Source organism: Pelodiscus sinensis, chromosome 24, assembly GCF_049634645.1.
Source record: "Pelodiscus sinensis isolate JC-2024 chromosome 24, ASM4963464v1, whole genome shotgun sequence".
NCBI lineage: Eukaryota > Metazoa > Chordata > Testudines > Trionychidae > Pelodiscus > Pelodiscus sinensis.
In genome coordinates this window covers 16,869,437-17,009,981 of record NC_134734.1, presented here as the reverse complement: position 1 = coordinate 17,009,981, position 140,545 = coordinate 16,869,437, and the positions used below count along the sequence as shown (strand labels likewise).

Here is a 140,545-nt window from a genome sequence, read left to right as displayed (position 1 = left end):
TTGCAAGGCAGGGAATAACAATTACAATGACTCTTGTCCCCCTGCTCTGCCTCCCTTATCTTCCTTCCCCTCTGTGCCCCTCTCCCTCTGATTTTCCTTCCATTTCCCCCATTCCCTCCAACTAAACCCCTTCCCCCCGCAAATAGCAGAACTCTCCTGATGTTTTCCCTCTGCTGGTGTGTTCTCTACCCCTTTCCTCCTACCCTGTGTCGCATCCATTTTGGTTGTAAGCCCTCCTAGACAAAGACGGTGGTTACGTCTACACTGGAACCCTTTCCCGGAAATGCTTAAAACGGAACAGTTTTCAGTTATAAGTATTTCCGGAAAAAGCGCGTCTACATTGGCAGGATGCTTTTCCAGAAAAGCACTTTTTCCGGAAAAGTGTCCCTGGCCAATGTAGACGTGCTTTTCCGCAAAAAAGCCCCGATTGTCATTTTCGCGATCAGGGCTTTTTTGCGGAAAAGACTACTGTGCTGTCTACACTGGCCCTTTTCCAGAACAGTTTTTCCGGAAAAGGACTTTTGCCCGAACGGGAGCAACATAGTTTTTCCAGAAAAACACTGACAATTTTACAGTAGATCGTCAGTGCTTTTCCGGAAATTCAAGGGGCCAGTGTAGACAGCTGGCAAGTTATTCCGGAAAAGCGGCTGCTTTTCCGGAATAAGTAGCCCAGTGTAGACACAGCCGGTCTGTATAGGGGCTAGCATGAGGGGGGAGAGGCTGTATGCCAGCTGGGCCTGGGAAATTTTAATTATCTGAGGTTAAGTGGAATTTAACCACAGGGCCCCATTCTTTGCTGGTCTTTAGATAGTACCATCACAATAATTAATGAGAAGTAACAGCCATGTGTACATATGCGCACACATACACACACTCTCTTTATCTCTCAGAGGCAGCGTGACTTAGTGCATCGAGCAATGGGGTGGGCCTCATGAGATCCAGGCGCTCGTCCTGGCTCCGACATTCTCCCACTGGATGCCTTTGGGCGGGTCTCCTACTCCAACAGCCTCTGTTGCCATTCTTGCATAATAGGTGTTCATCTAAATCAGTACTGAGTGGGTGAGAAATGCTACCACATCCGATTAATGCAGCCTAATCTGTGGACCTTGTCTTTATTAGGGATGTAAAATCTTGTATAATTAGTTAACCGGTTAAATGTGATGTTTAACCAGTTAACTGATTAATGGGGGGGGGAGGCAAGTGGAGGGCTGCTCTGGCCGGCTGGAGTAGCCCCCACCTGCAGAGGGCCTCACTGGGTTGGTGGAACCCCCTGACCATGGCAGGTGGGGGGTTCCAGCCCCCACCAGTTAACCAGAACTGGTAAGTCTTACCCATTAAGGGTGAGGCTTATTGCTTCACAGGTTCACTGGTTAACCATTCACATCCCTAGTCTACACCTAAATAATTTCTACGTTGCTCAGAGCTGTCAAAAAATTTACATCCTAAGCACTGTTCCCTCTAATCTTTTCCATCCATGTGAGGATTTTTTCCCCATCTATGTGCAGAATAATTGTATATGCACCAAGCTACATGAGAATGTGCACCACCAGTAGCAAAAAGCCCTAGCTGTGTTCACCGAGAACACTGATCCTGAGCATCATGATTCAGGTGTCATTAACTCCCAACTATCAACTAGGTCAGGGAAACAATTCCTCTGTGGCCCTTGCTGTCCCATCCTGGAGAGGTGAATTAACTGGAGTGGCAGAAATAAACCCTTCAGTGGATGTAAGAAGCATCTATGCTACGTCTACACGATCGCTGTGCTGCTGTAGTTTAGACAGAACCTTGGTGACACCAGTGTAAATCAAGAGCAACTCTCCTTGAGTCCAGTGGAGTTACTCCCAGCCCTTGTAGGAATCAGTGTAATTTACACCTATTGATATCACCAGAGCAGAGTTGTGAGACTGCACCTGTCAGTGTTTGTATGGTGCTCAGATACAAAGGCCCACGGACGGGGGGGGGGGGGCTAAAGGGGCAACTGTCCTGGCACCTGGCAATTCAAAAGGACCTAGGGGCCTCAGTGGCCAGAGTCCTGGGCCCTTTAAATCCTTTCCAGAGCTCCAAGTGGTGCCCTCTGAGCAAAGCTGGCTGCTCTAGCCCTGCCCCTTCCATGTGAAGCCACGCCCCTTCCACCATAAGCCACGCCCTTTCATCTTAAGCCCCACCCCTTCCGAGAGCATGGAGCCAACCCCCCGTCTTGCCCAAGGGACTGGCAATTCCATCAGCCCTCCTGCAGATACGAGTGTTGTGAGGCTTAGGGCTTGATTCACCTTTCATTCGCCCTGGTGCAGAGATCTATATTCCACAGCCCATTACAAGACCACACAAAACCCCCAGCGAAGAGCAAGGTCCCAGTAGCGTAAACAGCTACGCACAGTGAGAGTGACAGTCCCCGCCTCCAAGAGTTTGCAGTCGAAATGGACACATCAGGATCTCCTGCCCTATTTTACAGCTGGGGAGCTGAGAGATGACCCCATATCACTCACCAAGTCCGGAGCAAACCAAAGATTCTGATTCCAGGTATTCTGAGTCCCTAGCCCTGTGCTCAAGGCCTGGTCTACACTGAAAAATTAAATCACTCCAGCTACAGGCTTGTGAAAAGTACAGGCCAGGAACACTGTAGTCACCTGCGGCGACAGAACTACTCTCGTCAACACAGGAAGCATTTGAACTACAGCAGCAATGCCGAACTAGAGGAATCAAGTTTATCTTAGAGGTGATAGTCTGACTGGCTCGCAGCAGGACAGCATCTATGGGGTGACCTAGTGAAAAGACACTGTTGATTGTGGGTGGGCTGTGACTGAATCTACGTGGTAACCTGAGAGTACCCCAGTTCCAGACTGAGCCCCCAACCTGAGGGAGAGCATATCTTTGCCCACCTCTGTTTCCTCATGCACCTCTTGTCTCTTGCTGCATCTAGACTACATTCCTCTTTCGAAAGAGGAATCTAAATGCAGGAAATCGAAAATGCAAATGAAGCGCAGATTTACAAATCTTGCGCTTCATTTGCATAATTGCATCCAATTGCTTTTTCAGAAAAAGTTTTTTAGAAAAAAAAGCAGTCTAGACATGGTTCTTTCATTAAAAAAAAACCCTTTTTCAAAAGAACCCTGTAAACCTCATTTTTCAGGATTAAGGATTTTTTCGAAAAAGGGTTGGTTTTTTTTCATCTAGATTGCTTTTTTTTTTAAGTTTTTCGAAAAAGTGATCTGACGCAATTATGCAAATGAAGCGCAGGATTTGTAAATCGGCACTTCATTTGCATTTTCGATTGCCTTCATTTACATTCCTCTTTCGAAAGAGGAATGTAGTCTAGACGCACCTGCATGGTGCATTGAAAAGTGTACTCGAACAACATGCCTATCGTTTTCATTTTTTAATTTCCTGAGCAGGGTTCTGTCCAGAAGCATGGGATCCGTCCTGAGAGGGTTGCAAGGCCTGCGGCAACTCCCCCCACAGTGCCCCAGATGTGGGTCCCAGGGCAACATCCTCTGCAGGCCCGCCCTTGCTCCACTCCTTCCCCAAACCCCACCCCTGCTCTGCCTCTTTTCCCCCTCCCCCAAGCAGCGCGGGCTGGGATATTAAGAGGGCACCACCAACAGGGGGTCACTTCCCCCACACTTGCCACGTGACAGTGGGAGCCGGAACAACCCAGCAGCCTGCTCAACCCTTCTGCACTACCCTCTCCTGGCTCTGCTGCTCCCCTCCTCTCTGCGGTGGCAAGAAGCAGAGCATCATGGGACCTCGCGCTTTGCTTCCCACCACCTGCATTGTGTGTGTGTGTGTGTGTGTGTGTGTGTGTGTGTGAGGGCAATCCCTTCTTCCGCCCTGCGCCAGGACCCATAATCACCTGAGTCCCTCCCATCCATAGGGCGGTTGGGACATCCACCGTGGGGCCCCCAAAAGTGCAGGGCCTGGGGCAGCCTCCCAGATTCATCCTATGCAAAGAGCCATAGCAGAGCAAGACGGGATGAGTGGCACTGTTCTGCCTTAAGGAGCAGCCGGTCTTGTTTCTCCCTGGTTTGGGGGGTATCTTATGTTATCGTTGTGGATTCATTACAGTAAAGCAGCCTGGGGTTGCAGCTTTCGAGGAAGAGAATTTTATGTTTTGATCTATCTTCTTCATCTTTGGTGGGGACACCACAGCTTGCAAGCACTTAGGGGCAGAGACTGCATCCGGACCTGCAGAGTGCAAAGCTTTTGCGGATTTCTAGGTGCTCCTGCAATACAAAGAAAGAAGAAACGGCTTCACCTCCGCAGAGTGAAACTTTTCAGTGCCCATTTTGCCCCATCATATTGAAAGACATCCAAACCATCCATCAACCGGAGTCTTTCGCCTAATCCGTGGCAAAATTGATATGCCCATCCAATGCCCGTTGCTTGAATCATCAGGAGAGATGGGGGGGAGGGACATTTTGTTCCCTGGAGCCCTGCGTTCCCCTTAAATTATCCTGCCACATATTGTCGAACTCGGTGCTATTTTTAGTCCTTGCTTGTTTAATTATTGAGAAAGATTTTGAAGGCTCTATTAAAGCTTAGGAGTTGATGACAGGCGCACCCAGGCAATTCTTTTCCCCCTGCACCGCTGCTTTGTGGGAAGAGGCTGGCAGCCACCACAGACACGGCAGGGGAGGCAGTGTGGCGTGCTGACTGAGCTCTGGGGCTAGGACACGGACCTGGCTTCTATTCCCAGCTCTGCCACTCCAGGGTCTCCAAGCCTGAGCCTGCAGACTCTTAAATCTCTGAGTACCTTTTCTTTCGCACCCTTTCCTTGTACAAGACAGCATAGCCTAGTGACTAAAACGCCAGTGTGAGAGTCTGGAAATGGGTGTTCTGACCTGCTGGATGTCTGTGCCTCAGTTTCCCTCATCTGTACAACAGGGAGTCATTTTATTGCCCTCCTTTGCAAAGTGCTTTGAGGTCTAGGAAGGAAAAAAACAGCTTAGTTATGGATGTTTTATGTGACTAAAGTTAGTCAACGGACCAGTGTTTGAAGGATCAACCCTGGCCTAGAAGCTGCCCTGGGCAGGGGCCATAGGTCAGGGTGAAGGGATCTACAAGCCCCGCAATGAATCGTGGTGGGGAAGAGAGCAATATTGGGCTAGGGAGACCCCACCCCACAAAGAGCACAAGACACATCCCAGGGGAGGAGCCGTTTAAAGGGACACTGATAGCCCAGGAGAAGGAGGGGCTTGGATTCCCTTCCCTTCTTTGGGAGGTCAAAGCCCTAAGAGAGATTGATGGATGGACTCAGGATGCCAGGAAGTCCTGTCTGCTAAGCAGTGACCATTCCACAAATGAGCTGCTCCAAGCTGGAAGGAAGGAAGTGACCTAGGGAAACATAATTTGTGGTTGCTCATACTTTGCGGCAACTGGGCTGGGCACTTTGATGAACCTGTAGGGTTTGGACTTGGTGGGGTGGCTGGCTCCCCTTATATTGCTTGCTATCCATGCTCTATATTGACCATGCTCTGGAGGAACCATTGCAGCATGGGAGGGTGACTGAAGCTGCAGCTAGCATCTTCTCAGGGATGACTAGAGTGACAGAACATGGAAGGCCATGATATGATCACTAGGCCAGATGGTCATCAGACCTTCCTGCTACAGCCAGATTCTGAACTCATTTACACTAGTGTAAATCTGGCATGCTTTCATTAGAGTCTGAGGCCTGATACTCAGTCACACTCAGGCTTCTTTGTACTGTTCTGGCAGTGTGAATGGGCCTGAGAATCAACCCTGTACAGGCGCCTGTCAGGTGTGGAGTTGGTATAAGGCTACGTCTACACTGCAGGCTTCTTGCGCAAGAGTGTGTCCACACTGCAAAAGTGCATCAGAAAACTGATGCACTTTTGCGCTAGAGAGCATCCAGACTGCATGGACGCTCTCTTGCAAGAAAGCTCTGATTGCCATTCACAGAATGGCCACCAGGGCACCTGTGCTTGTTTTGATGGGCTGTTTTTGCGCAAAAAACCTCCTGCTGCCCGTCCACACACAACTTTTTGTGCAATAACGCTTGTGCAAAAAGGAGTTAGTCCTCATAGAAAGAGGAATACCTACCCTGCAAAAACTCCTCTGTTCTGTTGATTCACTGTAAATGTTCTTGCGCAAAAACGCGCTTGAGGTGTGGACGCTCCATGAGTTTTTGCACAAAAACTCTGCAGTGTAGACATAGCCTAAGAGATCAGGACCTATTATACTCCCAGCTTTTGGTGGAGGGGGAGGATTGGAGGAAGTGGATGGAACACACTGTCCTGTGGGTATTCTTTGCTTCCTATGGGGAGCAGAATGTAACTTAAACTGTGGCTGGAAAGGGCTCCACGTAAAGATGGCATCAAGTCATTTGAACACCCAAATCAGACACCTGGAGTGACTCCAGTTTTACACCCCTATAACCAAGATTAGAATGTGATCCCACATCCTTATTTGCTCTCTAAGATCCCATCTACACCTATGGTTCCCTATAGAAATGTTAAATGCTACATCTGTGTCCTGTTGTGCATGAAACAGCAGAACTAAGTTCTGAGCCGCATCGGCGCATTGCTACAGCTAACCTGATTTATACCCACTGATCACCTGGCCCGCTGCTCAGGAGCTTTTAACTCCATTTTTCCCCTCCTGCATTTCTCGCTGAACAGTGACCTGATTTTCAGCTCATGGCAGGTTTTGAAAAACCAGTTTCTTCCATGTTTCCACACACACTCACGGAGCCAGCGTTTTCAGCCCAGCCTTTGTTTTAGATTAAATGGGTGCTGTCACACAGAAGTCTAGTCAGGTAAAAAAAAAAAAAAAAAGAGCAACTTCTTTAGCTGCTGTAAATCAGCATGCTTTATTGACTTCAACGGAGTGACATGGATAGACACCAGTGGGGGATCTGGCCCTGTACATGATTGCAGGGACTACACACCTGCCCCCGACCAATTTTTTGCGTCTGAACAATCACAAATGTCCTGTCTCATTCTTAGTGTCTCTTTGTCCCTTGGGTGTGTGGGACCCACACAAACAGCCCCAGCAATTAACTACCTGGGAGAAAGAGTGAAACTGACAAGAAACAAGTGCTGTCATGCATCACCTGGGAAGAACTAAAGTCCAAGTGCTGAGTGGGCTGCATTTTCACCCCTTTTCTCTGTTGGGGCCCTCAGTATGAACTTCCCCCCTCCGCCGAACAAGCTGACATCACTCACCCACTGAAAGGGCAAGAGTTAAGACCAGGCTAGACTGCTCAGACACACCAGCTAAGTTGGGCTGCTGGACAGCTCCTTACGGAACCATTGCAAGCCACACATATCAGAGCAACCCTGGGGCTGCTCTAGCTTACTCTGAGGACCAAGCAGGGGCCTCCTGAACTGAGGCAGACTCCAATTTTGGGAGGTGCAATGATAATGGAAACCCATCTTTGCCCTGCATTCTCTGCAACTGCAGATGGACCCCTTCATCACCATCTAGACCTAGGTGTCTGGGGCCCACTCCCATCTCCTTTCCCAATGTAAAAGAGCAGGCATGCCCCTGAAATGGGCCGCTCTGTGTCTGTTGAGCAAGGATGAGTCCAGGATGGGAAGGGGGGGAAGACAGATGGGGCTCTGATATTCTGGAACTAGTGAGACGGGGGGGCTGTACGCTCCCAGCCCTTGCTCCTTAACACCCTGACAAGCTTATAACTATTTCATTTGTTACACTGTGAACCTTTTTAAATTAATGAACATAAGGTTGTCACAGTTGCCGTGGCGACGACATGTTGCCTCGGCAACGGCAGCGATGCAGAGCCTGCAGAGTGTAATAAGGGGTCACGTTAGCAAGTGCTGAGAGAGAGAGAGAGAGGTGGGGGGAAGGAGTTGGATCCCACCCACAGCCCAAGCCACCCACGAGGTAAATGGCATCTGGTTGGGGCCTGTGAATTGCTGGCTGCCTCCCACCCTGAGTGTGAAACCTTAGGAAAAGATGCCCCTCCCTTCCCCCCAGATTCCAGCTTTCTGCCTCTGGGGTCAGCTGATGAGTTTATGCATCCACAGAGTTTAAAGTTTATCCATCTCCTTGCAGTGGAGATGCAGACACTTAAGACTTCATGGCTGCTCAGAACTCCAGGCCTCCTCCTTCTAAAGCACAGGATTCTGGGAGAATCACCAATGGCTATATAGGGTCTTTGACACATACCTGAATTGTTCTGGTTCCATCCAGTAGAGGGCAGCGGTCACATTTTTTTTTCTTTTTATAAAACACTCCCATCAAACGTTCGGCCCAACACAGCTGAAGCTTTCAACACTGCGTATCACAAAGGCTGTCAGAGTAGCTGACTCTTCGTAGCCCATCAGAAAAGCAGCTGCAGAAATCTCCTCTCAGAGCAGAGTCACGGAGCAAGTGTGTCTCTGGACACTTGGCACCCCTGTAGCAACTTCAGTGCAAGGATTATACAGTGTTTCCCGGACACAAATTAATTGATCCCAGGAGGTGGAGATCATTACAACCTAGACCAGTGGTTTTCAAAGTGGAGGTCATGAGCCAGGATTTGGGGGTGGAATGTCAGGCGCTGGGTCTCGATGCTGCAGGGGGATCAGGTGAGCAGTGGGGGAGCTAAGGCAGTTCCCTGCCTGTCCTGGCACCGCAGACTGCTCTGCACCTCACAAGCAGCTGGCAGCAGGTCCAGCTCGTAGGTAGGCGGGGGGAAAAGTGCATAGGTCTCCGCGCACTGCCCCTGCCCTGAACACTAGCTCCGCACTCCAATTGGCTAGGAACCTGCTACCAGCTGCTTCTGGGGCACAGCATGGTCTGCGGTACCAGGAGAGGCTGGAAGCTGCCTTATCCCACACCACTGACCAGGAGCCCTTCCTGAGTCAGCTCTGCCCCAAAACCAGAGCCCCCTCCTACAGCCCAAAGCTCCCATCCTCAGCCCCACCTTGGAGTCCAGCTATGGATTTGGGATTAGAATCCTGGCTCCCAGTCCCCTGCTCTAACCACTAGATCCCACCGTCCCTGAGCAGAGAACAAGAATGCTTGAGTCCCAGTGCCTTGTTCTACAAATTTCAACTCCCTTCCTGGGCTGAGAACAGAACCCAGGCATCCTAATTCCTATTCCCAGCCCTGTCTGAAAGAGGGACAGACGTCTCCTGCTCTCAGTCCCAATGGTCTGCAGAGCCTTGAAGACACAGTCATAGCCACCACTCTCTTTAGATGTATTTCTACATATTTCTTTTTCTCTGTCCTGGTGACTCACTGGAAGGAAGGAGTTGGGGGAGGGGAGGGGGGGGAGGAAACAAGACCAGCTTAACACATCTGTAGACTCACAGGAATTAGACATGGGAAGGGGCCTTCCAGGAGCATCATCTCCCAGTGGGCAGGATGGCCTGTGACTAATGGAACCGTTTGGCACAGTTTGCTGAAAAGTTTCCATTCAGTTCTGCAGCTCTTTGATCTAATTCCCTTCCTCACCTGTACTCCAGAAGCAGCCAGGGTCCCTCCCCTCCCGTCCATCCCGCCCCCCCGGTACTAAGTGCTGTACAGATACACAGGGATCTACCAAATTCACAGTCCATTTTGGTCAATTTCACGGTCATAGGATTTTAAAAATGGTAAATGTCTTGAGTTGAGACATTTCAGTCTGAGATGTCACGGTGTTGTCATGGTTGGGGGTCTGACCCACAAAGGAGCTGTGTGAGGGTTGCATGGTTATTGGAGGAGGCTGACTGTGTGTTGTGTGAAGAAATACTTCCTTTTGATTGTTTTAAACCTGCTACCTATTCATTTCATTTGGAGACCCCTATACTTATGTAATGGGAACAAGTAAATAACTTTTCCTTATTCATTTTCTCCACGCCTGTCATGATTCTATAGACCTCTATCATATTCGCCCTTAGTTGTCTCTTGTCCAAGCTGAAAAGTTCCATCTCACCCCTATTGTGATGCCAGAACCTGAGGAGGGGAGGTTATCAGATGAGCTGTTCTGAGATCTTTATGGGAGGGAAGCAGTTGCAAACCCTCTGACCAAAGGCCCTACAGATCTGCATTGCAGCGTGAGAAACCATGGGGCAGTGTTGGATCCACTGAGGACCACTACGTGGGTGGAATGCCCACTTACTGGCAAGTGCCAGAGCATGTGATGGGAGGAGGGGGGGGACTGATAGCAAAGAGCCATCATGAGATAGGCGTGGGAGGGTGATGTGATGTCAGAGGCAGGAAGGGGGATCTGGTATGAGCATGGAACAAAGCAAAGCAGCCCCTTCCTGAGCTCCCTGACCTGGGGGAAGAGCAAGGAAGGAAGAGGTCTCTGAAGTCCTGATATTCCAGTCCCCGCCCCCCACCACCGCCAGTTAAGGGTGGGGTTACAACCCGGCCTGTGCTCTGGGGAACAGGTCTAGCCCCTCCTGCCTCTCGCAGAGCCTGGGGCTCCTTGAGGGGAAGAATGAGGGTGTGCTGGAGAAACGGGGTGGGGCGAGGCAAGTTTCGGGGTGGGGGGAGTTCTCTGGCTCCTGGGAAAGGAATATTGGATCAGGGACTCCCAGAGCCACACACCCCCATCAGTGAGGTCTGTCCTTGTTCCCTCGGGATGTCCGGGGGGGGGGGGTACCACCACTGGGGAGTAGAGAGGGATTTGGGCCTCCCTGGCCCATTGAATCCTTTATGCCAGCAAGGAGGATGGAGGATTTTGCAGGATGGACACCTGTCCACTAGGGAGCAGCTTGTGCCTTTACTGGGAGGCTGTGGAGGCCAGTTCAGTCCCTGGCATAGGGCAGGGCAGCTCCAGGTGACACCCCAAAGGCCCTTTGCAGTGGTACAGGGCTGCCCAGCTACACCCCATCCCACTGCCACCCTTCTGCATCCTGCCTCACCTCCAGCCATCACAGGCAGAGCCTGCTCCGTGCCAGAGGTGGCCCAATGGGTAGGATGCTCACCTAAGGCTTGAGGGACCTATATTCAAGTCCTTGCTCTGCCACAGACTCCCTTTGTAACTTTGTATTCTTGGTGTCTCCATGCCTCAGTTTCCCCATCTGTGATGGAGGGGGTAAACGCATTGCCCTATCCCAGAGGAGGGAAGGGAATATAATTACATTAAAGACTGTGAGGTTCTCTGGTTATACAAGCCCTGTAAGTACCTAAAATAGAGCAGGATTGTTCCGGTCTCCATGGCAACCGTGCATCGGGCCTGTATAATAAGAGACCCGCCAAATGGCAGATTTGAACATGCAATAGAAGAGACTGTGGCGCGTGGCTGGCCGCATGACGCTCCCCAACCTCCAGCAGGGCTGGCTTTTCCTTTTTGTTCCATGTATTGCTTAAAGCTTCCGCTTCTAGACTCAAGGGATGATGCGAGACGCTCCGGTTTCCTTTAAAAAATAAATTCCGAGACCCAGACTTTCAAACCTTTGAGGAGCCAGGCCCAAATTTCTAGCTGAGCAGCCTGGCTTACAAACCCTCAAAATCCAGAAGGGTAAATAAATGCATTTCCAGCCATTATTTGTTCTTTTACAAAAATCTGTTGGGATTTCGGGGGGACCCACCGCACGGGTTTGGAACGCATGTGGCTGGAAGTGCTCCATCTCTCCAACTCCTCACAGTGCAAAATTTGTTAGCTCCTGGAGTTAACTCGAAGAGGAGCCATCGGAGACCCACACATGTGTTGAACCTGAGTTGTGTGCTGGGTTTCATAACCATGCGCATGGTCAGTGCTTCAGGGCAGCAGATCGGTCAGACCTCTCCCAGCCCTGCAGCCTGTCAGGGGAATATCCCAATGTTAGTATTTTCCTCAGATCTCTTTTCACTGAAATATGAAGAGCAATTAAAAATGATACCACAGAAGCCCATATTGTCGATCAGGGCCGGAGTGCCACTCCATGCGGCTCTAAAGGCCGGGGGGTGCTACATTCTCAGTGGTGCTAAAGGCTGACTACTCTCAATCCACCCCTTCTGGGGTGGGGTGCAGAGCCAGTTCCCCCCTCCCACACACACACTTTTAAAAAAGAGCTCTCCCATTTTTTTAACTGTCCGTATGGGCAAGTGATCGAGGAGTAGAGGAGCGAACAGGGGGTGGGGTCTTGGGAGGTGCAGAGGTGGGGCCTCAGGGGAATGGGAGGGGCAGGACCACGGGAGTGGTATGGCATGAGGGACTGGGGCCACGATTCGGGCTCCCGTGGCCTCCCCACTTTTAGGGTGCATCCACCGCTCCTGACTCCACAGAAGCCAATGCATGAGGGCTGGCCTACAATGAAAACTTACATCAGCCTCGCTAGCTCTTTCAGAGGTGTGACCCTTGAGCAGTGTGATGAAGCTGACCTTCCCCCTGGTATACACAGCACTTGAAGGAAGAATTCCTCCATTAACCTCTCCAGGAGATGAATTAACTACAATGACAGGCAAGCCCTACCCATGGGGCGCAGCTACAGTGCAAGTCCTACTATTGTGTTTTAAGTGTAGACAGGGTCTGAGCCTCCCCTCATGGTGGTTACCTCAGCTGTAACTCTGCTGAAGACAATGGAGTGCTGCTGGTGTGAGATCGGAATTGGTTCCTGCTATTCCCCACTGAGCCCGTCATTTCAAAGTGTTTCCTGATTTTCTTTCCACCTACAGAATGTGCTGATGGGATGAAAGACATCAGACCCTTTGTAGTTGTCTCAACACGGGGCAGGTTCCTTGTCAAGAGGGACCTGGGAGATGAAGCCTTTCAAGGTGACCAAGCTCAAATTCAGTCCCTGAGAATCACTGGATTTGGGGTAGATTTGTGACCCCTGTTCCCATGGTAATGAAGTATCTTACCCTCCCTAAGGGATCTGGGTTGCACAAGACTGGTAGCTAATGCTGTGGATGGGAAACTAAGGGTTTTCAGCATGCTCTGAGGTGCGTTACTTTGAAATCTGTGGGAGTCAGGCAAATCTCTTAGGACAGGATTCATCAAGGTAACTAGGTGCCTAAGGCCACCTAGGAAATCCAACGAGTAGTCCTGTAGAACCTTAGAAACTATATAGTATCATGTGCTTTTATGGGCAAAACCCACTTCATCAGCTGAGCTGGAAAGGAATAACAGAAACCCAGAATTTATAACAGAAAAAGAAAGGGGGGAAAAGGAACCTGTCCATTGTAGGATTGGTGCTAATGATGAAAATTAGGTGGGCTAGAAGTGTCCCATACTTAGCTTTTGATGTAAAAATGAGGTGTTAAATGCAGGGAAAGCTGGCTTTATAATGCAACATCCAGTTAATGTCTTCATTCAAGCCCAGGGAAACAGTGTCAAATGTTCAGATGAATGTCAATTCTGCACTCTCTCTCCCTCTGCAGCTGGCTGGTGAAATTCCTTTGTAGAAGAATGGCTATTTTAAAATCCATGACTGAGGCTATGTCTACACTACAGGATTTTTATGCAAAAACGGCCATTTTGGGGCAAAAACCCGCGGAGTGTCTACACCTCAAGCGCGTTTTTACGCAAGTAAGTTTACAGTAAATGAAAAAAACAGAGGGAGTTTTGCGGTGTAGGTATTCCTCTTTCTATGAGGAATAACTCCTTTTTGCGCAAGAGTTCTTGCACAAAAAGGTGTGTGTGGATGGGCAACAGGGAGTTTTTGTGCAAAAAGAGCCAATCGAAAGAAGCACAGGCTATCTTTCGAGAGCGTTTCTATGCAGTCTGGATGTTCTCTTGCGCAAAAGCGCATTGCTTTTGCGATGCACTTTTGTAGTGTACACGCTCTTGCACAAGAAGTTTTTGCGGAAGATCTCTTCCGTAAAACGCTTCTTGCGCAAGAAGCCTGCAGTGTAGACGTAGCCTGAGTGTCCAGGGAGATTAAAATGTTCTCCAACAGGTTGATGTGTGTTTCTATTTCTGATGTCTGGCTTGTGTCCCTTTCTCCTTTGTCGTAGAGCCTGTCCAGTTTGGCCAACATACATGAGAGAGGGGCATTGTTGGCACTTGAAATCCAAGGCAGAGCACAGAATTAAACCTCGTTCCCCAGAATGATAGGCTAGCATCCTAACCACTGGCCTTCTCTGCTTCTTTGGACACAAGAGATCTTTCAGGAGGCTTTCCCCAGAGGATGGACTTCAACAGCATCCCTCCCCCTGCCACAGCTGGTCCTCTGTCTCAGAAGAGAAGCTGGAGACAAGAATTCTCCCTTCCCTGGAAGAGGCAGGATGAGATGCTGCATGTGTGTACATGTATGTGGAAGTTTTACGCTGGCACTGCCCAGGCCAGGCTGGTCAGTGGAGAAAGCAGAACCCTATGCTTCCAGTCGGGGTCCTTTCAGACATGCAAAGCCTACTCGGAAAGTTAAATCACATTTTTTAGTGTTTGCATAAGCCCTCGCAGCACAACCGGCCGGTTCACGCCAGGAACGGGGCAAAATCAACTCCCCCGCAGCTCTGTGTGGTGTAAGCAGCTGACTGGCAGGCAGCGAAGGCTGCTCTTGTTACACTGCAGGGCGTTTGGTGACAGCTCAAGCTGATTGTCTTGAAGGCCGCCCCGTGTGCTGTCAGCATCGCTTCTGTCTCGCTGCAGCGCAAAGCTCCCTGAGCGAGAGACAGGGACACAAGCGACTGGCTCTGCTATAGGCCCTATCATGTGAAGAAGCAGCCTACATTGCTCCCTGCCTGGAGTGTGGAGAGGCAGTGTTATCCAGTGGTTATAGCACTTGACTAAGAATCAAGAGTCCTGCTTGCCAATCTCTCACCTATGCCACTGACCTACTGGGTGACCTTGGGCAAGTCACCTCTTCTCTCATCTTTCTGCTTACAATATAAGCTCTTTGGAAACCTCTGTCTTACCACATACAGCACCTAGCACACGAAGGCCTTAATTTGCCCTGGGCCTGAGGTGCAACTGCAATGCAAATAAATAAGGAACAATGGAGCTGTTTTGCCCCAGTGAGGCTTATGTCCTACCTGAAGGGGGTAATTACACCTCTGCCAACCCACTGTACTTAGACAGAGCCACAGGCGGTGCATGAAAGAGCCCTGTGCTGCTTCCTCTACTTGGAAATCAGGCATTGCTATGTGAAAGCTCCTGGTGGCATAAGCAGGAGAATCTTTGGAGGGTCAGTGCGCCAGAGGGAATTATAACTGTTGGGCCAGATCCTTAGCTGCAGGGAGAGTGACGGAGCAGATCTCAATGCATATCAGTGTCTTCATCCGCATTTTGCAAAGAGGGAAACTGAGGCATGGAGTGGGGAAGTGGTTTGCCTGAGGGCGCACAGCAGGTTCGTGGCAGAACCAGGAACAGAGCCCTCACCTCCAGATGTCCCATGTAGGGCAATATCCATTAGGCAATTCTTCCTCCCCAACATATAAGGATCACACTTCTTGTTCTTACATAGCACCTTCCACCCAGGGATCGCAGGCAGTTAGAGGCCAGGTGTTATAATCTTTCCTGTATCTTATGTTGCTAGTCTGAATGTACCTTTATTTAGATTTACGGAGAACAAGAAAGACCAAAAGTGAAGTCTGCAGGGAGAACAAGAGAGGGCACAATGTGCACATCTCCTCTTTAAGACCCTGCAGCTGAACAAGTGAGCAGCTGCATCAGCAGACAGGTAGTTTCCAGAAGGATGTATGGCAGAAGTGGGCTGAGAAAGGTTATCGTATAAGGCTGTCAATTGACCTGCATTAACACCTGTGATTAATGCAGGACAGGATTCATGCGTTAATTTTTGTAAACGTGTTAATCACAGGCATTAATGCTACGCTGCCCCTTTGAAGTGCCGCTCCAGAGCATCAAAGGGGCAGCGCAAGTGGAGCCAGGGATCAGCTGTACTGCCCAGCTGATCCCCGGCTCTGCTTTGCAAAGCCCCTTTGAAGTGCCACTCCGGCTGCTAAGGCACTGCCCTTTGGAAACGCCACCGCAGCACTTCCAAGAGGCAGTGCTGCATGGAGCTGTGGCATTTCAAAGGGGAGGCCCTCAATCGCGATTACATTTTTTAATCACACGATTAATCGCGATTACATTTTTTAATCGCTTGACAGCCATATTGTGGTTTCGTAACCTTGGTGCTCATTAGGCCTCAGCTGAAGTATTGTGTCCAGTTCTGGGCACCCCATTTCAAGAAAGATGTGGAGAAACTGGAGAAGGTCCAGAGAAGAGCAACAAAAATGATGAAAGATCTAGAAAATATGATGTATGAGAGAAGACTGAAAGAATTGGGCTTGTTTAGTTTAGAAAAGAGACGACAGAAAGGGTACATGATAGCAGGGTGTTACAAGGAGAAGGGAGAAAAATTGTTCTCCTTGACCTCTGATGATAGGACAAGAAGCAATGGGCTTAAACTGCAACAAGGGAGGTTAATGTTGGACAGTAGGAAAATCCGTGCCAATCTAGACGCTCTTTTCCACAAATGCTTTTAACGGAAAAACGTTTCTGTTAAAAGTATTTCCGCAAAATCATGCCAGTCTAGACGCAGCCCTGGAGTATATGACTAATCCTATCTCCAGCCTAACCACGTGATGAGACAAGCGCTGAAGCCTGCAAAAGAGAAACAGATTTGTCATTTGAAGCCCAATCACTGTTTAAAAATGCTCCCGTATCAATGTCCCTCTCAAAGGGCCCAATCCTGTGAAGAGCTGAGCTTCTGGCATGCCTGAGAATCAGAGAGGCAGTGTTGTCCAGGGGTTAGTACACTAGCCCAAGAATCAGGCTACCTGGTTTTCATGCACAGCAAAGCAGCATCTTAGAAAGGAGCTCAGTGACATTCCAATGTCCTGCAATCGTTCCCCTTTGCCTGGAGAAGGGAGCAGCACGTAGCTCCAGTCCTTACCATACTTGGTAAGACGTAGCTTATCTTTCCGAGGGGTCATTTCCAAGGCCTGATATTTGACCTGACAGCGAAACCACAAGTTCCCCTCCGATGGCACCCAAGTCAGCATCATGTGCCAGGATGTTGCTGTGCTTCTGTCCCTTTGCTTGCCTGTCGTCTTTTGTGAACAGAGCAAAAACCACAAAGAGCCACGGCCCAGCTCAGCACTCAATGTGAAGCCTCTGCTGGAAACTTAAAAAAAAAAGACCCATGGTGGAGCAGAGAAAGCCAGGCCGGTCTAAGACAGCACCAGCCAAAGCCGATCGAATAGCAATCTATCCCCCAACATTGCAGGAAGCACTGACCACATCTCTGCTTCAGCCCTGCTGTGTCACTTGGACTTGGCACTGTTTACAGCTCATTGTTATGGCTGGTTTCATGGTAGCCCCCGGAGCATGCAGGAGCCAAGACCCTCTGTGCTGGGTTCTGTGTAAACCCACAGAGAGACACTCCCCTGCTCTGGGGAACATACAGTATAAATAGATATGACCCTGTATTACAGTATTGCCAAGCTGTCATCTGCTATATATTTGAGAGAGTCTGTGCGTGTCCATCTCTGAGTCCGCTTGTTCAAGAACTCCTCCTAACCAGAAGCTTCAGGGGGTAGCCGAGTTAGTCTATACAAATGACTGGAGTCATCTGAAGAAGTGGGAGGTGCCCACGAAAGCTCATGACACCATCTACATGTTTTGTTAGACTATAAAGTGCTACCAGACCATTGGTTGGTTTTTTAAGTTTATCCTCCTAACCAGTAAGAGCTAGGACCACCAAATTCAATATGTGGCTTCCTCTTATCTTATCTTAAAGCAGGGTTTGTTTGTGCCAGGACAATGGGATGTGCCTGGAATGGAATTGCTTCTCATAAAATGGAAAGGGAGGGGTTTGGTAGGAGGGACAGTTATACTGTAGAATGACCATAGGCAGGCAGCAAGGGGCCAGAGACGGGCATGGGGACAGCTATGATCCCATTGGGCCAGCAGGAGGCAGAGTTGGCAAAAGGGACAGTTCTCTACTATATATTTGAGAGACTTTGTCTGTTTGTGTGTCTGTTGGACCCAAGCATTGCTGGGTAAATCTTATAATGAATTTAATGTTATTTCTTGTTTGTATTATCAGAGGAGCCTCAATCATGGGCCAGGACCATAGGATTCTAGGTGCTGTACAAACACAGAACATAAAAATGAGCCTTCCCACCAAAGTACAAAAAAAATCTAAGTATAAGTCCTGTGGCTAAAAGCCCTAGGGCGCTATGTCTACACTCACAGCTTCTTGCGTGATAAATATGCAAATGAGGCTAAGCGTGGAATATCGCCGAGCCTCATTTGCATACCTAGTGAGCTGCCATTTTTGCAGAAGAGGCTCTTGCATGAGAAGGAGCTGTCTACACTGCCCCTTCTTGCGCAAGAAAACCCCTCTTGCACATGCCGTTATTCCTGAAAATAATTGGCGTGACGGCATTGTGCAAGAGGGGTTTTCTTGCGCAAGAAGGGGCAGTGCAGACAGCTCCTTCTGGCGCAAGAGCCTCTTCTGCAAAATGGCGGCTCATTAGGTATGCAAACGAGGCTCGGTGATATTCCACGCTTAGCCTCATTTGCATATTTCTCGTGCAAGAAGCTGTGAGTGTAGACATAGCCCTAGAGATTACAAAGCTCACTATTGATACCCGTAGGTGAAGAGGGAGAAGACTGATCCAAAATGGTTCCATAGGGAAGGAGCTCTCTGCTGCCATCTGTTGGCGAACCAGAGGAAACCACAGAAAGGAACAGGCCTCATTTGCATGCCAGTTTTATGGTACTGTACTTCGGGGACATTTGGGTCAAAATACTTTTATATTTTGAGTGTGGTGAGAATAAAACATTTTTGTCACTGTTGGGAAATGAAAGAGCAAGAGAAATGCACCAAGTATGTCTGGAGGGAAGGGGTCACCCTGACTCTCTATGATCTGCCTTGGGTGAGTAGCAGAGCCCAGATGGCGTGGGGGTCAAGGGTTATAGAGAGTAGTAGCTGATCTGTCTTTGAGAAATTAATGTAGTAGCTACAGATGGTATCGGTTTTAAGGTATATTAAGCTGCAGCCTGAGGGATCGTGGTGAAGATTTCCCTTCCTGGTACCAGAGGTATGATTGCTTCAGCTGAGACTAGTGGAAGAGCTCCTGAGTCTGAAATGATGCCTTTTTTTGGACTCTCATGGCTATGTCTACACTGGTGGGTTCTTGCTCAAGAACCCACAGAGTGTCCATGCAGATTGCCTACTCTTGCGCAAGAAGATTTACAGTATGGTGTCAAAAGAGAGGGCTTCTTGCACAAGAGCTACGCTCTTTTCTAACAGGTGTAAGCCCTCTTGTACAAGAGGGCAGTGTGGACGCACAGCAGGGGCTTCTTGCACAAGAAAGCCCTATGGCTAAAATGGCCATCAGAGCTTTCTTGCCAAGAGAGCATCCACACTGCCATAGATGCTCTTGCGCAAATGGCAGTGTGGATGTGTTCTTGTGCAAGAGTTCTTGCGCAGGAACCCGCCAGTGTAGACATAGCCTCAGTTCCATGTTGTAATTTATGCTGCTTCTAGAACCCAGGGTTATGTCTACACTGGCAGATTCTTATGCAAGAACACGTCCACACTGCCATGTGCTTTTGCTTAAGAGCATCCATGGCAGTGTGGATGCTCTCTTGCTCAAGAAAGCTCTGATGGCCATTTTAGTCATAGGGCTTTCTTGTGCAAGAAGCCCCTGCCATGTGTCTACACTGCCCTCTTGCGCAAGAGGGCTTACACTTGTTAGAAAAGAGCGTAGCTCTTGCGCAAGAAGCCCTCTCTTTCGATGCCGTATTGTAAATCTTCTTGCTCAAGAATCCGCCAGTGCAGACATAGCCTCAGTTCCCTGTTGTAATTTATGCTCCTTCTAGAACCCAGGGCTATGTCAACACTGCAGGCTTCTTGCACAAAAACTGTTTTGTGCAAGAGTTCTTGTGCAAAAAGTCTTCCACAAGTGTGTCCACACTACCACATACTTTTGTGGAAGAGATATGCTTTTGTGCAAGAGTGTCCATGGCAGTGTGGACGCTCTCTTGCACAAGAAAGCTCTAATGGCCATTTTAGCCATAGGGGTTTCTTGCACAAGAAATTCATGTTGCCTGTCTACACTGCCTTCTTCTGGAAGAGCTCTTGCGCAAGAGGGCTTATTCCTCGGGGGTAGAGAAATCATTCTTCTGGAAGAAGCCCTATGTTCCGGCACTATACCGTAAATTTACTTGCACAAGAACACACGTGCAGTGTAGATGCTCTGCAAGTATTTGCATATGAACAGCTGTTCTTGCACAAAAAGCCTGCAGTGTAGACATAGCCCAGGAGTCTTCACAGGACATCTAACCACTAGAATCAAGGCAGCTTGACTCCCAGGCTTATATATTAACCATTAGGCCATGATAACTCCCAGTTGTTATCTTTCAAAGCTACTATCTCTTCTTGTCCTTCTACATACCACAAGGATTCCTGGTTCCCTTTCCTCACCAGATGAGAAACTCAGGTTCACACATTTAATCTCTGGGAGATAGCACCCCAGCCCACAACACCATACCTGCTGCTCAATTCCCTACTACCTCCTTTACCCATCTACAAATTCTGTTCCCCAACCTAAACCTCATTCCTTTCTCAGTTTGCTGAAGTGTCTAATCTAGCTGCCTGGTCATTGGCTATCTAACTTACCAGAGATCTGCCACCACTTCATCTGTACTCCATTTCCTTCATCCGCTTCTTCCCTGAGTTGATCTTCCTCACCTAATTGCCTATACATCTCTCTTCTCTTCCTCTAATCAGACTTTCTCTAGATAATTGCGCTATGACCCAATCGTCCTTCTCATTTCAGTCTCTCTAAGACTCCGTTTCCTCACTGAACCCATCGCGCTAAAGCTGCATTTCTTGGTCTAATTATTCCATGGCTCCATTGCATTACCTAATTGCTTTTCTATCAGTCTGGCTCCATCATCTAAATGCTCCCAAAGCACCTGGGATCTATTCTGAGCTCAGTTACACAGGTGTAAATGTGGAGTGATTCCATATTAAGTGAATGGAATTATTCCAGATTGATGCTGGTGTAAACAAGAGCAAAATCTGGTTCATGAATAATTAACAATTAAAGGGCCAGATTCTGTTCTCATTTATAAAGGCGTAAATCTGGAGTGACTCCACCAATGCCAGGCTACGTCTAGACTACATCCCTTTTTCGGAAAAGGGATGTAAATTAGACATATCGCAATTGCTAATGAAGCGGGGATTTAAATCTCCCCCGCTTCATTAGCATAAAAATGGCTGCCGCTTTTTCTCCGCATGGAGCTTTGCCGGAAAAAAGCACCAGTCTAGACGCTGATCTTATGGAAAATAAAGCCTTTTCCAAAAGATCCCTTATCCCTTAGAGGATCCCTTAGAGGATCTTTCGGAAAAGGCTTTATTTTCCGCAAGATCAGCGTCTAGACTGGCGCTTTTTTCTGGCAGCCATTTTTATGCTAATGAAGCAGGGGAGATTTAAATCCCCGCTTCATTAGCAATTGTGATACATCTAATTTACATCCCTTTTCCGAAAAAGGGATGTAGTCTAGACATAGCCCCAGAGTGTGAAATTTGTCCCTGGCCTCCCCCAGAAAAGTTACTCTGGGTTAATGTTAACATAAATGAGAGCAGAACTTGACCCAGTGGCTCACTTACACCTGTATCAAGCCAGAGTGACTCACAATTGAGTTCTACTATGTAAATGAAATCTGATTCAGGCCCAATGTACTCCCAGTTATTCAAAGCCTTTTCTTAATTGGATCTACCTTCTTGCTGCTTCAGATGCAAGACACACATGAACTCTTTCTGGCAATCCCTGCACTGGAGTGCTTACACATTAATAGACAAGACAAATCATGTTATCGCCCCTTTTGCAGATGCGGAACTAAGGTGCAGACAGATCAAGGGCCAGATTATTAAAGGCATTTATGCACTTAATGCAGAAAGAGGCTCATGGGATTTTCAAAAGTGCCTGACTCCTACTCATTTCATGTTTTAATTCAAATTTCAGTAGCACTGACATACTTAAAAAAAAAGTCATAAGTGGCATGACCAAGGTCACACAATGAGTTTGTGGCAGAGCCGGAAGCTAAACACAAGTTTCCTACGTCTCTTTCCAGTGCCTTAAATGCTATATGAGTGGCTTTCAACTTCACAGGAAAAAAAGTTTTGGGTAACCCCTCACCTAGCTATAAAGAAAACAAGAGTATTTGCAATTGCCCTCCCCCCACACACACACTCTGCGAACCAATCTGTTAGACCCTACTTCCTCCCTGCATTCTTTGCTGGACCAAGGCTCCCTCTTTGATTTGCTTTACCCTCCCATTTTTCTGTAGCGCCAGTCCCCTCTTCTCATTATCTCTTAGCCTCGGCTTCTTTCTCCGGCTAATTGATCCACTGTTTTGTTTCCTTATCAAATTGCTCCCAGCCTCCCATTCCTTCTTTAATCAATTCTCGGCCCCATCTCCACTGAAGGCCTGTGGGAAGCTTTGTTTCCAGACACTGCTGTATCTAATCACTCCGGGACTTTACCTAATTGGTGTAAAACCTGATTTCTTTCCCTAATCATTCTGAAGTCCTGATTCACTTATCTCATCGCTGGGCCTTGTACCTACTTCTCTCTCTCTCCAGCACCTTGACTAATCGCTTCTTTTTCCTGCGGATACATTCCTTCACTCCTGCAATGCCTTGGCTTCCCCCAGCTCTAATCCCTCATAAATGCCACTGCTTTAGCTAATTGCTCTGCTGCTTGATCCCTGTGGCTAATCCAGCCACAGTCCAGGCCTCTCGCTCACCCCGATGCTAGGAGGTAGAGCTAGGATATGTCTCTACGCCACCTTCTTGGGTGGGGAGTTGGCAGCAGGAATAGAACCTAGACCGCTGGTGGGTAACCTGCAGCCTGAGAGCCACATGAGTTCTAAGTATGGCCCATAAAACATTGTGTTTACTGTGGCCTAGGCGCAGAGTTGTCAGATTGCGCTTGTTTCCGTCCGTGTAGTCTTTTTCCTACCGGTGTTACTAATGTGACGCACACGTAAGGCACAGGCATGTGCAGTGAGCGGTGGGAAGATTGCACACAACACTGACTGTGAAAGCTGGGCACTCCCTCTGCAGCCAATCTAGGGCTGACAGATGATTTAACAAAAAATACCAAACACGCCCCCTCCCCCAAAAAAACTGGGGAAAAATTTTGATGAGAAAAAAAAGGGGGAGAGCAAAGCTGTTTAAAAAAAAAAAAGGCACTCTTTACCCTTCCGCCCCCACCAGATGCGGCAGGGAAAAATTGTCCCCGCCGACCTTCCATCCGAGGGAAACAGGAAATACCGGACATTTCATATGTCTAGTATTTTCTGGCTTTTTTTCCCGGATGGGGGATCCAAATAATAGACAGTCCGCATGAAAACCAGACACCTGGCAACCCTAAGTCAATCACAGCATGGTTATGGTTCCATCAGCACCGCCCGCACATTCTAGATATGTGCAGTGAGCAAAACTATCCCATCCTGGGAGATCATCTTCATTACGACAATCTTGCGGCCCACAGAGATGAAAGAGGCCCCTCATGCAGCCCACTCACTAGCCTAGGTTGCCCAGTGCTGGACTAGACTCTTAGGAGCGTAACGTCTGTACTAAAAGACCCAGCTATTAGCCAAAGCAGCAGCAGGATCATAGAATATTAGGACTGGAAGGGACTTTGAGAGGTCATCGAGTCCAGTCCCCTGCCCTCATTGCAGGTCCAAATACTGTCTAGACCATCCCTGATAGACATTTATCTAACCTACTCTTAAATATCTCCAGAGATGGGGATTCCACAACCTCCCTGGGCAATTTATCCCATCCCCCACTGTCTATGGGCTACTCACCCCTTGACGAGGACTGGGTGTGCACCCGATGGGCACTGCGTTCCCTCGTGGGTGGCACTAGAATTTCTGAGGCCACATCGCACAGGCCTTCACGCTGCACGCTCTGAGGTAATTTTTAGTGCATTGGGGGCGAACGTCTCTGTCTTTGGTTGGAAACATCGTTAGCCCATGTCAGTCTTTTCTGGCCCAGCACACTCTGGATTTCTGGCTGTGGCCTTCGTTCCAACCAGAACATAAGAACGGCCACACTGGGTCAGACCAAAGGTCCATCTAGCCCAGTGTCCTGTCTGCTGACAGTGGCCAATGCCAGATGCCCCAGAGGGAGGGATCACAACAGGTAAGCCTCGCATGATCCCTCTCCTGTCACCCATTTCCAGACAAACAGAGGCCAGGGACACCATTTCTACCCATCCTGGCTAATAGTCATTGATGGACCTAGCCTCCATGAATCTATCTAGGGGAGGATATGCAGAGGGGTCATCTAAAAAGCTGAGTGCATTGGCTGAAGTAACTGGCTTAAGGGTCACCGCTGCCTCTAAATGAATGCTGAGTTTTATGGCAAATCCAGGCACAAACGTAGCAGGAGCTGAGCTCTGAGGTAACTGTTCCCTACAAGTTGAGCGCTTGGGCAACCACCCAAGAGAGATTTGCTGAGTCGGGCAAAGAACCTATAACTGGAGGCATGTGAGTCTACTGGTGGTGCACATCTGCACATGCCTTGGTGCACGTAACAAAATGTGTTCCACACAGGGGTGGAAAAAATTAAGAGGGAACATTGCCTGGGCGTATTTGTCCTTCTGTGCTCAAACTTCCACCTGTAAACTGAGAAGGTGGATTTTTTGTGTGTCTGGCCTGTGTATTTCCATTGTAGGCTCTTCCACGCAGGACTTGGCTCTTTAGAATCTGTACAACCCCTGGCACAACAGGGCCTGAGCTCAGTCTGGGCCTCGAGGTGCTGCTGTCATACAAATATGATAGGTTCCTGCCTATTTCCCATGCGATCGCCACCCCTCCCGGGGGCCATTCCCATGCCGACGGCTTTGAGATGCTGCACCCCTGCCGAAAAAATCTCTCCCATCAGCTTTTATGTGGGACCCCAGGCTCGACCAGTTCTGATTCTCTGCTGTGCTTGTTTATCTGGGAGAGATGTGGGAGGGGAGGGGCGGCTGGGAGGAGACAGGCCTTGGCAATTTGAGAAGGAGACAGAAGGAGATTGGGGGAAAGAACTGAGCTTCACAACTGTCAAAGCTCTGACCTTGCTGGGTAATGGGCTAACGCAGGATCCTCCCCCGCCCCCCAATCACCCATCAACTGCATCCGTTGTGGTCTGATGGCACCTTTGCATGGGCTAGCGCTGAGAGCCGAGTCCTAGCAAACAGGACTCCGGTGTTGCCTAGAGCAGGGGGCTCAAACTCCACAGCCTGTTCAGCCCAAGCAGGTCCACAAGCCGGCCTGCACATGGCTGCTGGCACGTGAATCCCTGTGTGTGTGTGTGTGTGTGTGTGTGTGTGTGTGTGTGTGTGTGTGTGTGATCCCTGTGTGTGTGTGGGGGGGATCCATGTGTGAGTGTGTGTGGTGTGTGTGTGTGTGATCCCTCTGTGTGTGTGTGTGTGTGTGTGTGTGTGTGTGTGTGTGTGTGTGTGATCCCTGTGTGTGTGTGTGTGTGTGAGAGAGAGATCCCTCTGTGTGTGTGTGTGTGTGTGTGTGTGTGTGTGTGTGTGTGATCCCTGTGTGTGTGGGGGGGGATCCGTGTGTGAGTGTGTGTGTGGTGTGTGTGTGTGTGATCCCTCTGTGTGTGTGTGTGTGTGATCCGTGTGTGTGTGTGTGTGATCCCTCTGTGTGTGTGGTGTGTGTGTGTGTGATCCGTGTGTGTGTGTGTGTGTGTGTGATCCCTCTGTGTGTATGTGTGTGTGGTGTGTGTGTGTGATCCCTCTGTGTGTGGTGTGTGTGTGTGATCCCTCTGTGTGTATGTGTGTGTGGTGTGTGTGTGTGATCCCTCTGTGTGTGGTGTGTGTGTGTGATCCCTCTGTGTGTGTGCGTGTGTGTGTGTGTGTGTGTCCTTCCCCCAAGATCAGCCCCTGTTCCACGCTCTCCCCACTTCACACCCCTCTCCTCAAGTCCCTTCCACTGAGGGCCATGGCCTTGGGCGTTACCAGGGGGCCTGGCACGGGGCGGGAGCAGCGGTGGGCCCCAGACACTCATCGCAGCGGCAGGAGCTGCGGGGAAGCGGAGCTCTGCCGCAGCCTTTGCTCCGCTCCGGCGCCATCTCCCAGGCCAGCTCGGTTGCTCCACTTCACCCGAGCCCCGGCGCAGGCTGGCTTGGGAGATGGGGACAGAGCAAGCAGAGACTGCGGCGGAGCGCCGCTTCCTTGCAGCTCCCACCACCTTGGTGAGCGTGAGGGGCCCCGACCCCTGCTGCTGGCCCCCGCCTGCCCAGGGCCCCGAGGCATGGGCAGTGGGTCTCCCAGGCAGGGGAAGGCACTGCCTTTCCCAAACTGCCTCCCCTGGCCCCGCCCATGCCCAGCCCTGTGCTGTGCTGTGCTCTCCAAGCTCCAGGGCTGGCATAGGCCGGGGCCACGCCACCTGCCAGGTCCCCTGGGGTCTGGGGAGGTTGGGGCTTCCTACCTTGGCGCAGGGAGGGGACAAGGGCCAGCACCACATTACAGGGGTGGGGGAGAGGAGTCTGGGCAGGGGCCAGCAGGCCACAGTGGAGGGGGGAGCATGGACTCTGGTGGGTGGCTCTTGCCTCCCCAAGCCATGGGGTCATCCATGCCCCAAGGGCTAACCTGAGTATGGGGGACCATCATCCTGTCCATAGGACGGTTGGGGCAGCTGCCACGCCCCCCCCCACCCCACCCCCCCCAAAAAATGGGGCCCAGGGCAGCTACACTCACACCTTCTCTAGGTCACAGGAGATGCATGGGGGAAGAACACAGGGAGATGACACTCCCCCCCTTCGGAGTCCTGCCAGAGTGGGGTGTCGGCTGGCCCACTAGGCGGATTTGAGCACTGGCCCAAAGTTAAATTGAGTTTGAAACCCCTGGTGTAGAGATTAGTGTAGGTCTCACTGTGGTCCCTCTCCTGCATGCTACTCCCTCCTCTATATGTCTTCAGGCAAATCATTACTTAATCTGTGCCTCAGTTTCCCCATATGTGAGACGGGAACAATAATGCCCTCTGGTGCAGTAGAGGGTTGACTTGCCTAGCTGCCTGGTATCTGAAGACGACAGCGGTACGTTATTAAAGATGGCAACGTGCTGTACAATCCTTAGGTGCAACATATTAATTAATTAATCACTTACTGCTTTGGTGAGTCAGACACACTAGTCCTAATTGGGATCATGTTTTCCTTTGGGTAAAAGAGGAGTGATGCCAGTGAGGTTAGTGGTTCACCCTGGCATGCGGAAGAGCAAAATTCAGCCCCCAGAAGCAGAGCCCGCAGGGCAGAATCTGTTCGTCTCCGAGCCGCTGATGTCACTTCATGAAAGGCAAGAGGTTGACTCTGGATTTACATTGGTGTAACCGCCATAAAAGCTCTAGCACTCACTGCATTACTGTCAAAGGAATGACTCTGGATTTACAGTGGCGTGACCAAACGCAAGAGCTGGCCCTGGGTCTGTCAATATGAACAGAGTGACTGGATTTACCCTGGTATTGGAATGTGCCTCTCCCACCTCCCTGGGTCTGTACTGAACTATGAAAAGAGGAAAACACACAGGACTTATTTGGCACCATCCTCCCACTGTGGGTGTGGAAGGAAAGTGGGGGAGGGAGGGGACGGGAGGCAGAGCAGAGCATGGGCACAGTGGAAGGCTGTGTCTCTAGGGGCTTAGGGTTAGCAAACTTGGGCACAAAGGGCTGGTTTGGTAGGAGATGGCACCCATGTTGCTAGAACCTTTTCACTCCGTGGAGCAAGACAGGGCCTATGTGGGAGATCTGAGTGTGGCCGGGGCAGAGGCAGGGCAGGAGGATATGCAGAGGAGAATTCATACAGACCACAGGTAGAGGATGATGTAGAACCAGAAAGAGGGCAGCATGGTGCCTGAGTGGCGGAAGTAGGGGCAAGAGTCCAAAATGTGGGAGTCAGAGACATGAGGGAGTTGGCAGGGGATGAATTCCCGGCTCTGTGACAGATTCCTGGTGTGACCTTGGCCGAGTCACACTCTGTTCCCCGGCCGCACAGTGCTGATAACAGGACTGCCTTGCTTCACGGGGGCGTGCTATGGCAATAAAATCGTACAGTGACAGAGGCCCGATAAGGACCTAAGTGAGATAGGTGGGAATGTTGCTTAGTGGTTAAAGCAGAGGCTTCCAAGCCAGGACTCCTGGGTTCTATTTCTGGCACTTGGAGGGAGATTTGTCTAACACATCGCATACCGTCAGTAGCACAGTCACGCTGCGATCTCCTGGGCTGTCTTTGGGCTGCCGGTACGGCGGGAAGCCCATGGGTTTGTTTGCAAGCCAGCAAGAGAATGAGTGGGCTTTGAATCCAGAGCAGCAGGCAGACCCTACAGAAGGGTGAGCTCTTCCTTGAGTCTTCCGCTCAGATATGTAAAACTTGGAGGAAGAGTAATTAATTAATCAATCAAATCAAACCAGCCCCCTTAATTAACACAGAGTGGGCGCTTTCTGACCTCCTCATGGTGCAGAAGGAAATTTAAACTGAAAACGAGGCCCTCGCCCTTTTGCACGGGAGGGTTGTGTTGCCTAGTGGTTAGGACGAGGGGTGGCGTGAGGATGGGGGTCAGCAAACTGAGTTCTTTTCCCAGCTGTGGGTGGGAAGTTGGGTCTAGTGACTGGAGCAGGAGCACTGGGATGCACAAACCCTGGATTCTGTTGGTAGCTCTGGATGGGGGTGAGGGCTAATGGTTAAATCAGGCAGACCGTGGCAGATCAGGCTTTGCGGGGTTTCTAAACTCTGGGAGCGGCTGCTTTCTATCAACTAGACCTAGGGCCCCCCCACGGGCATGAAAGTTAAACCCCTTTGCTTCAAGGTCACCCATCGGAGCCCTGCTCTGGTGGGCGGGGAGAGAAACGTGGCCACAAACTACAGAGCGAGCAAAATGAAGTGAGTTTGCCAGGCCTCAACCCAGTCATTCATGGATGGGCTCAGCGTTTCCAGCATACAGGAGTGAGGGAGCCTGGACTTCGCCAGGGCAGGGGCCCGCCTGAGATCGTGTAAACAACCCCACCGGACCAAAGGGTCATCCCCAAGGTCTTCCCACATCTCCAGGCAGCCTGCTCTGTTGGGCCCGCTCCGAGCAGGGGCGGCCATTTTAAAAGGAGGCCCTACCAAGCCAGCCCACCTGTTCATATACCCCTTCTCGAGCCGCCCACGAGGGATGCGGCCGACTGCACGACTGGAAGGGGCCCAGCCCAGGCAGCGGCATAAGGGACCGGACACAGGCTCATCCTGTCTAAACCTGGAGTCGATTGGGCTGGCCGGACGACAGGGCCAGGCTCAGGCCTAGAGGGTGTGGAAGACATGCACTCTGCCTTCCTGGCACGTACCCGGAATTGCAGCCCACCCTCCCACCCCGGAGTCGAGTGGGGCTTGGTCCGGTGGTCCTGTGAAACACCCTGAAGAAAGTAGAACGTGCTAACTGCCTGCTGCTCCGGTGGAGCGACTCGGTGCCAAGCTCTCCTCTGCCAGCGCTCGGGGGGTTAACAGGCAGCCCCGGCATGCACGGGTGTTGAAATCAGCCTGTGCAGTGAAAGCAACAGCTGGGCTCCCCTAGGCGAATTCCTCACCCACTCCCCAGGAACAAAGATAAGCCCCCGGGGACGCCGCTGGGCGTTCCTCGCTGGCGGGTGGCTTGAAAGCGCCGCACTGCCTGCTGAGGCAGGTTGCTTCAGGGAGCGTGGAGGAGTGGAGGAAGGGCCCCCACCCATCTCTCTCCCACTGGGGGTGGCATGATCCTGTTCTCAGGCCCTGCCCAGCATGGCTGGTCTTCTCCCGCAGCTCCCACCCAAGCGTGACGGGGCAGCGGCTGAGCAGCTGTGACATGGCCGCTGGGACTGTCCTTGTACTTAAGGCAGGGCGGGGGCCTCAGGAGATGCAGCTTCAATCCCTGCTCGCCAGACTCCCTGCCTGCTGTGGGTCCCAGCTCTCTGGGTAGACAGCACCTTTAGAACTGCAGCCGCATTAGGGGCTGTACCTGTAAAACTGCTGGTTAAACATGGACCCCCCCCCCCACACACACCCTTAGTCTCGTTTGTGGCAGGTTCAGCCCATACTTCTCGTCCAACCTTCAGTGGGCGCGGGAGAGCAATAGATCATGGAAACCACAAGCAGTCCTGTGGCACTTCAGGGTATGTCTATACGACAGAGTTTTTTGCGGAAAAACAGCGGTTTTTCTGAAAATGTTTCACTTACATCCACACTGCAATCGTGTTCTTTCGGGGGGAAAAAAATCGAAGGAACAGAGGGGGTTTTCCGACTTTGGTCAAATTCTTTCTACGTCGAAGAAGCCTTTTTCCGAAAGAGCTCTTTCAGCAAAAGGCGTGTGTGGACAGGGAAGAGGGAGTTCTTTCGCAAAACAAGGAAAGAGGGGAAAATCACAGGCACCCTTTTGGTCACTCCGTCCATAGCAATCACAGCTGACATGCAAGAGAGCATCCATTCAGTGTGGATGCCATCTGTCAAAAAAGCAGATCGCTTTTCTTTTGTTCCGAAAGGAGCCTGCAGTCTAGACACAGCCTCAGAGGCTTACCGATTTATTTGGGCATCAGCTTTCACGGGCAAAGGCCTGGTGAAGTGGTTCTGTCCATGAAAGCTTGTGCCCGCATAAATAGGTTAGTCTTCAAGGTGCCACAGGACTCCTCGTTGTTTTTGCGGCTACCGACTAAACGCGGCGACCCCTCTGAAACTTGTCACGATAGATCACAGTGATACCAGTGTCAGATCTGTACGTAGAGCAGACCTTTGGCGTGGGCTGCAGCCCACAGCCATGATGCTCACAAACAACAATGAGCCCTGCCCAAAGGAATGGAAATCAGGCAGCGTTTAACCTTATGGTTTCTCTAGGTGGGGAAGTTAATTGGGAATAAAGCAGGGAATGACTTCAAAGAGCTAGAACTAGTCTGGATTAACTTTCTGTGTAGACAGTTTTAGTCTGGAATAGATATTCCAGTCCGTTTCCCCAAGTAGACAAACCCTTCCTTTGTCTTCAATGGGACCGAACCACATGGCTCAATTTAAACAAGTTCCCTTAGTGACTCCTTGTGATGACTGATTTTTTTTTTCTGGGCCGGGAGAAACAGAGGAGGGAGCCCTCCCCACCCGCAAAACTCCACGCCCTTGATATTTTTATTAGCAGCAGATTGGTACCCATGATGCTGCAGCCTGGCATGTCTTCCCCAGCATTGCCATGGTAACTGCAGAAACACAACAAACAGCAGACAGTCGGCAAACATTCCCATTTTATTTGCTTCCTCCGGTTGATTTGTCCTTTTCCCCACTCCCGCAAGGAAGCTGTTCTCCACAGGAAGAGACTGAGAATTTTATTCTTCCATATACAGCACCGCTGCCTCCCACCCTTAGGTGCAGGAATTAGAGGGGTTGCTGCAACTCTTCTCGCTCCCCCCTCCCCCGCCTCCCGGCTTGAAGTGGATTCCATCATATACAAGGTTTGCAGTTTGGTGCAATGGCTCTCAGTACCCCCCACAGTACATACAGCTCCCAGCAGGATCTCGGGGTCTTTTGCAAAGTTACGGCACCAGCCGGAAGGCAGCCAGCTCTGGGGTGGAGCACAGCAACCCCCCGTATTGAAATTTTAAATCTAATAGGACTGGATTTTTTGTTTCTCCTGCATCAGGGGTGTGGATTTTTCAGGGTGAAACAATCCAAACTCCTCAGAAGAGGGAGCTGTGGCTGAGAATAATAGGGCACATTCCTCCTCTTACGCAAATGGGCCATGGGCTATTTAACAGGCATCTACTGCTGCGTGCCATCAACACCATGGGCCCAAGAGACCCAGACATGGTCTAGCTAAACTGCGCCACTCTGATGGCATCGATAAAAGCATTAGAGTCTTTCCGAATAAGGCCCTGACCCAGATTACAAGTCTGGGATTTCAACCATTGTTTCATCAGTGCAAACCGGGTAAATCCCCCTCCCCCCCCCACACACACTGCAATAGGACTGTGCTGGAGCTATATTGGAAGTTAGTGCCTACATGCCTATGGGGGGAGGGGACAAGTGAAGAGCACTGGGTCAGGAAGCAGGAGCCCTGAGAGGCTCTATTCCTGGCTCTGCCACTGTCCCGTTGTGTGACCTTGAGGAAGTCACTTTGTTGCTCTGTGCCTCAGTTTCCCTATCTGTAAAAGTAGCCCGCTCCCCTCTTTTGTAAACTGTTTTGACATCTAGAACATATATATCCTTTATTGCAAGTGTGTGTACAGTGGTAGCACCTCGGCCCCCTGTAGTGCTAGGCGCTGTACAAACAGGCAACACAAAGACAGGCTCCGCCCCACAGAGCTGACACCTTAACACTCCATGATCCGAACGGTCCCTTCCAGGGGCTGAAAATCTGACCCTCATGAGCTGTGAAATATTCAATATCCCTCCCCCTCTCCAGATCACGCTGCTCTCACACTCTTGGGTGCGTTCCATCACTTTTAAAACAAACAACAACAACTGCTATCCAAGAACACACCCATCTGGCCTGGCCTTTAAAATAGTTTATGCTCGCAGAGGCAATTATGATCATAAATAATGAGGGAGCCAGTGCGGGGCTAGGAAGCGGGAACGCTGTTGCTAAGGGTTGCATGGCAACTGGTGATTTGTCTCACTTGGCAGCCACAGCCCGGGTGGCTCGGGCAAGGTGACATGCGTTAGGCCGCGCTGGGAAAGTAGAAAAGCCGTACGCAGGCAGCTGGGCATGTCAGCAGGCAGATCAGGGGCAGGCAGGCGTGTATTCAAGTCCTGTGCGACCATCCAATTGCCCTGCGTCTCTCTCTGCCCCCAGCAGCTGACTTACCCAGTCCTCCTCCGGTTCCTGGGAGAATCACCAAGGACAATGAGGACTAGCACAAGGAGGCTTACAAGATGTGGCCCAGTGGGCAGGACAGGGCAGAGCCCTTGGGAGAGTGTAATCTACTTCCTGGTCTGATGCACCTGCCTGCGTTCATGCCTTATTTAGCTTTGAAGCTCTTTTCCACTCTACTCTGATTAGGCCTCAGCTGGGTTGTGTCTAGACTGGCCAGTTTTTCTGGAAAATCAGCCACTTTTCCGGAAAAACTTGCCAGGTGTCTACACTGGACGCTTGAATTTCCGCAAAAGCACTGACTTCCTACTGTAAGAAATCAGTGCTTCTTGCGGAAATACTATGCTGCTCCCGTTCGGGAAAAAGTCCCTTTTGTGCAAAAGGGCCAGTGTAGACAGCTCAGATTTGTTTTGCGCAAAAAAGCCCTGATCGTGAAAATGGCGATCGGGGCTTTTTTGCGCAAAAGCGCGTCTAGATTGGCCACGGACGCTTTTCCGCAAAAAGTGCTTTTGCGGAAAAGCGTCCGTGCCAATCTAGATGCTCTTTTCCGAAAATGCTTTTAACGGAAAACTTTTCTGTTAAAAGCATTTCCGGAAAATCATGCCAGTCTAGACGTAGCCCTGGAGTATTGTGTCCAGTTCTGGGCACCACATTTCAAGAAAGATGTGGAGAAATTGGAGAAGGTTCAGAGAAGAGCAACAAGAATGATTAAAGGTCTAGAGAACATGGCCTATGAAGGAAGGCTGAAAGAATTGGGCTTGTTTAGTTCGGAAAAGAGAAGATTGAGGGGAGACATGAGAGCCGTTTTCAGGTATCTAAAAGGGTGTCACAAGGAGGAGGGAGAAAACTTGTTCATCTTGGCCTCTGAGGATAGAACAAGAAGCAATGGGCTTAAACTGCAGCAAGGGAGGTGTAGGTTGGACATTAGGAAAGTTTCTAACGGTCAGGGTGTTTAATAAATTACCCAGGGAGGTGGAATCTCCACCTCTGAAGATATTTAAGAGTAGGTTAGATAAATGTCTATCAGGGATGGTCTAGACAGTACTGGGTCCTGCCATGACCCTTCGAGGTCCCTTCCAGTCCTAGTATTCTATGATTCTATGGGCTTGTCTCATTATACAGGTGTACAGCTCCTAGCACAGCATAATCCCAATTCTGGCTACAGCCTCTTGGAATAATAATTATTAGCCCTAGAGGTAGCACTTTGGAGCTCCATAGATCAGGAAGCCTGGCGCTCTAGCCAGGACAAAAAGGCAGCCCCCTTCCACAAAATGCTTATCATTTAGCTCGTGACAATCCTCCCAGACCCAGCTCGCTTGGTGCCTCAGTTTCCCTCCTCCTTAAAAAACGGGGGCAGCATGACGCCCCTTCTCTCCCCTGTCACGCAGCTCCACAGCTGAATTATTATGTAAGCTCCAAGTTGTATTGTCAAACGCCCGTGAGCAGCCGCGTCAGCCCCCCACGGCACATCAGCCCCTCACGGCGTGCGCTTCCCCACCTTACAATGACATCTAGTGGAGCGGCTGCTGGTGGAACAGCTCGCTGACAATTTTCAGGGTTTCTCCCCTTTGTCTCCCTCCTCCCCCCCCCCCCCCTTGTAAATACGCAGAGAGGAAACAAACATGGACACCTGGTTTTGAGCAGCAGCCAAGATAAGGCTGCAACCTAGAGCTGCCCAGCTAGCCTTAAAATCCAGCTGTTCTGGGCCCAAATTACAGCCTGGCACCGGTTTGCAGCAGCCCAGGAGCTGTTTCAGGGACTGTGCATTGACAACCTGCAAGCCCAACGTTGCTATCAGGAACACAACAGGAGCGGGAGGCCTGGGCTTAAGAGGCTGCACTAGGACACAAGATCTCAGGCTCCCTTTCCTGGCTTGGCCATGGATTCTCACGTAAGGCCAGTGGGGCCCGGTTCACCATTGCCCTCCACTTGTGCAGCTCTTTCCGCCAGTAGAAAGGGAGCATGCAACAGATCTCAAGGGTAGTGCATCTCCCATTCACTTTTCACTGTTGCAAAGAGGACCACCAGGTAGCAGCAGAGAACCAGGCCCAGAGGCTCCCTGCCTCAGTTTCTCCCGTGGCACAATGAAGCGAATCATACTGCCTGGCCTGGGTAAGCAAACACAGACAGTGGTGTGAGGACAGCATTGTTCCTGGAGCACAGCTGCCATGAGGCTAAGCATGATAGAAGTGGCTCAGTAGTAAAGCTCTCTCTCTCTCTCTCACACACACACAAATCAAGGCCTCAGTTTTCAAAGTGGGTGAGTGATTATTAGGGACTCAATTAAAACACCTTCCGGGCAGCCTGATTTTCAGAGGGTGAGGAGGCAGTTTTGCCTAGCAGATAGACTTCCAGGACTTGAGAGACTGTAGTTCCATGCTGGGCTCTTCCCCTCCCTGGCAGGGTGAATTTAGCCAACTCACTTCCTGCCCTGTGCCTCAGTTTCTCTAGGTGCAAATGGGGATAAATGTTACTGGCCGCCATTTAAAAGGATTTAGAGGTCTACTGTTGAATAGAGGTAGATGTTACAGGTTGAACCTCTCTAGTCTGGTACCCCCAAGGCCTGACTGGTGCCAAACATGAGAATTTACTGGACCTTGGTTATTGGTGACATTTCAAGATCAAGCACGGGCCATTTCTGAGAACAGTCTTGATCAAAACTCATCCACCCAGTCCCCAGAGGTGAAATGTGGCCTTTCAAATAGTTTCTAGACCTTGGTCCAAAATCAGGTCCATATTTTCTAGCAGCTTTACCAACACTTCCACTGCTTACTAGGCTCTGAGAAAACATTTAGGAGTCCATTAGAGCTAAATAACAGCACAGAACACAGACAGCCAGGACTGGTGGTTGTAAACAAACTTTATGGGACTGTGGGAAACTTGGCCACACTCATGATCAGTGGCCATCCAGCTCACTAAAATCAGGCCAGACCACAGATGTTGCTGGACTAGAGAGATTCAACCTGTATTGTTAAAAGTCTCTCCCACTGGGGTTCTATGACTTGAAACACCCCCAAAATCACTTGTTACTTATGCCAGCCTTGACAGCAGCTTCCTAGCTCAAACCAAGTTGAGGCAGGTTGCCAAGAGCCAGGGGAAACACACTGAGTCCCAACTAAAGAGATAACTGTGTGCTTCAGAGAAGGGACCTATTATCTCTGAGCTGCAAATGGAAGAAAAACCACATCCCCCTCCCACCCCGGTCTGTCTATTCACGCACATAATCTTCCTCCTCCCGGCGCAGCACGCAACAGGTTAACTCCCGCTCGCTCCTGTTTTAGAATGTGAAGATTTTCTGCAGCTTGCTACAAATTTATTCTTTTAAAGATATAATCATAGTCTTTATGAGATGTAATCATAGTATTTATGTAAGAATTAAGTGTGTCTGAAAGTGGCCTAAATTCCTTGCACAAGAACTGAATAGATACCTAAGCATCTGACTCAGTGTGACTTAAATGGAGCCCATTCTGGGCTAACGTTGCTATTATCTTGCTCGTTATACACGAGTCATCTGTGATGCATATTAATCCTTGGGAGGTGCCTCAGGCTTCAGGCAAGATAGTGGGGAGGTTGCCACGGGAGTCTGTTTCCCAGCACCTTGCAATGTCATTGGATACCGAAAAAAAATGAAATAAGAATGCGATCTCTGGGTCTTGCCTGTCTGTCAGCTCTTCAAACCCCACAACAGCCGGAATAGCAAAGCCCTGCCTGCATTGACAACACCCATCTACAGTCAGTTATCTAGCCGGCCAGCAGCCCCACCGGCCTGTCATTACCTTTGAGGGTCTCCAGGAGCTATTTTGGAGATACCTCAGTGGGGCTGGATTGTCAGAGGCCAGGTGCTGAGCATGGGCTGGAAAATCAGGCCCCTTGATAGGGATTGGGCACCTTGGAGGGGGAAGGAGACACACCTCACTTTTGGAAATTCCTGGCTTCTTAGCAAAGCCACCCTAATTAGCTAGGGCCTCCTTGTGCTAGGGGCTGTACATACACAAAGGGAGAGAGAGTCCCTGCCCCCAAGAATTGATAATCTAAACCACAGGGGAGAGATGATCTCCCTATTTCGGATGAGGAAAAAAGCAGAGGTTAAGTGACTTGCCCTGCAGAGGGAGGCTGTAGCGGAGTCAGGGACTGAAGCCACATCTTGCGAGGTGCACCGCGGGGTCTTCACAAGACCAGCCTTCCTGCCCATGGGTTCGCACCAGGTTTTACACCTCAGCCATAAATTCCATTCAGTGTTTCAGTGTGGAAGCTCAGGCCTAGACGGGCTTTGCCAGAGATGACTCTTCTCCCACTAGACTGCCATGGCTGGGGGGCACTGTGAGCATTAGAAGCCACTTATCCTATTTCACTCTTCAGAAAAGCAGAGGGAGGGTAGTGCCTTCACTTTGGCCAGATTCCCATGAGGGTAATTACATTTCTCTTGCCAGAAGAGAGGTTATCTTGTGGTTTGAATTGGACAGAAAAGCCTTCACTTAAAGCAGTGACATTGCTGTGGGACAACAGGTGTGCTTCACCCCAGCAGTGGCTGCATTTCCAGGGTCAAATGACTTTTGGGCCCTACACTGAGGGCTTTGAGATCCCTCTAGGGGTGAAGTTGCTTTATAAATACACAAATGGTTATTGATGACATTTCAAGATCAAGCGTGGGCCATTTCTGAGAACAGTCTTGATCAAAAAGCATCCACCCAGTCCCCAGAGGTGAAATGTGGCCTTTCAAATAGTTTCTAGATGCCCCAGTTAGAGATCACAGCCCTGTTGCACCAGGACTATATAGAGCAGTGATCTATACAGTGTCATCAGTGACTATATAGATCAGTGAGGCTGTCTCCCATTGCACATGCTATTAAAACACTGGGTGAGTTAATTCATAACCAGCCAGGATGCTTTTACTAAGTTATTAACCAATTGTAGCTTATCAATCAATACTCGGTCATTCACTTTGCTGAGGTCTGCGTATCACTGATCTATTGCTCCTGCCTTACAGCCAACATAGATAAGATGGCCAAATGAGAAACTGAGGCACAGAGCAGGGACGTGACTTGCTCAGCATCACGCACCGGGCCAGTGGCAGAAGCAGGAACAGAATCCAGGTCTCCTGACAACAAGTGTCATGCTCTGTTAATCGCACCACATAGCCTCCTGCTCCAGCGAGAGTTGGTCTGTAACAAGAACAACTTCACAACCTTTTTTTTTTCCTCTGCAAGGACACACGTTTATTCAGAACAAACTGAGCCCAGCGCGGGCAGAGCGAAGCAATGGCGATTCAAATGCAGTGGGCACAAGCCTGGAGAAGTGGGATTAACATGCTCTGCACAGCAATTGTAGGACACAAACAGAACCAGACGTAAACACAGAGAAAAACTCCTTGCAGACACCCCACCACCACCCCAGAAGAGCTCTCCAAGACAGACTTACAGCTCCCCCCTTAGCCACTCTGGGAGAGACAACCCAGAGCATCATGACTACGCCATCAGGTAGCGATGTGAACAAATGTCTAGGTGTGAAGGTCTGATGCTCATTCACTCAGGTCCCCTTTGCGCTGCTCCAGCCATGTAATGGAGACTTCGATTCAATTCACGTGAGAATTAAACTATAGCCTCCGACTGGAACACAGAGCCATCTTTAGCACCCTTTGCATTGCCCAAGCGGCGCAGAGGGGGGCTGAGTGAAAGTCAGACCCTTGTGTTGCTATCAGTATCTCTCTTTAGAACCCCCTTCTGCCAGAACTCCAGCGCTCTGTACCCTAATTGCAGTGGTCTCCTACCTTTTTAAACATGAGATCACTTTTTGAATGTAAGTGCAATCCAGGATCTATCTCAAACCCAAATACCTCTGCCCCGCCTCCTCCCCACCCCTTCTCCAAGGCCCTGCCCCTGCTCACTCCATCCTCTCTCCCCCACCCTCACTCTCTTTTATCAGGCCAGGGCCAGTAATTTAGGTGCAGAAGGGATTCAGGATTGGGACCAGAATTCGGAATGCAGGCTCCAGCTGGGCACCACTTACCACAAGTGGCTTCTGAGTAGTGGTGCAGGGGGCTAAGGCAGGCTCACCCCGGCATTGACCCTGCACCACTCCCAAAAGCAGCCAGCAAACTCTCTCCATCCCTGCCCCCTCTGCTCTGGGGAGATGGGGTACAGGTGCAGGGAGGGAGGGAGGGGCACCCTGAGATCAGTACCCCCCTCCTCTTCTTCCTGTGCCCTGCACAGCAAGCAGGAGGCTCCCAGGGGTGAGGGGCAGCTCCAAGGCAGAGGGCAGGAGCAGCACGGCAGTGCTGAGAGGGCAGCTAAAGTGCCGGCACTTGACAGCCCCCAGGCCAAACCTCAGGATCACCTGTCAAAGGTTCCAAGATCTACCAGTAGATCCCGATCGACTGGTTGGTCACCACTGTCCTACTGCTACCTACCAGCCCAGGTGTGCACCACACGGTCCCTTTCCCCGTAGCCGTGAAACGTTATCGATTTCTGCAGTTATTCTTGGTTACTCCAGGGCAAGGAGGAGCCGGGGCTGGTGCCAAGAGAACCGAGCATGTGCAGTACCTGGCAGGATCAGGTCCATCTTGGGGCTGGGCCCCAGACAGGGCAGAAACGCTTTAGTCCCATTTAAGCCTGGTGAGGAACCCCATTCACTTCAGAGGGATTAGTCATCTGCTTAGCCATTAAGCACACACTTAAGAGCTTTCCTGGCTCAGGGCCAGCATACTCAGCACCCTGCAGGATTGGACTGTAACAACAGCTGGCAGTTAAGTGCAGCATCACTAGACAAAAAGAGCATGTGATATTCTTTGGGTTGGGTAAAAACCAGCTGAAAACAGCCCTGGAAACGTTGCCTGTCTTAGGCCTTTTCCGGCCATTGGGAAAGGAGCCAGGCTGAATTATTGCATGGACAGCAGCAGCAACAGGTTTAGCCCAATCTCTAATTAAGCTACATTTGTAAACCGATTCCAGACAGCATCGGCTCTAGCTATAAATAGTTGGAGGAGAGCAGCAGCCACGGTGGATGGGAGAGCAGGTCCCGTTCGGGCCATGCAGACAGGATGCTGACAATGCTCAGGGTTAGCTGCAGCCCACCAGGCACTCAGCCAGGTTCATTAGCCCTTCTAGCACCATTTTCATTTCTAGGGATCTTTGGTACAGACCAGCCAGGTGGTAATGTAGAATCCAAGCACCTGCAGGGCATTTAGCCTTACAATAGCCCTGGGAGAGAGGCTGGATTTTTGAGAGGTTTGGCCCCCTACACCCAGGGAGCCACCGCAAAGCAGGGAATCAAACCCAGAGCTCCTGCAGCAAATCTTACTGCCCCCACCACCTGTGTGGCTACCTGTATGCAGCGCCCTAGCATCAGCCAAGGATGATGGCCTTGGCCCACGGCTGCCTGATGGAAGTGGCAGACTTTCTGAGAGTACAATCCCCGACCTCCGCACTTTAATTAGAGAGGCCCTAGACTAGGGCAGGCAGATTTGAGGCTCTTCATTCCTGGCTTCCTGCGTGAAGAGAGGCAGGATTCGGTTGCTCTGCAGCAGGCCTGCCTGGCAACCACATCACAAGAGCATCTTCCAGCTGCTCGGTCCAGGCACAGAACGACTCTGCCAGGATAAGGGAAGAGAACCAAGCCCCGCCGCTCAGGGTACGTCTACACCAGGGATGGGCAAAAGGGGCCTCCGCGGGCCGGATTCAGCCTGCCACGCAGGTGGATCCGGCCTGTGCAGGCCCTGCTGCTTCCCTGCCCCAGGCCACTTGAAACGCTGCACGTTGCTTGCAGGGGAAGGGGGGGGGGGAAGGGAAAGTGTAGGAGGCTTTGTGTGCTCCCCTGCCCCTAGGCCAATAAGGGCCTGAGGGCAGGGGAGCTGTGTGAAGCTTTCTTCGCCCTGCCCCAGCCCTGCGTGGAGCCTGTGGCACTTCAAAGCGCCACGTGCTCCTCACAAGGAGGGAGGAGGCTTCCCGCGCTCCCCCTCCTCCAAGGCCTGGATGCCTAATGGGAAGGGGGTGGGGTAGCCCCGCCCCTTCCCATTTAGGCCCTGCCCCTTCCGAGTCCGTGGACTGAGGGTGGCTGCCACGGGCTGTGTGAACGTTCCTCAGCTCCTCATCTGCCTCGTGGAGGCACACCACCCCTTTCTCCCAGCTTTTGTCCATCTTGTCTATTTAGACTGAGGCCCTGTCTGCACTAGTCAGTCTTCTGCTGGCGCAGCAATGCTGCTCCAGGGCACAGAGGCGTGATTTCTGATCAATAAGGCTGTGCCAGCAGAAATCCCTACTGGCAAAACCATGCTTTGAGTGGCAGAGCATGTTTTGCTCAGCGGCGAGGTGGAATAAGCTACGTTGTTAACTATGCATGTCTGCTTGTATAAACTGTGCCCACGCTAGGAGCATTTTGACACTATAGCATACAGACGCAGCCCGATCCCAGTGCAGACTAGGCCAAAACACTATGGGACGGGGATCGTTTCGGATCATGTGTATAGAATCCTAGAACTGGAAGGAACCTCGAGAGGTCATCAAGTCTAGCCCCCCGCCCTCACTGCAGGACCAAGCATCATCGAGCTATAGCTACTGCTCCCGGCACAAAGGGCCTCATCTCTGTTGGTGCGTCTACCACCAAAGCTTAAGACGCGTAAGTTTAGAGCTGGCGCTGTCCTCACTTGGAGTATAGTATAAATCTAATAGCTGTGGTGGTTATGAGACAGTGAATTGAGATATGCATGGATAAGTGCACCTGCAACTTTTTCCCTAATATCTAATAAATCTGAGACTTTCCAGCTTAGAAAAGAGGAGACTAAGGGGGTGTGTGTGGATATGATAGAGATCTGTAAAATCATGACTGGTGTGGAGAAAGTAAATAAGGAAAAGTTATTTACTTGTTCCCAGAACACAAGAACCAGGGGCCACCAAATGAAATTAATAGGTAGCAGGTTTAAAACAAACAAAAGGAAGTTTTTCTTCACACAGTCAACCTGTGGAACTCCTTGCCAGAGGATGTGGTGCAGTCCAAGACTATAACAGGATAGAAAAGAGCAGGATTAATTCATGGAGGTTAGGTCCATCAATGGCTATTAGCCAGGATGGGCAAGAATAGTGTCCCTAGCCTCTGTTTGGCAGAAGCTGGGAATGGGTGACGGGGTGGATCACTTAGTGATTACCTGTTCTGTTCTTTCTGTCTGGGGCACCTGGCATTGGCCTTTGGTCTGACCCAGTGTGGCTGTTCTTATGTTCTTAAGCTAAATCGCCTTTACTGGACGATAAGCCCATTACTTCTTGTCCTACCTTCAGCGGTCATAGAGAACAATTGAGCACTGTCCTCCTTAGCACTCCCTTAGCATATCTGAAGACTGATCTGGTCTCCCCCTGGTCTTCTTTTTTAGAGACTTAAATATGCTCCCCCCCCTTTTTTTTGGCCTTTCCTCATAGGTCGAGTTTTCTAAAACCTTCAGTCAATGTTGTCTCTCTCCACCGGGCTCTCCAATTTCTTCCCATCTTTCCCACAGTACTCTAACCAGCACCTTCCTAGTGCTGAGTAGAATGGGACAGCTATGTTCTGGGTGTTGTATACAACACTCCTGTTATCACACAGGAAATATTACCTTAGAATGCAACTCCACCATTACCTGCTTGGTTCATATTCCCTTTACAGCTGTATCTGATTTACCACCACCTTACTAACCAACTTCTGCACACACACACAAAATACCTCACCTTTGCCAATGGGAAAAAAAAAGATTATTGGTATAAAAACTAATGTCAACCCTCTAATCAGATTCATATTCATTCAAAAAGGTTGCAGTTGAAATGTATTTAGCTGGCAACACTATCTTTGGCCACAAGGTGTCACTGTGGCAGCAAAGGAGAGAATTCCAAATGGAGTTGTAGCTTGATTTTTAGCTAAATGTTTGGCAGTGGCTAAAGCAATTGTCCTTTGTTACCACAAACACCAAACTCAGGTTATGTCTACACGGGCAGCTTCTTGGCGCAAGAACAATTGTTCTTGCGCAAAACTTACCTGCTGTCTAGACTACACGCGCATTCTTGCGCAAGTAAATTTACAGTATAGCGTTGTAAAACAGGGCTTCTTCCAGAAGAGTTATTCCTCTCCCCATGAGGAATAAGCCCTCTTGCACAAGAGCTCTTCCACAAGAGGGCAGTGTAGACAGGCAACATGAATTTCTTGCACAAGAAGCCCCTATGGTTAAAATGACCATCAGAGCTTTCTTGCGCAAGAGCGTCCACACTGCCATGGATGGTCTTGCGCAAAAGCACATGGGAGTGTAGACACGCTCTTATGGAAGACTTTTTGCGTAAGAACTCTTCCGCAAAACAATGCTTGCGCAAGAAGCTGCCAGTGTAGACGTAGCCAGGTAGTATTGCTCTTGCAAAAGTGCAGCTATCCACAGGTATCTGCATCCATGGATGTGGATAGCCACAGCTCATTTTTACAGATACAGATACAGATACAAATTTTGTATTCATGCTGGGCTCTACAGATGTGGCTGACAGCAAGCCTTGCCGAGCAGTCTGGAAAATGCTGGCATCCAATGAATTAAGAATCTATTACTTATGTTTTAATTCTTAGCATTAATATGGAGCTTTTCATCCAGAGATCTCAAATTGCTTTAGAGAGAGTGGATGATGAATGGAAATGTAACGAGCTCGTTATTACTGTATTAGCCCTCTTTTCTACAAAGGGAAACTGAGGCACATACCAGCTCACCCAATGGCAGAGCTGGGGCTAGAACCCCAGCCTCTCAGGTCACTGAATCACACTGCCTTAGTTACATCTTCACAGCAGACCTAAGTCTAGAGAAGTTACTTACACCACTCTAGAGAGCCTCACTCCAGCCTGGCTGCTTGACGTGAAGTCACATTTTAGCAGCATAAGACAATTGGGGTAGCTGGAGTTCTGCTAATGCAAGCTGATGTTGATTAATCAGCCAACTTGATTTAGAGAGAGAGAGAGAGAGAGAGAGTGTACACGGACACAGAATTTGAGTTGGGGCACAACTCAAGTTCTGCTCACCTGACACCATATTATAAAACACCAAGTTCTCTTAAGCACTCAGTGACTTGTTCTGTTGCCTGACTATACCAGGCACTTGGATGTGTTCTCGGTGCTTGCTCCAGAATGGGCAGTGCCATGCGACTGGTGCTAGGGTGGCAGGTTGCTTTAGTGTTGTAATAGGTTCTAAACCAGGAGTGGGGAACCTAAGGCCCAGATGCAGCCCCCAGCTTGCCTGGACCCGACCCTCAAGGCTCAGGGCTCCCCCCACTGCGAGGCTGGAACACAAAATCTACTAGCCCAGGGCCCCCCTGAAAAATTCAGAATAAATAAGGCCTTAAGAACTAGCACGTGCTTTTTAGTACCTGCAGCAGCAATCCTCACCCCCTATTCCCACAAACAGATGCTCCGCTTCAAGCACCAAGTAACACCTGTGGCACTTTTGATTGAAAACTCACGGGGCAGGGGCTGTCTGTGTGCTGGTTTTGTACAGGGCTTAGCACCACAGGGTCCCAGGCCACAACTGAGGTGAGTAGGCATTCCCTCCAGTCAAATCAATAGCGTCACTCATGCACACACACCCGCATAAGCCTGCTGCAAAGCTCAGGTCCTGGATTATACTTCCCTTCCCCTGGGATTATTCATTTAGTCACTTCTGGGAGATGGTCACCTCTCAAAGAGGGAGAGTGGTTCCTCCATGTTGCTTGGGGGAGGGGGCGGTAGAGACCACCATGAAGATTAAAAAGATAAGATCCCACTCTTGAGCTCTTCCCTGGTTTTAGACATGACCATGCACCTTTCCTGGGGGCTTTATTTCTGATTGCCGGTAGGGAGCCAGGCTATCCATTTTTCTCCCAGGGAACACAGTGGAAGCTTTCAAATAAAAGGTAGTTGCCTCAATGAGGTTGCAGCCATCCATCTATTGCACACTGGTTTATTTATTGTAGGGTGGCCCACTGGGCCCAAGCAGCCCACCCCCTGGTTTATTGAGAATAGGGTGACCCCCAAGTACTGTATTTATTATTGGGGGGTGGTCAACCCTAGTGCATTTACTGTAGGTTTGTTCATGGGACTTTTCTTGTTCTAAGGACAGTCTATTTCTGACTGAGGAAACAGAGGTAGCTGGGTGTGTTGCTAGGGTAGGGAAAATAATTACGCAGCCTCCAACCCTGTGACCTGAACAGCCACAGGGACCTGCGTGAACGCAACACATAGCTTCAACATCTAAAAATACTTGGGTATTTTTTAAAAAAGGGTTAAATATACATTTAAAAAGCCCCACCAACGACTAACTTCCCCCTCCTGCCAGCTACCCACAGGTCCCACGCATTGTGACAAAGGTGGACCTATGCCAGCAGCTCCCGGCCCGTTCAAGCACCGATCGTCCACAGGCCTTGGTGCAGACTGATAGCTCTCCCCCCATTCCATCCACGTCAGGGGTAAAAAAAAAATGTCCAAGAAGGTACCCGTGGAGCCATGAAGGGATAAGCCAGAGCTCAGCAACATGCTGCCTCGTTAAAATAGCAGAATAAATCGTCACCTTGCTCCCAGGAAGTGGGCGGCACCTCAGAGTAATAGTGTTTCCTATCTAGTCAAAGCAGCAACATGAGGAATCAGACCCTTGTTTAGCACAGAGGGGCTGTAGATGAGTTGTAAGCCCCCAAGCCACACCCCCAGCTGCAGAGGGAGCGATACAAGAGGAGACCTGCACCCCTGTCTTTCTAGGGCACTACCAAGAGCTGTTGCAACTAAAGGGCAACCAGAAGGGGTGTTCTACCAAGCGTGCCAACCCCGCAAGAGGGGAAGCGCAAGCTTCTCCCCACCCCTGCGTGCGTGCCAGGACCTAGTGTTAACCCACAAGCCAACAAGATGTAGCTTGAAGTAGAAGAGCTGAAGGGGGCCTGTTCTGGGCTGGAGGGTGAACTGCGAGGGCTCGGTGGCTGCAGGGTTTTCTCCTTAGCAAGGTACCGTACAGAAGCCGGATTCTGTCCCTGAAATCTCTTTGGCATCAGCTGCCTCTCCTTCCCCCAAATCCATCCTAGATCCTCTCTCCCCATCGCCTGCTATTTCCTGAAGAACTTCTTGTTGAGGAGGAAGAGGAGGAGGTTGACGTTGATTTTGGCCTTGTTGAACATCTTCATGACGGCCACGCCTTCGTACTGCAGCTGCAGCAGGTCCTGAGAGGGAGAGAGAGTCCCACATGGGCAATAGGGCTTTGGTAGAGCCCGAGCTGACAGGAGATTTTCCCTCCTACTTGGGGGTGCTGAATCTCGCCCTTAGCTTCGGCTAAGGAGCTGCTTTGGGCATATGATGGTGGGAGGCTACATCCAGCTGCATTCCCAGTTCTCTGAGCAGTGGGTGAATGTTCAGCCTCCCATCACCTCCGTGCTGCCAACAACTAGCATGAGCCCGTTTTACAGATGGGGAAAACTGAGGCAGACAGGAAGCAACATACCCACTGTGTCAGTGACAAAACTAGGAATACAGAACCAGGAGTCCTGGTATTCCTGGACTCCCTGGCTCTAACTGCTAGGTAATGCTTCCTTACAGAAAGAGTGGAGAACCCAGGAATTGGATCAGCTAGTTCCTGGCTCCAAAGCCCTTTTCCTCCCTGGTGGGGTTTACTGTGCTATAAAGGCATCTACCTAGAACCCTTATCAGCTTCACCATCCAGAGCTCCCCCTGGGGAGGTCAAAACTGATCGACTACTGGGTTTGCATTCCTGGGGATATGGAGATCCAACTGGGGAGGGACCTCACACAGACTATGGAGCACATTGGCTGTGGGGTCAAGCCTAGAACCTAGGGAGATGACAGGTCTCCTGCTCCACTCATCAGATTACATGCCCTAGCAGGAGCCGAATCCTAGCTTTGTTCCCAGTTTGGGAAGGGAGTGTACCCTAGTGGGTAGAGCACATGGCCAAAGACAAGATTCCTGGGTTCTATCCAGTCCCGTTAAACTTTCAAATCCTAGGGTGGGAAGAGACCTCAGGAGTCAGAGTCCAACCCCCTGCCCAAAGCAGGACCAACCCCACTAAATCAACCCAGCCAGGGCTTTGTTAAGTTGGGACTTAAAAACCTCTAGGGCTGGATTCCCCACCCCCTCCCTAGGGAACCCATCCCAGTGCTTCCCCACCCTCCTAGGGAAATAGCTTTTCCTAATATCCAAGCTAGACCTCCCCCACTGCAATTTGAGACCATGGCTCTTTGTTCTGTCATCTGTCGCCACCAAGAACAGCCTCTCTCCATCCTCTTTGAAACCCTCCTTCAGGTAGCTGAAGGCTGCTATCAAATCTCCCTTCACTCTACTCTTCTGTAGAAGAAACAAGCCCAAATCTCTCAGCCTCTCCTTATAAGTCATATGCTCCAGCCCCCTAGTCATTTTTGTTGCCCTCCGCTGGAGTCTCTCCAAACAGATCCACATCCTTTCTGTAACAGGGGGCCCAGAATTGGATGCAGTACTCCAGCTGTGGCCTCACCAGTGCTGAATAAAGGAGACTCATCACTCCCCTAGATCTGCTGGCAACGCTCCTCCTAATGCGCCCCAAAGCATACTTCTTGGCGGATTGGTGCATTGACAGCACCTCCGCTCTATGCTGCTGTAGGCTCAGCCCCATGGGTGAAGGTGCCCGGGCTCCCTACCTGATAGTGAAGCTGGAACTTCTCCATGTCGATCCCCATAAATCTGGCCGTCACCTGGAACTTGCCAGCTTCCTCACACGGAACGATATCGAAAATCACGTTCCGGAACCTGGCAGGGGATAGAGTTAAACTAGGGGCAACAGAAAGGCTGCGACGGGGGTTCTATTCCCCTGCTGGCAGGGGAGTGTTTCTTAATGGTTAGAGCAGGCAGGAATTGGACTCAGGACACTGCTGCTAAGACACTCACTCATGTGAGTGGGAATATTTTGTAACAACCAGACTTGAAGGAGGAGAGCACATGGGATCGTCTCAAATTTGTAGCCAGTTTGAGTAATCTTCCCTTTGACGCTGCCCTGCCCAGGGCCCCTCTAATATCCTCTGAGTCCTAAACGCCTATACAGGAGGGATGGGCAATCATTTTCAGGGGGGCCGCATCATGAAATTTGGTACGTGGTCACAGGCCGGCTCCCCCCCCCCCCCCCCCAGAAGTGGAGGGTCTTGGGGGCTACAGACAGGGAAAGAAAAAAAAAAAAGTGTGAAAGAGACACTGTGTGAGAGACAGACTGACACAGACTGAGTGTGTGTGGCACTGAGATGGGAGAGTGTTGTGGCAGAGTTGTGTGTGACAGTGACCATGTGTGTGGGATGCAGAGAGGGTGCATGTGACAGTGACACAGTGTGTGTGCTGGCCGCTGCTGGGTAAGTTTGAGAGAAGCCACGCGCTGTCTCTTTAAGACAGGGAAAGTTGTCCTGGTCTGTTGTCTCCCCCTCCCCCGCTTTGCAAAGGTGGGATATTGGAGCAAAGAGAAGAGAGAAAGCACTAAAATCTTAGAAACTGTGCGCTGCCTTTAAAGCCAGGCACTCCTCTGAGTCACCAGAGTTCTTCAGACCGGAGCCGTTCCGCTGTGTGTCTCCCTCTCCCTGACCTCTGCGCTGCAGAGGTGGGGTACAGGGACAGGGGGACACCCTGACTTCAGCATTCCCCCCCTCACCTCCCCATTGCAAAGCTTGCAGGAGGTCCTAGGAGCAGCTCAGCTGCAGGAGGGAGCAAGGTGGGGAGGGACAGCCAAATACAGGCTGCCAGCTGTCAGTATGCATGCTCTGTTCATTGGCTGAGCGTGTCAGAGAGAAATGCTTAGTGGGCCGATTTTGCCTGCCGCTGCTATATGGCCTCTAGGTGGAGACAGTCAGCAAAGCAGGAGCAAGGACGGCCAGCCAGCAATGACCAGGTCTCACCACACGGGCAGCTGAGCTGGACTGGGGCGGTTTCAGCTTGGAGCAGCACCGACGGCCGGGAGGCTACTTACTGGCTGACGGGCAAGTCTTCTATCTCCAGCAAGACGCCCTTCTCAAAGAGCCGTGCCGCCGTGTAATGCAGCGAGTGCTGCTTCCTGCTTTTTCCGTTGAGCCTCAAAAGAAACAGAATTGGGGTAAGTTCAAAGCAGAGAAGGCAGGGGGCTGAATCCCAGCCACTCAGCCGCCTGCCGGGTAGGTGATAAAACACAGGGCATGGCTCTACACCCACTCATCCAAGTCAAGAGTTTGGACCTCAGGCAGATCTCTAGTAGGGCCATGGGCCGGGAATTAAAAAAAATAAAAATAAATCAGTGAACTTGTGAGACATGCAGAGGAATTTCCAGATTAAAAGGGATGCAGGAGAGAAGGTCTTGACCCAAGAGAAAAAAAGCAAGCTAGCAAGAAGGCCCATAAAGCTAAATATGCAGGGTGACACTTTTTTTTTTGGCAACAAACACAAACCACACAACACCCACAAACATGATTCTGGGTTGCATAAACAGGAGTGTGAGTGCAAGACATGAGAAGTCATTCTTCTGCTCCATTCCGTGCTGATTAGGCCTCATTTGGAGAATTGTGTCCAGTTCTGGGCACCACATTTCAGGAAAGATATGGAGAAATTGAAGAGGGTCCAGAGAAGAGCAACAAAAATGATTAAAAGTCTAGAAGACATGACCAATGGAGAAAGACTGAAAGAATTGGGCTTGTTTAGTTTAGAAAAGAGAAGACTGAGGGGGGACATGGCAGCAGTTTTCAAGTATCAAAAAGGGTGTTACAAGGAGGAACGGAAAAAATTGTTCTTTGTCCTGAGGACAGGACAAGCAGCAATGAGTTTAAATTGCAGCAAAGGAGGTTTAGGCTGGAGATTAGAAAAAACTTCCTAACGGTCAGGGTGATTAAGTACTGGAATAAATTGCCCAAGGAGGTTGTGGAATCTCCATCACTGGAGATATGTAAGAGCAAGATAGGTACCTATCAGGGATGGTCTAGAAGATGATGCTTGGTCCTACCGTGAGGGCAGAGGACTGGACTTGAAGACTTCGAGGGCCCTTCCAGTTCTAGTGTTCTATGATAACGTTAACTAAAAAAGAATGTAATGCTATATACAGAGTTGAGACTAATTCCTTTCTGACCCCTGGCTGCTGACCAATTCATGCCCTGAAGCACGATATTCAGTTACCCTCTGGCTTACTCTGCATAAGTGTTGATGGTTATTGCTTTGAGCTCTTTTCTAGAGCCTGGCATGGATACAAAATTATCTGTATCCACAAAAATGAGCCATGGATATCCACAGATGCGGATACCCACTTTAGCTCTGCGGGTATCTGTGGATTTGGAGAGCTCTATTCTTTACCAACCCATGCATAGCCCAACCTACTTGCTGTTGGCTGCCAGGTTGTCCAGACACGTCCGGATGTACTGATTGTAATAATCGATTTGCTCCTCATAAAACAAGGTCTTGCCGTTGAGGCTGCTGAGGGTCTGCCTCAATTTTACCAGCTCCCCCTTGCGGTGCTGCCGGTAGCGCCTCTGATGGCGAATATCCTGGAACGTGTACAGGAATCAACACAAATAAAGAACTGGAAAACCCCGTGCCCAGAGCCAGTTCATTCAAGTAGACACAGGGATTCACACGTGGTCACTAGCAAGCAGAAATGCAATTGGATTCAGGGCTTAAAAGCAGCCGATTCGTTTTTGGGCAATTACAAAAATGTTCTGAGTAGCCTCCTACGGGCTGGGGCTGGCCCATGGGACAATTACATCTAGGGACGTAACTGGTTAACAGGTAAGAATTGCTCTTTCCAGGTAATGCTAACCGGTTACCAGTTAACTGACAGCCCTGCGGGATGCTGATTAAGCAGTTAACTAGTTAAATGTACAGCCACTCCCCGACTTATGACCATCCATACTTACGACCAACCTCCCTTTAACCCCATTAGAATATTTTCGAGTTGAGAACCACGTACGTCAAGTTTTTCGAACAGCTCGGGCGGCACGTTTAAGGGTATTTCCGACTTACAACCAGGTGTTCAGAATGTAACCCATTCGTAAGACGGGGACTGTGTAATGTGGTAACCAGTTAACTCAGGGGTGGGCAATAATTTTGCAGGGAGGGGGCCACTTCATTAATTGTGGGGCGGGGCCTCTGGCAAAAAAGGGCGGGGCCTCTGGCAAAAGGGGCGGTTCCCGCTAGGCACCGCACACCCCTGGCAAGGGGGAGGAGATTTTGTGCGCTCCCCCATTCCCAGGCCAATTGAGACCTGCAGGTGGAGGAATGTGCAAAGTCATTTTCAAAACAGCTGGTGACTCCCTCTAGGCACCATGCGGCGCTGGCAGGGGGGGAAGGAACCACCAGCCACGTTGAACAGCAAGTGACTTCATGCACTCCCATGCTCCCCGGTCCCAAATGGCCTGGAGACGGGTGACAGCAGGGCGGCTGCGGGCCATATTAAATGGCTCGGTGGGCTGGATTCAGCCCACGGGCCGCATCTTGCCCACCCTTAGGTTAACGATTTAAACGGGATTTTACATCTCTAATTCCATCCGGCCCCCGAATGCCTCCGCTCCCATCAGCGGTACCTGCTTGGAATGGGAGGCAGTCGTACGGCATGGCAGCGAAATCCTGCACACGCCTGAGACCAGCTCTAAGAAATGGTCCTCTCCACGTGGCACGACCTGCCACGCAGGCGGATGCCGGTTTCCAGAACGAGTGTTTCCATACAGGCTCACCGAGGTGCCCCCAAACTAGATCTAGCCCGCGGCATTGGAAAGGAAGACCCCCATTTGGAAGGCATCACAACTGATCAGGACCCAGCTCCCCGCCTCCTTCCCCGCAGCTAGTTCTGGGCTCTCCCCATCAGACAACGCTAGGGACAGCGAGGCTAACTGAGCGTTTAAGGCACCAGGTTGGGACGTGGGGCAGCAGGATACAATCCCCGGCTCGTGAGACTTTGGGAAGTTCACAGCATCAGAATTTGTGGACACCGAGCTTCTGTTTAGACATCTCAGGAAGCGGCCCCATCATCAAGAGAGTTCAGCCTGGTGCTTTGCCCGAGCAGGAAAAATCTAGATCCCAACTGCAGCAGGTTTTTTGATCAAAGGGGGTGTTTGCTCTGGGCATGAGCCGGTCGAGGTTCAGATCTGAAGAGAGTCAATAGGACTTTCCTAGGGGCTGGGGTGGATTCTCTGTCACTTGAGTTCTTGAAATCCAGACGGGGTCTCTTTCTAACAAGAGACACTATACTCAAAACAGAAGGGGCTTGATGAAGAAATGATTGTGGGGGGAGGGAAGGAAGGGAGTAAATATTCTTGAGCTCGTGTTACACAGGCGATCACTCATGATCCTAATGGCTCTGCCTGGCCCCAGTCTACGAAACTGGTCTGTGAGCGCTTTTGGAAGTCAACTCAATCCCCATGCCTCAGTTTCCACACCTGTAAAATGGAGCGAATATTAGGGCTGGGATAGTGTAAACGGTTATCTGATGAGCCTGGGTTCATTGGTTAATCTCGGTGGCTATACACAAGACCCCTCCTCCCGCGTTGCTGCCTCGGATACAGAGCAGTGTGAGGGTGGAGGGGGCAGGCGGGAGCCAGTGTTCACGGAGAACCTGCTTTTTAAGCCTGTACACGTGTAACCACTGAAAGTTTCAGCAGTTACACATTTACCACAAATCAATGCATTTTAACCTCCCTAGCCAATATTGCTGCCTTACTGCACAAACTTATTGGGAGCATGAAGCCCGTTAACTGCTGAACCACTCAGGAAGGGAGTGAAAACTAAGTAGCAAGGTAAACAGACAGCTGTCGAGACTCCAGTTGACAGTAGGAGTCTGGGGGTTCAGCTGAAAAAGCTCAGAGCCCAGCCCCAGTCGGCGGGACTACAGGATGGGAGGTAATACCAATCCGGCCACAAAGCTGGTCCTGGGGCAGGAGAGTTTTAGAAAGAGATGGCAGCAGGAGAATTAAACAGGCTGACCCTCCGATACCAGCTCGGACATATGAACCTTTATAGCACGTGGCCGCCCCTCACAGTCACGTCTGAGCACTGCACAAATCGGTGCGCTGATCCTCACCCCTGGTCACATGGGGCGTCTGTGACAAAGTAGGGACTCAAGCACACTGCCTGTGTGTCTGCCTGAATACTTCTTTTGGCCCCCAACTTTGGATGCCTAGGGTAGGCTCCTAGGCATCCAAACCCCTCTGGCTTCGCCGGGTACTGACTCCCGTTTCTAGCCCTGGGTTCTCTACGCCGGGGCAGGCTGCAGTACCTTGGCCATCTCATTGACGATCTCCTGATACTGATTGGCCACGTGCACCACCCCCAGGCTCTCCAGGCGCCGCAGGTTCCGCAGCACCTTCCGCTTCTTCTCTTCTAGGGAGAGCTGGCTGTTGCCAGCCAGGGAGCGGTTGCGTTTCAGCCTGTCGGGGGTCTGGGCCTCGCACAGGGCCCGTTCATGCATCCGGTGGTGATGGAAGGCTTCCTGCAGTGAGGGAGGGGCAGGGGGAGAGAAACGTTTTGTCCATCAACAGGGAACCTGCAACCCTGGAAGTGGGTTTTGTGTCTCGGCAGCCATGGGGAGAGCTTAGGAAGGCAGACAGTGCGCTCCCCCCCACCTCTCTTCACAAGCCGGAGCTGAGCAGAGGGGACTGTGTCTTCTCATACTGGGTGGGGCACGGCTGGGCATAAGGAATCCACACTGCTCACCAGCCAGGGGCAGTTGTAACAGGCTGGCCTGCCTCTTTAGAAGACCAGGAGGCCACCAGTCAGTCTTGTCCGGTGGTTGGCCCTGTGCCGTAATAAAACAGCCTTCCGGCTGAAGGTGGGACTAGCTGATAAAACACCTGAGCCTCAGGAAAGGGCAGAGGGACTCTGACTGGGGGGAGGCCCTGAAATAGGGTGTGGAAGAAGCAAAGGATCCAGGCTCTGTCCTGGAGCAAATAGGGGAGGCCAGAAAGGACTTGGAACTGAGCCCAGGACACGGGCTGAAGAGGACTGGGCCAGGGGCCCACTTTGGAGGAGGAACTACAGGCAGGGAGTGCCTGCAGGACCTTTACACACAGCTAGAAAGGAGCACGATGGGGGAGCCACACCCATGACATGTGCTCAGTCTAGATCAGTGTCTCTCAACTTTTTTTTTTTTTTTTTATTAAGTATCCCTTTTTTTTCCAAACAAAAATTGTAAGTACCCCCAGTACCAACCATTTTCAGATGCACACATTTTTTTTCTCCCATTGAAACACATTTGTTTAAACAACTTAATCGTAGCTGGGCGGGCGATGATATTTTTGGGTGTAAAAAGTACAAAAATAATAATAGAAATGTAGCTGGGTTAGTCTGGTGTAGCTGAAACAAAAAACAGGACTATGCAGCACTTTAAAGACTAACAGATATAGATGGGATTGGTCCTGCCTAGAGCGGGGGGCTGGACTTGATGACCTTCTGGGGTCTCTTCCAGTTCTATGATTCTATGATAAGGGGATGGTTGGATGAAATAACATGATCTTGGTAACTAATTGACCATTCATTATCAGTTGGAAATAGGTCAATGGAGGGATGATAGGAGTTGCTATAGGGAACTTTCTGGGTGTCTGGCTGGTGAGTCTTGCCCACATGCTCAGGGTTTAGCTGATCGCCATATTTGGGGTCGGGAAGGAATTTTCCTCCAGGGCAGATTGGCAGAGGCCCTGGAGGTTTTTCGCCTTCCTCTGTAGCATTGGGCACAGATCACAGCTGGAGGACTCTCTGCATGTTGGGGCCTTCGAAGTATTTGAAGGCTTCAATATCTGAGATATAGGTGAGAGGATTATTCTAGGAGGGGTGGGTGAGATTCTGTGGCCTGCACTGTGCAGGGGGTCAGACTAGATGATCATAATGGTCCCTTCTGACCTTAAAAGTCTATGAGTCAAGATGGTTTATTAGGTGATGAGCTTTTGTGGGCCAGATCCAAAATTTTCTTCCACTATTTGATCTGAGGAAGTGGGTCTAGCCCATGAAAGCTCATCACCTAATAAACCATTTTGTTAGTCTTTAAAGTGCTACATAGTCCTGTTTTTTGTTTCAAAAATAATAAAGCACTGTGAGACTGAACACAAAAATTCAGGTTTCTCCAAATTTCAGTTGTGTTGACGTAACCCCCCCAGACTGTCTCTCAAGTACTCCTAAGGGTACTCGTACCACTGGTTGAGAGACACTGCTCTAGATAAGTTCCTCTCCTTTGCAATCATGTGTTTGCAGTTTATAAATAAATCAGCCAGTAGATGGAACCGTGTGCTACAGAGTTCCAGGAAGCATGTTGGCCCCTGGTAAACAATGGAAGCAAAACTGGGACTTGAACTGGGTGGAAACCTGTTTGTTTTTTGTAGCAGTTTTAACAAACATCTCCTGTTGAAGGCAGACTGTGATTTGCCCAGCCCAACACCTCTTCTCTTCCCCTACCTGATCCTCTGATACAGCTGTCCGTAAGATCTCCAAGAGGGAATCCCCTGGCTGGGACTGGATCACATCCACTAGCATCTGTTTGGTGCTAAAACAGAAGAGCACGAGTTACCCATTTTACTGGCTGCAGGGGAGAAGGTCAAGCGCATTAGGTGCACGGCAATGAGCCAACAGCGGAAGAAGATTTCCTTGCAATGCCACTACTGGGGCATTTGACGTATCAGAGCAAATCAAGGAGCCCAACCAAGCCAACATGACCCTTCACTCGCTTGGCTTCTCAGGATCAGAAAAGCGTCACTGAATTCCTTAGGCCACAGGGCCCCTTTCAAAGGGAGACGTGCCCTGGCCTCGCTGGAGCTCCACACGTAGGCTGCTGTGCTCACCTCAGCAGCAATCTCTTGGTATCTGCCTCCTCGCTGCTGGCCTCGATCACATCGAACTTGTTGGTGAGGGTGAGCGAGATCTCCATCTCGCTGGGATTTAGTGCACTCTCACCTGCCAGGCCAAAGAGAGAGTCAGAAGGAGCTACTTCCTCAGTCGGAGGAGGAGAGGGGTGATCAGAGCCAGAGAGGAGAGACTTGCGTTCTACAAGGTGCCCTGTCACCAGGATGGACGTCTGAGTGTGGGGTAGGTTGCTTAGAGCCCCTCTGGGCTCCTGCTTACAAACCTGGGGCTTTGACCAATAAGGCATCCCCTCAGTGGTGCCTGGGGCCATTAAACCAAAAGGAAGTATTTCTTCATACGTCTCACAATCAACCTGTGGAACTCCTTCCCAGATGTTGTGAAGGCCAGGATTTTAACAGGCTCAAGAAAGAATTAGATAAATTCATGGGGGATAGGTCCATCAATGGCTATTAGCCAGGATGGGAAAGGAAGCTGTCCTTAGCCTCTTTTTGTCAGGGCTGGGAAATGGGTGACAAGGAATGGATCACTTGATTCCCTGTTCTGTTCATTGCCTTTGGGGCACCTGGCATTAGCCAGTGTCAGAAGACAGGATACTGGGCTAGATGGACCTTTGGTCTGACCCAGACCGGTCGGTCTTATGTTCTTCTATTTCCTGCTAATAACTACGCCTCCCCGCGCAAAGACGACGGAGAAGAAAGAATAAGCCTGAACATCATAAAAATAAGTAATGAAACCCACCCAATAAAAGAAAAACAGAGGCTAGGGACAGCTTCCCTGCCCATCCTGACAAATAGCCATTGAGGAACCTATCCCCCATGAATTTATCTAGTTCTTTTTTGAGCCTGTTAAAATCCTGGCCTTCACAACATCCCCTGGCAAGGAGTTCCGCAGGTTGACTGTGGGATGTGTGAAGATCAGAAGGATGGGAAACAAAACAGATGCGACCGTACTGACAAAACCCCACAAAGTGAGCTTTAAAAAAAATCAGGAGACCTAACAGAGTTCTCGGTCTTCCCTCCCACCTCCGATCTTAATGCACACAGGACACGTTTTCAAGCTTTTCCCAGCAACCGTAAGGGCTAAAAACTTAATGGGAGCTGAAGTTCTATCAGTTGCATTGACTTCCGGAGTGGCGGCATTAAAGGAAAACAGGTGGCCACACTAGTTACTCACCCAAGAAAGTCAACGCCTTGGCCCAGGGGCATGGAATTCTGCTAGGCTGCTCGCAGAGGGGAGAACAAGCATCATCTGTTCATTGGAAAGGGGACACCAGAGGAGAAGGGCAGGTGTTTCCTTGAAACTGACAAGGGGTCTGTACATACCTATTAGAGACTGGGCAGTAGGCAGCTCATCCAGAGCTTCCAACAGCTCGTGCAGGGGGTCCTTGTGGTCAGGAGCGATGCACTCCTGGTGCTCCAGTAACAGCTGCGTAGCCAGCGGGAGAACGGGAGCAAGGCAGAGAGCACAAAAGGATCGGGATTACAAGCCGCATTCCAGACGACTAGCGCCCCACAGTTCCAGCCGATGGTACCATCTGGCCTACCTTGTATGCGCCGGACACCCCGTGACCCACAGGCAGGAGGAGGATCCAACCTGGCCTGTGGAGTGGGGTGGGGATGAGGGGGGGGAGGGATGTTCTGACCCAACCCCAGCACTTGCAGCAGAAGCTGATCAGCTTGGGTGCCAGGCTCTACATCAGACTGTTGATCTGAGGGTCCAAGGTGTGAGCCCTTAATGAAGTTGGGTGCCAGCATGAGCCCTCCTCCCCATCCCAGCCGTGAGGCAGACACCCCCCCCTCTTTCCAGCCCATCGCCCCAGACCTGGTGGGTGTCGAGGAGCTCTGCCACCGTGATGTAGATGACTGGCTTGGCCACAGCCACCATCTCCGAGTACTCGTCCACCTGAAACCTCTCTTCCGGCTCGGGGACGGAACAGGCAGCCTGGATGAACTTCCTAAGGAGCAACAGCAGGGAGGGGTGGGAGGAGGAAAAAGACATCCGTTCCGTGACTGCTGAATCCAGTCCAGAATTTACAGCAGGGGTCTCAAACTCCTGGCTCCTAGCCCATTCCCCCTGGAGCGAGCATGCAATCTGGCCCAGGCTAGGTGAGAGGGAGGAGCTGTCCGTTACTAGCCCCCAAGTCCTGCCCCTTCATGCCATTGCCCCACCCTCTCATGGCACCCCATCCCCAAGGACGCAGCTTCAGGGATCATTGAAGGACCCACACGGTGACAGCAATTGGACCCCCGCCCCACAGCGGCAGGAACTGTGGGGAAGAAGAACGTTCCACTTCCCCCAAGGATCCTCCAGGCCAGGTCCCTGAGGATCCCGAAGCTGCATCCTGAGAAACGGGTTGTCTTTGGGGGGGAGAGGGCGGGGCAATGTCAGGAAGGGGCGGGACTGGGAATCTGGTAACGGACAGTCACGCCCCTCATCCCTGCCCACTGGTAGTCCTGGGCTATATTGCACAACGGGCCAGGAATTTGAGACCCCTGATTTAGGGCACATAGGAAACAGGCTGGGGAGCTGCAGAGGGAGGGAACCTCAGGGCCGGTATCCAGCAGCCTGAGTAGGGGGATTCTCTCTACCACCACCACAGCCCGGTCCTCTCATCTGCACCCTCCAGGAGAAGGCAGGGAGCAAAGCAAGAGGGACACAGCAGGAATCTTCCAGCTTTGCCCCACTGAGCCAATGACGGGAGGCACCAAATGCTGAGAATCTGGGATAACCGGCTCCAAAGACCCGGCTTTTTGTCTCTTCCCATGGCCCAGCTTGCACTGCCCATGGTGCTAGGTGCCAGGCTGGGAGAGCTGCATTCCTGGCTGCAGGCTCGTGCCGTACGGACCGTTTGACTGAGGGCTCATTTAGGGGCGGTCTCCAATTACCAACAAAGGGGCAACAGCAGTCCGGGTAGATACAACAGCAGCGGTAGGAGTCCGCTGGGGTCACCAACCGGCCGCTATTCCGAGAGCGAGTTCCAGTTCGTCTCCGTGTGCCTGCAGCACGATGCAGCCTCGGGAGAACACCTGTTATAGTTACCAACCTTGGGCTACAACAAACCTGGTCCCTGGATTGTCCCTTGAGCCAAAAGTTGGAGGGAACGTTGGTCCACACTAAGGTATAGCTATATCAGGCTACTTCTACTACCCTACAGCCCGGATCTGCACTCTCAGATCAATCTATCGGCGGCTGATTTAGCAGGTCTAGTTAAGACCCATCAAATCAACTGCAGATCGTTCTCCCTTCCTTCCAGTTACTCTTCCCATCTGGGGTAAAGTAAGGGAAGGCGACAGGAGAATTTCACATAACTGGAGTTGTGTAGCTTAAGTTCACTTTCCATTGTAGTGTACATGGAGGGAGAAAGAAAAAAAATAAACCACTCTCCAAATAGACATAGATCTACTAGTCATTATTAATTACTCGTATTGTCATAGTACTTTGGAGCCTGAGTCATGGACCACGACCCCTACAGTACTAGGTGCTGTACAAAAAAGGACCATCCTGGTCAGTTTTTAAGCTCAGATCCTCCTTTCTGCCCAGGTCACTTGCTTAAAAAAAAAAAAAAAAAAAAAAAGCAAGCAGCTGCCATCAAAACGTAGTTTAACTTTGCTGTAAAACTATCTCCTTTGCAGCAGCAAAGGAAGCTTGGCCTTGTGGCTGAGACCTTCACCTAGAAATTAAGAGACCTGGGTGGTGCTGCCACTGACCCCCTGCAGGAGACTCAGAAAGATGCCGAGTCTTTCTGGGCCTCAGTTTCCCCATTTGTGAAAGAGCAATGAATACCACCGAGGGTTTGCCTTGTTTGTTTCTGTGAAACTTTTTGGAGGCTAGGAGCAGTCTCACTACATGTACATACAGTGCCTAGTACAACAGGACCTTGAGTCCAACCACCACCACATGACACCAACCTGAACTTAGAGTGGGTTTCTTCCAGGTACTGGTTCACCACCCGCAGATGGCCATTCTCCCCTTCGAACATCTTATTGGCAGCTGCATGCTGCAGGATCTTGGCGACGGAGCCCAGGTTGCGCCGGTGCTCGGGATGCAGGGCCACCCCAGCAGAGACATCGACGATATCGAAGCCGTCCGGCGCCACCACGGCCGGGTTCATGAACCGGTAATAGAGCAGGTTCCCAACAATCTAGGGTGCAGGGAGGAGCAGTGACAGAGAAATATTACTACTACTAACGCCTTGCTCTTATGTGGCTATACAATGCAGGGCCCATGACACACAGTTTAGGAGTTCTGTTTCCATCCCACAGGAGGCAGCAGTGCACATACACTAGCCAGCTCATTACACTAGACTTATTCCTCTTACACAAATGGGGAAATGGCAGCACAGAGCAGGCACGGGACTTTCCCCAGGCCATACGATATAACTGCACCCGGAATTCAAATTGCTGGGCATGTGCCAATAGGCCACACTGCTCCTCCGATAGGATGCCATAGGAGGGCCTGGACATTTAGTTGCAGCCAACTACAGAGGCCTTGCCCAGCGATCCGCGTCCTCTACACACCTTGCAAATCTCCTCCTCGCTGGCATCTGGGAATTTCTCGGCCAGGGACGTCTTTAGGACTTTGGCCATGTAGCGCATGCCGTAGCTAGAAGAAGTCAGAGGAGAGGTTTCTTCCCAGGGCTGAGGTCAGCCGGCTGGCTCAGACTCACAAAATGTTAAGACCAGAGAGGGTTAACGAGCATCTAGTCCTACCTCCCACATGGCCTCTCCCAATGGTTCCTATGTCCAGCCCATGACCTTCGAGCTAGACCAGTAGTTTTCCAACAAGGGGTCGCACCCCAGGACTGGGTGTTGGAATGTTGGGCACTGGGTCTTGTTGGTGCAGGATCAGGTGAGCACCCCACAAGCAATCGGCAGCAGGCCCGGCTCCTAAGGGGCGGGGCAGGAAGAGCGCACAGGGCTCGGTGTTCTGCCCGTCCTGAGCACTAGCGCCGCATTCCCAGTGGCTGGGAACCTGCTGCTGGCTGTTTCTGGGGGAAACATAGTCTGCGGTGCCAGGAGAGGCAGGAAGCTGCCTTAGGCCTCTCCTCCCCGCTGCACCACTGACCGGGAGTCACTCAAGGGAAGCCCCTCCTGCCCCAGCCCTGCCCCCCCCCCCCACCAAAAGCCAGAAACCCTCCACCCCACCCCTACAACCCAAAGGTTGACCCCCACCCTGGAACACACACTCCAGTCACATTCTGTTGGGTGGCGGCATCAGCGATTTTCTTCAACAGGGCCGTGAGAGAAAAAAAAAAAAAAAAAAAAAAAAGTGTTTTTGAAAACCGCTGAGCTAGCGCAGAACTATGGGAAAGACATCCAGGCTTGTGTGCTGGGGGAATCCACCACTAGTGGTTCTAATGGCAAATGACCTCTCCCCATTACAAATCTGCTCATTTATTGCAAGCTAGTGGAGGTCTTTTGGTCTGTGTTTGTACAGCACCTCGCACGGTGGGGATCCCGGGTCGTAACTGGGGCGCCCAGGCGCTGCAGCGAAAACAGCAACATGGTACAAGTGACACCTCCACAGCTGACAATGCAACAGCCAGACTCAATGCTCCCTTGGCCAGAACAGTGTACAAGTTTTTTGGGGTGCGTGTGTGTGGGGGGGTAGTCTTCCCATCCATCATATTCTAGACCAGGGCTACGCAACACACGACCCGTGGTGCAATGTGGGTTTATGGTGTGGTTTGGGTTGATGTGCATTTTAGTAATTAAATTCGTGGACGGTTGTGAAGCCAAAACAAAACAAAAAAAAAAACTAATCAATATAATGGTCTTCGGTTGATGTGCGTTTTAGTGGTTATATTCTTGGACTGTCATTGCTCATTAAAAGTGCTGTCATATGGCTGGAAATCGGCTCATTTTATTAATATCAGCAACACTGACTTCAATGGGGCCTGTGTGTTGTGTAGTCTTGCCTTAATCTTTGTATTCGTGCCCATTAGTGTGAAAGGAGCTATTTGCATATATTTGCATGTCTATGCAACCACACTTAAGTTGCGGCCCTCGGCATGTGCTGTGAGTATCATTGTGGCCCCCGGGGCTTCCAAAGAGGATTAGCCCTGCTCTAGCCGACGCTGCAGCCTCTCCGGGAGCTGCCAAAGCCCTCTTAGGTAATCTCTCGGACTCCGCTCTCCAGCGTATGGAGGTGCGGAGTATTAGTCAACGTTTTATCCCTGTATTAAAAATTGGGGGACACGGAGGTACAGCTTGCCCATGCTCAGGCAGGGAGGAAGCCCAGTCCTCAACTCCCAGTCCTGTATTTTCACCGCGAGGTCCCGCTTCCTCCCTGGAGGAAAGGCTCCCCCACCATTATTGGGATCGGAATGGCAGAGTGGAATTCGCATCACTGAAAAGGCAAGCGCGTGAACACAGCCACCACCCCACAAGGCTCGCTAGATGCGTTCTTCCTTGAAAGCACTTTTGGTCTTAATTCAGCTCACCCAAGTTGCCTTGTCTGGACCCTTTCTGACTTCTGTCATCCCTGCTTTACACATGGGGAAACTGAGGCACAGGGCTTGGCCATGCCTCGCTCCAGATCATACCGCAAGTCAAAGGACTGGGAGTAAAAACCAGGTCATGCCGCTCCCAACCTGGTCCCCTTTCCACTAGGCCATGCTGCCTCACTGATCATAACGGGCTAGCCCAGAGCTACCTACGGAATTTGGTCCACGGAAGAAGTTATGGCAGAGAGGAACTTGTCTGTCACCACCAGGAGGTTACGGATGGAGATGTCCAGCCGCTGCTGAACCTCGGGGTGGCTCAGGGCCTGCTCCGGACTGACGTCATATGGGAGCTTGCTGTGGACAGAAGATAGACACCCCTTGGCATCAGCAAAAAGGCAAAGTAACGTGGCCTCTGTGGCAAGACTAGGGGCGGGGATGGGGCAAGGGGCAGGAGCGCAGACCTGACCTTTTCTGTCCGCTCTGTGACTCGAGCTGGTTGATCCAGGCCTTGTAGATGTCCAGAGGGTTGGTGCGGATACTGAGGGTTTTGTCCTGCAGGACTTCTTGCACGGGCTTGCCCAGGATCTGGCGCAAGGCGTTCTGCCCACGGGCATTACGGTAAAAACTCACCACCAGCCTGATCACCGTGGGGTTCCCCGTTAGGATATCGCGGGGCTGGTCCACTTTGGACCTGGGGGGGGAGGGAGGGGGGAGGAGGGGAAAAGGAAGAAAGGACAAAATTCTGACCTTGGCCTGAAGATGGACACTCCTGGGTGGATTTGCAGCCCGCGCATGTATATAGCCATGCTGGGCAAACAGCACAGTTGCACTGGACGGATCTGCCGAGCCGTGGAATCAACCTGCCTCCTCACACCATTGCCTACCCCTACCCCAGACCCCACGCCTTGGGGGGCCATGGTGGCATAGATTAGGCGAGGGAAGGCATTGCCTTGTGTCACGGAGTTTGGGGGAGTCACCGGGCCTTGCACCCCCCATCCACAGTCACAAGTGACTCAGGCAGCAGGTAGAACAGAAGGTTTATTGGTTCAGAGGGACAGCGCAGTTCAGACTTCTTGTTACAGGAACCAGAAGCCCTCAGTACAATCTGCTTTGGGGGTTGGGGGGCCCAGAGCCCAAGCTCTGGGCCCTGGCCCCCCCGGCCAGCTATACTGATAGTCCCTTCTTAAGGCAGCTGAAAAAGTAACTCGCACACCTAGCAACTGCGCCACCTCTTCCTCTGCTCAGATTCCCTGGCAAAGTGTCAGCTGACTGAATCCTGCACCTAGCTCCGGTGTCAGGCCAAACTGGGCCATTCCCTACACGCCTCTCCTCAGGAGTTCTCCCCCAGATATCCCATCCCCCGCTGGGACACACACACACACACACACACACACACACACACACACTTCAGAGCAGCACAGGACAGTAGGAATCGCGTACAGCACAACAAAGCAACCAGGGAATGCAAAATGGAGTGAACACAGGACTACAAGAGTGGACAAAATCCCCACTACATCACACCTTCCCATACTGCCAGCCTGGCCCTGCCCCACACTCCACCCCCGGAATGCCTACCCTATGGTGCTGGAGGGGGGGCAGCTTGGCTTCCTTTGGGGGGGGGGGGGCTTGCCTCCCTCAACCCTGTCTTCGCCCACCGACTATGGGGGGACCACATGGCATCTACCTCAACCAGCATATGGATGGTTGCCACGGCAGCCGGGGGGGGGGGGGGGGATTACCTGGGAGCCTGGCATGAAGCAGCAGCAAGAACCAGGCCCCCCCCAGACACACACAAAGCAGCCTGCTCCTGCCCCTTCCTAATGCCCCCTCCCAGCCCAGACTTCACCGGACTGCTTCTCTGGCCCCATGGCGCGTCGCTTTCCATCGCTGCAGAAAAGCAGGGTGCTGTGGGGTGCAGCGGAGCAGGCGGCCTGGTCACGCCGGCTCTTGCCACTGTGGTGAGTGTGGGAGGGAAGGTGACCCCTGCTGCCACCCTGCCCCAGGCCTCCCAGTAATCCCCTGGCTTGCACGGTTTCGAGGCAGGGGCTTTAGCAAGGGAGTGGAGCCCCGCGGCAAGGAGTGGGACGGGAGGGGGGCATTGCTCCAGGTGCCACATTCCCTTAGGGACAGCCCATACCAGGCCAAGGGGCTGCTGATGGCTCCGGATCTCCATGCCCCTCCTAGACATCGGGGGCAGGAACTAAGGGCCTAGCTGCTCTAGAACTGGAGGTGTGTCTGCAGCAGGGGCAGACCCAGCTTACTCGGGCACCAAGCGCAGCGAAGCGACAGCAACCTGGCCCTAGTCCGCATGCCTGACCGCATTGGGCAATCATTTTTGGTGGCCCACCCCAAGATTTTAGCAAGTGGTCAAGGGCTGCACTGTTCTATGAAGGGGATGTGGGGTTTGGGATGGAAGCTGGGCACAGAAGGGAGCCCGGAGTAGGGGACTGGGGTGCAGGAGAGGGCGGGAGGTCTGAGAGGGAGTGTGGGTGAAGGAGGAAGGTGTGACCTGGGGCAGAGGACTGGGGTGCAGGGTCGGGGAGGGGTATGGGTGCAGGAGAGGGTTCTGACTTGGGGGAGTGGATGGGGGGGGCAGGGGGCAGTATGGGAGGGAGTGGTGTCCTGGGGAAGGATGGGGTGGAGACCTCTGGTACACTCCCTGCCTGCCACAAACAGCTGGCTGCTCCCTTCATGTGCCTTTGTGCAGCACAGGGCAGGGCGGGGTTAAGGTTGCCATGGCAGCCTGAGGAGGTAATCCCTGGGAGCCGGCCAATGGGAGCTGAGTGATTGCACTGGGGGCGGGGGCAGCACACAGAGACACATTAAGCAGCCAGCTGCTTTGAGGGGCATGGGGCTGCTCCCTGCCTGAGGGTCCTGGTGGGGATTCAAAGGCATGGTGGGCCATACCTGGCCTGTGGGCCACATCCTCGCCTGCCCATGCCCTGAGAAAAGGGTCAAATCCTGGCCACTAGGAGTCTGGACAGGACCTCGCCCTACATCCTTGCCTGACAGCAGGTCTGTTACCTCCGAGGCAGCCACGGGTCTCAGGGGTCTAGGAATACTAGAGGCATCTGGCTGAGACCACTTCATTGGAGACAGACTGCCGGCTCCTTCACACCGCCCAGGGATTGGCACAGCTCCGGCCTTGGCCAATGGTCCGTGGGGGCAGCTCTTACCTGATCTCCTCCCGCAGGGCGGTTTGGAAGAGCTGAAGGAGCAGGTAGGCCTCCCTGGGGTTGGACGCGTAGTTGTAGAGCGCGAAGACCACCGATTCCATGAACTTGGTCGACTTGTTCTGGGGCATCTGGAAAATCAGCTTCGCCAGATACACAGGATGGGTCTGCGGATAGAGGAGGAGGATTAAGGAGGAGAGTGATCCTGGGTCATGAAGAGTCAGTGCTGTCTGGCGGATACAACCCTGGACAAGGAGTCAGGAGGTCTGGGTTGTATTCATGGCTCTGCCACTGATCTACCTTGGGTGAGTCACTCGCCCCTCTCTGCACCCTGCTATTTTTTTGGTGTTTGATTAGATGAAGATCTTTGGGACTTTATTTGGATCTTGGACCTCTAATTCCATTCATCTGAAGAAGCAGGTTGTGCCCACAAAAGCTTATGATACCATCTACAGCTTTGTCGACGGCAGTAAACCTCATTCTACGAGGAATAACGCCTTTTGTCGACAGAGTTCTGTCGACAGAAGGCGTTATTGCATCTACACTGTCCTTTGCGTCTACGCTCTCATGTCGACAAAGCGGCTTGCTTTGTCGACAGAACTGGATGTAGTCTAGATGCGCTTTGTCGATAGAATCGGTCGACAAAACCTCTGTCAACAACAGCCTGTAGTCTAGACGTACTCCAACGTGCTGCCAGACTATTTGTTGTTTAAGTTTTTTCTATCACAGACCAACACAGATACGCCTCTGAAACTTTGGGACAAAGACTTGCTATGTTTACATGTGGGCACTGGCTCCCACCTGCCCCCATCATCTCCCGCGATGCTGCCTCTCTATCAGAAAGTGGGGCAGGGAGGCAGCTCAGTGGAAACTGGCACCCCTCAGGCACTGGCTCCTGCCTCCTCCCCCTTGCTGCCTCAAATACAGAGGCAGCAAGGGGAGGGGTCCATGTAGTTGTTAGGATTAACCGGTAAGCCTTATCGGTTAATCGTGTAAACAGCTACACTCCGACATCCCAACAGGGAGTTGATTCAGTGAGAGATTCCCAGAGGGTTTCCACAGGGAACCACACCTCACGTCAGCAGGAAGACTCCTGCAGCTGCACACACCGCAGCTGGGCGAGACCATAGGAAAGGCCGAGGCAGTAGAGCCAGGTTGAGGGAAAAGGCCTGTGATCAGACATTGATCTGTGGGTAGGGCTGTGCTCAGACTGAGCTCACGCGCAGGGAGCGGAGTAGGGGAAACCAAGGCAGCAGGCACATGAGCAGATGGGTGGGTGCAGAGCCATTCTTATACATGATGGGGGCCTACACAACTGAGCACCCCCTTACAACTTCTGCTGGCAGCCTGGGGCTCCGGGCTTTCTTCCTACCACCCCATGCAGCTTTTATCAGGGTTCGGGGGCTTCTGTGGGGCTGAAGCAGAGCTGCAGGGACTGGGGGCAGGGAGCCCTCGCTAGCTGGCTGCCGCTGGCCAAGAGGAGCACGTGGGGAGGGCGCAGGAAGAAGCCCTGCCATGGACGGGAAGGGCTGGAGAGGAACCAGCTGAGGCGGCCAGGGCCATTGAGGCCTACGAGCCGTGTAGGGACGACCCTCCTGGGGTAGAGGCTGCAGGCTGTTACCCCCAGCAACCAGAGGCCTCCTCAAAGCCAGCCGCCAGCTCACCTGCAGCAGGTAGAAGAGGTGTTGATAGGCCTCCAGCTGCTGGCGCTTCTCCTTGCTGAGCGACCTGATCCCCTGCTGGGTGTCGAGGGCCATCAGGCTGGACAACTGCTCCTTGTTCTTCTTCGTCAGCTTCTTGCAGTGGGAAACCACCTCCTGTCGCGGGGCAGGCCGGGGTGCAGTCAGCCGGGGCGCTGAGGTGATTTAAGCGCTCCAGCCCCAATGAAGTAGCTGAGATTGAGTGACTTGGGAGCCACGTCTCATTGGAGGGGAGATGGTGTTCCTAAATCCTCTAGGAAAGCCCCTCCCCTTTCGGCCTGGGGATTCACACAGCTTTGCTATTTACACGCCAAGGGGAATTTCATATCTCAAGACCTCTCCCGCCTGCCTCCCCCTCCACCCCCCCACCTGCTTCATGTGCATGGCTGAGCCAATTTAGCTCCGCAGGCAGATGGGGGCGGGGGGAGATACGGGACATATCACTTTAGGGACATACGGGGCAGCATGACTTAGTGCATAGCGCCGGACCAGGAGTCAGGACATCTGGGTCTATTCCCAGCTCTGGTCTGCTGGGCAAGTTGCTGCCCCACCCCGTGCCTCAGTTTCCCCACTGGTAAAAATAAGGATGGCAAGGCCGACCCCTTTCAGATGCATGGATAAAAAGTGCCACAAAATAAAAATAAAATACGCAGCTCTTATAAGGCAGGCCCAGCTCATCAGGGGCCAGATCTAAAGCCCCGTGAAATCAGGGGAAAGATTGAAATTTGTGGCAAGAACATGGACAAATTTGGTCATCATCATAGGGCAGGCAAATCCATGGTTTTGGCGGGGGGGGGGGGAAGGGGGGAGGAACCACAGCCCCGCAGAAGCTCCAAGGAGTGGGCGACAAAGCAAACTCCCTCAGGTTCTAAGAGCAGTTATTACCCTGTGACCCCAGAAAACCCCTGGGCAGAGAGAGAGCAGCAACAGGCAACCGAGGCGAGTGAGTGGGGCCGCAAGACTGTCGGAACCACGACGGTCTCCCGGGATAGGGCGGTTTTGCTCACTATGCTTGGGTACCTAGAATGTGTGGGTGGTGCCGATGGAACCATAGCCGCGCTGGGATTGGCTGCAGAGGGCGTACCCGGCACTCACTCAGTGTTGCATGCAATCCACCCACCCCTCCCTTCACCTGCCCTGGCTTCACGTGCTTGTCACTTTAATACGGGTAGGGAGGAAAACAAAAAAAACAAAAAAAACAAAAAAAAACCACCACCACAACAACAACCCTACGCACATGGAAACCAGCAGTATCTGCCACCTCTGTGCACAGGCGGCAGGAAATAAATGCTTCCGAGGGCCATATGTAGAACCCCAATGAACCACACGGGGCCGGTGGGCCACAGGTTGCCCACCACTGGGTTAGGAGGACTGGCCACCAGCCAGAGCCCTTTCTGGAGCTCTCTGGTCAGCTTATTAGCATGCATGTAGGTTTCATTGTTGTTAATCTGTTTTCTCAGTCACGTTTCTACCTGAAGAACAAACGTCCTTGCTTAGGAAGGGCCGGGGGGGGGGGGGGGGGGGGGTCACTTACACATTTGGGTAGCTAGGCTGTTTAGAGCCTCTGTGGTAAAGCAGAACAGACCTGCTTAGTGTTCGGCTGGCTGAGCTACTCTTAACAGCTTTAGGAGGGAGAGAGCTCTGCCCAAGAGGTGATGGCTGGGGAGCTAGGTGCCCTTGGTAGATCAGAGGGGGGAATATTGCCCTGAACTAAGAAATTCTAAGGCAGTGGTGTCCCACGCGCTAGCCCCTAGCCACATGTGGCTATTGGGCCGGTTGAGTGTGGCTAGTTCACTGAAGTGGTGGCTGCTATAGTGGCTACTGCTTCGGAACTGGTTGGACACCACGGCTCTAGGGGCTAAACTCAGCTCTGGCGTAAGTGGGTGCAGCTCCATGCCTACACCAGGGCTGGATTTGACCCCCGAATTGTCGGGAGGAGGTTTTCTAGAGGCACAGATGGGTAGAGCCCTGCAAATCCACAGATCTCTGCTTCGTAGCCACAGTTGTGGTTGTGGGTAGCTACGGCTCATTTTTGTGGCAACACATTTTGCCTCGAGAACCCTGACACTCTGTGGATATCCATGGGTATCCGCATCCATGGATCATTTTCGTGGTTGCAGATACCAGCTTTGTATCTGTGCAGGGCTCTACAGATGGGCACATTAAGAGGAGCCTAGGGGATTTAGGAACCCCAGACAGTCCATTCTAGTTGAACAACTCCAGAATCATGCTGGTGTAACAGAACAGAGCCTAGTCCCCAAACAGGAAAGCCACATTAGTGGGGGGAGGGGAAGCCCTGGGACAGCTGAGCGAACCCCTATCACCCCCCCCACCCCCAGTCCTGACCCCTGACCTGCAGTGTGATCCTGTTCTTCACCAGAAGCCCGATCTTGATGTCCATAAGGTTGAGGTCGCTCTCCAGCTGCTGGTTGGAGCGGATCCTCTTCACCACCTCCTCCCGCAGCTTCAGCAGCTCCGACTCCTCCCAGAAGTCGTGCTGGCTCTGCTCCAGCAGGTGGGCGAAGCGCCGGACGATGCTCAGTGGCGGGTCCTTGGCGTGGACTGGCAGAGGAACAAAGGGAAATCTCTCTTGAAGGAGGTTAAAAAACTACTAGAGGGCTTGCTTCTCAGTCCTGCTCAGGGCCAGCATAAAGCGAGAGGGAACAGGCCCTAAGAATCACCACTGCACCAGGGCCTCCCCGGCTGGCATGGAGCTAGAGTAAGGGCACTTGCTCCCGGCATGGGCGTGAATAGGGGGTGAAGCCAGGGCGTGCTGGCTAACTGCTTATTCCCAGGATGCAAAGCCTGAGTTGGTAGAGCAGCCCTGAGGCTGCTCTATCTTACACCAGGGGGCTGCAAAGGCAGCTTCAAGTCCATGCCCCAAGCGTACTAACGGTAACGAGGAGGCAACACCCTTGCAATTAATTAGTGCCACATCTGTATGAGAAAAAATAACCAACCACACAGAGAAGCACTTACCCAACATCCTGTAATTCCCACGGGCCTTGTTAGCTCTCACAAAAGCCTGGATTTTAATTACAGCATTAATCTGCCAAGACAAACAAAAGAGAAGAGGGAAGTGTTCCTAAAGCATCCCTATGGCAGGCAGCAAGTGTGAAGAGTACACACGCACCGGCCATGCAACTAACAAGCTGATTAGCTGAGACATCAGGCAGAGGGACCCTACTAGAGAGTCAACTCCTAGCCCCTAGCCAGACGCCTGAGGAAGTGGTCTGAGCATGGGACAGGGAGTCAGGGTTGTTGGGTTTTAATCCTCGATGGGGGGCTGTGTGCCATCAGGCAAGCCATTGACCTTTTCTGCCTCAGTTTCCCCTTATCTGTAAAATGGATTTACTCTCTTTCAGGTCACAGGGCATGCGTGAAGGTTTATCGGTTTGCAGAGTGCAGCGGGTAAAACTTCCAAAAGCATCTAAGCCAACAGGACTTAGGAGCCACCGTCACTTCGATGTCTTTGAAGATTTTTACCCTGGATCTTATTGGGAGTGGCTTACTTCAGGAACAGCTCCATTTGGCAACATGCTGAATGAACTTGATGCTCAGCTGGTCAGTGTTTATATTGGAATAAATTGCCAAGGGAGGTGGTGGAATCTCCCTCTCTGGAGATATTTAAGAACAGGTTAGATAGACATCTGTCAGGGATGGTGTAGATGGAGCTTGGTCCTGCCTTGAGGGCGGGGGGCTGGACTCGATGACCTCTTGAGGTCCCTTCCAGTCCTATGATTCTAACAAGCTTCCCTATCCTGGGCCCCCAAACTTTAAAAAGGAATTGGTGACCTTGTGTGGGACACTTCAGAGATTTTAAAGGGGACTGATTTACAGAGCCAGGGTGCTTGCTGTAGCGTTCACAGCACATGCACACATTTAAAAACCTAAACTTGCTAGAAGGATGCAACATTACCACTTTGTTTCTTAGAATTCAGAGCGATAAACACACAAGAATCCAAAGAGAGAGAGAGAGAGAGAGAGAGAGAGAGAGAGAGAGAGAGAGAACGAGAACACAGGCTGCTCACTGAAGCGGAGAAGCTCCATTCACTTCACCTTGCTTTAAACTGGACCTTTGCAAGCTCCTCTGATCAAACACTCACTCAACAACCCCCTAGCTGGCAAGCAGGGCTAGGAATAAAGAAACCCCACAACCAAATGCAAACATGCTGCTTGCAATTCCCACACAATCCCCAATGCAACACACTGGCTACGTCTACACTGGCATGAATTTCCAGAAACAATTAAAACGGTAGTTTTCCATTATAAGTATTTCCGGAAAAAGAGTGTCTACACTGGCAGGATGCTTTTCCGGAAAAGCCCTTTTCCTGGAAAAGCGTCCGTGGCCAATGTAGACGCGCTTTTCCGCAAAAAAGTCCCGATCGTCATTTTCACGATTGGGGCTTTTTTGTGGAAAAGACTACTGTGCTGTCTACGCTGGCCCTTTTCCGGAACAGTTTTCCGGAAAAAGGACTTTTGCCCAAGCAGGAGCAGCATAGTTTTTCCGGAAAAGCAGCTGATTTCTTAGATCATCAGTGCTTTTCCGGAAATTCAAGGGCCCAGTGTAGACAGCTCACAGCTTATTCCGGAAAAGTGGCTGATTTTCTGGAATAAGTGGCCCAGTGTAGACACAGCACTCTGTCTGGACTGAAAAATCCAGCTCCTTAAAGACCACAAGACATGGATAAAATTAGGACTTGGACATGTCCCCACCTCCCTTTCCTACAGATTTGTACATTTCAGGTGCATACTTGTATAGAAACCTTGCAACCCAGGGGCAGATTCTAGTCCCTCACCTAGGAACGCAAGGTTCTTCCTTCATACCCAGGTCCCATGCTGGGATACAACTAAGGATGTTCGTGACTAGTCAGATGACCATTTAACTGATAGCGATTGCTTATTGGTTACCCGCCCCCAGGCTCTGTGTTCTCTGCATTTAAAACTCAGACTGGCTCAGTCCCAGCCCGCCAGTCTGTGTTTTAAATGAAGAGCACACTCGGGAGCCACCTGCCACACTGTGCTGCTGCCTCTGTATCAGTCTGCTCTTTAAGCCTGCTCCCCCTCACGGGCTGGCTCCCGCCTGCCAACCCACACTGCTGCCTCTATCAGCAGGCAGCAGTGCAGGGTGGCAGGGGCTCCCCGGGAGCGGGGCTGGGAGCACACTGGCTGCTGGCCCTGCTTCCAGGGGAACATTTTAGTAGACGAGTAACCGATAACAATTGCTGCGGCTACACGGTTACTAAAACGATTTCTAACAGCCGTAAACACAGTACAGAGTTATTTTGCTGTTTCACTTTACGAGGGCTCCTTTTGATTTTAGCACAAGATACTAGAGGGTTTGAGTGTCTCCCCACCATGGAAGAGGAAGAAGGGATAAGGCCTTTTGAGATAGATTTACACTTTGAGCTGGGGATGTAACACCTCACGCTAACTCTCATGACACTTGCTCGCAAGAAACAGGACATAGCCACAACAGCATGGGCTAGCCATGCTGAGTACATACCTAGTGTCCCCGGGAGGACTAGCCTGCCCAGCGGTTCCCAACCTTTTCCAGATGGGGACCCATTTTGACAATACAGGAAGACTTGGTGACCCAGGCAATTAAAAAAAAATAGGTAGGAAGGGGGGGGGGGGGGCAGAGCCACCTGGCGACCCTTTTGAAATGTAATAGTGACCCATATTTGGGTCCCGATCCATAGGTTTGGAAACCCTGGTCTATTCTTAAGCACGCTGGCTCATGCTGTAAGCTGGGGGACCACCCCCACCCCACTTCAAGCCAGGACGTACCCTCCATCCATTTGCAAGAGGCTTGTTTCAAAGCCTCTGGGGTTATAGGGTCACTCGCGCACACGGGTCAGCCACTCACATGCTTCCTGAAGTAGCGCAGCCGTTCCTGGTACCTCTTCCGAGCTTGCCACATCCTTGTGTACGCCTGGAGCTGAGAGACCAGAAGAAGAGACATGGATTTGACCAATTGATCCACGCACTGGGAGAATACCCGCCAACGTTTCCAGACACCTATTGGATCCATTTCCACGTAGGCTCACTTATTCCATCTACCCCACGCTCAGGGTTCCCACGGGCGTCTTTTCTGATTCCAGATAAGACCAAGATTCTTAACCACTTGTGATCATGAAAATCCCAGAGAGCACTCTCTGCAAGCAGAGTTTGGGATGTCACCCAACTGGGGTCAACATCCAGGTACGTTCTGCCTCCTGCAATGAGAGGCAAGGGCCTGTACATTATTCATTTCCATCCTATTGTTGCTGTGACACAGATGCTACGTTCCACCCCAGAGCAGGCTGCATCTCTACAGGGAGGGCAGCAATTCCCCGAGCGAGATGGGAGAAATATCTGCAACTTGAACGTTATTGCTACGAGGAAAAAAAAAAAAAAAAGAGGAGCAGGGCTTAGTGGAGGGATGGGATTAGAGAAGCAGGCAAGGGTCCAGTACCTTTATCACCGCGTCTGTATTTTGTTGCAAGTACCACAGTCTTTGCTGGTACACTCTGCGCTGTCTGTACCCTCTCCAGCATGACTGGATACACCAAAAGAGGGGGGGGAAAAAAAGCCACACACAATCAACTACAGCATGACACTTCCTGTGTACAGGCACCAGCTCACAGCATGAGAGGAAGGAAATCCTCACCTCTCCCAAGCTGCCCCCTACTGGACAGCTCATCCTGCCTCATTTAGTCCTCAATAGAGCCTACGAAACCAGTGCGGACCCTGCTTCCCAGAAAAGACACAGGCCTTCAACGGCCACCATTGCATTATTCGTTCTGCTTGTGCATTCCACCTTCCCTGCGGGTTTCTTCTTGGATGGCAAGCTGTTTGAAGCAGGGATGGGTGACTACAGGTACAGCACCTAGCACACACTTCCCTGTTCTTGCCTGGTCTGCAGGCTCTGCTGTAATAGGCAGGATTAATAATCAATGTGTTCTAGCTGTGAATAGGGGTACTACGGGGTGTACAACATCCTGAACGCCCAGCACTACAGGGATGCAGTACACATCAGCTCTGCAGTCAGACAACGCCCTTTGTGTACAGGCCTATACAATAGCAAAGCCGTACCAGTAAGAAAGGTACATCCCAAGCCAATCATTGAAACTTAGGTTGATCACTTTCTGCCTGGCAAGGACTCACTCCGCATCCTTCTATTATCTGTCTGGTTTGTCGATTGTTTCGGTCAGTGCTTTTTTTTTTTTTTTTTTTTTTTTTTTTTTAAGTGACAGTACACAACCAGGGAAAATGTGTCAGGCAGAAAAAGAAAAAAAAAAGCCTTTTAATTGTCAGATGTCCCAAGCGGGCTTCCGTCCGGCGCATGCGGTCACAAAAAAAAAAAAAGCACTGGTTTTGATCTCCTGTAGAATTCATTTTGCTGGGTGTAAACTGATACAGGTGGTGGGACGTACTTGGTTAGATAATCATATTACATTAGCTTAGGATTGGTTAGGTAAATTTCTGTAGAAGGATTCGTTAAGGCAGGGGTAGACTAAAGGGCCTCCTCAGGCTGGATCCAGCCCACAAAGTCCTCCTTGACCTGGGGGCAGCATGCAAAATCTCCTCCCACTGCCAGGGGCACAGGTACCTAGAGGGTACTAAACAGCTGTTCAGAACAGCTGACGGTTCTCTCTGGGGGGGGGGCGTAAAGACTTTGCGTGCTCCTCCATCCCCAGACCAATCAGGGTCTGTGGTGGCGAAGCATGGAAGTGTTCTGGTCCCGCCCCTTCCACCTGAGGCCCCACCCCTTCAGGGGCAGCCTGAGGTCACTTTAAAAAAAAAAAAAAGTGTCTGAAGTGGCCCCCAGTCAAAAATTATTGCCCACCCCTGGGTTAAGGGATACCTGAAACAATTACTATAGATGCGAGGGACAAACAGGGAGTGAGTAGGGAAAACCAAGGGAAAAAGGAAAGGAAACTGGCCTCCTGCTGGATCGAAGCGAACCCCAACACACATCCGACTGTTGGCATCTCATGACTTCGGGCACTGCTAGCCCCTAATCTTTCTCACGTGAAGAAAGTAGCGGGAGAGTGAAAGGATAAGCCTTCTAATGCTCGTCACCTGGATTTTGATGGCAGCCGGTAATTGCTCCCACCACAGATGTCTGCGGGACTCGAATTCCTGGCGGACAAGATAGCCTCTCATGCGGGCCTGCAGCCTCACAACGAGCCCAGTGTTGGATTCCCAGAGACGCTCCCGGCCATGGGCCGCAGTCACTCCTGTGATCGCCGACTGTAAAGACAGGACACTCAGATGAGTTCAAGAAGACTTCATAGGCACCCCAGACCCACGTACACCAGCCACCAGTGAGAAGGGAACACCTCCAGCTGGAACCGAGCCCAAGTTGCCTGGACCTAAGAGCACAATCTGCTGCTGTTTTGAGTGGAAGGACCAGCTCCATTGTCTCGGAGTCCATGATGCACTCAAACGTCCCACATGGTTCAGCCAAGAGACAGAGGGAGGCCCACACTTTGCTAGTGCGTTACAGCCAAAAGCACACATGCTGCTCCTGCAGCTGGAGAATGCATAAAAATAGACCTGGGCTTTCGGAAGCAATAGCAATCCTCATGCTTCAGGGCATGGGACAATCACTATCAGGGTCAGGAAGAAACATCTCCTTAGAGCAGGTTGTCCTGCAACAACAGGGAGAGGTTTCCTCCTGACCCTGATAGAGATTGTCCCATGCCCTGAAGCATGCGGGTTTCTAGTGCTTCCAAAAGCCCAGTCTATTTATTAGACAAGCTTTCTGTTAAGCCATCACCGTTCTTGCCTGTCTGTCATGGGATTTTCAACTTGCCTCTCCTGCGCCCTCGGCAGCCACCCCCGCCAGCTCCTGCAGGCATGCTCTGCCACCTGGCTCCCACTGTGGCCGACACAGCAGGCCACCCCCACCAGCTCCAGCGCCCATCCTCTCCCCCCCCACCCCCTGGCAGCTCCAGCTCCCAGTCCCCTCCCCCCACCAGCCCAAGACCAGGGAGGGGGGCAACAGCCCCAGAGTTGGGCGGGGGGGCAGCAACCCCACAACCAAGAGGGCAACAGCCCCAGAGTGTGTGTTGGGGCGGGGGGGAAGCCAGCAATCACACTGTGTGTGTGTGTGTGTGTGGGGGGGGGGGGGGGGGGGGGGGGGGAGAGGGGGGACGACCAAAAACCAAATATATATATAAAAAACTTCTTTAAAAAGACAATCTTTCTAAAAGCACACCAAACAAACAAAAAAAAACCAAAAAGTTTTCAGCTACCAGTTTAGGAGAAAGCCATCCAATCTCCCCTCTAAATTGTAAGCTGAACAACTTTATTTTATACATTCTCCAGCCATAGGAGTATTGAACCTCTCTCCGACATGGCTGGTACTGAACTAGATGGACCCCGGGTCTCATCTGGCCTGGTAACGCCCATGAACCGGATGTTTGAGAGCAGAGATGGTGGCTTACAGTGGTAGGACCTGATCTCTCTTGCAAGCTTCCATGTCGAACGAGAGGACTGGAGAACGAATGAACGTTAACTAACATCTGAAGTGCTGGGACATCTCCCGGTGGGCTAACTGGCTGAACCCTGGGCACAGCCAGCATACAGCACAGCCGCTGCCCTCTCACCTGGATTTCCTCCCGGCTGAGGTGGGTGGAGTTAAGGACACAGTCACGGGGCCGCTCCCAGCTGCCTTCGAAGCTCTGCAGGCTGAAGTAATACTCGCTCCCGTCTGCCAGGCGGTGTCGGACCCAGCCGTGTTTGGTGCTCCCTGCGCATGGCCGTTGGGACAGGGTTAGGGGAAGGGAGGCTCGAATACATCCCTAGACGCACGCGCGTGCGCGCGCAGCAGGAAGAGACGCATCCGCAGCATTAAACCAGCCAGCAAAATGGATTTTAGTGGCCTCCGCCGAAGCTTTGAAGCCAGCCCTCAGCTGATGAACCATTTATGCCAGCTCCTACAGTCCTGTCCCCAGCCCCCCAGATCCACGACTGGGACCCCCCAGGGGCTGCCGGAAGGGCTACATCAAGTAGCGTTTCCAGACGTGAGGAGAGACCATTGTACGGCACCGTAGGCAGCCAAGCTGAGTGTGGGGCACAGAGGGAGCCAGCGGAGGGACAGGGTGGCGCAGTCACACGGCCGGGATAGAGACGCGGAGGATGGAGGGATGCTGGTAGCAAGCCGCTCCTGGAGAACTAGGCCACGTCTGTCTAACGCGGTGAGGGGCTGACAGACAGTTGCTATAAGAAGGGCATTAGCTGCCTCAGATGCAAAGGAGAAGGCTCTTGCTCTGGGTGTACAGACGCAGAACGCACCCACTGCTCTCTGGACCAGGGAGTTCTTCCCCCATGACGCTTCCAGCTGGAGGCTCTCCCCTGCCACCACGGTTCTCAAGGTCAGAGGCATTAGGGGCCTCTTACCTGCTTGCCTCCTGGCAGCCTGGAGAGCAGCCAGCTGGGCCTGGTATGTCCCGGCGCATTCCACCACCACGCCGCACAGAGACACGTCCGGGTTCCGCAGCACGCGCACCGTCTGAGCCGGCTTCCCTTCCTTTATGGCCTGGTTGATGGCCGCGATGCCGAGAGCCACTACGGGGAAAGGAAGAGGGCATGAGCCGCGGGTGAAGGCCCAGCTGGAGAAGGCGAGTTCTGGCCCCGCCCCTGGAGCCAAGCCCCACCCACCCCAGCCTGATCCTTCCTGGCCACGTGGCGGGCCGGGGCTGCTGTGTTGCAGCCCTAGCCCCCGCCAGGGAGCAGGGCTGCCGCGCCACTGCCCCAGCCTTCCCGGCGGCCGGAACGTGGACGCAGCTTTGGGAAGAGGATGCGTTTGTCCACACGCCCTTGCGGAGCCCCTGCGGCCACCGAAGCCCAGTTCGGTTTGCAACAGCCACTCCCAGGGGTAGTTAGCCACCTGCTGCAGGAAGTTTAGGAGAGGAAAATGAACCCTCCGAACCCCTGGAGAACGTGGGTTCCAGAGAGTACAAATACAGGGGTCTAGATCGGGGGGTGGGAGTGGGAGGTTGCTCCAAGCCAGATGACAACGGGAGGACCGGGGAGGGGAAAAGGATCGCTGCCGGCACAGCACTGAATCACCTTCACTCAGGGGCGACTGGGGACAGGGGAAGGGACATGGGCTCCGCCTCGCCCCTTGCTCCACCCCTCCCCTGCGCCCGCCTACGACGCCTCTTCCCAGCACTGCCCAGAGCGGCACAGCTGGGGACTGGCTCTACATGGGCTGGAGCCGCCCAGCCTGCACCTTCCCCCGCATCTGCTGCCAGCAAGTGGAGGGAGGGGGCCACGGCACAGCCTCCCACAGCCGGTGTCAGCCTTCCTGCTGCCTGGCACCTCCTGACTTGGGCAGGTGTGTGCATGCATGCGTGCCTGTGGCCCCGTGTGCACCCCACACATACACGTCACCGGTGCATTCACTGCAGCGGCTCAGGAGTCAGCATCCCAGAGGTGCCAAGCCTAGCCCTGTGGTCACCGACCAACAGATCTGAATGTACCAGTTGACTCGGAGAGGGGGGCTGGACAGGTGTGGCCAGGAGGCTAACAAGTGCCAGCACTTCAGCTGCTCTTCCCCACACTGGCGGGCTGCTCCTGCCCTCTGCCTTTGCCCTCTCCTCCCCCCAGTCTCCTGCTTGCTGGGAAGGGGGGGGGGGGAAGGCAGATGAAGGGTGCTAATATCAACACATCCCCTTTCCTCCACCGCTGTACCCCATCTCCACAGTGAGCGGGGCGGGGCCTCAGAGAAGGGGCGGGGCAAGGGTATTTGGGTTGAGGTAGATCCTGAATTGATTTCAATTCAAAGAGAGGAATTCTGTGCTTAGAGAGGCTGGAGCCCACTGGCCTCCCTGATCCCAGCACCTTGGGACTTCCGATGAGAATTTCCCAAGCCCTGGGACGTTCAAGGCAGGTGGGAGCAGAGACGGACAAGCGTCCCCGTCCTGCGTGTCTTGGCGCATGGAGGAATAAACGCAGGAGGGCTGAGCCTCAGCTTGGACCTGCTCCCAGTTAGCTTCCGAACGCTTACTTCTCCTAGCCGCCTCGGTGTCCCGATTAGCCTTGGAAACCCCTTGCTGGATCTCCTCCCACCAGAGAGCTGCTCCGTCATCTCGGGTCACCTACGGAACAGGAGGCAAAGAGGATAAGCAGTGGAACCTCTACTCGCGCCACAAACCGCACCGAGGCAGAGATGCGGCCACCTCTGGGGAAGGGGGAGTGGATAGAAGCAGCATAGAACAGAGTGAGAGAAATTGGGCTTAAAGGCTGCTAAGGGCTTTTCTGGAAAGTGCAGCGGGCCCTTCTGGAGTGAGTTGCCCTGGGTTAGAATCCCAAAGCCACGGTGCAAGAGGCCACTGCTAAGCCTGTAAATCCATAAATTGACCTTGGAACAGATTGGGGGGGAGGGGGAAGGGACACAACACAGAGACTATTAAAGACATCAGTGACTGGATCGGTTTCTGCCACACACTGGTTTTAATGTGGAAAAGCTGTCGCTTGAGGTACCCCACAGCCCGGCAGGCTGCTGCTCTCCATACACATTGAACCTCTCTGGTCCGGCAACATCTGTAGTCTGGCATGATTTTAGTTAGCCGGTTGTCCATTTGTCATGGGTGTAGCCAAGTTTCCTGCAGTCCCATAAGTTTGTTTATAGCATCCCAACCCTGGCTCCCAGCATTGTGTGCTATTATTTAGCTCTAATTGATGCCTAAATGTCTTCTCAGAGCCCAGCAACCTGTGGAAGGGTTGGTGATGCTGCTAGACAATATTGACCTCCCGTGGTCCGGCAAATTCTCTGGTTCAGCACCGGTCAGATCCCAAGGGAGCCGGACTAGAGAGGTTCAACCCATAGCACAAAGGCGACTGTCCTACCTGGGCTTTCTGCTTTAGCACGGCGCTCAGCACGTCGTGGTAACGCCTCGCTCCCGGGAGTGTCACGGCCGAGAGCCCGGCAGAGGGCAGCAGCAGAGCAGTCAGCGTTTTCTCCGGGTCATTCTGCGCCAGCGCCTCGTTGATCAATCTGATGGCGAGGACCTCTGTGCCGGGGAGATGGAGGGAGAGCAAAGACGGGCCGTGAGTCCGCACTCACTGCAGCCCGCTGCGCCCAGGCGTAAAGAGCCACTTACTGTCACTTTCTTCTTGCGCCGACGCGTTGGTGGCATCCACGCAGGCCTGGAGGTCGTTCCAGCTCAAGAACTCAGCCCCTGATTCCCCAGCCTGGCGCTTCAGTTTCAACAAGTCCTCAAAATAGCTGAAAGTCAAAGACAGAGCAGCTGCTTAGCCTGAGACAGAAAGGTCCTGCTTGCGAGGGGCTGCAGTCGCCTTGTTTGCCAAATGGGGAAACTGAGGCACGGAGCCGCGACAGCCACGCAGAGGGAAAGTAAAAGAGCTACGGGTGGAATCCAGGAGTCCCGACTGCCACACCCAAATTCAACGCTAACTTTAGCAGAAGGCCAACGTGGGTTCTCTCCTGCAACCATAGATCTCTCGGAAAGCCGGGTCCAATTGACTCTGAGGCTGGCTACACAGCCAGCCCCAGACGACACTCGCTAACAGAACTGGGTTAGACAGTTTAACCCTTCAGCTTCTCGATGCCGGCAGGTCCTTTGTTTTGTTTCACGGCCTCTGAAATCACCCTGCTCAGCTACACCCGCCGCTCAACCCCCCGGATCTGTCATTTTGAAAATGCCACAAGACCTTTTGAGTCAATCACGGCCAAGTCCCTCAGCTTGAATTGGGACATGGGGCGCCTTTCCCTCCAATTACCGCTGCGCGTTTGCATCCTCGAGGCTGGACAGGCCCAGGGCAGGGCTGACCAGGCTACTCCAGACTCCATAGACATCCCCAGCTTCCAGCGCCCGGTTGATCAGCGCCACGGCTGACAGCATCTCCACGGCAACGTACAGCTCCTCCTGCATCAACTCACCCTGCAGGAAGCAGGAGAACAAGGATCCTGCTCTGTCCCCAGCCACCAGCCCCACAGTACCCGACATGAATCGGTTTACAGTGGGGGAAACTGAGGCACGGAGAGACTTGCCCCAGGCCCTCTGCGACAGAGGAAGAGATTGACTCCAGATCGCCCGTCCAGAGTTTTAATCACTAGGCCGATCGCCCACCCTGCCAAGCCAAGAGTCGTATGAAGAGGTCAGATGCCCTACGAGCCATCAGGATGCCCCAGCGACATGAGCAGCAGGTCATGAAGGCAAGGGCAGGTGCTACCTTTCCAAAGAGACGGGGTGGTGGCTTTGCCATGTCCCGGCCGGCCGGGAAAGCTGGGACTGCGGTGGGGCTGCCCAGCTGCTCCTGAATCCCAGAGGAGGCTGCAGTTGCCTGGTGCTCCGGGAGCAGGGGCCATGTGGCTGGGAAGGTGGAGGGGGGGGAGAGAAGCAGGAGCAAGCCTTGGGTAGAGGCCAGTCGCCATAACACAGCAGGACTGGAGGCCCAGGGCAGGGGCCACAATGGCAGGCAAGTTCTCCAGAGGGCGTGGAAGGGGCGGAGCCGTGGGCAGAAGGGGGCGGAGCCGTGGGCAGAAGGGGGCGGAGCCGTGGACTTGCCTCCAAGCGAACCATTCAGCCCCGGCCCGTGCCCAGCAAGAACTGCCATCTGGGAAGCACGCGCTTGTGAAACGTGGCCCCCGGGACAGCAGTGAAGACCTGAGCGTCCGTCAGCTGCCACCGCCTCTCCTCACCTGCGGCTGCCGTTGCTGTAGCAGGGACAGCTCCCGTTGGTACAGCAGGGCGGCAAAGGGAAACACCTCGGGCAGCTGGGCCTCGGGGCTCCTCAGTTCTCGCGCCGTCTCCACCGCCGCCCCCCGGCGGATCGAAGCGTTGATGCGGCTCACGGCCCGGCTCACTGCGCACCCGCGGGATGGAGGAGAGAGGGGCAAATTAACAGGGAAAGTGGAACGTGTGGTTCGTCTTGCAGCAGGGCCGGCGGGAGCCCACCCCAGCAAAATAACGCTCCAGCTATCCTGCTGCTTCCCGCCAGTGCCAGCGCCGCCAAGCCCGACTGGCCAGCTGGCTTGAGTTCACAGCCCCACTGAACTCACGCCGCAGAGTTACATGTCTGAATGGGAGCCAAGTTCGGGGCACCACTGCCCCCATCCCACCGGGGAAGTCACAGGGACCCAGCACCGAGCTACTGCGGGATCACCCCTCCCCGTTCCTTTCAGTGGGTGTTGGATTTGAGATGGGAAGGCCACCAGCTGGCAGAGATCTGGAGAGGTGGCCTGGCCCAGGCTGCCTGAATTCCACTTACTAGCAACCCAGACGTCACATGTGCCCTGCCGACGTGCGGGTCGCTCTTCTGTCCCACGTGCATTTTGAGCGGCTTGGTGGATGTGGCCGCAGCATCTCAGAGATGCCAGGACTGGTGCCAACAGGCCCTTTCGTCTCTGCCCTACGTCAGCCGCTCAGGGCAGGCGTAACTGGCCCTCCTGGCTCTTTGCTGCCTTGGCAACAGCATGGCCTTGCAAGGCAGGGGCAGGAGAGTCCCGGAAGAGCGGCACCTCTGCCAAGTCCCTCCCCCCCCAAGCAGGACCACAGGCAGCTTGCATTACCCACCGAACAGCTGGCTGAGCATAGCCAGAGGCCAAGACTGATATTCACAGCCTTTCCCCGAGGGATATTAAATGCATGTGATTTGCTCACCGTATAACAGGTGACCCATTGAGATCCCAGCTTCCTGGGCGAAGCAGCCTGCCAGTTACAGTGGGTCTGCAGTGTAAGTTTCTAGGAACCAAACCAAAGCCCAGATGCACCCGGCAGAGACCGAGATGCCTGGATCAGTCCCCGGGCTCCATATCAGGCCCCTTTTCTGCACAGGGGGCTCAGCACAACTTACTGGCCTGTTCCCGATCTCCCTTCTCGTTGGCTGCGTAGACTCCCGCCTGCACCTCCTCCCGCTCCAGCAGGTCCATGTAGCCCAGCTCCTGCAAGGAGCAAAGCGGCAGGGGGTCAAACACGAGGCGGGGGGGGGGGGGAGGGGGAGAGGGAAGAGAAGAAACAGCCCCATTAGGCTGCTCCTTTCCTACTCCCACCACTGCTCACATGCGGACGGACTGCAGAGCTTCCGCATGCCACCTCTAGTGGCAGCTGGGTCAACATTAGCCTACCCCAGTTTGGGCGCACAGAGCTATGCACGCATTAGAGGCTTGTGCTTTACAATACAGAGGTCTGTAGGATTTGTTCCCTACAGCCAGCCACCCACCCAGCTGCAATGCATTAAAGCTTTTGTCTACACATGAAAGTTAATCCAGAATAAAGCCGGTTGTGAATTTCACGGGGATTAGCGATTCCTGATGAATCCACTTCTAAAAACAGAGCTAAACTAATTCACAATACAGGCACCCACTCAGAAACAGGAGCATCTCTGTGTCTGGAGTCACTCTGGATCAGATATTCCTTGAATCCAGGGGATCCGGAACCCAGTGCAGGGTGTCTGGACTCCTAAGGCCCAATCCCGCAGCCCAGCAAGCTGTTGGCCAGAAGGGCATTGCTCAGCTTTGGATCAGCGGCACAAGGCTCTCTCCCCTAGTAGGGGTCGTTATAACCCAGCTGCACCCCTCCCGGTCTGATCGCTGCAAGCTTCCTCCCCTCTCCAGCCTCTCACCAGCGCTTTCTGCTCCCGGTCTGCACTCAGCTGATCCAGGTACCAGGCTGCATTCTCCTGCTGCACACTGCGCAGGGCCAGGACAGGATCCTGCAGGGCCCGGCACAAGGCCAGGGGATCCTGCATCTCCAGAGCATCGTCCACATATTCCAGCGCTCCATGCACTAGGAGAGAGGCCAGTTTTTAAGCACTGCCGTGCAGTAGGGCAACAGCCACGCTCTGGGAGATGCAGCTGGAGAGTCCGTCACCCAGGCTGCTTGGCACCATGCAGCGCTGGAGGCGGTATCCATTTGGAGATGGAGAAATGGAAATCTGGCTCAGACAGAATACATGGCTGGACTCCTTTTACCCTGCTGGCTGGCTTGAAATGTCAGGTCTTCTGTTTGCCAGGGGAGCCTGATTTGAAAGGGCTGCTTGTTCCACGTAGCTTGTCCTCTTACTGCTCAGAGAAAAGCCTACTACTGCTGCCAGTTGAGGGAGCTGCTCTCTGCCCCCAACCCATGACCCACAAGCTTTGGTTTTCTAACACACCTTCAGTGACAGTTAAAAATCACTCTTATCAGTAGAACTCAAAGCTCTTTGCCACGGGGCTCAGGGTCTCTTACAAATGGGGAAACTGAGGCACAGAAAGGGGAAGTCACTTGTCGAAGGTCCCCCAGCAGGGTGGCGACAGAGCAAAGAATCAAACTTGGGCCTAATATGTCCCAGTCTAGTGCACGAACCACTAGGCTACACCCTCTCAAAGTGGCGCTCTATTGACCTCTAGTGGTAGCTGGGTCAACATTAGCCTGCTCCAGTTTGGGCCAATAGAGCTACTCACACATTAGAGTCTTGTGCTTTACAATACAGTGGTCTCTAGGATTTGTTCCCTGCAGCCAGCCACCCACCCAGCTGCAATGCAAAGCTTTTGTCTACACATGAATGTTAATCCAGAGTAAAGCAGGCTGTAAATTTAAAGTGGATTAGCGATTCCTGATGAATCCACTTCCAAAAAACAGAGCTAAACTAATTCACAATACAGGCACCCTCTCAGAAACAGGAGCATCCCCACTTCTGGAGTCACTCTGGATCAGCTATTCCTTGTGTAAACAAGGGGTTTGCCTAGGTTACCTGTTTCAGGGATTCTTTTTGTGCCAGGGAAGAGTCAGCACTGGAGCCACGTGGAGAAACTCAGGTCTCTCTCCTTTGCCCCAAAAGAGGGAGGGAAGAGATTCCCTCCCCATTGCTCCTGACAAGGATGCTGAAAGCAACTAGAGCAGAGGCCATATCCCCACGAAGGAACTCCACAGGGTTTCACAGGAGACAAAGCCTTTTGGGAGAATGAGCTAGCACCGGGGAGATGCCCCACACACAGCATATCCACCCCAGCAGCTTTCGGGGATGCGAGATGCAGCGGGAAGGCTGTTGCTTTGCTCACCGTTGACTTTGTTGATATTCCCTTGTATCTCGGCCTGCGTCAGACACCGGTCGTAAATATCCTCGCTTCCTGGGACCTCCTGGAGGTGCTGAGAAGAGAGAGAAGCCACCCGCAAGAGATGTAAAATCCCATTTAAAAATGTTAACTCTGTGTTACTCATTTACATCCCTGCCAGCCCCGCCCCCCCACTGCACAGCTTGGCCTAGATGCCTTCTGTTACCTCCGAGCAGGCCAGAAAGAGTTGCAGGACTCAGCCCCAACGGCCGCTGCAGCAGCCAATACTAGTTGTCAGAGGAGAGAACAGCAGCACGGCCCTTTTCTCCAGCTGCACTTTCCTATCCATCTGCTCCACCCACGCTGCGTTCCTCCACTGGCCAGGGCAGCCCGCTTTGGGGCAGCTCTCCAGGGAGCTGGCCCCGTTCCTTTCCCTGCTGCAGAGAAATCCACCCCGTGGTTTCCCTCCATCCATTTCAAAGAGGATGCAGGCCTTGAACGCTACATGTCAGAGCACAAGGTGCATCCCCCAGATCAGAGAAATCTTAGACAATTAAGGTTGGGAGAGATCTCAGGAGGTCATCAAGACCAACCCCCTGCTCCAAGCAGGGCCAACCCAACCCAATCATCCCAGCTAGGGCTCTGTGAAGCCGCGACTTAAAAACGTCTAGGGATGAAGATTCCACCACCTCCCTACAGAATCCATCCCAGTGCTTCATCCCCCTCCTAGGGAAATGGATTTCCTCATATCCAACCTGGACCTCCCCCACTGCAACTTGAGACCATTGTGCGGTCATCTGTCACCACTAAGGACAGCCTCTCTCCAGCCTCTTTGGACCCCCCCCGCCCTTTCAGGAAGTTGAAGGCTGCTATCAAATCCCCCTCACTCTTCTCTTCTGGAGACTAAATAAACCCAAATCCCTCACCCACTGCCCATAAGTCATGAGCTCCAGCTCCCTCATCCTTTTCATTGCCCTCTGCTGGACTCTCCAATGTGTCCACATCCTTTCTGTAATGGGGGGCCCAGATCTCCAGATGTGGCCTCACCAGTGCCGAAGAGAGGGGAATAATCACTCTCCTAGACTTGTTGGCACTGCTCCTCCTAATGCAGCCCAATACGCCCTTAGCCTTCTCGGCAACAAGGGCACCTTGTTGACTCATATCCAGCTTCTCGTCCACTGTGATTCCAGGGGCAGTCCCCATGAGGCACATCGCACCACTGTGACCCACATACAGGATAAGAACCTACTGCTCCTGGCAAATAAGGGAGCGTCTTCTTCCACTGAGGGTTCCTGGCATTCTTACCCAGTTCCTGGCATTAGCAGCTTTTTCCAGTTTGACCTGGTACAGCAGCTCTTGGTAGACAGCCGCCAGGTTCTCGCGCAAGTTGAGCAGCATGGCGCTGGGATTGCGCAGGGCCGCCATGGTCCGCTCCACCACCCCCCTCTCCACGGCTTCGTTGATCGCAAGGACGGCGGCGTGGACTAGAGCAGCCATAGAGACATAAAACCACGGGGAGGTCAGAGAGGGAGCAAGACGCTGAAGTGACAGGAGGCGGGTCTTTCCATTTAACTAGGGCCCGGATCTACAGAGCGACACATGATTGCAACCCTGAATTTTCTGGTAGGGATGTAAAATCCCATTTCATTGGTTAACCCACATCCACCGAGGCTGGGCTGGAGCGGCTCCCCACATCACAGGCAGGGGCTGGTCCAGACCAGTGGGCCCAGGCCTACGACAAACAGGGGCTACGCCGAACGACCAGAGCAGCCCCTGTCCATGGCAGGACCCCTGCAGAACTGGAGAGCCCACAGACAATGGGTAGCTGCTCCAGCCCCCATTGGTTAACAGTTAATCGGAGCTGGTAAGCATCACTCCTTAAGGGTGATGGTTAACGGGCTAACTGATTAACCTTTCAAATCCTTACTTTCCAGGGGCTTGGGAAAAAAAGTCACCAGAATCCACAAACCCATGGTCATTCCTCAGCCAACTCAGGGGCAGAAATAGGCCCCAGGGAACAGGAGCCACAAAAGCCAGTGCGGTACGTAAGGAGATGCTACGGTAGCCAATGTAGAATAGAGATGTAGCCTCAGTTTCAGTTAAACTCTTCTGCTGGTGCATGCCGGCTCCTGGCTGCCACCCTGCACTGCCGGCTGCCCAGGAGCGGAGCCGGGAGCCGGTGTGCGCCAGGAGCTGGTTTATAGTATAAGCTGGCTCCTGGCACGCACTAGCTGCTGGCCCCGCTCCAGGCTCTGCAGTGTAAGTTAGGGATGAAAAATCCCATTTAATTTGTTAACTGGTTAAACATTAACCAGGGACTGATTAAACAGGTGTGAGGGGGACAGAGTAGAGCAGCTCCCATGCCACGGCCAGGGGCTGCTTCTAACCCCACGCTGGACTGCCGGCTCCCAGCGCCCACAGGTTGGGAGCTGGCAGCTCTCCCCGCCCACAGCCACTTCCGCCCCCCCCCCGTGCAAGCCTGCCAGTTCCCTGCCCACCCTGGGTGGCGACCCACCATCCCTGCAGAGCTGGTGCAACCCTCTGCCTGCAGCAAGCTGCAAGTGGGGGACTGCTCCCAAGTAATGATTTACTGGGTAACCATTAACACCACCTATTAAGGGTGATGCTTACCTGGTAACCAGTTACCCATTCATGTCCCTAGTATTATTCTGCAGAGCCCGCAGCGTGTGTAGCTGCCAGAATTTTTAATGGTTACTTTTAAAAACTTTTTTTTACATCCCTAATAGAGATGCCAGGGAATCCCACGCCGCTCCCAGGGACAGATCCGGGCTGGATACAGGGCTGTGGATCACACTCTCCTGGCATCTGGGCCCTCAGCAGCACACCCCTAACTCTCCCTTTAACCAGATGCCCTGTGGCTCGGACGAACTGGACCTGGACTGGCCCCTAGTGGAGCCAAACACATGCTGGGGCTACAGAACGGGATGAAGCCAGAAGACTGCAGTGAGGGAGGCCGCTGAGAGGAAACCCACGGTCCCGCTTTATCCGAGGCAGTGAAGTCACCTGCCGCTTCGTCTACTGAGAGCTCGGTGGCGAGAAGCCCGCCAATCTTGCTGAAGGCTGGCATCTGGAGGCCGTATTTCTCCAGCTCCCGCTTCATGTTGTTAATTTCCTCCTCTGGAACAGAGCAAGCCGAGTCAGCGCACACACGCCCGTTCGATCCCGTGATGGCAAAGGACGTTGAACTGCGGTTACGAGGCTCATCGTGTAGTCGATACAATTTGTATCGATGAGTCGATAAGGAGCCGCTCTGCAGAGCCGCAGCGGGGGTAACTCCCGGTGCCGGTTTGAGCCAGGACTGAGCAATCCTGGCTTGTGGGGAGCTCCGGGAGCCACCCGTGCTGCGGCTCTGCATTTTAAATGGAGTAAGATCCACTGGGCAGCGCCCCAGCTGGGACTGCTCGGTCTCGGCTCACAGAGTCCAGCAGCCCCTGTTCACAGTGGCCAGCCTCTGCCCACAGGGAGCCTAGGCCCACCGCAGGCAGAGGCAGCTTAGCAGCAGCCTCCCAGCAGCAGTGGCGGGTGGGGAGAGGCAGCACCATGGAGATGGTTCTGGGGGAAAACCAGCTTCCCCCACAGCACCGACTCCTGTTTCTCCGCTGCTGCCTCTCCTACAGAGGCAGCAAGCAGGGGGGCAAGCGAGTAGTTGACTACTCACTAACATCCCAAGCAATGGCACCCAATTTCCTTCTCGCCGTTCTATTTACCACGAGGATGGCAACCAGAGTCCCTAGACAGGAACAGGCCCCGGGTATCCCAGGCACTGTATAGATGTATCCCTCCCTGCCAACAAATTGAATCTCTCTAGTCCAGCACTTCCTGGTCTGGCAACAGCCGTGGCCTGGCATGATTTTTGTTCCACTTATGGTTGCGGCCAGGTATCCGCAGTCCCGCCAAGTTTGCTCACAGCCACCAGTCCTAGCTCTGTTTTGTGCTGTTCTTTAGCTCTAGTTTACCCCAGACTGCCTTCCAAGAGCCCAGCAAGCAGTAGTAGTGCTGGGAATGTTGATAGACAATAGTGACCACCCATGGTCCGGCAGACTCTCCGATTCAGCACCAGTCAGGTCCTGAGCATGCCAGAGAGGTTCAACCTGTACCCTAAATGGCAGGGAATGTGAATGGATGTCAGCCCATGGGACCTGTGCCAGGACCCCCTGTGCAAAGCCTCAGGCTTCACTGGAGCGGGGCATGCCTGGGTGCACTGATGAAGAATCAGGGCCCTGCAGTAAAGAGTCATTCAGCGTCCCTAAGAGCTTTAAGGAAAAGCTCCCGGCGCGAAGGGAGCAAGCCACAGTACGTGTTTCTGTCTCTAATGTCAGCAGGGCTGAGTGGGACTCGCAGAGGAAACCAGTCTCCAGTGAGACCACGTGGTCCAGTGGGCAGGATTGGAATCAGACCACCTGGGTTCTAATCCCATCTCTGCCACTGACCTGCCCTGTGACCTTGGGCAAGTCACTTCCCCTCCCCTTCCCACTTTTCCCTCCCACCCTTAGTCCATCATGCCCATTTAGACTGTTCAGGGCACGGACTTTTTCTTAGCAAGTGTCCACACCACGCCTGCTGTCCTGTGTTAGCAACCGAGGTACCAAAAAGTCAATTTTCCATCTCAGAATAAACAAAGCTCCTTAGAAATAAAGGAAGCGTCCTTCCTTGCTGAAGCATCCCCTGCACAGAACCATTCCAGAAAGACAAACTGTAAATACAGATTTTGCAAGGGTTCACACACACACACACACACACACACACACACACACACACGCGCCCAGATTTGTCCTTTACCAGCCCATACCTGTAAAGTTCACTTTCCCGTATAAGTCCTGGATCTGCGGAGCCAGTCCCAGCTTAAACAAGTATAAACTGAAGATTTAAAACAAAACAAACACACACATACTTCAAAGATGAGTTTAACAATTCAATTTTCTCCGGACACACAGTAGAATCATAGAATGCTAGAACTAGAAGGGATCTCGAGAGGTCATCAAATCCAGTCCCTGCCCTTCTGGAAGTACCAAGCACCATCTAGATCATGGATTCCCAAACTGGGGGGCATGCCCCCCTGAGAGTGTGTGTAGAAATTCCAGGGGTGGGCGTGAGGCAACCCAGCCTCCCCCCATCCCCCATCAAGTTTTGCTGCCCTGTTCAGTTCCTTTTTTCCTCAACAAGTTTTGCTGCTATTGGGTTGGGGGGGGGGGGGAGAAAGAGGGAGCCTGAGGGTTTTTAAAAAAAATCAAAAAGGGTGGGGGGTGATGTCAAAAAGTTTGGGAACCACTGATTGAGATCATCCCGGATAGAGGTCTATCCAACCTGCTCTTAAATATCTCCAGGGATGGAGATTCCACAATCTCCCTGGGCAATTTCAGTGTTTAACCACCCTGACAGGAAGTTTTTCCTAATGTCCAACTTAAACCTCCCTTGCTGCAATTTAAGCCCATTGATTCTTGTCCTATCCTCAGAGGCCAAGGAGAACAATTTTTCTCCCTCCTCCTTGTGACACCCTTTTAGATACTTAAAAACTGCTACCATGTCCTCTCTGTTTTCTCTTTTCTAAACTAAAAAAAGCTCAATTCTTACAGTCTTCCCTCAAGACATATACTACACACTAAAGGGTTTTTAATCCTTACAGTATAGGACATCAAACTCTATAGTCTGGTCATTAGACCACAGAACAGGAGACCAGAGTCCTACAATGCCAGCTCTGGGACTGGCACACTATAGACTTCTGGTAAGTCACACCCCTTCCCTATGCCTCAGTTTCCCTCACCTGCAAAACAGGGAGAATACCCCTTTATAAAGCTCAACACCAGCACTCTATGATCCAGACTGGCTGTGTGTTGCCTTCCAGAGTGACCGAGGTGGTTGTTTTGACCCCAGAAGGGCTAAATAAACTAGAACCCCGTCTCTCCCTCCCTCTGCCAGTCATAGCTCTTCAACCCAAAAGGGAGGCAGCTGATGTCGGGGTGTTTTCCCCTTGGCTTTGAGGAGGACTCTGAGCCAGCCCAGACCCAGTGTCTGTATAGCAGACAGCAAAGTCCCTCTTTATGGGCATTTGTACGGGAAGAAGGGGACTTAGCAACAGAAATTTTTTACAGGGTCCTCCAGGGGATGGGAGTTGATGGGATCAGCAGAAGCCCCCACCCCGGTGCACTGATTGTATTTATTATATTGTGCCACAGCATTTGGAGTATGGGGGGAAAAAACTTCTTTGTGCGCATTTCAAAACCCGGGCCCAATTTTTCCCAAACGTGGGTGCGTACGGCTGGGCACCTAGAGCAAATGGCTGGATTGTCAGAGGCACCGAGCCCCCTTATCCTCTCCCCAGTCAATGGGAGGGCAGCCAAACACTTTTGGGGAAGAGAGGAAAAAAGCCAGGGGGACCCAAGCATAGAATGGATTCCTAAATCCAGTCCAGTGATCTCGCAAAGCCACACGCGCTCGACATGCATAGGAGTCAGACATGGAGTTAAACGCATGCATGGGAATTTACGGGGTAGGGACCCACATTGGAGAACGATTGGCAGCCCTTGATAAACAGCGACCACCAGAGGGTGCAAGAATCATTTCTAAAAACCTCCTCCATTCTCATCCGGCCCTTTTACACCTTACAGCCTGGATTTCTTGCCTACCTCAGAGCATGAATGCAATAGACCACCCGGGGCATGTTCTTCTTGTCGTAGATGTCCGTTGTCTCCGGGTGAAAGATCTGTTGACAATGGAGACAGCGTCAGTGTGTCAATGACAAACAGTAGGGATGTTAAAAAGTGGGTACTTGGGTAACCAGGTAACCACGTGTTACATGGTTACATGCACCCACAGCATTAGGGATCCCTGAGAGCAGGGTGGGACCCTGCGTGTAACCGCTAATGGTAACCGATAAGCTTTCGCTATTTAGCTGCACAGTGGCGGAGGCATGGGCAGGCGACTCAAGACCAGGGTTCAACTCCCAGTTCTACCCCGACCTGCTGGGTGACCTTGACCTGCCTTTCAGTTTTCCTATCTGTAAAATGGGGGCAGGGATACAGACCTTCTTTGTAAAGCCCTACGAAGTCGAAACACATTAGGGATTATCTTTGCTGATGCTAAGTGCCCAGGCTGGGAGCGTGGCCCCAGGGGGAGAATGCAATTCAAAAAACTGCTCTGTTGAGCATCTGGAAGCATCTGTACAGCTGGCTAGGCTTTACTGCTGACGTGGCAACCCTCTTAACATCCCCACCCTCACTCACGGGTCACTTCCATTTTTAGATGGAGACGGGCTCTCACGCAGACTCAGAACTGACTGTGCCCTAGAAAACCCTACGCCCCACTCGTACAGGAGACAAAGGAAGGTTCCTTCATACCCCCAGGGTGTCAGATGACAATTGTATTAGCCAGACCAGCCACCTTTGACTCCACAAGGGTTTGTGATACACCTGGCTGGGTGCAGCCACGCAAGTGGCTCTGACTTCGGTAAAGTTTTTAATCCAAGCACTTTACTTCTCCGGGCTCCGCTTTTGGCCCGGACACACCGCCACTAGTACATTACCGAAGGAAGCCCCAAGCATGTTATGGCGTCGCGCCAATGGTTGATGTTATCCGTGTGTCGAAAATGAAGTCCAGTTGCCTGGAGAAACAGAGGAGAGATTAAACGGAGGGTGGAGAATGAAGCTTCCCCTCATGGGTGTTGCATTGTTGCTCACAACAGGGTTTCTTGTGCCTGCCTGACACAGCTGGTTCTGGGCACTGGACGGGACGTGCCAGCTCCGGCTAGTTCTTCCAAACCCGTTTAAGTCAGCACAGGCCAGGAACAACACGGGGTGAGCCTGACTGACAGTCATCCCTGCTGGGAAGGGGTCTGGAGTGAACTGTACCAGATATAGCAGATACCAAAAAACCCACCATCTGCCTCTGAGGCAGGGAAGGCTGACGCAATGCCCGTATCATGCGGCACTCAGCTCACCCCCATGCCAAGCCTGGCAAAGATTTGGCATGTGAGCTGTTTGAAAGCCCCGAGGGAATCAGACAGATCATGCGGCACCCACCAATGTTCACCACCTAGAACCGCAAAGGTGTTTTAATTGGTGCCAAAAGGCAATAACCGATCGAAGGCCCCAATCCCAGAAAGACTGTTGGTTGGTTGTATGTTTTGAAGGAGCACATAGGAGCTTCCGTCCAGGGCTTGAGCCCCCTTACGCTAGGCACTGTACAAACTAGGGATGTTAATGTGTCATTGCTTACAAGATTAACCAGTAAGCCTGGGCCTATCGGTTAATCCCAACAACTGCACGCACACACACACCCCTTGCTGCCTCTGGATCAGAGGCAGCAGGGGGAGGGGAAGCTAGTGCCCATGGGAAGCCATCTTTAAGCTGGCTCCCCTTATATGCTGTCTCCCTCAGAGACACCCCTTCCCCACTGCCTCCCAGAGGGGCAAGTGAAGTTGGTGCTCGGGGGAGCGGGGAAGTCGCCTTCTCCTCGCCACTTTGTGCTGCTGCCTCTGATAGAGAGGAAGCAAGGTGGGAGCCAGTACGTGCCGTCTTTCAAGCTGGCTCCCCGCACATACCAGCTCATGCCAAGCCAACAGCCTACCCCCACCATATACCTCTGATACAGAGGCAGGGGGAGGAGGGGAAGGAAGGAAGGAGGGAGAAACAGGAGCCATTGTGCTCAGAGAGAGCTGGCTTTAAAACCGGCTTCCTATGAGCACTGGCTCCTTCCTCCGCTCGCCCACAGCATGCAAACATGTAACGCTGAAAATTTCAGTGGACACACATTTACACAAAAACACGTTTCAACATCCCTAGTACAAACATAGAACAAAAAAGATAGCCAGACCTTACCCCCAAAGAGCTTAACTTTAAGCACAGCAAATAGCCTATTGCAATCAATGGACCGGTTACATTATGCAGGGGTGCAGGCCACTGACCCACAGAAAAATCATTCAGGGGCTGCACACAAGTGAGAAGCAAACACCCCCCCCCCAAAAAAGCCTCACTGACATGGCTCCCCAATGGAGAAGGAGAAAGACACTCCCCACGTTCCCCTCGCACACCAGAAGATTGTGTGTGCTCCCGCCCCAGGGTAGGTCAGTGCGGGGGCTGGTGCACCAACACAGGCTCCCCAATGCTGGGGGGGAGGGGGGGCTGTGAGCCTCAGGAGCCAGATCCAGGCAAGCTGGGGGCTGCATCTAGTCCCCAAGCTGGAGGTTCCTCACCCCTGCATTATAGGATCAGAGACTAACGTGACAAGGGGTTGGTTAAGTTCGTTTTCTTTTTAAAGGTTTTGCTTTTCAACGCTATCCACAGCCTCAAAGCCAACTCTGACACCATGATCCAAGAGGCGGAGAAAGGGGGCGCTGGAGTCATCATGAATAGGTCAGACAACCAACAGGAGGCTGCCAGATGACTCGCCAACACTGGCATTCCCAGTCAGTGCTGTGTGCAATCAGCCCGCCCCTCCCTTCACGTGCCCTGGCTCTGTGTGTGTCATTTTACTAACACCAGTAGGGAAAAAAGCTACACGGACGGAAACCAGCAGAATCTGAGAACCCGGCGCATGGACAATAAACAAAATGTCTCGCAGGCAGCGCATAGAACCCCAATGGGTTGCATGCGACCTGCGGGCCCGCCCTTCATGGATCTAGGACGCCACACAAAGTCATCCAAAACCAATGCGGATCTCTAAAGATTTTATTCTGCCACCCCCTCCCTAGGATTTGAGGGTCTAAAATTTTTTTGAGGGCAACATTTCAACCAGACATCTCTTGATCTGTAGAGAAGTGGTTCTCGACTGAGCTGTATCCGTTCTCCATAGGCTGATCACACTACCCAGTGCGTTATAGAGCTGGACAAACCCTCCTTTCATTTCGGGAGAGGGTTTTTATTCAGATTATTCAGTAGAAAAGGCTGGTCAGTTTCACTCATGCCTCCCCTCAGTTTCACTGCCAGCATTTCCTTCAGAAGGGGGGTCTGGTTTGCACAGAAGTGAAGCAACTGCAGCTCCGACTGGAGCTGCGGGCGCCAGCACTGGAAATCATTTACCCAAAGTCCCACAACGAGCCACGATTAGACCCCAGGTCTGCAAAGTCCCCATCTCAAACTCATTCCCTTTAACCCAACAAATCCCCGGCTCCTTTACCTTGTAGCGTGCCTGCTCACAGTCATAGATCTTTTTCAGAGGGACAAGGTCTGGTGCAAAACAGTGGGCCAGCTTGGCCAGGACGACCCCGTTCCGTAAGCTCTCCTCCAGCTCCGTAGGGGAGGCCAGCTCCTCGTTCAAACAAGCTTCCATCCAGCTACCACAAGAAAAGGAAAACAAAAAATCTGTTTTTACAAGACCAGATGCCGTCACCACACCCAGTGTGGGTCTCCCACTGACCCGACGGGGCATTGCAGATACAGCACTGCAGACACAGCACAGCCACAAGGCAGGGCCTCGGGTTACACAGGTGTAGAACGATGGCAACATTTCGTATCTGTTTGTACAGTGCTTTTCCTCTCTGGGTTTCTGCATTCACTCAGGAATTGGCCAGGCACAGGGGGGTGAAATGGCCTGCCCGAGGTAAGGGGAAAGGGCACCTGTGCACAGATTCCTTTGCTTCCACTTATTGTTTGCTGGTACAGGTTGGACCACCCTAGTCCAGCACCCTTGGGACCTGAGTGGGCCCAAAGGAGGCTGCCAGACCAGAGGAGGTCAGGCCTCGGGCTCTCCCAGCAGTCCCCACCTGACCACCAGTCTAGCCAGTGCATGGCTCCCAGCTGCTCCACTCTTGGCTGTCGCCCTGCTCTGGCTGGTCGGGCTCCCTGTCCTCCGCCAGTGGGGCTCCCTTCCCCTGTCCAGCAGCATCTCCGCACTCTTAACTACTGGGGCTTCCCTGCCCCCAGCCAGCGGTGGCTGCGCACCCCCAGCTGGCAGGGGAGCTGCTCTCGCCTGGCAGGGCTCCCTACCCCCAGGCCACTGGCCCTCCAAGCTCCCTGCCAGCTGAGTTCCCAGCCACTGGCAACCTCTGTGTCTGGGGCACTCTGGTCCAGCAACATCTGTGTTGCTTGGCCTCAGAAGTTCAACCTGCGCTCGCTTCCCCCACCCGCCTTGCTGCCTCTGTATCAGAGGCAGCAATGCAGGGGGGAGGGGTGAACAGGAGCCGGTACTGAGGAGAGCCAGCTTAAAAGCCGGTTCTCCCAAGCACTGTCTGCACAGTGCTGCCTCCCCTGCCACCGTCTCTATTAGGGGCAACAACGGAGGGGGTAGGGGAGACTGCCGCAAAGCAGCCTCTGCCCCTGGCAGGCCCAGGCTCACAGAGGGTGCTCCAGCAGCAGCCCCTATTCCCTGTGGCCTGGGCTCCCCACGGACAGGGGCTGCTGAACCCGGGGCAAGCCAGGACAAAATAAGGCTGGCTCAGTGCTGCCTGCGCGCCCAGCTCCTACTACATTTAAACTGCAGAGCTGCAGGGAGGGTAGCTCCTGAACCGGCACAAGCCGGGACAGAGCACCTCCCCTTCTCGACTAATTGTGTATGTAGCCAATGCAAATAGTATTGACTACAGATTAGTCAATTACCCGCCTCTTAACATCCTTCATTGGCCACCCTTTTTTTTCTTTTAAACCTGAAAAAAGTGAAAAAGTGCCCTCCCCTCCCCTTTGCATTTATCATAAAAGTAAGAGCTAGGAAAAAGGCGTTGTTGATAACGATGAAGCAGGGGTGGGAACCTAAGGTCCGGGGGCTGGATGCAGCCCCAGGCTTGCCTGCAGCCCCAGGCTTGCCTGGATCCAGCCATCCAGGCTCAGGGCCCCTCCAGCAATGTGGAGCCCATGCTGGTGCTTTAGCACCCTCCGTGTCGTCCTCCCCTCCCCCGCATGCTATCACTTTGCAGGGCTGGAGCACACAAGTTCGACTACCCTGGGCCCCCTAGGTTCTGGTGTGTGAGGGGAATGCGGGGAGCGTCTTTCTCCTTCTCAGTCAGGGGCCACATCAGTGAGGGTTTGGTGGGGTTTTTCCCCCCCTTTTTGCTTCTCACTTGTGTGCAGCCCCTGACTGATTTTTCTAAGGGTCAGCGACCCCCAACCTAGAAAAGATTCCCTGCCCCTGCTCTAAAGCTATCTAGTTGAGGCATGTGCATTTGGAGAGACCGACAGCAAAGGCCACCTTGAAGGGTCAGGCTGCCTGGGAAGCATTGTAAGTCATTTTCAGTTTCTCTCCCTTCCCTGTTGCCTTGCGTGATCCTTCCTCCTCCCCTAGAAGCCACCACCCACTTGTCAAGAAACACCGTTCTAACAGATCAGCCCATTCAGACCAACACTGGGGCTACGTCACTCGCGGCTTCTTGTGCAAGTATGGCCGTTCTCGCACAAGAATCCGCAGAGCATCCACACTGCCCGCCCGCTCTTGCGCAAGGAAATGTACAGTACGGCGTGGTAAGGGAGGGCTTGCGCAAGAGCTAAATTTTTTTTTAACTGGTGTAAGCCCTCTTGCACAGGAGCTCTTGCGCAAGAGAGCAGTGTGGACGCTCAGGAGGGATTTCTTGTGCAAGAAAGCCCTATGGCTAAAATGGCCATCAGAGCTTTCTTGCACAAGAGAGCATCCACACTGCCATGGTCGCTCTTGCACAAAAGCACAGCTCGCATATGGCAGTGTGAACCCTTGCGCAAGATGTTCTTGCACAAGAAGCCACCAGTGTAGACGGCGGTGTTGTAAAATCCAGATTCCTCAAGGAGTGACTTTAGAAGTCCCACATGCTGTTTGATTAAAAAGCAAAACCTGTCCTACAGAAGACAGTTAAAATAGGTCAACATAACCCCAATTGGTAGATGAAAAAGGAGTCACGGATACCCACAAATATCCACACATTTGCAGGGTTCTAGATGCAAAATGTGTATCCGCATCTATAAGTGAGCCACGGCTATCCACAGCCACAGATGTGGATACCCACGGATATAAAGCAGACAGCCGCAGATTTGCAGGGTTCTACCCACAGAGCTCCGCTAATAAATCAGTCATCCTTCACATTGGAATCCTCTCTCACCGTTTGGCTTCCTCCAAGCGACAAAGATACTGATAGGCCACGTTTTGTCTCCTCTGCTCATCCATCTCGTCAGCCGTGAGACGCTCATCTGGGACAATTTAAGAGAGATGAGGGTAGGTCAAGCATGAACAAGAGTTTACAAAAGCGGCGAGGAGTCCTGTGGCACCTTATAGACTAACTAAAGTTTAGGAGCATAAGCTTTCGTGGGCAAAGACCCACTTCGTCAGATGCATGTGAGTTTACAGTTTGTTTTTAAAAAATGTAAATATTTTGTAACACTTAGTAAAAATCTTCTAGTTATACACACTCCCTCGATCTCCAAAGCCTCCTGCAGCACAAATGTTGCATCCCTGGGCCAATGCACAAAAACGGGAAACTGACATTACCCGGTCTCTTTCTTCTCATTGACTATACTGAACGAACCACAAGGAAAATGATCTGCTGCAAGAGTTTTTAAATATGTATTTCTAACCACATTCTCCTAATTGAGCTCTGTATGTAAAAAAAAAAAAAAAATCACTTTTTTAACATCAACAACATCAACGTTACGTTTCCACAGCCACAGTGGCAGAATGTGTCACGTCCTGAGTAGCTGAGCATTTGCTGAAATGAAAAGCAACTAACTTTTATCCCCACCATGGAAAACACCAACTGAAGTGACTTCATCAAGGGTGATGAATCACAGGCTGGGTGAGGCTGTGCTCAGGTTGCAGAGTCCAGCTGTGCATTGAGAGAGAGGGGATGGACTATCACATGACTTACTAGCCCTTTTCCATCTAACGGCTTTTCTGCTCTGGCTGCCTACTTTCTTTTTTAGCTGTAAATAGGCCTGGTTTCCCCCTCCCTCTCTGCTTGGCCAGCCAACAGAGGTAGAGCACCGAGTGAACAAATCTCTATTGTATTCAATCCCTAGATCCTATTTAAAATGCCTTCAGCTAGATTTGTATTTTTTGTACTCAGATATACACCTCTTGTGCACTCAACCCTTCCCAGTGACAAAATAAGACACAAACACACAGGATTTGTAGCAAAGTTTTGCCAGATGCTCTAGAAATCTTACCCATCCTTCCCTCCCATCTCCTGCTGCATAAAGGGACTGAAAGGGCTCAGCCCTCATTGGCTTCCTACCCACAAAATGTTATCCCTACTCCTTTGCTCCTCTAGACTGTATGGTACTTTTTGGCCCTGTTACCATAGTATCCAACAATCTCACAATACTCATCCTCTCTCACACATCCCTGTGGAGTGCTATCATCTCCATTTTACAGATGGGAGAACGGAGGCACAGAGCAACTAAGTGACTTGCTTAATATCACACCAGGGAACAAGAGGGGGCTGTAGCAGGGGAGCGAGGTGTCTCAAGTTCTAGACTGACCACTGGATCACCACCAGACTCTAAGGTGAGACAAGAATCACCCAACAAGACCCACAAACTATACTCTCATTTGGCAAAGAGTCAGCCCACCTGTCCACATCAGGGCCAGCACTCCCCCGCCCCATCCCTTTCTGATTGTCCACCCTGGATGTTGTTTATCATCTCTGCCCCCTCAAGCCCTGTCCACACACCACAGGCTGGTCCAAACCCATCTCTGTCTGATCCCAGCCTGCCTGTCTATCCACTCCTGGCACCAATCTCTGCAGCACCCTATCTCCTGCCCCACTTACAGCCACAACACCCCTCTATGTCTCTGCCCTCCTGCACACCCAGATCTGTCCCCCGTCTACCTCAGGGACCACATCTCCATCTTCCCATCACACACCTACCCCAAACTCCGGCCCCTTCTCTGTCCCCCACCTGTCTGCAGCCTGCCAGCCACTTCCTTTTGTCTGTCCCCTTCCACCACTCCTATCAGTTTGTCCCTTCTCCTGCCCAGCCCCACACCAATGTCTGTCTGTCTGTCTATCCCCCACCACAGCAGCTTTCCACAACCCAGGCTGTCCGTCTGTCTGTCCATCCTCTCTCCCCAGCCATGCCCCTGCCTTGTCTGTCTGTCCCCCACAACTGTCTGTCTGTCCATCCCCCCCAGCAGCAGCTTTCCACAACCCAGGCTGTTCGTCTGTCTGTCTGTCTGTCCGTCCTCTCTCCCCAGCCATGCCCCTGCCTTGTCTGTCTGTCTGTCCCCCTGCCCTGTCTGTCTGTCTGTCTGTCGGTCCGTCCTCTCTCCCCAGCCATGCCCCTGCCTTGTCTGTCTGTCCCCCTGCCCCGTCTGTCTGTCTGTCTGTCCGTCCTCTCTCCCCAGCCATGCCCCTGCCTTGTCTGTCTGTCTGTCCCCCTGCCCTGTCTGTCTGTCTGTCTGTCCGTCCGTCCTCTCTCCCCAGCCACGCCCCTGCCCGGTCTGTCCATCCCCCAGCAACTCCCCATAACTCCTGTCTGTCTCCCCGGCCGGTCTCACTCACAGCCCGCCCGGGCAAGCCCGGACCCCGCCGCCGGCTCCATCCCGCTCGGCTCCGCCCGGCCCGGGAGTCGGGATTTGAATCTCCCGCCGCCTCCTCCCCAGCTGCTCCGGGACACGTGGCGGCGCCGCGGGGCAGGCTGGGGAATGTAGTCCGCGGGTGGGGGCGGGGAGTCCTCAGGGCAGGGCACAGCTGGAGGGAATCCCCTGGACACGGGGTTTCCCTCAGCACAACCTAGGGGGGTTCTATGGACACGGGGCAGGGAGTTCACCTGGACAGTGCACGGGACACACACGCACAGAGACACTGTCTCTCCCCCCTCTGAACTTCCCTGCCCCATGCACAGCAGCCAGGGTGCCCTAGCCTAGAGGGAAGGGGCAAAGTAACCCTCTGCTCTTAGCAGCCTTGTGCAAGGAAGGGGGCGGGGAGGGCTCTCTCTCCAGGGCAGGCTTGCATAATGCCCTGGAGTCTCCTGCAAAAGTGCCCTTACATTAGCAGGGAGTAGGACATGCAGACCTCTCTCTCTTCCCCCAGCCGCTGACATCAGCACCACTAATATAAACCCATAGAAAAGAAAAAGGGCCAGTGGCTAGCACAGGAAGAATGGGCAGCGGGACTCCTGGGTTTTGTTCCCTTGTGGGAGAAGAGCAGGGTCTAGGGCAGTGGTCTCCAACCTTTTTACACCCAAGATCACTTTTTAAAAGACAGACCAAGCCAAGCTCTACCGCCCCGCCCCTTCCTTGAAGCCCCGCCCTCTCTCTTCTCCTCCTCTCCATCACTTGCTATCCCCAATCCGTATACTGCTACTTTAAAAAAAAATTCCCACCATTCCTCGCAGCTACTCACCTGTGCTGTTGCTCGGTGAGTAGCTGCTCCTCAAATGAGGAAATCTAATGTAAATGTACTGCGCAGGCGCGCAGTTCAGAGGGGCTCAAGAGCTACTCTTAGAGCCTCCGAGATCTACCGGTAGATCGCGAGCTACTGGTTGGTGACCCCGGGTCTAGGAGCTAGAGCAGAGGAGCTGAGAATCAGCTCTTCAGGGTTCTGAGACTGATTCCATCATGTGACTTTGGGCAGTTCTCCTCCCCTTTTCTTTGCCTCAGTTTCTCCATTTGTGACATGGGACAGAGAGGAGGGTATCAAAGCCACACGCAACTTAACATTTCAAATCTGTCCCTAATGCTGTGCCCCGTGGGGCCACTCAGAAACTTGCAGGGATGATACCAACACGTGCTCCCCCACTGCTCCAAGCGCACAGACCCCTGCCTCTTGAATGATGAGAGAATCTTCATTCACTGCTAGCAGTGTAGGGCCTGAGACACACCTGAGCCATTCTGATTCCAGCCACTAGAGGGCAACAGTGTGCACACACTAGCCAATTCCTTGCATTCTTTACTTACCTCCCAAGAGGTTGAAACAAAAAACAGGACTATGTAGCACTTTAAAGACTAACATAGTCCTGTTTTTTGTTTCAGCTACACCAGACAAACACGGCTACATTTCTATCACTATTCTCCCAAGAGGTTATGAGGGTTAATTAATGAATGACTGTCAGGAGCTGAAGTGAGAACTGCAAGGTGTTATGCTCATTCTCTTAATGCACCCTAAAGGGCGCTGATTATATTGTAATAATAAAAGCAGGTGTTTGTGCTGCTCTGTCTGGTTGTTTTGGGTTGACCTGGAACAATGAGGAATGCAGGGCCAGATCCATCCCTGGGGTCAATTCCACTGAAGCCCAGGGAGTTACACCAGGGCTAAATGTGGCCTGTGATTCTTTGCAGCTAGCTGGGAAAGGACATTTCCTTAGTCCCTGTCATGCATCATGTCCCCATTTGAATGAGCTTGAGCAAGGAGTTGGCCTCCTTTGTTTTACAAAGCACCGTGCAAAAGCCACAGCTTACATGACCCATGTTAACTCTGTTGGCCTGCACACTAATTACCCAACAGCTGCCAGAGCTGGAGGTGTATCCCTAACTCCCAGACACCCTATCCAGAGCTGGAAGTCAGGGTGCCAAACCTAAGGAAGAAAACGAGAACAACCCTATACTTAGACTGACAGGCAGTATGGTCCAGTGGAGAGTTGGGGGGTCTGTTCCTGACTCTGCTACAGACCTGCCAGGTGACCTTGGCCAAATCATGCAGCCCTGTGCCTCAGTTTCCCCAACAACCCTTTGTCTTGTCCTGTAGAATGTAAGCTGTTTGGGTCAGGAACCTGTCTCTCACTGTATTTACACACAGCACTGCGCCTTGCCCGATGGGGCCCTGATTTCAGTGAGAGTCTTTAGGTTACAGATTGCAGAGCTCGGCTGTCGTGTGAACCTCTTAGTGCCCTTTGATGGACAGTGATATGCAGCGGAGAGGAGCTACCAGCTCCCTTCTGGTGGCACCAAAACAAGAGCTGCTGGGCTTGGCTAACACTCCGTGAAAATGGGGGGGGGAGGGGCAGCATCGGTTCTTTATGTGCAGCGAGTTTGATGGGTCTCAGCCAGCTGCCAAACCAGCCGCCTCGTCATTACTAACAGGCTCCTTTGTTAGCTGCTTTACGCAAGGCTCCAAGACACAAAGTGGGTCACGAAGCGCTAACTGTGGGGGAAGCGATACCAGGGCTGTCCCCATTCTGTGGAAGAGGGGTCCAGTTTCCAGGACTTCCACCTGTGCTCCATTCACCCAATTTTTATTCCTTTAGAACCCATAAATGGGGCCTTAATAATTTCACAGCCGTATAAAATGCGGCCGGAATAGGAAATAAGCCTTTCCCACTGAAACCTCATGTCTCCTTGTTCCTAGGAGCACCCCATCAAAGGGGGTTTCCTAGCTCCCACTGGGCAGGACAGGACTTGTCCATTTTCTGCATAGCTGCTGGGGGTGCGGGGAACAGACAGACGCGCCTCCGGGTGCCTCCCCCTGCTGCAGGATGCTGTCAGGAACTGGGCAACAGCCTCAGAGTCCTGCAGCTGAGCGGGGGTAGGTTGTGCAGCACTTTCAGCAGCTCTGTAGGGACAGAGCAAGAGGAAAGGGGACAAACTGAGCAAGTTTTGTCACTCCCCAGCCAGGCAGGACTAGTAGTGAGGAGCCCCTCGCTGGAGTGCTCCCCGTTGCAGGAAACTCTGTGGTGGCTACCTTCCAGAAGTGAAGGTGGCAATCCCATGAAATCCCCACAAGAGGTTTGTGGAACTGCCTCCTCCCCCCACTCTCCTTTTGGGTCAGGACCCCATGATTACACCACCGGGCCATTTCAGGTTGCAATGGCTGAAAACATGAAATGTACCAATTTTCTAATCCTATGGCCGTGACATTGGCCATAACAGAGGGTGAATTTAACAGGGCCCCTCCCAGAAAGGCTGAGTCCTAAACGAACAGCCTGGCTCAAACACCCCACTCCAACCCAGAGCTGCGAGAGGCAGATTTAACCATCCGTCAGGCTGGCTGAATGAGGGAGGGCCCAGCATTGTTGAAGCCTGTTGCCATGGTGCGCGGCCCAACCTGTCTCAAGCAACCGGAAGGCCAGTAAGAAGAAACCGGACCCTTACGGGCCATCATGGGAAAACATCCAGCAGAGGAAGAACCCCAGAGCTCACTAAAACCTGCCTGGGTTTCGCTCGTTGCTGTAGCACTATCTTAACAATCAGGGGCACAAGCCGCCTGTTGCAGACTGGAGTGACATTCACAGGGCGCTGGAATGATAAGGACAGGCCTCTCCAATTTCCTGTCCTGCTGCAAGTTTGGGCCTGGGAGCAGCCTGGTCTAAGGACGATTCCTAGGAGCCACTCCTGCTTGCTTCTTTGAGACCGTTGGCATTTGGGCATAAGAACCATGATCTGCTTCCGCCATCTAAGACCGCGATGCGCTCCGCGAACAGTGATGAAGCATTAGGTAAGTAAAGCAATTTATTACTCCCGGTTTGCAGCTGGGACAACTGAGGCCTAGAGGAGATTGTTTTATAGCATGTAGGCAACTCAGTCCAATGGGAGTGAGGCCCCTAAGTGTGTGATTGAAAGCCTACCTCAGAGACATTAAGTGACTCACCCAATGGCATCTAGGAAGCCACTGGCAGAGACAGGAATATAACCAGCTGACTATATTTCCTCACTATTGTGCAGTGCCCCTCCCCCCATACCGATTCAAGTTATGAATCTGCAGTTATGAGGAGGGAGCAGAAAGATCAGGAAACTCAGAACGCTAATCGCTATAATTAGGGCTCTGGCTCTCATTTAAACTAAGGCCCCTTGACATCACTTCACTTTGGCAATGTAAAGGATTGCATGCACAGAAAGCCTCTTCTAGCTGCCAGAGCAGAGCAACGGGGCAGTAATGCAAACTTAGGGGTATTTAATCTCAGAGGAGGAATCAGTAACTTTAAAAACAAGGAGCTGTCCTGTGCCCCCTTAGAAACTAAGCAATATATTAGGTCATGAATTTTGTGGGTAAAACCCTCTTTATCAGATGAGATAGAGTGGAAATTACAGAATCCAGAGTACAGGTTGAACCTCTCTAGTCCAACACTCTCTGGTTGGCTACATCTGTGGTTAGACATGGTTTTAGTTAGTCAGATGTCCACTTATCATGGGTGTGGCCAAGTTTCCTGCTGTCCCATAAAGTTTGTTTATGGCCACCAGTCCTGGCTCTCAGTGTTCTGTGCTGTGATTTAGCTCTAATGGACCCCAAAATGTCTTCTAAGAGCCCAGTAAGCCGTGGAAGTGTTGGTCATGCTGCTAGACAATATTGACCTCCTGTGGTTTGGCAAATTCTCAGGTTTGGCACCAGTCAGATCCCTAGAGTGCAAAACTACGTATACAGATTGAACCTTTGTAAACCGGGGCTATCTGGTCCGGCAACACGATGTTCCAAAACCAGAGAATCCCAATGGAGCATTAGTGCCTGTGGGCTGACAGGACTGTGGACTGCTGGCAGAAAGCTGCGAGCAGGGCCAAGAGCCTAGAGCAGTGGTCATCAAACAGTCGATCGAGATCTATTGGTAGATTTTGGAACCTTTGACAGGTGATCCTGAGAGGTTTGGCCTGGGGGCTGTCAAGTGCTGGCACTTCATCTGCCCCTCTCAGCACTACCGTGCTGCTCCTACCCTCTGCCTTGGAGGTGCCCCTCATCCCTGGGAGCCTTCTGTTTGCTGTGCAGGGCACAGGAAGGAAAAGGAGGGGGTGCTGATGTCAGGATGCCCCTCCCTCCACCATGTACCCCATCTTCACAGAGCAGAGGGGGGCAAGGATGGAGAGTTTGCTGGCTGCTTTGGAAGTTGTGCAGGGCCAGGGTAGGGGTGAGCCTGCCTCAGCCCCCTGCACCACCACCCAGAAGCCACCTGTGGTAAGCGGTGCCCAGCTGGAACTCGCATTCTGAACCTCTGCCCCAGTCCTGAACCCTCCCTGTACCCCAAATCCCTGCCCCCAGACTGAAAAAAGTGAGTGAGACGGGGGAGGGAAGATGCAGTGAGCAAGGGTGGGGCCTCAGAGTAGGGATGGGAAGGAGGCGGGGCAAGGGGGTTTGGGTTTGAGAGAGATCCTGGATTGCACTTAAATTCAAAAAGTGATCTTATGATTAAAAAGGTTGGAGACCACTGGCCTAGAGAAGCCGGGTGTGCCCCAGCAGGGTGCCTGGCAGGGTTGGGAACTGCTTGTGGGAGCGATTGCCTGCAAGGAAATGCTGGTGATGGTGGGAAGATGCTCATGTTGGCTCAGTCCTCTATGGGCTCAGCTGTGCGGGGCTGACGCTTTCAAGTATCCCCTCTGCTCTCCTTTTGCTGCCTCTATCTAATAGCGGTGGAGTGAGAGGAGTCGACTAGTCAACTAGTCGACTGACTATCTGATAAACATTTGCTTATTGGATAGTTGACTAGTCTTTAACATCTCTACCCATTACAGGATGTTTAACATCCCTAGTTAAATCTGTTCCCTGTCTATGTAGATTTGTAGATTTCAAGCCCAGAAGGAATGTGACCGGCTTCTGCCTTCCTGCACTACACAGGGCAGAGAACTTCCCCAACATGAGTGCTAGAGCTGATCTTTTAGAAAAACACCCCGTCTTGATTTTAAAATGGTCAGCAATGGGGAATCCGCTGTGACCTTTGATAACTTGTCCCAATGGCTAATCACTGTCAAAAATATACACCTGCTTTCTAAGGTGATTGTCTCATTTCAACATCCGGCCTTATGGATTTCATGAGACCTTTCCCTGCTCCCACGCTGCTCGTGGGAGCGATTGCGTGCAAGGAAATGCTGGTGATGGTGAGAAGATGCTCATGGTGGCTCAGTCCTCTATGGACCCTTTTGTGTGACGCCCCCCCGCCTCTTGTCTTTTGTAGGCCCTCAATGTCCTGCCAGCACCAGAAGAACTGTCAATGGCTTTGGTAGAATCCACTGGGTCAGAAGCTCATCCTGTGGCGCCGGATCCTGCTGTGCCTCTGGTCTCCAAGAAGAAGAAGAAGAAATGGAAGGAGAAAGCCAAAGCCCCAGGAGAAGCCAGGGACGCAGGAGATGAGCCTCTGAAGAGCCAAGCTGAGATCAAAGGCCTCACCAATGCAGGCCACCAGGCCCTGTTGCTCGGGGAGGCTCAGGAGGCCTTGGCCTGCTTCAAGAAGGCCTTTCTCCTGTCACTGGAAACCCCCAGCACGCAGGTCCAGAAGGCCTGTGCTTTCAACCTGGGGGCGGTCTACGTGGAGACCGGGAAGCCGGAAAAGGGCCTGGAATTCCTACTCAAGTCCCAGCCCAAGGAGGGGGAGGCTGGAGAGCACTTGGGGGACCTTTATTTTAATGTGGGGGTGGCCCACGAGGGACTAGGGGACTTCCCGAAGGCTCTAGAGCATTTCCGCAAGGCATTGGGTCACTACTGTCCGGCCCAGGCTGGCAACCAGGCCGGGGCCTACATGAAGATGGGCTACTGCTACTTGGGGATGCAGGACCCTTCGCGAGCGGCTCAGTGTTTCCAGGACGCTGGGCGGGCCTACATCGAGGCTGAGAGGCTAGACGGTGCCGCGGTGGCCCTGGCTGAGGCCAGTAACTACATGTTGCAGAGCCAGTGGTACGGGGCAGGGGAGATCATCGAAGTGCTGAATGAATGCCAGCTGCTATGTGAGAACATCCCAAACAAAGCCTTGTTGGGTAAGAGGCCAGGCCGGGTGGGGGTGTGAGGCTACTGACCTATGCAAGCTGTCAATATAGGCCTGCCGTGCATGTGTGACCTACACACCTCCTGGGTGAGGTGGACAGTCCCATCTAGTGGCCATGAGACAAAGAGACTAATGAGTCCACTCTATAGGCTTAGCCACGAGCCAGCTGCCTTTTAACTCATGAAGTGCAGGTGCATGCATTAGGCTCCAGAGGTCATGGGTTTGATTCTGCCTGCTGGCATTACACATGGTGCTTCCCCTTTGCTTTTAAATTCCTAACAACCTGTCTGGAGGCGGCAGCCATTTTATGTCCCTTGCACACACACAATGCTCTCCCTCAGAGAACACAGGCTACAGATCAAACCTAGTCCAGACGTGTGCAGCTGGCATGGATGCAGTTTCCTTTGTGCTGCACCTGTAAATTCCTACAAGCCCTTTGCTGCCATTTTGTGTCCTGTCCAGAGGCAGTTTGTTGAGAAGGAGACACACACACTGTGCCTTGCACACACAAAGCCATCCTTACCATACGTAAGGCACCTGAAAATATAGGGCAACACTGGGTCTTAATGTCCACCCACCTCCCTCTTTCTATCCCTCTCCTGTAACTCTGCTTCCTCCAGAGGGGATGTAGTTAACGTAACAGTGAGAAATCCTGCCAGAGCAATTAGCAGCACACTGAACCAGTGAGGGCCATTCAAAGTGGTAATGAAGCCATGTCAAAGGCATTTGCCAACCCCAGGTATAGACTGTCAGTCTCTGAATTTACTGTTAGTCAACAGTTCCTGAGTTTTAAAATTTGCTTTAAAATATTTCATTGGTGTGTTGCTGACACTTATAAAATCACAGCTCTTAAAAAAAAAATCATTTTCCCACCCTGAGCTGCTGTTGGGTAGAGGGACACAAGTTTAATAGTACTGCGTAGGCCCCATAAATCTTAAGGACGAATCTGTGTGCGCATGCAGGCGCGCGCGCACACACACTCTCTCTCTCTCTCTCTCTCTCTCGACTTCACTTCTGATTAGATTGCTTTTTTCCTTTGCTTAAAATCAGAGTCGTTTAGGCCAAAAGTACATGCTTGTTCTTTTCATATGGAAAGAGTAACCAGGTTGGTAAGGAGCGGACAGCTCTTCAGTCCAATCAGCAGTATATGGACCAGAAGAGAATAACTGCTTGGTGGCCTCTAACACACCAGGGTTTGGTGGGTCTGAGTGCCCCATAGGCCACTCACCACATCACACAAGCCCCCAACAAAGTTGATGTTAGTGGTCTCCTTTCATCAGAGGACCCAGTGGGCCGTGGGTAGAGTAGGTCCATTGGTGGGCACTGGACGGGATGGACTACTCCATCGTTCCTTAATCTAACTTCTCAGATGAGGTGCAACAGGGTGGCACGCATCTCCCGCGAGTGCCCCCGTTTGGCCAAGCACGCGGGCCTGCACTGCCCTCAGTCTTCAGCCTTTTAGGCTACTCAACCCTCCAGCTGAGTCACACAGTCTTGTGTGAAATCACAGCCCCTTCCGGGATACGCTCCTCTAACAGAGGCCCTTCCCTGGTGCCCTCCGCAGAATGTGTCTCAATTCAATGCTGTTCCCTTCCTACATTGCCTCACTCTGAACAAGGGTGGTGCCTCCAGGGCTTCCCCTCCTTTGCCCTTTCCTCAGGGCTTTTATCTTCAAGCCCATGAGTCTCTCCACAGCAGCTATCCCTAATTCTTTCTGCCTGCCTGCCCCCTTAACTGTCTCCCTTCCAGGACTAGGCTGCAACTAAGCCTAGCTGCTAGTCCTGCAGCTTCTTATATAGTCCTGCCTGGCTCCTGATTGGCTGGTTCCTCCACAGCCACTCTAGCCTGTCGGGAGGACTTCTCATTGGCCTTTTTGGCCTTAGGGAGTAGCCCCATTATGTAAGGTCATTGGATTTATACTGCTCTGTGAGTTCTGCATTTGAAGTTGTAGCTTGTGCCTCTTTCTTATATCTTCCAAATGTACATCTGGAACCCGAGACCACAACCCAGTTCTCTCTCTCTCTCTCTCTCTCTCTCTCCCCGCAGGCAAGCTCTACAACGATATCGGCCTCAGCTATGCCCAGCTCAAGATCTTTTCCCTGGCAGCCGAAAGCTTCGAAAAAGCCCTCCCGCTCTGCCAAGCTGACCAGACAGACCGGCGCAAGGAAGCTGTGGTGCTGCAAAACCTGGGTGCAGCCCACAACACCTTGGAGAACTTTGGCTTTGCTTTAGAGTTCCACCAAAAAGCGGCTTTGCTGCATGGTAGGTGGCAGTGGGGAGGGGGAATACAAGGTGCTGGAATCAAAGGTGGTGGGACTCTAAAACTTTTCATGGACACAAAAGGGGAAATTTTTGCTCTCTGGGCCTCTCAATCTAGAACTTTTCATGGGCGCTAAAGGGAGGATTTTGGTCACTGGGGCTCTCAATCCGGAACACTCTAACAAGAAGGAAACCAGCAGTGTTCCCTCTAATTTCTTCCAGCTGTGTGCAGAATAAATTTTGTTGTGTGCACCTAGGCATGTGCGGATGTGCACCACCAATAGAAATACATGCTGCCAGCTGTGGGCACTGCGGGCAATCTGCTAAAGAGCTGGGTAGCATTTGAATCTCTCCTGGGTGGCTGCCCAAGCGCACAGCAGAGCATCCACAGCTGCCCACAAGTGCAGCATGTGTTTCTACTGGTGGTGCACATCTGCACATGCCTCGGGGCACCTAACAAAATTTATTTTACCTGTCCTGCAGTCTCTCACAGTAAAAACATGTGGTGGTAGCAAAGGCAGTTAAGTGTCTAGGCTTGCCAGAAGCTTTCACCAAAAATCCCAAACATGGCAGGAAAAAAACCTGGTGGAGCAAAAAAAAAAAAAAACCAGGAGAACAAAAAAAGGTACTGACAATTACTATACAATTTAAAATACAGTATCTAAGGTTTAAAATCTAAAGCAATTAATACAATGCAAAGCAAGTAATAGAAAATTATTTATAATACAATAATTAAGGCTAGTTCACTTACACTTCACTTGTATGCTACCTACAGTACCAGGCAGGAGCTCATGGTTCCTTTGTTTCCCATGCGTTGGAACGCCAGGTACTGGGCTCACCAGTGTGAGGGGGTCCATTCCTTCTTCTTACAGTGACAGCAGGACCTGTGGGTCAACCCTGCTTATTCCCTCCCACTGATTGTTCTTATTAAACCCAATTTATAGCAAAGGGAGACTTGGTCGTTCTAGTCATATCTACCAATCAACTACATTTTACGTAAGGTACCTATTATGCCAATATCTAGGATACATTTTGCTGTGCCAAAATATTGCAAAAGTGCTTAATTAATAGGTTTTTTTGGCTGTGTCTGGAATTTTTCTCTTATCAAAAATGGGATGTACTAGTACCAGGTTGTTTCTGGTCTTCTTGGCCTGGTCTCGTTGTCCTGTACAAGTTATGGGTAATTGGGCAAGCACTCCTGACTTTCCCCCACCCTTTCTGGCCTGGTCTGCATGCGGGTATACGTGCATGCCCAAGTTTGAATCAGGCCTAGGGTGGCTTGTTAGAGAGCCGTACTTTGGATAAGGCCGGGATGAGGCCTAACACTGCAGACGTTGTTTTGGTCAAGGGAGGGCCGTTCAGGCTCCCCTACACAACCCTACGAAGTGTCCACATGCTTTAGTAGCATCGCCGGCAGGCATGCAATTGGGAAAACTTTCTAGTGTAGACACGGGCTAATGCACAGCCCCATTGATTGGGGAAATCTGTGTGCAGTGACAGATGCCCTTGGACTGCGTTGCTTACAGACGAAGTCTGCAGCAGATGTGTCCACACTGCAGTCAGGAGGTGTGGTTGCAACTTGTGAACGCATACCCAAGTTAGTTTTAATGTAGCTAACTCCATGTGGCTGCAGGGACAGCTGCACAGGTCGAGTCCCTGAACACAACTGTGACCTGGGAGCCGTTTTGCTGCTGCCGCTGTTGTTAGTTGCACCCAGCATGAGCTGCATTCACACACACATGCCCCTGATTGCAGTGTGGATGATGGCTGCGCAGGTTGAGTCCCTGAACACAACCCTGACTTGGGAGCCGTTTTGCTGCCGCCGCTCTTAGTTGTGCCCAGCATGAGCTGCATTCACACACACATGCCCCTGACTGCAGTGTGGACGCACCCAGAGTACCAGGCAATGTTCCCTCTAATCTTTTTCATCAGTGTGTGGAATAATGTTATGTGCACAGAGACCATGTGCACCACCCATAGAAACAAAAAACCTAGCTGTGGGAGCTCTGCTAAGCAGCTGGGTGGCATTTGAACGTCTCCTGAGCGCCTGCACAAGCGCCCAGCTTGCAGGGAACACTGGTGCCAAGGAAACTGGCTCTGAAAGGGGATATGTTTGTCTGTTTCCAGGTATGCTGGGAAACAGGAAGGCTCAAGGTCAGTGTTTTGGCAACTTGGCCTATGCATTCAGCCAGCTGGGGGACCATGAGGCTGCGGGGGAGAACTACCTGCATGCTATGCAGGCCTTCAAGGATTCAGGTAAGGGAAGACACAGCTGAGGATGGGGTGTTGTGATCCCTAGCCTGTTGGCAGGTTTTTCTCCCTAGGAGTGTGTTGGGAGCCTGGGAACAGCTCGAGTTGCTCAGTTCTGCTGTCTTAGCAGCCCTCCCAAGCTAAGCAGATTCCAGCTGGATCAGCCCTTGGGTAGGAGACCAGCAAGGAAGCTAAAAGTTTTCAGAGAGAGAACTGTGTTAGTCTGTTACAGCAAAAACAACAAGGAGGCTGGTGGCACTTCAGAGACTAACACATGTATTAGGGTATCAGACCATAACATTTTGTGAACCACAACTCGCTTCCTCAGATGCTGAAGAGAGAAAGAAGGAAAGACAGAAAAAAAAAAAGGGTACAGAGATGGGACTATGACATCAGTACTAATTAAAGCCGAATGGATATGACTCGTTGAGAGTACCTGAATGGGAAATTATCTCCCATAATGGGAGAACCACTCCAAGAGTTTTAGACCTTGGTTCAAGGTGTCAAATTTGCATATGAATTCCAGCTTAGTAGTTTCTCTCTGCAGGCTGGTTTTGAAGTTTTTCTGCCTGAGAACGGCAACTGGCAAGTCCAAATTAGGGATGTAACAGTATAGTCGATTAACTGATTAACAGATAAGCAAAAGCTTATAGGTTAATGTTATAGACTACATGCATTTCCTCCCCCTTCCTTTGCCAGTACATTTTTTAGCAGGCTGGCCAGCAGCCCGACTGAGTCCTGGCTTGCACCAGGTCTGGGACCTATCCCTGCTGCGGCTCTGCATTTAAAGTGTATTAGGAGCCAGGCGGGCAGGCAGCCCGGCTCAGTTCTGGCTCGCATGGGGTCTGGGAGTCCAACCTCGCCCCTCCCCCCAAACAGGAGCTGCTGCCCCCCCCCCCCACTATGCAGCAGTGTGGGGTGACAGGCAGCCGGTCCGTGAGGGGAGCTGGTTTTTAAACTGGCTCCCCTCGTGGACCAGCTCCCACCTGACACCCCATGCTGCTGCCTCTGTATCAGAGGCAGCAGTACGGAGTAGCTGGGGGCTCTTCAGGAGTGGGGCTGGAGCGCAGTGGCTGCCGGCCTCGTCCCCGGGGCCTATAGAATAGTCGTCCAACCAATAAAAATTCATGAGGTTAATTGACTATTCAATTAAATGATATTTAACTTCCCTAGTCCAAATTGATGTGCCCAGGAGGTACAAAGGCTCCTTGGCTGATGTGGTATTGATGGCTGGATAGATGATGCTGTTCCCTTGGAGTCTGCACTGTAGGAATGGGCTGGCAGGGTGCTAGGGAGTGCCAGGATGACGTGTGACAGATCAAGTGGAAAGGCAAGGACCGGTCTCCTGATCCTGCCGCTCTGTCTTCTGTCTGAACCAGTCTCCCCCTCTATGTCCAGATGACCTCCCCGGGCAGTGGCAGGCTTGTGAAGGACTTGGAGCTGCCTGCTTCCACTTAGGAGACCCCGAGAAGGCGATCCTGCATTACAAGGAGGCATTAACGTTGCTCTCTAAATGCCGGGTAAGGCACCTGAGTACGAACAAACCGATCCACACCCCACCGAGGGCTTGATTCACGTGGACTGGAAAGCCCTTTTGGACCACTCTGGCAACGTGCCCGCTGGAAGGCCTCTCCTGTTCCCCCGTGGGGTGAAGGGGCTTCAGTGGAAATAGGGATTAGGCCCTTGGGATCTGTGCTGCAGAGCTGAGAGGGAGCATCGTCTAGTGGTTAGAACCCAGAACTGGCACACCAACCTTCTGGGTTCCTCTTCCAGCACAGCCCTGGATTTGGAGCCTGTTCCTCAAGCCAGTGGCCACCATTTGTCCTGGCTTTGCAATTTGGAGTGTGTGCGCCCTGGGATCCGAGGGGTTTTGGCCTCCTCAAGTGGCGGGTAGGATGAGCCTGCTACAGCTTTGCAAATGGAGCAGGGTCTTTCAGCGCAAGCAGCAGCAACCGGTTTTGAGCTCCCGGGATCCAATCACCACTGCCAATGACCCGCGCTGGGTGAAATGGAAATGATTCTTCTGAGCAGGTTTATCCGTGGGGGAGGCTTTCATTAGCCTTGCTAAGTTCTTGGCGCTCCTGAGGGGAGGGCGAAAAGGGATCTTAGCAATCCAGCCGCCTGACTTGGGAGCAGTGCTAGCAAAGCCACGGGGCAGGCAAGCAGTTAGAAAGCAGAACTGCACCACGATGTGGTCAGACGGCGACCCCGGCCCACGTGTGGGATCCTGGCACCAGCCCCCTCTTCCCCCATTCGGTCTAAGGGAGCCCGTCTCTTATCTCCCTGCAGGGTGTTCCCGAAACGGCCCAGGAGCGGATTGTGAACAAGCTCACAGACGCCATCCAGTACCAGCTCTCCCTGAACAGCCGCTTCTCCCACGGGGGCGGGATAACAGCAGCTGCCCCTCTGGTGAGTAACGAGCCACTTCCCAACGAGCCTCTCGGTGCCGAAATTAACGCTGCTCTGCGTGGTGCCAGTGGGCGCGGGGTGTTTTGAGTAGCAGTCCCTGGTGGGCCTGTGTTGCCAACCCTGGCATGTGCTCAGGGCCTGGCTCTCAAATGCACAAAGGCCCCCATGCGCAGCATGAAGTCGGCTAAAACAGCCTTCCGAAAACCTCCAGGCAGCGCAGAGCTAAGGCCTAAGGGCACAACATGATGCCACTGATGGGAGTAGATCGGGGCATGGCCGAAGGGCAGTACACTCCAGCTAGTCTCTCAGCTTCCCTGGGCCTGCAGGGAGCCGCACATACACATCAATCTATCGATCTGTCTGTCTGTCTGTCCCTCCCCGCACACCTATCTGTCTGTCCCCAGACATGCCCTAGAGAGCCCTACTCAACTTTGGAAGCCCTGGGGGCCACAGTGATACTCACCGCACATGCCGAGGGCCGCAACTTAAGTGTGGTTGCACGTACATGCAAATATATGCAAATAGCTTCTTTCACACTGACAGGCATGAATACTAAGATTAAGGCAAGACTACACAACATGCAGGCCCCACTTAAGTCAGTTCTAATGTTATTAATAAAATGTAATATTGACCTGATTTCCACCCATAGGACGGCACTTCTAATGAGCAACAACAGTCCAGGAATTTAACTACTAAAACTCGTATCAACAGAAGACCCTTATATTGTCTACTTTTTTGTTTTGGCTCCCACCCACGGGCCATGTGTTGAGTCCCACATAGACCCAAACTTCACTGCAGGCCGGGCCATGGGCCACATGCAGCCTGCGGGCCGTGTGTTAAGTAGCCCTGCCCTAGAGCAAGCTAGCCATCCCATTGAGGCTGTTCCCACAGCTTCTAAGTGCTGACTGTCTCTCTCGCTGTACAGAAGCCCTTCCCTGGGAAGTTACAGACCTCCAGTCAGGTCCGTTTTTCCACAGCGTTGGCCCAGGGGCAGGGGAACCGACGCCAGGCCTTGCACCAGGGGAGCCATGCGTAAGTAGGAAAGCACGGACAACCTGCCACCCATCCCTGGGGAGGGAAGAGACCCTCCCGTCTCGTAGCTGCAGCCAGGGCCGTCACCAGCAAGCCAACCTCTGTCTCTGTGGCTGTGACAGGCCCTTCATGAAGCCCGGCCCCCCTGCGCACACCACAGAGGAGCAATGTGAGTCCGTGCCGAGGGCTCCAGTGCCTCCGAGACCTTCTCCACAGCGAAGGGCAGGGGGCGGTTTGCAGAACCCTGGGAGGCAGCCTCTGCCGGGACCAAGTTGCAGGGCTTCAGGTAAGAGGTTGGATGGGCTGGAATCACCCTGCTCCACTGTCCCGGCGCTCTGCTTCTGCACTGCCACAGGACGTAGCGCGCCCCAGTCCTAGCGCACTCTGGCTTCCCGTCACCCCGGGAAGTGTGGGGAGAGGGGGGTTGACCCCTCTTGCCACCTCTCGCCAGGCCCCATAATCCCCTGGGCCACGTTGCTCAGGGGAAGAGGTGGTGTGGGCAGAATGGGTGGGGCTTGGGGAAGGGGTGGCGTGGGGCTGGGGCGGGGCAGAAGCAGGGAGGGGGCATGGCCTGCATCAGAGAAATTGCCCCAGGCCCCGCAGCCTTGCCCGGGGCAACCCAACCACAGGCCCCATGTCTGCTTTACCCCTGTCCTGCCCCAGCTCCATCCCTTCCCCAAGCCCCGCCCCTGCTCTGCCCCCGTCACACCCCTGCTCTGCCCCCTTCCCTCGCCCCTGTGCTGGGGAACTACCAGGGGCCAGGCAGCAGGAGTTCCCCCCTCCCCACTCTCACCACAGTGACGGGAGCGTCCCAACAGCCTGCTCCATTTTTGCCCTGTTCCAGCCCAGCCTAGCACCTGGGGACCAGGGCGCTCTGCTTCCTGCTGCCACACAGAAGCCGAGCGCAGTGGCCCAGAAGAGGGTGGTGCAGTGGGGTGGGCTGGAGCAGGCTGTTGGGCTTCTCCAGCTCCCACTGCCCTGGTGAATGGAGGGGCGGCAACCCCTAGTGCCGTCCTATGCCAGGCCCCTCTCTAGGACAACTGAGGCAGGCGCCAGGGAGCCCCCGGCAGCGCAGGGCCTGGGGTGGCCGCCCTGAACCGTCCTACGGGTGGGTCGGCTCTGACTAAGCCCCTCTTCTTGTCCCATAACTGCACAAGTTTTAATGGGCCGCTCTCCCTTGCATGGGCCCTTACAACATGCGCTAACTGCTGACCTGTCGGTTCCACCTGGCGTTTTCCTGGAATCCTGGCGTTGGAAGAGACCTCAGGAGGCATCGAGTCCAACCCCCTGCCAAAGCAGGACCAGCCCAACTCAACCATCCCAGCCAGGGCTCTGCCAAGCCGGGACTTAAAAACCGCTAGGGATGGAGAGTCCACCCCCTCCCTAGGGAACCCATCCCAGGGCTTCCCCCCTCCTAGGTGGGATAGTTATTCCTAATATCCAACCTAGACCTGCCCCACTGCAACGTTGCTCCATTGCTCCTTGTTCTGCCATCTGCCACCACTGCAAACAGCCTCTCTCCGTCCTCTTTGGAACCCCACTTCAGGGAGTTAAAGGCTGCTATCAAATCCCCCCCTCACTCTTCTCCTCTGCAGTCTACACAAGCCCAAATCCCTCAGCCCCCTCGTAAGTCACGTGCTCCTGCCCCCTCCTCATTTTTGCTGCACTCCAGGGGACTTTCTCCAATGCATCCACATCCTTTCTGTAATGGGGGCCGCAGAATTGGATGCGGTACTCCAGATGTGGCCTCACCAGTTTTGAATCAAGGGGAATAAGCACTTCCCTAGATCTGGCAACGGTCCTACTAATACCCCCCAATATACCGTGACACTTTCCGCAAGGATCTTTCCCAGCCTTGAAGAAGAGCTCTGTGTGGCTTGAAAGCTTGTCTCTCTCTCTCCAGCCGAAGTTGGGCCAACAGAAAAACACCACCTTCCCCACCCTGTCTCACTAAAAAAATTACTGTCTTCATGTTACCAATGGCAAGTTACTGCACTGATAAATATATGTGACTTGGGCAAGGACCCAGAAAGTCTGTGTCGGAGCTAGGATTTGGAATCACCTCTCCTTGTATCCCAAATCCAGTGATTTAGATGCAGGATTCCTGGGTTTTGGTCACAGCTCTGCTTGCTAGGTGAGCTTGGGCGAGTCACAGCCCTGCTGTGTGCCTCAGTTTCCCCCCTCTGCCCAATGGATACTAACCTCCTTCGTAAGGCACTTTGAGATTGGCTGATGAAAAACGCAATGTAACTGATAGGTACTATATTATTGATTATAGTCACTACCTAACCATTCAATCTTCTTTGAAGAGGGGGTTGCTGCCCAGACAACAGTCCTTGGGCAAGGATCCATGCAAGATCACAGAGACCCACGCTGCCTTCCAGAGTTGAACAACTCTATTGTGGAGTATCACAACCAGCCCCAAGCTAACAGGTGGGTAAAAGAGAGAGACTGACTCACAAGAAGCTGTGATGCTGATGGGCCACCAGGACATTGTCACAAGAAAACTGTAGGTGACTTGACAGGTGACTTGACTAGACGCAACAAAGTTCATTGTCCATGTGGAATGTTAACCTGAGTTGGACATAATTGTACACACACTTGTCCTGGGTTCACCCGAGCCACCGTGGCATCTTGCAAGTCACGTTTGCCTTAATTTAAGGGCAGTAAGTCGATGTCTAACTCCAGATGGTCCCCTGGCTTTTAATTTCATAACATAAACCCAAGAATCCTCCTGTGACCCAACCAAAATGGTGAAGTCAAAGATAGCACCCGAGGCGTTGGCTCGTGACCCTGGACAAGGAGTCTGGACCCCTGGCATGGGTAGTGGGCGAACACCCAGCTGGGGAAAGCAAGTCCCAGCCCCGCCCCTTCTCCCTGAAGCCCTGCCCCTTCAGCAACTCCCTGACCCCCCGTGGAGTCCAAGCCTGGCTCCCACGTCTGTGGCCGACCCCTTCCCAAGCTACTGCCCCCAGCCCCTGAATATCACCCGGCCCCTTAGTCTCCCACAACCCAGGGGGTGGTGCAGCCCCACCCTTCCTGGCCAGTCAGAACATGGGCAGTTTTGGGAAGGCAATGCCTTCTCTTGCCTACCTTACCCACCAACCATGACCCCTGGGTTCTATTCCCTAGTGTGGGGAGCAGTGCTCTCCTATGTCCAGAGAGAAGACTCAGCAGATGGTTGTGGGTCTATCTTGCCATTGGTTTCTTGGGTTAAAACAGGAGAGAGCCTTCCTTCCTTGTCCAAGTTCCCCCAGAACCTGCCCCTAAAAGAAGCAACTAACCCTTTTTATCCTCTATGCTGGGCTCTGATTGGCTTTTGCCTGCTCCTGGCCTTTCTAGCCAGCGGAGGACCAATTCTTGGTGATCCTGCCATCAGCTGACCCTGGGTGGCCTCTCTAGGCAGTTCATAGAGGTCTGAATTCATGGCTCGTTTTCTACAAAAGGATACCTTCTTGGCGGGGATTGCACCCAGGCAACAGGACTTCCAGCGGTGGGCAGCAAATGCCTCAATCACCCACCACAATGCTGATGAAAAATCCAATGAAAAATACGAGAAGAGGCTTGTTACTAGCGCTTAACGTGTGTGGGGAGAGGATCAGAGGAGTCACCGATGCAGCCAAAAAATAATAAATGAGTAGCGCTACATAGTAAAATGGTGCTTATATGCATCAAAGTGGGTGCTCCTGGATTACAACAGACCCCTCTCAAACTGTTTTTCAGACCACTTCAATACTGATAGTTCCCACACTTACGAAATGCAAAATGAAGGGATAAAACTGGTATACAAATAATAGATCCTAGCTACAGTGACGCATTCTATTAGATACAAGAGACATAATATTGACTGCAAGCAGCTGTAAAAAATAATTGCAATTGCTATTCTGACGGGAGTCAAGGATGCGGGGTGATGTCTTAGTGTTTCATTACACAGAGAAATTGACAATTAACCCTTGATTTGGTATTTCTTAATTTTTAGGGTTTGGAAAATGAGAAACTACCCCTGAGAGCAGCAACCGTAGAGCAGGGGCTAGGGAATTATTTTGTTTATGAATTAGACATGAAGATCTAGCCCTGAATTCTCTTTGCCACAGTAATGTAAAGGGGTGCTAGTGTGAATTGAAATTCCGGCTTCTACTTTCACCTGTCCTGTTTCTGATTAGCCTATCACTATCCTACCAAAGTGCCAGGTTCTCTTTACTTTGTTCCCCTAGCAATCTGAACAACACTTACCTGCGCCCGGATCCCTTCTACTACAACTGTCTACAGGATGGGAGACTCCATCATTCATCAAAAAGTAAGCAGGAAAACAAAATACTGATCCCTTATAAAGAAAGCAAAATTAAGTCCTGACATCCCATTGTCCTGCATCTTGGGTCATCGTTTGTAGTGTGTCCAATACTTGGCAAGTCTTGTGATACTTGGTGGTTTTCCTCAAGCCCCAGCTGCTGGAGTCAGATGATTGCATGAGAATCTCAGCCCTCAGGTTTTTTAAAAAATGGTTCTAGCCAATGTGCCCTCTCTATTTTTCAATCTGGATGCAGAATAAATTTTGTTATATGCACCAAGGCCTGTGTGGAGGTGCACCACCCATAGAAACACATGGTGCTGGCTGTGGGCACTCTGCTAATCAGCTAGGCAGCATTGGATTCTCTCCAGGGTGGCCACCCAGGCACCCAGCTCACAGGGAACACTGGTTCTAGCTTGTATGGTTGCACAGAAAAGCTTTGAAAACCTGACAGGGTGTATCACTGAACGTTAAAAAACCCAGGGTGAAGAAAAACAACCCCAATGTTTATTGTTCATTATTATTATTTTAAGTTTCATAATTCTGAGGTGGGGGGGCTGATGCATTTTGAATACTCTGGGGTGGCAATTGGGCAAGTGGGTGTAGTTTGCTACCAAATGAAAGGCAGCATGGTCCAGTGGATAGAGCACTGAACTGGGTGGTGTCAAGCCACCCCGGCTCTTGTAGTCCAGTATAAGTCCTTAAGCACAGGCCTTATTAGACACGATCCACTCATTTGGAGTACGTTTGTATCAGGGATTGGACATTTATGCAGGTGTCAGGAGTAAACAGAGCTTCCCTAATGAATGACAGCCCATCCTGGAAGGAATATCTCATGTTTCAGGGCTGAAGTTGAGAGCTAACAATTAATGATCAGGATGAGATCTGGGCAGGGGGCAGATAGCCCCCATCTGCTTTCCCTGGGGAATGCACAGAGGTTAATTTATAGAGTTTAAGATCTGGTCGTATTAACGTGGGCCCTTAAATGCCAGCCAGTTACTGCAGAACTGGGCCCAGTAACTTGGGTTTGGCTGAGGCCTCTCTTCCAGCCAGGCTTGCTCTGAAGATGTAAAGAAATTGAAGGTTTACACCTGTGGGCGGCGCATTATATGAGTCCATAGTGCCCCGGCACCAGGAATATGCTGCAAGCTACCTCAATGTCCCCTAGACTCCCTCCTGCTCTGTGCACTCCCCTCCTCTCCCCTCCCGTGCATCCCCAGAGGGGCTGGAGTGACATGCTGCTGCTTGCTCCTCCCCAACCCCCAACTCCTTCCTAGAGCCTGCACCCGGGACCCCCACATCCTTCCCCAGGCCAGAGCCAGCACCCAGACCTCATCCCACAGCCTGCAACTCTCACCCCCTCCTGCACCCACATTCCCTTCCTTCATCCCAACTCCATCAGAACCTGCACCCCAGGCCCCCACTTACACCCAAGCCCTCCCCAGAGTCCCACTCCTCACCCCCTCGTGCCCGCCACCTTCCTCCCAGAGCCTGCATTGCCTCCTGCCCCTGAATCCCCTGTTCTAGTTCCACACCTGCACCCAAACTACCGCCCTCAGGGTGGAGAATTTGAGTGGGGGAAGGGTGTGGGACTCTGGACATTCTGGGCCCCACCAAAATTTCTGCACCTCTGCTGCCTGTGGTTACACCTTCGCTGGCCATCTGGGGATGGCCACTGTCTCTGACAAGCTATGAATTAGGTGGGTGTTGAGAGGCAGCCGTTTGGCTGTCCCCGTGCTTTTTGGTAAAAAAAAGAAAGGTACCGGTACTCATTTCTTGAGGAAAGTACATTTGAAAAATGCCTCTCCCACCCCTCTTCCTATAGCATGTCAACATACGCCTGCGCATACGCAAAAAGCAAATTTTTCATCCTGCTGTTCCTGCAGGAGTCTGTGCCAGGGGAAAGGAGCGTGGCGGGGGAAAGGGGCATGGCGAGAGTGCTCCCAAAATAGGTGGCAGTACACCATCCCGTCACAAAAAAAGCATGGGCTGTCCCTATGTTTATCAGGCCAGGTTCCTGCCTGACATAATTCCATTGCCTTCCCTTGAAACCGAGCTGTAAAACAAAAGCAACCGGAAAAATATTGTGTATCACCCGGAAATCAAGGTGTCCGCTCAGGGTGTTGCTCTTTTGTTTCAGATTTCACAGGCCCTCATGACTATGAAACCCTCCGACTGAGAACGACAACCCTGGAGCGGTAGGTGGGGGTGCACTGTTGGGAACAATTCCCAGGCTATCTGGACAGGAGTGTTTGTGGGAGTAGGTCCATTGGGGGAGTGGTTGGGACCATGCACTGAATTCCCCCTGCTGATTTCTCTGCAGAATCCCAGAAAGGAAAAAAGGCCATTGCTTGGGTACTGAGTAGAGCTGGAGGCATGTTACTGCTAATTTTTTCCCATCCATGTGTGGAATAAATTTTGTGCTGTGCACCGAGGCATGTGCAGATGTGCATCACCAGCAGAAACACATGGGGCCAGCTGTGGACACTTTGCTAATCAGCTGGGTGGCATGTGAATCTCTCCTGGGTGGCCACCCAAGCACTCAGCTTACAGGAAACACAGGCTGGACGTGTTGCCTAATGGTGGGAGCAGGGAAAGAGGCACTAGAACTGCTAGCTAATGAAATCAGCTGCCCAGCCTGCTCAGCCCATTGCAGCTCCTCACCCCTGCATAGCTGAGAGTCCTGAAAACAACATGAATTGCTCCCATCATGTTTGCTCTCCTCCTAGAGCTGCTGCAAACCCCGCTGGATGTCTCCCCGGTGAGAGACTGGAGCCCTGGCCGCAGCAAAGGAGACGCAGGTTCGAGTCCATAATGTGCACGCTTATGTGATGGTAAATAACAGAGGCTCAGCTTTGCTCTACTCTTTGTAAACCAGGGATGCTTAGACGTTGTGTCATAGGACACGGGTCACATTGACCCCACTCTGTCTGTAAAGCCCTCCACAGACTTCCTCCCAGCCTCTTCCCCTCCCTAGCCACAGGGCAGCCTCCTCCTCTCCGTCTCTCCCCCACTGGTGCAGGAGCCTTCTCCTCTGCATCCCTCGGGAGCAGCCTCCATCTCTCCGAATCCCCGGTTCCTTTCAACGCCGACACCGAGCCACAAGACGGGACGTCCTTCCAGAAGCTGCTGGGCTCAGCATAGGAATAGCTGAGTGCAACCTTTGTACCGGCCAGACTGGGGGACCACAGTGGTCCCACCGGACATTCCAAACCCACGATGCAAATGTAAGTGATAAAGTTTTTGGGGGCAAGGCCCGTGGTTTTGTTCTGTGTCTGTACAGCAGCTCACACCGTTGGGACAGGGTCCTGAGCCCTTCGGCAATGCAACTAATAAAATGCAAAGGTCTCTTTCCTCCTTTCTTTCCTGCCTTTTTTCCCCTCCCGCTCTACTGCTCTTTGACTTTGCCCACTGTGCACGAAACTGGCAATCAGTCATCTCTGTATATTGCTTTGCAATGGTTTGGCTGTTGAATTTTACTGTATACTAGACGATTTACCTGGTGTTACTCAGGTCCTTCATTCGCATAAGTTTTGTTTTTCTTCATTTAAATCACTGCTCTGCAGTGGGGCTGGGGAGGAGGGGTTCAGGTTGCAGGCTGCCCTGGGGAGAGAGGGCAACCCCATCCCTCTCTCACCACAGCAGCTAGGGGGCAGGTCAGAAGCGCTTCTCCATGCAGGAAGACCCAGGGCAGGGCTGAAGGGGAGAGAGAGAGAGAGAGAGAGAGAGAAGCGTGCGTGCGCGCGCACACGCACACACACTCACACACACAAACTCTCTGAAATATGTAGTAGAGAGCCTGTCCCTTTCTCCACTCCTGCCCCCTGCTGGCCCAATGGGGTTATAGCTGTCTCAGTCCCCATCTCTGGCACCTTGATGCCCCCCTGTGATCATTCTACAGTATAACTGTCCCTCCTATCAGACCCCTCCCTTTCCATGTTGTGAGAAACAATTGAATTCCAGGCACATCCCGGTGTCCTGGCCTTGCTTTAAGTTACACTAAGCAGAAGATGCATATCGAATTTGGTGGTCCTAGGTCAGACCGTTTAGGAGGTGTTCTTGAATAAACAAGACTCACAGACAGACAGGCACATAACTAATAGTAAGAAGATAACGAACCTGCATCAAAGGCACCAAAGGTTTCTAGATACCACTTAATGCCCAGGTGTTACTCTGTTGTGCAGAGCCATGCTCTGGCCTGTCTGTAATTTCTGTCGCATGTAAGTTACACCAAGAGGCTCCTGGGGCTTGGATATAAGGGCATTCCGGTTAGCGTGAGATGATCTAATTTACACCACCTCTGAGTTTGGCCCTTGGTCACGTAGATTATGGAAAGCGAGGGGCTGCTGATTTCATTATCCTCCCCTCCCCTTTCCTGGGTCCCAGTGGGGACACTAAGGGCCAGGGCAGATTTCCATGGCTTTGGCTCAGGCCCTGAAACCATGAGCCTTCAGCATGTGAGCTAAAGGAGTAACTCCCTTGGCTGGCAGCGGTAGTAGACTCTTAACCACTACTCTGAGCCAGCCACTGCAAGAAGATCAAAACCCACACTCGTCTACTGTGGGTAGACCACTCTTAGGCCACCCACTGGGAGCCACAGATGGGCGTTGGGCATCCTTCTTTTTGAGTCAAGGCACCACCACTACATAAAGGAATGTGGATGAGAGATTGGAGGGCAGATCAGACACATATAAGAACAGCCATACTAGGTCAGACCAAAGGTCCATCCAGCGCAGTATCCTGTCTACCGACAGTGGCCAATGCCAGATGCCCCAGAGGGAGTGAATCGAACAGGTAATGATCAAGCGATCTCTCTCCTGCCATCCATCTCCACCCTCTGACAAACAGAGGCTGGGGACACCATTCCTTACCCATCCTGGCTAATAGCCATTTATGGACTTAACCTCATGAATTTATCTAGTTCTCTTTTAAACCCTGTTCTAGTCCTAGCCTTCACAGCCTCCTCAGGCAAGGAGTTCCACAGATTGACTATGCGCTGTGTGAAGAAGAACTTCCTTTTATTTGTTTTAAACCTGCTGCCGATTAATTTCATTTGGTGTCCTCTAGTTCTTATATTATGGGAACAAGTAAATAACTTTTCCTTATTCACTTTCTCCACACCATTCATGATTTTACAGACCTCTATCCTATCCCCCCTTAGTCTCCTCTTTTCCAAGCTGAAAAGTCCCAGTTGCTTTAATCTCTCCTCATATATATAAGGAAGGAGAGGGCTGATAAGGTACCTCATTCTTGGTTACTGCTGCCAACAGAGTAACCAAACTCTGCAATCCTTACTATGGAAAAACCACAATGGGAAATTCAGCTAAGTGAGGACCTAGGGTTTTGTCCAATATAAATGAGTAGAGTTGTAGAGGTGGGACCTTAGCTTGTGAGCATTTTGAGGCAGGGGCTGTATCTCACCATGGCCCAAGCACAACGGGCCTCTGATCTTAGCTGGAGCCTTCAGCTGGGACCGTAACATGAATAACAAAGTTAGCAATGGCGGATTTTTGGTTCTCAAAGTGGCGTTTGCAGTAACGTCTGCTTTACATTCACACACTTCTGCTTGCTGTTTCTTGCTGTAAAAAGTAACTAGAAATAAATCTGTATTTTGTACAAGGTGTCTCTGTGTCACAGCTGGTTTTGAGGGGCAGGTTGGTCCCTTTCAGCTGGATGTTACTTGGCCCCCTTCACAGTATAAGCTCTCACCAGAGATGAAATTCACTCCAGTGCATGGGATCTATGCACCATTAAATCCTGATGAAATTCACCCTCATACCTCTGATCCGCACACCACAATTTTTTTATGAAATACCACCACTGTGCACAGGCTCTCTGAAGCATGAAATCTCGATGAATTCACACACATGCATAGGATCTGTGCACTACCATGTCCTAGTGAAATACACCACTTAAATCCTATTGACACCCCTAGAGTGGATGGCCCTTTGCACAGCAACAGGTTTTGCCCATAAAGAAAATATCAGAGCAAAAATCTACCCTTTGATTTGATAGTTTTGCCCCAGTGTGAGTGACTGCATGGGGCTCTAACTACTCATAGGGCTGTTTAAGAACCATAATATTTCATGCATAAAGGTTCCGGTCTTGCAAACGCTTAAACACATACATGATTTTACTTGCATGGACTCACAAGAATAAAGTCATGGCTTTGGAGCGGGGCCTCTGTATTTGAGTTCTCTCCAAAGGTCATGCATGAAGGATCTCTCTCACAGAATGAAGGGGTTTCGCCATGGTGAGGACCCACAAAGTCGGGATCTGAGCTCTGCTCTTTGAACCCTCTCAGATTCCAGAAGGCTTAGAGTCAGGCTGTTAGTTCTTGGGTCAGCGCAAGGTGTGTTTTCAGAAGCCGTTCAAGGGCTGATCCAAAATGACTTCTGTACATCAGGTCCTGACCTCTCACTGTCAGCGCACATAAATACAAATGTCATTTAAAAAAAAAAAAAGTTTACAAAACCTAAATGAATATAGAATTTATGTGTATTCCTATCATTTCAATTGTGCTTGGATGCGAATAGCCCCCTGCAACCCAAACAGCACAGCCTCTTGCTAGAGCTGAGGAGGTGAAACTGTCACGGAGCTGGCTAGAAACAAAAATGAGACCTACTAAGCCCCTGAAATGGGCTCCCAGTAGATTTGAAGATATGATGTCCCAGGGGCATCGCAAAGGTGTCCTCCACAAAACACGCTGCAGAGATGGTGCCCCAAAGACCAATCCTAACCCAGGAATTAAGATGTTGACTTGGGACTCTGGTGATACGGGTTCAAGGCCTGGCTCTGCCACAGTCTCTCTGGGTAATCTTGGGAACATCACTTAAACTCTCGGTGAAATGGAGTGGGCCATGGCATATTCCTCACTGTGCATCCCGACATCACCCAGCACAATGCAGGCTTGGTCCATCTTGGTCAGGGTTTCTGTAGACTACTCCAGTACAAATGCTAACAGTTAGATCCATGCGCCACTGTGGGGCTCTGAACGGACGCAGAGGCCTGCCTGCAGCAGCTGGGCCTTTGTCTGTTTCCATCTGCCCTGATGAGTGACCTGCAAGAAAGTAAAGCAAACCACAGCGGTGGTGGAGTGACTTGGATGGTTTAAAAACCCTGTTGTAATAAGCTTGGGCCTTACTAGCACCCAGGCGAGGGAGGACATTTGTGGATTTTATTTACTGTATCATTTTTTTTAACCCAGACAATGTCCACTTTCACATTTCAATCAGGCGCTCTAGAAATATTTTTTCATTTGCTCCAAAGGTCACAGGCTGAGCCAAACCGGAGTTTAATCACACACAAGAGGCCAAGCCCTAAGACACCTGCCCTTTAAAGGGTCATGTGTCTATTCCATCAGGTCTTTATTGCTTTTTCTTATCCCTCCAACACATACAATCCCCCTGGCACCTTCGGAGGGCATGACATGCACTGAGCCTCACAAGGCCTGCGTATTTCGGAATTTCATACTTGAGGGTGAGGTTCCCATCTTCAGATGGATTTTGCCTACCCAGAGGCTTAGAATACCCTGAGGCAGGGGAGCTCGCATAGCTAGAGACGTTTGCATCATCAGTGCTGGAGCAGTTTTTGTATCCGGGGATGACAGGGCTCCCATATCCAGAGGAGGTTGGGTATCCAGAGAGAGCAGGGCTTGCATATTCAGGTGTGTTCATATTCTTGACACCAGGGGAACTTTCATAGCCAGAGCCAAAGGAATTGGTATAGTTAGAAGTATATCCATATGCTGAGGTGGAGGGGCTGGTATCTTCAGAGGCCAAGGTACTGGTATATTCAGAGTCCGAGGGGCTGGTATATTCAGATGCTGAAGGACTGGTATATTCAGAGGCCGAGGGGCTGGTATATTCAGAGGCTGAAGGATTGGTGTATTCAGAGGCCGAGGGGCTGGTATATTCAGAGGCTGAAGGATTGGTGTATTCAGAGGCCGAGGGGCTGGTATATTCAGAGGCTGAAGCACTGGTATATTCAGAGGGGCTGGTATATTCAGAGGCCGAGGGGCTAGTATATTCAGAGGGGCTGGTATATTCAGAGGCCGAGGGGCCGGTATATTCAGAGGGGCTAGTATATTCAGAGGCTGAAGCACTGGTATACTCAGAGGGGCTGGTATATTCAGAGTCCGAGGGGATGGTATATTCAGAGGGGCTGGTATATTCAGAGGCCGAGGGGCTGGTATATTCAGAGGCCGAGGGGCTGGTATATTCAGACGCCGAAGCACTGGCATATTCAGAGGCAGAGGGGCCAGTATATTCAGCGCGGCCAGCAGGCGCTAAGTTGAAGGCTGCCCCCCGCGGGCGCTGCGGAGTCCGGCGCGGCTGCATGCTCCAGCGGCTGGCGCAGCGGGCGCCCGGAGGCAGGAGGGAGGGACGCTCCAGTCCCTGCCCAGCCCGGGCTCCGGGACCCACCCCTACGCCGTGCGCGGCGCCTGCTCGGTGCGCGGCGGGGCGGGGCGGAGCTGGATGTCCGGGCTCAGGGCGCTGCTGGGGCTGGGCCTGCTGGTCTCCTCCGGCTCCCGGCTGGCGGTGGGCAGCGGGCGCTGCCTGGCCCGGCGCTGGGCTCCTGCGGGGCGCTGGGGCGCAGGCCAGGGGCGCAGCAGCAGCAGCGCCATGGAGAGCGCGGGGCGCAGCGGGGTCAAGTACCTCAGGTAGCCCCATGGCCCTGCGCCCCAGGGAGGGGTGGGGGCTGCAGGGAGGAGGTACAAAATGGGGGGGCTGCAAGGGGAGGAGAGGCGGAAGGGAAAATGGGGGGCTGTAGGAGAGAAGGGTGGGGGATGGGAAGGAAAGATGGGGAGAAGGGGCTGCAAATGGGAGGAGGTGGTCAGGCTGCAGAGGATGGGGCTTGGCGGTAGGGCAGTGGGGGTTGGGTATGGGGGGCTCTGTGGGGACCTTTTAGGGATAAGGAATAGCCCGTTTGTCAGGGACGGAGAAGAGGGGGCTGGGATGTCTATGGGTGACTGAGGAAGGGAGGGGACGTCGTAACGTTCATTAATCCGAGGACCAAAACACCCCTTCTTGCACCCATGCAGAGATTGCAGTGCATTCTCTCGCTAGCCTCACCCCCGTGTCACCCCCCTCCCTCCATCCCGGCCCTTTGGCATTGCCTTGGGCTTTGCCTTTACAGACGCCTGGCCCTGAGGCACGGAAGCATGCTGGAGATGGCTGGCCAGGCTGCAGCCCTGGGCCGAAGAGAAGGCCTAACCTAGCCAGTCTGAGCTTTGCAAGGCTGGGTGGCTGCGCAGGGCGATATCCCTTGAGGCAGCAGCTCCCTGCAGCCAGCTAATCCATGTTCTGAGATGGAATGTAAAAGCTGAGCATCTGGGTGACCCGCATGTGGCTCTCAGCAGTTTTGGGGTGAGATCCAGAGCACACGCGGCTTTGAGCAGGGGCATTCCTCTGAAGCGTGACTGTTTCTAGGGACAGGAGGCCAGGTGTGATGGACTGACTTCCGGATAGTGGAAGTGGGCAAGACAAAAAGCAGGTGGTTGGATCAGAAATTGAGACAATTGAGAAATTGAGACAGGCTGGAGGTGCGAACCTCAGGCCAAAGGGCTGGATGCGGCTCTCAGCTTGACTGAGGCCCCCCCAGCATTGGGGTGCTGGTGCTGGCACTCCTGCCTGCTGCCCTACTGCAGGGCTGGAGCACACAAAATCTAGTAGGCTGGGCCCCCCTAAACTCTGGTGTGTGAGGGGAACGTAGGGAGCATCTTTCTCCTCAGTTGGGGCCCACATCAGTGAGGGTTTTTTTCCTCCTCACTTGTGTGCAGCACCTGACTGATTTTTCTGTGGGTCAGTGCCCCCCCCCCCAAAAAAAAGGTTCCCCACCCTGAGGGTTGGTGACTCAGTCCTCTGATCTGGTGTGGCAAATCCTGCCATGTAAAGAAAATAGACCTGCCGTGTTTACAAGCGTCAGTCCATACATGGAATTCCCATCCTTCTAGAAATTCCCAGACTTTATTCTTAACCCAAAACGGGAGGAGAAATGCAAATCTTGGCACTTTTTGCAAGATGAAATATTATGAAATATTTTTTCCTCGTAGAAAGAGGTTTTCCACTGTCGGAAAAACCCCTCAGTTCTTTTGATTTTATTTTCCCAAAAGAATGCGATTGCAGTGTGGACGTAATTGAACGTTTTTTTTTGAAAAACCGTCATTTTTCCGAAAAAAAACCCTCTAGTGTGTTTTCACGTGACATGAAAACAGCTTTCGAGTATGTAAAAAGTTGTTACGAGGAAGAGGGAGAAAAATTATTCTCCTTAACCTCCAAGGACAAGGAGCAATGAGCTTAAATCACAGCAGGGGAGGTTTAGGTTGGACATCAGGAAAAACTTCCTAATTGTCAGGGTGGGTAAGCAGTGGAATAAAATGCCTAGGGAGGTTGTGGAATCTCCATCACTGGAGATATTTAAGAGCAGGTTAGATAGATGTCTATCAGGGACGATCTAGATCAGTGGTTCCCAAACTTCGGCATCACGCCCCCTTTTTGATTTTTTGAGAAACCCTCATGCCCTCTTTTCTCCCCCTCCCCCCCCAAAATAGCAGCAAAACTTGAGCAAAAAAAAAAAAAAAGTTGCCCTTTTGAAGTCTGCCCGAGACTCTCTAGCCTCCCCCAGCCAGCCTGAGCTGCACGGCTTTCTTGGGGGAGGGGATTGACGGGAGAGGTTGGGTCACCTTGCGCCCCCCTGGAATTTCTTCACGCTCCCCCAGGGGGTGCGCCCCCCAGTTTGGGAACCAATCTAGATTGTGCTTGGTCCTGCTGTGAGGGCAGGGACTGGACTGGAAGACTTCTCTAAGTCCCTTCCAGTTCAATGATTCTTATCATGCCTGAGCTGTCTGGCTGCGTGGGGGAATCCTGGGACGGTGCTGGAGGAACCCACTGCCCTGGCGTGGTGGTGTTAGCTGGGTGGTCGCCTTAATGGCAATGAAAACAAGCCTTTGCGGCCGCTGTCTCTCCTCTCAGCCAGGAGGAAGCACAAGCCATCGATCAGGAGCTCTTCACGGAGTACAAGTTTAGCGTCGATCAACTCATGGAGCTGGCGGGGCTGAGCTGTGCCACGGCCATTGCCAAGGTGAGCCCTGGGTCCTAGTGCTTCTCCAAATCTGGGGTTCCCCTGCTCTCGGGGAGCCCTCGTCCGCCCTGATCCAGCCATGACCTTCCATGGAGCGAAGGGAGGTCAGTGCATGGCCTGAAGGCAGCTGTGTGGCCCTTGGGCCTCCTGGAAGTGACAGATCCCGGGGACCCTGGGTTGTTAGGCTCTTATATCAGTTTGCCCTGGGAAGCAGCTTCCAGGGATTATAAGGCTGTATCTGCCATGGCCAAAGATCCCAACGCACAAGACTATACACAGAAGGATCCTCTCTCTCGCCCAGGCGTACCTATTACTGGGGCAGAGGCTGGCAGTTAGGCAGAGAGCAAGATGCAGCATGATAGCGAGCCTTATAATCCAGGCTGATTGCAAGCAGCACAATTACTTGAGGATTAATGGGGCCCTACACAGTCCTATTAAACTGGTGCCCCTATGCCCAACAGCAGGTGGGAGGATTGATAATTTTTGAGAGATGTGATTTTATAATCTTCAGCAACACGCTCATGAAATAGTTTTAAAACAAATTTTAAACTCAGGTCCTGTCGACTGACTGAGGCCAGGTCTATTCTGGTGGAGGAAACTGATGCAAGATACGCAACTCTAGCTATGTGAATTACACCCGTTTTCCGGGGCGGACCCAGAGTGGGAGGTTAATGGGAGAAACTCTCCCGTTGACTTCCCTTACTCCTCACGACTGCGAGGAGTTCCAGGGTCCTCGGGGGTGCCCTCTGCATTCTATTTAGCAGGTCCTTACAAGACCCACTAAATCAAACACCAGAAGATCGATCTCCAGAGCATGAATCCTTCCCAGAAGTATAATGTGCCCTGACAGTCTATACCTGGAGTTGGCAAATGGTTTCATTTTCACGTGAATGGCTCTTTCCCCAGTTAGATGTTCTGCCAATAACTCTGGCAGGCTTTGACTTTTCAGTTAACTAGATCCTCTCCCAACGAATCAGGCACAGAACAGGGACAGGAAGAGGCAGGTGGGTGGACATTAAGACCCAACGGTGCCCCAAATTTATGGGCGCCCCACACTGGTGCCTATTCTGCATATGGGTCAGGGACAGTCCTGCCTTGGCAGTGGCATCACAGGCCCATCTCTATGGGGTCTGTAACGAGGCTCCGCTCCCTGTTACTCCATCTTGTGTTTCTACTAATTGCTATTTAACCAAAGCCTGTTCTTTTCTCTCCCCCATCCTCTAGGCCTACCCACCCAGCTCCTTCACCAAAAGCCAGCCCACGGTGCTGATTGTCTGTGGCCCGGGGAATAACGGAGGCGACGGCTTGGTCTGTGCCAGGCACCTGAAGATGTTTGTGAGTAGCACTTGCAAAATGTGCCAACCCTGGAGACTTGAGTTCTGTCTGTCCAGCGTAGCTAGAGCAAAGGCAGCAGCTGAGCAAGCGTCCTGCGTGCCTATCGCCTGCCGCTATTACACTGGCAGCCTGGAAACCTCCCTGCTCCATTCAGATCTTTGCTCTTCAGCTGAGATGCGCCGGTGGGGGCCTGCCTGTTCCTTTGGGGCACACCAGCTTCCCTTTTTCAAATACGGGTTTTTTAATGAGCCACCCTGGGTGTAGTTCTGCCGACTCACCAGGGCAGCTGTTTAACCCGGCCCTGTGCACAAGGGAGTAGCTGTGGATGGGAAGAGGGAGCCAGGAGAGAGGAGATGCTTGGGGGAATCTCAGGGACAAGGAGGAGGCTGCGGCTTGTGTTTGTTTCACCTGGTCCAGCCAAGCCCCCGTGGGTTCTATGCTAGGACTCTGCCCGTTCATAAGCTCCGGTAACCATACCAGAGCATCACTTGGACTTGTCCCGTCCCTGCAGGGCTACGAGCCGACGATATTCTACCCCAAGCGGCCCAGTAAAGCGCTGTTTGAAGGGCTGACGACTCAGTGCCAGAAGATGGACATCCCCTTTCTCTCAGAGTTCCCAGCGGAGGTAAGGTGCATCACCGGGAGAGCTAGACCACCCGGCATCATTCCTGTCCTTATACCTTTCATGTCTCTGGTTATAGACCCCTCCCTGTGCAACATAGGGGAGGGGGAGTCTCCGCCCCAGAGGCAGAGCAAGCATCTGTTCCCCTTCCCGCAAAACGGGGACAATCCCCAAGGGATTCCTAGGTTTGATGCTGAAGCCAAAAGACACTTGGAGATGGCTGAGTCTGACCTGCTCTGGCGAGGTTAAACATGAATATTGGCCAAGTGCTTTGCGAGCCCACGGACGGATCGCTAATGAAGGGGGAGCAGAGAGGAAAGCTTACAGGGGGGAAACCTCTTTTTGTCCTGGGTTTGTACCATGCCGAGCACTGCGGGGGGGAGGTGCCAATGCAAATCAATCCAGTTTGAACGTAAACGAGCAACGGGGGTTTATTACTTGTTTATCAGCATCGCTGTGGTGCTTCTGGCCGCAGCGTCTGGGGACCCCTGTAATAGAGAACAGATTGCCTGATGCTGTTTGCCTGTTGGCTGGAGAACAGGGAGAGTGTTTGTAAATGACGGGGCTGTCTTCTGTTTACACTGGTGTAAATCAGGAGTCACTCCCTTGAAGTGAGTGGGCTTGGACAGGTGTAACCGTGTTTGCCTCCTACAAAGATTCTGGGCTTGATTCTCCTCTCCCGTACGCTGGTCTAACTTCAGTGGGGTGACTCTTGCTTTATGCCCGGATGATCTTAGGCTAAAAGGCCCTTTGTACTTAGTGCAGATTTACCCCGTAAATCTGTGGTTACTCCGCATTTACGCCAGCCTGAGAGCAGGGTCTGGCCCAGCTGGAAATGCTGGGACTGGAAGATTTCCCAGGGCCCGAGATGTACCCAGGAGTGTGCCCCTGCCAGGGGGAGGAGCCTGCTGTTTTAACCTCTGACCCGCGTGTGCCTGCAGGCCATGCTGATCGATGAGCTGTATGGGCTGGTGGTGGATGCGATTTTCGGGTTCAGCTTCAAGGGAGCCGTGCGGGAGCCTTTTGGCAGCATCCTCAAGACTCTGGAGCAAGTCACCATTCCCATCGCCAGCATCGACATCCCCTCCGGTTGGTTCCATCCCCTACGTGCTCGTTGGCCTGTGTTCACTTTTCTCTCTGGATGACACACCCAGCAGGGGTCTCGAGTTCCCCCTGGGCTTCTAGGGTCCTGGTGGCATGCTGGGCTGTGCACGGAGGTCACTGGTCAGTACAGCAGCAGACCTGCTGGTTTCTCACAGGCTTCTGCTGCAAAGGTTTGTACTAACCATATAAACTCCCAGGGCCACCCAAATCCCAGTTCTCAGCTATGGCCGGTGCCTGAGGTGTCAGGGGAAGACAATTGTCTCCACCCCAGTAGCCCCCTCAAGGTGCAGAGCTGGTAGGGCAGGGAAAGGGCGCATTCCTTCCTGACCCTTACCAGCGTGTGCCCTGAAGCATGACATTGTCCATGTGGTTTTAACTTCCTCGTGACAGATGGTAGTGCTCATGCAATTGCACGAGCCCTTTTTAAAACATACCTCCAGTGAGTGAATTCACAACTGGTATGCACTTTGTCAGCCGTCGGGAGAGTAGGGATGTGAAAAGTCGTGTAATATGGTAGCCATGTGACCGCTAAAAACTCTTAGTGGTTGCCTGCGCTGCGGGTTCTGCAGCGTGAAGCCTCGCTTTGTACTGCCGAGCCCGCCGCGAAGCTGCCTCTTTAGGAACTGGCTGAGTTTAACCATTAACAGATAAGCCTATTGGTTAAACGGTTAATCGAGTAAACCAGGGGTGGGGGACCTCTTCTGGGTCGGGGGCCACACAAGCGAAGCAAAAAAAATACAAAAAACTCCTCACTGACATGGCCCCCGACTGAGGAAGCAGATGCTCCCCATGCTCTCTTCCTAGGGGGTGCTGAGGCTAGTACATTGTGTGTGCTCCAGCCCCATGGTGGAGTAACATGGGATCCCCAATGCTGGACTGGGAACCCTGAGCCTCGGGGGCCAGACAGGCAAGTTGGGCTAGATCCAGCCCCCGGCCCTGAGATTCCCCGCCCTGAATTAAATGGTAACGTCCCTGGTAATTCAGCATGAGGTTACGGTGCAGAACTGGGACTCAGGAGAAGGGGCATCAACTCCCAGCTCCCTGGAACCTAGGGCAGATGTCTCTGTGCCTCAAATCCCCAGCTGTAAAATAGGGATAAATATTTATTTTCTCCCCACGCTCTTCTGTCCCCTGTTCAACATGCCAGCTTTTTGAGATTGCCTCTCACTAGCACAAAGCAACAGTTAGCGGCACCTGCGTGAGAGATGGCTGGTGGCACCGAGCTCCCATGTCAAACTCGCTGCCCTGCTTTTCGTGGGTCTGCCGTCTTCGCAAAGGAGCCGATTTCAGCTGGGGTTTCGAGGGGAAGAGACAGGGAGTCGCTCCAGCACCATAGAGTGGTGTGAAGGGAGCCACGAGCCTTGTGCATCCCATGGGGAACTGTTCATGCCCTTACGATTCGTGCCAGGGAAGCTCTTTGGGCCCTGTCTGCTGTAGGGAGGGAAGTGAGGAGGCGTGGGATTTATTTGGTACTAATTGTTTCCCCCTTGGTCTCTTTCAGGCTGGGACGTGGAGAAAGGCAACCCCGACAGCATTCAGCCCGACATGCTCATTTCTCTCACTGCCCCCAAGAAGGCTGCGCAGCATTTTGCCGGCCGCTACCACTTCCTGGGGGGCAGGTTTGTGCCAATGGCGCTGCAGAAAAAATACTCGCTTCATCTGCCACCCTACCCCGAGACTGACTGCGTCCTGCAGTTGGCCTAGTGGCGGGGAGGCAGCGAAGGAGAGGGGTGATTTGACTGCAAAGCGGAAATGAGTCCTGCCCAGCATAACTGAATCAAACAGGCGCTGGAGTGGGGAGGGGGGGTTTGCTAGTTAGAAGGGGAGGAGCAAGGGTGGGGCCTAGTTTTGCTGTGTCAGGAAGGCCTGGTTCTACAAAGCGCCCTTTGCCAGGTGCTGATCTCAGGGGAGTGGGCGCTCAGCACCTCGTTTGGTCTCTGTCCATTTGGCACCCGGAAATCCCCTGCATCGCTCTGCCTGGCAGGCCCAGAGCCAGCTGTGGTAGGCACATGGGTGCAGGGGACTGTGTTTGGTTCCACCCACTGCCTTTCGCAGTCAGCGGCAGGCTCTGCACGGACTTTGGATCAGACCCAAAAAGTTCATTAAAACAAGGGGGGTGTTGTTGGGAGTTACTGGAGGCTAGCAGTGAAGATCTCTCACCAACTGTGTTTAGTACTTCCCCAGGCTTCACAGCTGCTGCCGGCCCCGATGTGTATATAAAATCAACCTTTGTTTTTCTCTGCAATAAAAGATTTATTGACATTAAAAATGTCTCTGAAGGGGCCCTTCCTTCCCTCCCTCTCCTCCCAGCCATGCCTGTGCAACTGGCCTAGGCTGCAATCACACCAGAGGGGAGGGCGGGGAGGTTTGAAATCCTGCCCCACACTATGAACAGCAAAACCCCTGCCGATGTCACAGACGGCTCAGTGGGAAGCAACAGACCCAGGGGATTTCTCACGAGGCAAGGACTGGAGAACTGAGTTCTTTGAGAACAGCGGATTCCCCTGCAAGGTGGAGCCGTGACCCATGCAGCGACTGGTATTTTTTAGTGTCCTCTCTGTGCCGCTGCCTTATCCAGGATCAAAGGGTTTGTCCACACATGTTGCTGGGAGGCTGCTGGGCATATTCCTAGTTCGCTAGGCAGTGACCCGCTGTGCGAATCAGCCCTCAGAGCATCCGCCTCCTGTGAGGCCGCAGCAGTGCATCTCCAGGGGTAGGCAGTGGCAGAGGCCCTGCAGCAGCAGCTGAAAGCGCGGTGGGCTCATAGCAAGCCTGAGGGGTAGCACCTCCCCCAACAGTACAAACCCTCGTTCGCTACACATGCCCCTTCTGCTTTTTCTTCTTTTTGGTTCTTTTCCTGGGGCTGTCCCCATGTGGGCCCTCCAGCTGCCTTGCTCCCGCCATCAGCTGCTCCCTCGAGTCCAGCAACTCACTTTTCTCACTATCCTCCGCCCTTTCCTCCTCTCTCCCCTCCTCTCTCCTCCTCCGATTCTTCTTCTTCCTTTTCCTGGCCCTTTGCTCCTCTTCCCCTGCTGGTTCCGGCCTCCCGCCAGCCTCAGCACAGCTGCCTCTCTCTTTGGATCTCCTCCTCCTCTTCTTCTTCTTGGCTTTTCCCTCAGCCAGGGTGCTGCCTTCCATGCCCGGGGTGTTCACTGCTGCCTCTTGCTGCTGCATCGGGGCGCTGCCCATCTGCTCCTCCTGGCTGTACTTCGCCAGGAAGGCTTGTTCTTGCTCTTCCAGCCGGGCCAGCTTGGCTCTCATGGTCAGACCATGACGGGCTCCCCTGGGAGGAAGGTGCGGAGAGGGAGGGTTAGCGACAGCTTATGCCTAGACCAGGGACACCTGCAACTGCCCTCTCATGAGTCATCCCTCCAATGCAGCTTCCCTGCTTCACCTACAGTTGCAGCCAACAGATGGATCCCTGGGATGCTGGGAACTAGCCAGTTTTCTAGGGCTTGTGGCAGACACGGGGGGAGGTGGGGGTGCATACATGAGTCACACCTTCTCCCCCACCCCCCGCCCCGGGCCTGAACTGGGCTCCAGCTACCCTCATCCGGCCACAACTCCTGGGGCAGAGGAGCACTAGCCCTGCAAACTGGAGGGGACGCCAACGGAGGAAGAAGGAAGTTGGGGACAAGCTTATTCTGCTCCATGATGAGGGCCGGGGCCAAGTGTCAGAGTTAGAACCGGTCCTGCTGGCAGGGCCTCCTCATTTGCAAGGATGGGACCACGTGCCGCCAGGGGGCGGAGCACAGGGGCTGAGCTCCAGCTCCACACTCAGAGGCGGGGACGGGTCCCTGCGACATGGAATCAAACAGAACCTGGCCCCCTGCTCAGCCTACGTTGGAGAGGCCCCCTCCCCCCTCCAGCCCTATAGTCCGGGAGCCCCGAGCTGCAGGAAAGGCAGGTCATTTAGTAGAACCTCCCCTGCCCTACAGACACCAGGGCTGTATAGGGTCCTCATGCGAGGGGAAGCACGTTCAGAGTTGGCATCTTAAACAGGGTTTTACATCCCTCGCCTGCCCCAGCCACAGCATTCTGCCTACTCACTTGTGCGCAGTGCGGCCGCCGCAGGCCTGGACCAGCTCCTCATCCGTCAGCCTGGGGGAAGAGAGATACGGGAGAGTTTGGTGCTAACCGCTAGAGGGTCCTGCTGAGCTGGACATCCAAGGGCAAAGACAACTTTCAACAGCTCCGCCTGCCATACGTATCAGGCAGCAGCAGGGGGGAGATTCCATGAGTGGAAAACAGGAGGTTCCGGTTTTCACCAGTTTTGCCCACAGATGCCTCGATGGTTTGCTGGGAAGCGAGCAGATGCGGCTTTCAAAAGTTATCGCATTAGATGCACAGACAAGTTATAGACAAAGGCCTGCTGGGGAGTCTGCACTTCACCCCCTGGATGTGGGGGTAAGGAACCTGGATAGAGGCCTTGTGCCTCGAAGCCACCCATTTAACGCTTTGCCCATGGCAGCAGGTCATGTAGTTGGGTCTCCCTCCAGGCTCCACCCCCCTGGTCCCTCAGAACGGAAATAATTAGAGGCTGGCTGGCGAGTGGGGAAGGCTATCCCACCGCAGACACCAACAGAACTGATGTGGGGGTAAACAGCACGCTCCCAAGTGCTGCTCTGTTCAATGGACCCCTGCTCTGTGTTCTACCCAGCCCCTAGGCAGAAAGGGACAGCCTCACCATCCTTGCCAGTCCCAGCACGGAGGGGAGAACTGTCCGTTTGGCTCCTAGGGTGCCACCGAGAAGCCAAGTCCTCCACTCCCCTGGAAGAATGGTTTAGTCCCTGGGCAAACTGAGCCCTCCGGGATAGGAAGGGCGACCCAGCAGGAAGCCTGCCCCACTAACACGCCGGACAGGGAGAACTGCACAGCAGGGGTCAGACTGTGGGGATGACAACAGCTCTAAGACAATGGAGAACTAGCCCCAGGGGCTACTGCAGAATCAGGTCACAGAGGAGGATGCTCCATCCCCCAACCTCTTTGAGTTCAGTTTGTTCACGCAGGAACTGGCCCGCTGAGCCAACATGTGTCCTGTGGCCGGGGCCTTGAGCATGTGGCCCAGCCCAGCGGGTCAGAAAAGCCACTCACTCCCCCGGCCCCGCCCGACTGGGCACTCACTTCCTAACCGTCGACATGTCCAATTTCTCCTCCTCGTCCTCGCTGCTCTCAGACGTGGAAACCTGCTTTGTTGGCTCCTCCCCGCCTGCCGTCAGCGTAGCTGCCTGAGACGGAGACAGGCGCAGTCAACAACCTCTGGGCACTGGAGACACCTCCCACCCACCCCATGGCCTATGCTGTAGGTCTAGGGCAAGCTACTATGGGGCAGGGCAGGCGTTAGTCCATCGGTGGGAAACCTTTTTTGGGTTGGGGGCCGCTGACACAGAGAAATCAGTCGGACAGGAGGCAGTGGGGACTGGAGTGCCAGCGCAGGCCCCCAATTCTGGGGGGGGAAGGCCCGGAGCTTCAGGGGCCGGTTCCAGGCAAGCCAGGGACCCCATCTGGCCCCTGGGTGTTAGGTTCCCCACTCCTGCGTTTGTCCAGCCTACCGTTCTACCTCTCTGGACTAAGTCAAGACTCCGCATTTCTATCCCCACCTCTGCCTCTCTGGGTGGCCATGGACAAGTGGATGGGCCTTCTCCGTGTCTCAGTTTCCCCATCCCACGTTTATCCACAATTCAGGAAGGGTGGCAAGAACTCGGAGTGGGTTCAGAGAAGGGCCAGGAGAATGAGACAAGGGATTAGAAAACCTGCCCTACAGCGGAAGACTTGAGCAGCTCTATCTACCCAGTGTAACACAGACAAGGGGTGACTTTGCAGAGGCGATATGGGGCTACACGAGGGACGCATTCTTCCCTAGCACAGAGGAAAGTCCCGGGGCCAGTGCCTGGCAGCTGCAGCTAGACACGTTTGGATAGGAAACAAGGGGGACGTTTTGAATGGGGAGAGTAACTGACCTCTGGAAATATGTAGCCAGGGCCATGAGTAGGGATGTAAAATCCTGTTTAATTAGTTCGCCGGTCAAACCTTAAGTTTAACCAGTTAACTGATTAAACGGGGCAGGTTCCAGCCCAGCTGCTTCTGGTCCCGTGGGGAATGGGAGCTGGCAGCCCCACATGGGAGTCTGGGCCATTAACTGTTATCCGATAAGCATCACCCATTAAGGCTGATGCTTACTGGGTAACAGGTTACCTGCTGAAGTTCCTTGTTGTGGTGGATTCTCCATCACCGGCAATTTTTAAGTAAAGATGGGATGTTTCATTTCAGCCCAGGAGGCATGATCCCTGCATGCAGCCACTGCCCTGTTTTACTTCAGCGCAAACCCTCGGCTGCATCCTTATATGCTGCCCAGCTACCACGTTCCACCCCAGAGGTGGCTGCATGTTAGCATTGGCTGGGCAATCCTTGCACGGCACAGCTACACACGGTCAAAGAATTGACTTGTTCCGCCCCAAAGGCGGCTGCCATTCAGTAGTGGCTGCAGCAGGAGTGTTCTTTCCAGAGCACAGCGGGAACTTTCAGGACACACGGTGGTAGAGAAAGGCACGAAGGTACGGCCGACAGCACACGAGACCGTCTGCAGCGAAGGGGAATCACAAACGCAGACCCATGCGCCCAGTTACCTTCACAAAGCGGCCGTACAACATACTCGTGGCACTGGGAGCTTTACGGGGTTTCTTGTTGCTGATTTCCCCGTCCTGCTCAGAGAGCTTTTTCATTTGGACACCATCCTGGGAGAGAGATTTAAACAGATATTATGGGATCAGCCAGGCCTCACAAAAGGCTGCTAGTTAATTTAATAATCCTGCTCCATATTAGGGATGTTAAATGGTGTTTCATCAACTGGTCGATAAGCAGGGGAAACTGCGGAGCCGCAGCGGGGTTAGCTCCTGATCCCAGGAGCTAACCCCGCTGCAG

The 140,545-nt window shown here is 52.4% G+C and overlaps 4 protein-coding genes across 6 annotated transcripts in view; 2 read left to right on the top strand and 2 right to left on the bottom strand.

The window, feature by feature from the left end:
* Positions 1–43,497: 43,497 nt before the first annotated feature.
* On the bottom strand, positions 43,498–110,393 carry IQGAP3 (IQ motif containing GTPase activating protein 3). 2 transcript variants are annotated; one of them, XM_075907922.1, is made up of 38 exons: positions 110,254–110,393; positions 97,733–97,820; positions 94,852–95,008; positions 92,261–92,338; positions 91,365–91,441; positions 89,531–89,598; positions 87,745–87,858; positions 86,026–86,204; positions 84,727–84,814; positions 83,310–83,473; positions 82,542–82,629; positions 81,388–81,551; positions 80,466–80,626; positions 79,826–79,950; positions 79,572–79,735; positions 78,730–78,820; positions 77,118–77,285; positions 76,325–76,467; positions 74,793–74,963; positions 73,183–73,266; positions 72,595–72,666; positions 69,705–69,774; positions 69,079–69,287; positions 66,690–66,842; positions 65,029–65,192; positions 62,319–62,543; positions 62,066–62,206; positions 59,925–60,009; positions 59,316–59,548; positions 57,229–57,361; positions 56,730–56,832; positions 55,386–55,497; positions 55,003–55,090; positions 52,835–53,047; positions 49,945–50,111; positions 48,578–48,679; positions 47,271–47,379; positions 43,498–45,806 (listed from the first exon to the last, which is right to left on the bottom strand). In XM_075907922.1, exons 1-38 carry the CDS (start codon positions 110,357–110,359, stop codon positions 45,693–45,695), a joined length of 4,971 nt encoding a protein of 1,656 aa, XP_075764037.1. In that variant the 5' UTR covers positions 110,360–110,393; the 3' UTR covers positions 43,498–45,692. The 2 variants fall into 2 exon arrangements, with proteins under 2 accessions (XP_075764037.1, XP_075764038.1); XM_075907923.1 differs by lacking the exon at positions 110,254–110,393 and adding an exon at positions 100,130–100,241.
* Positions 103,442–122,835, top strand: TTC24 (tetratricopeptide repeat domain 24). 2 transcript variants are annotated; one of them, XM_014568948.3, is made up of 13 exons: positions 103,442–103,999; positions 106,440–107,235; positions 109,290–109,505; positions 111,630–111,758; positions 113,151–113,272; positions 114,042–114,161; positions 115,087–115,193; positions 115,316–115,479; positions 117,503–117,626; positions 119,408–119,490; positions 121,622–121,679; positions 122,211–122,315; positions 122,504–122,835. In XM_014568948.3, exons 2-12 carry the CDS (start codon positions 106,476–106,478, stop codon positions 122,311–122,313), a joined length of 1,986 nt encoding a protein of 661 aa, XP_014424434.2. In that variant the 5' UTR covers positions 103,442–103,999; positions 106,440–106,475; the 3' UTR covers positions 122,314–122,315; positions 122,504–122,835. The 2 variants fall into 2 exon arrangements, with proteins under 2 accessions (XP_014424434.2, XP_006113958.2); XM_006113896.4 differs by having other exon boundaries at positions 103,448–103,999; positions 122,211–122,835.
* A 5,093-nt stretch (positions 122,836–127,928) lies between these two features.
* On the top strand, positions 127,929–135,893 carry NAXE (NAD(P)HX epimerase). The gene is made up of 6 exons (XM_075907924.1): positions 127,929–128,143; positions 130,455–130,563; positions 131,788–131,898; positions 132,410–132,523; positions 133,462–133,609; positions 135,126–135,893. The coding sequence occupies exons 1-6, from the start codon at positions 127,959–127,961 to the stop codon at positions 135,326–135,328; spliced, it is 870 nt and encodes a 289-aa protein (XP_075764039.1). The 5' UTR covers positions 127,929–127,958; the 3' UTR covers positions 135,329–135,893.
* GPATCH4 (G-patch domain containing 4) overlaps positions 135,857–140,545 on the bottom strand; it is an 11,601-nt gene continuing 6,912 nt past the window's right edge. Inside the window, exons 5-8 of the mRNA XM_006113897.4 lie at positions 140,251–140,358; positions 138,749–138,852; positions 137,675–137,725; positions 135,857–136,907 (exon numbers count right to left, since the gene is read on the bottom strand). Coding sequence (XP_006113959.2) covers positions 136,439–136,907; positions 137,675–137,725; positions 138,749–138,852; positions 140,251–140,358 — 732 coding nt within the window. The 3' untranslated portion in view covers positions 135,857–136,438. The remainder of the gene's footprint in view (positions 136,908–137,674; positions 137,726–138,748; positions 138,853–140,250; positions 140,359–140,545) is intronic.

Excerpts from the sequence above, each read along its gene's own strand:
- TTC24 (XM_014568948.3), top strand. The coding sequence starts at position 106,476 with ATGGCTTTGGTAGAATCCACTGGGTCAGAAGCTCATCCTGTGGCGCCG. Across the intron at positions 109,506-111,629 it reads AAAAGCGGCTTTGCTGCATG|GTATGCTGGGAAACAGGAAG; the intron begins GTAGGTGGCAGT and ends GTCTGTTTCCAG. Across the intron at positions 115,194-115,315 it reads TTGCACCAGGGGAGCCATGC|GCCCTTCATGAAGCCCGGCC; the intron begins GTAAGTAGGAAA and ends TGGCTGTGACAG.
- IQGAP3 (XM_075907922.1), bottom strand. The coding sequence starts at position 110,359 with ATGGACCCCCTCACACTGGTGAGCCCAGTACCTGGCGTTCCAACGCAT. Across the intron at positions 78,821-79,571 it reads TGCTAAAGCAGAAAGCCCAG|GTGACCCGAGATGACGGAGC; the intron begins GTAGGACAGTCG and ends CCTGTTCCGTAG. Across the intron at positions 62,544-65,028 it reads GCCCTGCGGGAGGAGATCAG|GTCCAAAGTGGACCAGCCCC; the intron begins GTAAGAGCTGCC and ends CTCCCCCCCCAG.
- NAXE (XM_075907924.1), top strand. The coding sequence starts at position 127,959 with ATGTCCGGGCTCAGGGCGCTGCTGGGGCTGGGCCTGCTGGTCTCCTCC. Across the intron at positions 130,564-131,787 it reads GTGCCACGGCCATTGCCAAG|GCCTACCCACCCAGCTCCTT; the intron begins GTGAGCCCTGGG and ends CCCATCCTCTAG. Across the intron at positions 133,610-135,125 it reads CAGCATCGACATCCCCTCCG|GCTGGGACGTGGAGAAAGGC; the intron begins GTTGGTTCCATC and ends GGTCTCTTTCAG.